The 141234-nt window shown below is 45.7% G+C and overlaps 6 protein-coding genes across 13 annotated transcripts; 3 read left to right on the top strand and 3 right to left on the bottom strand.

Annotated features, from left to right (window-relative positions):
- Positions 1-2766: 2766 nt before the first annotated feature.
- Positions 2767-9747, bottom strand: TINCR (TINCR ubiquitin domain containing). Its single transcript, XM_075123348.1, has 2 exons — positions 9387-9747; positions 2767-2830 (listed from the first exon to the last, which is right to left on the bottom strand). Exons 1-2 carry the CDS (start codon positions 9644-9646, stop codon positions 2767-2769), a joined length of 324 nt encoding a protein of 107 aa, XP_074979449.1. The 5' UTR covers positions 9647-9747.
- A 14911-nt stretch (positions 9748-24658) lies between these two features.
- Positions 24659-48611, bottom strand: LOC125626993 (scaffold attachment factor B1-like). Its single transcript, XM_048830638.2, is given in 23 exon segments — positions 24659-25008; positions 25234-25300; positions 25483-25592; positions 26384-26505; positions 27401-27440; positions 28001-28138; positions 30463-30756; positions 32484-32620; positions 33175-33266; positions 34496-34632; positions 36756-36856; positions 36964-37113; positions 39287-39387; positions 40398-40444; positions 40852-41341; positions 42257-42284; positions 43350-43412; positions 44585-44863; positions 44950-45014; positions 47232-47319; positions 48158-48397; positions 48400-48530; positions 48533-48611. Coding segments are annotated over 23 exon segments (3111 nt in total). The 5' UTR covers positions 48597-48611; the 3' UTR covers positions 24659-24881.
- Positions 48612-48722: 111 nt separating this feature from the next.
- Positions 48723-81761, top strand: LOC125626995 (scaffold attachment factor B1). Of its 2 annotated transcripts, none has more exons than XM_048830639.2 (21): positions 48723-49026; positions 53289-53376; positions 57916-57977; positions 58058-58264; positions 59297-59359; positions 60488-60515; positions 61413-61911; positions 62312-62358; positions 69264-69364; positions 71350-71499; positions 71596-71675; positions 73135-73274; positions 74345-74436; positions 74730-74836; positions 76490-76783; positions 77991-78128; positions 78836-78878; positions 79584-79705; positions 80794-80906; positions 80997-81048; positions 81395-81761. In XM_048830639.2, the coding sequence occupies exons 1-21, from the start codon at positions 48838-48840 to the stop codon at positions 81522-81524; spliced, it is 2745 nt and encodes a 914-aa protein (XP_048686596.1). In that variant the 5' UTR covers positions 48723-48837; the 3' UTR covers positions 81525-81761. The 2 variants fall into 2 exon arrangements, with proteins under 2 accessions (XP_048686596.1, XP_048686597.1); XM_048830640.2 differs by having other exon boundaries at positions 80997-81076; positions 81395-81530.
- A 6312-nt stretch (positions 81762-88073) lies between these two features.
- On the top strand, positions 88074-109624 carry LOC125627339 (disintegrin and metalloproteinase domain-containing protein 10). Of its 2 annotated transcripts, XM_075123238.1 has the most exons (16): positions 88074-88155; positions 91040-91190; positions 92648-92766; positions 93521-93679; positions 94175-94266; positions 95778-95900; positions 97138-97230; positions 97543-97711; positions 98381-98541; positions 100456-100627; positions 101464-101608; positions 103240-103423; positions 104296-104395; positions 104802-105022; positions 105445-105541; positions 108556-109624. In XM_075123238.1, exons 1-16 carry the CDS (start codon positions 88086-88088, stop codon positions 108690-108692), a joined length of 2193 nt encoding a protein of 730 aa, XP_074979339.1. In that variant the 5' UTR covers positions 88074-88085; the 3' UTR covers positions 108693-109624. The 2 variants fall into 2 exon arrangements, with proteins under 2 accessions (XP_074979339.1, XP_074979340.1); XM_075123239.1 differs by lacking the exon at positions 105445-105541 and having other exon boundaries at positions 108556-108668.
- A 169-nt stretch (positions 109625-109793) lies between these two features.
- Positions 109794-116448, bottom strand: MICOS13 (mitochondrial contact site and cristae organizing system subunit 13). 2 transcript variants are annotated; one of them, XM_048830656.2, is made up of 4 exons: positions 116308-116448; positions 111768-111924; positions 110985-111036; positions 109794-110018 (listed from the first exon to the last, which is right to left on the bottom strand). In XM_048830656.2, exons 2-4 carry the CDS (start codon positions 111888-111890, stop codon positions 109921-109923), a joined length of 273 nt encoding a protein of 90 aa, XP_048686613.1. In that variant the 5' UTR covers positions 111891-111924; positions 116308-116448; the 3' UTR covers positions 109794-109920. The 2 variants fall into 2 exon arrangements, with proteins under 2 accessions (XP_048686613.1, XP_048686612.1); XM_048830655.1 differs by lacking the exon at positions 116308-116448 and adding an exon at positions 115616-115745.
- Positions 115811-134065, top strand: HSD11B1L (hydroxysteroid 11-beta dehydrogenase 1 like). 5 transcript variants are annotated; one of them, XM_048830650.2, is made up of 12 exons: positions 115825-115956; positions 116499-116633; positions 117770-117877; positions 118509-118576; positions 120192-120337; positions 121544-121726; positions 125937-126067; positions 127293-127404; positions 129478-129569; positions 131098-131191; positions 131780-131945; positions 132315-134065. In XM_048830650.2, the coding sequence occupies exons 6-12, from the start codon at positions 121642-121644 to the stop codon at positions 132499-132501; spliced, it is 867 nt and encodes a 288-aa protein (XP_048686607.2). In that variant the 5' UTR covers positions 115825-115956; positions 116499-116633; positions 117770-117877; positions 118509-118576; positions 120192-120337; positions 121544-121641; the 3' UTR covers positions 132502-134065. The 5 variants fall into 5 exon arrangements, with proteins under 5 accessions (XP_048686605.2, XP_048686606.2, XP_048686607.2 ...); XM_048830648.2 differs by lacking the exon at positions 116499-116633 and having other exon boundaries at positions 115811-115956; XM_048830649.2 differs by lacking the exons at positions 116499-116633; positions 118509-118576 and having other exon boundaries at positions 115811-115956.
- Positions 134066-141234: the final 7169 nt, after the last annotated feature.

Consider the following 141234-nt stretch of genomic DNA (forward strand, 5'->3'; position numbering starts at 1 on the left):
AGCTTTAAAAAATAAATTTAGTGCTGAGGAAAGCTGCCAAGCTGATGGCCCTGGAGGCTGAAGCCCTGAATGGTTCCCTAACTCGGGTAAAGCAGAGGCATGCAGCGACGGTTCCAGCTTCCTATCAGCATGCCTCAGTCTGGACTGCGTCTTCTGGAACAGGCAGCTAGGTGGGACTGTCCTGCCTGGGCTTGTTTTCTCCCATAGAGAGGTTAGGTTGGGGGTTACTGTAGTTCAGAGCTGGAGGGAGTTGAACACAGAAGCAGTGTTCCTGATAATCCAATCTGAGATGTTGCAGCAACAGTCGGACCCCGGAGACAAACAAATCCAACACAAACATCCGTGGTGTACAGAGCAGACTGGCAAACACCTACGCCCCGTGATGATACCGGCATGGAACGCGGACTGGAGTGTGCACACCCTGCAGCTTCCTTGCCCACACCTGTAATTTACAGAGAAAAGGGGGAAGATCCATTTAGGAGTCATTTGAATGATAGGCATCTTCATGATATTAAGACATATAACAATAGCTTGACAAGCTAGTCTGAAGATCCTGGACTATTTCATAGTGGATACAGAGGTACCATGCCATACATGAGACCCATCTTGCCACCTAGGTATGTAGGGGGAACCTAAACATACTTCTATATATCAAAGAATTATCTTATTATCTACCCCTGCATTCATAAACCCTTGATGCCTAAAACAGACAGATTATAAATAGCTGGCTTGGCCAATTCTGTGAGCAGCTTAATGGTTTGATCCCAAAATTTAGCAAGAATCACCAACAGAGCAACTGAAAATGAAATGGTAAGGCAGTGGGGGAAGAATAATAGCTAGAAGATGCAAGGGGGGATGAATTAGTAGTGGCAGTATTACTCCTACCAGCTTTCCAGCCACCCAACCACTAGAGGGCAATGTAGTCTCAGTCCCCTAACTTTAAAAATCTCGAGAATAACGAGAAATGACAACACAACAAAAATCCAAGAAAGAAGCAGATCCGGTACCTTAGCCAGCTATTTCCAAACACAGGTTACTTTGTATTGCACCATGGGATGGGGGAGAAAAGAAGGGGTGTACCTCTAAGAAACTTGACTGGTTTTGTCCCTTTCCATACTGTACCTTTCAGTGTTTCTGGGTGGGTTTCCACCCCTCCAAGCAATGCGATCCATCATTTGAAGGATGGCACCATGCTGGTTCCTGATGCTCTGAAGAAAGCAACAACTGCATTTAGAATAAAAGATTGTCAAGCAGATCACAGATGTCATTCAAAGACTATCTCAGAGAAAAACAATAATACAGGCAGCTCCCTGCATCACCATAGTTAATTCACTCCTTGTAGATATCCCCCTGAGTTGCAAAAAGGCTCCCTGAGTCTGGCAATGCTGCCAGCTATAGGCGCTAGGTATCTGAGCAGATGCATAGCTAATTCAAGGCAGGTCAGTTTGGCTCCTACAGAGCAAAAGACTGTGATTTAAAAGGCAGGGGAAACAAAAATGTGTCTTCTGGATTTCATCATGTGAATTCCAAATTTCAAAACAACAGTAACTTGAAAGTGGAAGTCTATTTCTGAGTCAAGAAGGTCTCCACATTATTTGCCTTTGGTGGCTCAGACCACAGGCTGCGCTGATGAAGAAATGTTATGTGTTGCTCAATTTGAGTTAATTATTCCTGGACACTCTGCTGGAACGTTCTGAGCTGATTACTGACCTGTCTGTGGAGCCTGCGCGTGACGAGGAACTCACCAAGAGCCAGTAATCAAGGCCAAGTGCTCTTCCAGCAGCTTCCCTTCCGCCTTCGTTACTTGCCCCATCTCTTGTTGCCTGGGCTTCGCTGCATGGCGTTATCTAAATAAGAAACAGTGTGTTCCCAGCATGGTGCAGACCCTCGGGGCTCAATCAACAGCACCTTTCACCAACATCGGGGTGGTGGAGCCAGCCCGGCTAGCGTGGGGAGAACTCAGAGGTAATCCTCACTCACAACACACACGCCTCTCTCCACCCAGCCTTCTGTCAACTGCCTAATCCTCCGTGGCAAGACCTCAAAGGGGCATGACCCCACTTCTAGCTTCTCAGACCTGCTCCCCATTGCCACCCCGCCCCCAGCAACTAAACGCCCCCACACTGGATGCTTCTCTCTCATCACAAGAGATTTGAAACCTCCTCCCCGCCCTCCAGCTTTTCAGCCATCCTGCAGGTTTCCCTCTGGAAGCTGCCATAACCCACCTCCCTCCCACTCCTCCCCTTCCCTTCCAGTATGTGCACCTGGACAACCCACTTCCTGCACCTGAGAGGAGGAAAGCAGCTTGCCTATGCCAGGGATTGGGCAGGGATAGGCAGCATGAATCCTTCTTAGCAAGACGCCCATTGCACCTCACTCTCACCAGCCACCCCGCTGCTGAATGGTTCCTACTCTCTTGATTATCTGAACTCTCTATTATCTCAATAAAATCCATGTGGTCCCCTGCCCCCTCAGGCTATTCGGATAATTGTGAGTACACTATATACATAAAGGCTGCCTTCAACCAAAGGGATGGGGAAGGCAAGCCCCATCCAGGCTATTGACTGGGTAATGGATTTCTGTGGGGCTATTTTTAAAGCATGTGTTATTTATCCAGTAGATGGTACCAGGCTTATTATTAAGGCTACCCCAGGTCCGCACACGTGCTAAAGATCCTACTTGGCTTTGTCTGAGCAGAGAGACTCACTGAGTGCTATTGAAGGCTTGGGACTGGGGCTTGCTGGGCAAGGGGGTGGTTCATGGCAGTCAGGAAGGAGGTAGAACCTGCACGGCCTGGCTGATGAGTGACATCTGAGGATGAAATTCACGCCTGGGCAGAGAGCAGCACAAGGTCTAGGCACCAGAGAAGTCATATTCCAGCCCTATGTTGAGGACTGCAGTGGTGCAGGGACCTAGGGCTAGCTTTCCGCACAGGAATTTCACCCATCGGCTGTTACCGCAACCTCCAGGCAGTAGTGGTGGTGGAGTACGGGGGCGGGGTATGTGCGTACGTGTGTGCGTGAACGGTGGAGGAGGGGGGGGTAGGTTGGGTGATGAATCTGTATAACTGTGGACCCACCCTCCCTGGCCAGTGTACTACACCCTCAAATCCCCCTCCAGGCTGGCATGCAGAGAGCCCTCCACTTTGGCCCAGAGAGGATACAGCACTATTGAGTTGGCACCATGGAGCAAATCTTGTGCAGTCCTCCTATGTTCAGGTCCCTCCACACCCCACAGGCCCAATCTTGCCGCTGATTCATGCAAAAAAAACACCAGATGAATTCTCTGAGCGCTCTGTGCACATGGCCACTGCAGGGTCGGTACCCCCTTGAGTTCAGCTCTGTTGGTTGCATGTGCTATAGTGTGCCGAATCCCCATTCACGGCTGGGAAAGCTGCATGGGCATATTGAGTGCACAAGATCCAACAGAGTTCTGGACCAAAAGCTGTTGCCATCTGGTGGCTTTTTGGAAATGGTGTGATAGATAGATAGAAGGGGTATATGGGGATAGATAGATAGATAGATAGATTAGATGAGATTATATAGATAGACGGGGTATATGGGGATAGATAGATAGATTAGATAGAACAAAGAACTCTAAAGGCAGATCTGTAGTTTGGTTCAGATATTAACTATTATTGTGATTCAGAAGGAATGCAGTATAGAAATTCAAAGCATTCCTGTTCTTCAGAGTCTGCTGCGGTGCACAGAGAGCACTTCACAGAACAGAGGATTTTGCCTTATTGTACGGTGAAAGCCTTCATATCTGCCCAGCTATCCCAGTGCAGCCTCACGGAAGTCAGGAGGGTGTAACTGAAAAGAGAATGTGGCCTGTTGCAGAGCCAGGAGGGGGAAAAGAGAGGGAGGAGAATGATGAAAAGCTTGATCATCTAGATACTTTATTTTACCAGATTCCACGAGATTCCAGGACTAAGTGGTTTGAGAGGAAATTCCTCCCTTTACAGAGAGACACCACAAGAACTATGCCCCCACTTGAACCTCACTAAACTCCTATTCTGTGAACAGAGATGCAATGCTGTCCAGTAGTAGGGACACTGACCTGGGAGTCCAGAAACTTGGATTCTCTTCTTGGTTCTGCCACTGAGCTACTGTGAGACTTCGGGGAAATCATTTCCCTTCGCTGTGCTTGTTTCCCCTTCCTCCTCCCACTCCCACCCTTGTCTGTGTAGCTCTTTAGGGACAAGGACTGTCTCTTGCCATTTTTCTACCCCTCCTAGCACAAGGAAGCCCTGATCTCAGTTGGTGCTACTATAATCCAATTAGTGAGCATGCTGGCCCTCCATTTAGGAAGATGAATTTTATTTGCCCAGCTCTGACCCTTCTGTATGTTTTGCAGGGGAGAGAGGTCATGTTGATTGAACTCCAGAATGGCTTGTTCAAACTTTTGAACACTGTGGTCCAAATAAATGCTCAGTATTAGCGGCTGGGCTGAGCCCTTTTCTGCCAAGCTGCAGTCTTAAGTGAATGTTTATGGCTACGTTATAAACCCCAGAAAACAGAGGCAGGCAGTGGAAGTGCTGACTCGGCCTTCGCTAAATGCCAATGATCTACAAAAGCATTAAAAGGGGCGAGGATGAAAAATAGAGTCATTTTCACGTTTTCACTGTCCCACGAACCCCTGGTGAAGGACACGCTGCACGCAGTGTCACTATTAATATTTATGGGCATGACACCGACCCACAAACCTTGGCAATCAGAGCAGCTCCACTTTGGGAATTAATATAGCTCTGCTTGGCTGGGGTCTTGGTACAGAGGAGCGGGCAGGGGATGCTGGGATGTGCAGGGAGATCTTAACAAATTAGGGACTGACCTTTGGAGGGCAGGAATCACGCCAATCAGCTCCTCAAATCCTTGGGCCTGCTGACTAGAATTGCTTTCTCTATTACCCTGGCACACCCAGAAACACTAGCCAGACCCCAGCACTGCATTTCCTCCTACCCGATGTTCCTAGGCAGACCCAGGAGCATGTTCTCTACTACCTGATGCTCCCAGGGACCCAAGCCAAAACCAGCGCTGCAGCCTGCATCACAGGGAAGTTCCCCAGTCCAGCTGCCCAGCGCTATCCTTGTAGTCTCGGCTGGTTGGTTTGAGTAATACAGGGCTCTCTCAAGAATGGTTTGCAAACAAGCACCCCAGTAAAACCAGTCCCTGATTGTACACAAAACTTGGCCAAGCACTGAGTCATGAAGGCCACAACCTGATGGATACTGAATAAGAGCCAAGCCCCACACCCAGGACAATAATTACTGTTTATCCACATGTGTGTGAACATCACCCACAAATATCCCAGTGGGGAGTATCCCACAAATACATAGAATCATAGACTATTAGGGTTGGAGGAGACCTCAAGAGGTCATCTACTCCAAGCCCCTGCTCAAAGCAAGACCAATCCCCAACTAAATCATCCCAGCCAGGGCTTTGTCAAGCCGGGCCTTAAAAACCTCTAAGGATGGAGATTCAACCACCTCCCTAGGGAACCCATTCCAGTGCTTCACCACCCTCCTAGTGAAATAGTGTTTCCTAATATCCAACTTAGACCTCCCCAACTGCAACTTGAGACCATTGCTCCTTGTTCTGTCATTTGCGACCACGGAGAACAGCCGAGCTCCATCCTCTTTGGAACCACCCGTCAGGTTGTTGAAGGCTGCTATCAAATCCCCCCTCACTCTTCTCTTCTGCAGACTAAATAACCCCAGTTCCCTCAGCCTCTCCTCGTAAGTCATGTGCCCCATTTCCCTGATCATTTTTGTTGCCCCCCACTGGACTCTCTCCAATTTGTCCACATCCCTTCTGTAGTGGGGGACACAAAACTGGTCACAGTACTCAAGGTGTGGCCTCACCAGTGCCGAATAGAGGGGAATCATCACGTCCCTCGATCTGCTGGCAATGCTCCTACTAATACAGCCCAATATGCTGTGGGCCTTCTTGGCAACAAGGGCACACTGCTGACTCATATCCAGCTTCTCAGAGTGACCCATGCACCCCTTCTGAAACATACACCCCAAATACCTGGCCATTTACCATTTGTGCCAGGTTGAATCTTATTTGTGGAGGGCATTGGCAGAACCCAATGATCCTTCATGATTGCTACGAGCTCATGCTTAGGCACCAGGGGCTACAGAGCAGAACTAGAGGACTACCAATTCCTGATGCCCCCAGGAATGTGGGTTTGTAGCAGGTGGGGTAAATAGACACTGATGACCCCCGCACGGCGCTTGCTTTGAAGCTGATCTCCAGGAGCTGGCAAATTTTGATAAAATTCAAGGGAAATAATATTATAAATCCCCCTTTTTAAAAAAACTTCTACAAATTTGAGCCATAATGTACCTAAAATAAGCACTAAGGCCTACATTTTCAGAAGTGGCCAGTGGTTTTGGATGCCCAGTTAGAGACATCACCTTAAAGGGTGAGATCCTGGCTCCATTGAAGCACTGAATGGCAAAACGTCCATTGACGTCTCTGGTGCCAGGATTTCACCCCTGATTTTCAGAAGGTAGATGGTCAGCCCTTTCTGAAAATCAGGCCTTTTTAAAGATGTCTCAGGCTGGGCACTCCAGTCACTGAGTTATGAAAAAATCACTGGACGCTTTTGAAAGTTTAGGCTTAAAATTCCAAGAAAAAATAAACATCAGAAATCAAAACGTTCCCACCACTAGAGAAGAGGCAAGGCAGAGGAATAAGGATACTGATCCAGATTAACCTGAGTGGTCTGGGTGTGAAGCTGAATCAGTGCTTGGGGGCAGGTTGGACAATGCTGAAATCTCATGAGTTTGCCTTGGCTCGGGCAGGAAATGGCTGAAATCTTGTGAGCTCAGTGTTCTCATGAGATTGCAGGGGCCTCTGAAGGAGCAAACAGGCCCATTCCGGATTGATCTCCAACCAGGTACCAAAACCTTAAGGACAGGTGTGGCTCTGTGAATTTGAATCTCACCTACTCACACACAATTCAGTGGGGTTTGGATTCAAGGATCTGAGCTGGAGACAAAGTGATTCAGCTCCATTTTGTACAGCACCTTCTCTATTGTGTGCCAAAATGCTTTACAGAATTTAGCAGAGCTGATGGTGATGGGCCAGATTCCAAAAAGATGGTGTAGTGGGGTGGTGTAAATTACACCTCTGTGTGTTCACCGGACACCCTGAGCGATCCTGGTGGAGGAAAGGTCTCTTTTCCACTGTGGTTCTCTGCTTTAACTCCTACTAGAACATAAGAACTGCCCTAGTGAGAGCACTGAATCTAAAGCACCCAGCATGGTTGTGTCTAATCTCATTGTGCTTCCTGGCCGGTCCCGCTCACATCTCAGTGCTGGCCCTTCATGGTCTATGTCCAGCCCCATAACACACTGGAAGGTGTGTGGGGCTGCATCAACCATGCATCATTGCAGGCTTGGCACCCTGCTGACTTCCCACTGCTGAGCACCTCAGACAGATGGTAGCAGCCCAAACCTGGCCCACAGAGATAGCTAGTAAATAAGGAAGGAAGGAGCAAGTTACTACAAGGTAGAATCAAAGAACATAAGAACAGTGCTACTGGGTCAGACCAAGGGTCCATCTAGCCCAGTGTCCTGTCTGCCTACAGTGGCCAATGCCAGGTGCCCCAGAGGGAATGAACAGAACAAGGAATCATCAAGTGATCCATCCCCTGTCGCTTATTCCCAGCTTCTGGCAAACAGAGGCTAGGGCAGGGGTGGGCAAACTTTTTGGCCCGAGGGCCACATCTGAGTGGGGAAATTGCATGCAGAGCCATGAATGTAGGGCTGGGGCAGGGGGTTGGTGCACGGGAGGGAGTGCGGGAGGTCGGGGGCAGTGTGCAGGAAGGGGCTCAGGGCAAGGGGTTGGGGTGCAGGAGGGGTGCGGGGTGTATGAGGGGGCTCAGGGCAGGGGCTTGGAGCGCGGGAGGGATGCGACGGGGGCTCAAGGCAGTGAGTTGGGGTGTGGGAGAGGGTGCAGGAGGGGGCTCAGGGCAGGGGGTTGGGATGTGGGGTGCAGGAGGGGTTCTGGGTGCAGGCTCCAACCCGGTCCAGCAGCATGCGGTGGGCTCAGGCAGGCTTCCTGCCTGCCCTGGCCACGTGCCGTGCCGTGCCGCTCCTGGAAGCAGCCAGCACCATGTCCCTGCAGCCCCTGGGGGCTCTGCGTGCTGCGCTCGCCTGCGGGTACCTCCCCTGAAGCTCCCATTGGCCGCGGTTCCCCGTTCCCAGCCAATGGGAGCTACAGGGGGCCGTGCCTGCAGGCGAGGGCAGCGCGGAGCCCTCTGCTCCGCACCTCCCCAGGGGCCACAGGGACGTGGTGCTGGCTGCTTCCGGGAGCGGCACGGGGCCCGCAGTGCCATGGGGGTGGCAATCCCACAGGCCAGATCCAGCCCTCAGGCCGTAGTTTGCCCACCCGGGACTAGGGACCCCATTCCTGTCCATCCTGGCTAATAGCCATTGATGGACCTATCCTCCATAAATTTATCTAGTCCTTTTTTGAACCCTGTTATGGTCTTGGCCTTCACAACATCCTCTGGCAAGGAGTTCCACAGGTTGACTGTGCGTTGTGTGAAGAAATACTTCCTTTTGTTTGTTTTAAACTTGCTGCCTGTTAATTTCATTTGGTTCTTGTGTTATGAGAAGTAGTAAACAACACTTCCTTATCTACTTTCTCCACACCAGTCATGATTTTATAGACCTCAATCATATCTCCCCTGAGCCGTCTCTTTTCCAAGCTGAAAAGTCCCAGTCTTATTAATCTCGCCTCAAACGGAAGCCGTTCTAGACCCCTAATCATTTTTGTTGCTCTTTTCTGAACCTTTTCCAATTCCAATATATCTGTTTTGAGATAGGGCGCAGTATTCAAGATGTGGGTGCACCGTGGATTTATATAGAGGCAACATGATATTTTCTGTCTTATTATCTATCCCTTTCTTAATGAGTCCCAGCATTCTGTTCACTTTTGTGATGGTCGCTGCCCATTGAGTGGATGTTTTCCACTCAAGCTGGAAGGAGATGCAGCATTTCCTTGCTCTGCAAAACTCCCTTAGCCCAGCACATTTTAATAGGATTCAAGAAGGTCTGTCTTTGCTCTCCTCTATTTAGAAGTTGACTGAGTGGTCAGGAATGGCAGAACCAGCTGGGGACAGGGATTGGTTAGATCAAGAAGAATTTTTTTCCTTCCTACCCTCCCCCCATCCCCTGCTTTAAGCATAGAGCATGGGATTTTCAAAGAAGACTAAGGGAATTAGGCACCGATACGCCCACTGAAAGTCAGTGGAAGCTGAGTACCTAGGCCCTTTGCAAATCCCAGAGTTCCAACCAAGAATCAGTTGAGCATCCCCTTTCTCCCCCATCCCTGAGTTCATCTCCCTGGAACAGTGATGATCTCCCCCCATACCTCTTGTGGCTGACGAGAAGCAGGACGGAGCCATTCTGGATTTTGGCCTCCTTGACAGTCTCCTCCTCCCCAAGCTGCCTGGCGTTGTAGTAAAAAGTCTTCTTCCAGGATGTGATGCCCTCTCGCACCAGGTGAGCCCGCAGGTCCATCACCTTGTCTGTGGGCTTGACAGTGAGGGGCATCAGCAGGTCCTCATCGGCCAGGTGCACCTTGATGTGGTACCTCTTCCAGCGGGAAAGGCTCCTTCGCAGGGTCTCCATCCTCTCGGGCCTGGCAGGCTGGCCAGCGCAGCACTGAGGGGCATCCAGGTGTGTTGGTGAAGGCAGAGACGTGGCGCCGAATGAGCTTCCTGCAGTGAACACCCTACACCTCTTGCCAAACCTGTTCCTCCCAGCTGCTACACTGTGTGCTTCACATTCCAGGGAAAAGCTCATCTCAGGGACTGGCTTCCACAGACACATCCCCTTGCTGGCTGGGGAATATGTGTAGGAGTGATTTCCCGCCCTGCAAATGCCATAACAATTATAATTATATTTGCAAAGCGCAAAGGCTCCCAAAGCACTCCAAAGACTGATATTTAGAGACCATGGATGGGTGGGTGCATTAAAGAGCTGGAGAGCTTCAGTAAGATCCCTTCCACTAGTACTAAAATGCAGCCGCCTCTGAGGTGGAACCCAGCAACTGGTTAACAGTCACATTGCACCACACCATGTCAGTTTAAATCAGGAAAAGAGAAACACTCCCTCCAATGGAGATTAGATAGGCAGAGTGTGTAATTAGACATGCGGAAATTTGGGCAGGACTTCAAAGCTAATCAATACCTCCTCCCAAGTGAAAAGTGCAACGGAATCTATAACAACCGCAATGTTCTTTGTTTTACATCTCAGCTGAGACACTGTACATTGAATAAACGACATTCACCAGGTGCACAGGCTGTGTGTCATCCCCTGCTCCTAAGACCACCGTGTAGACTCAGCAAGCTAGTTAATCAGCACTACTTCCCGTTCCTGGAGGATGTTCCGTCTGAGTAATGATCTCCCTAAGTCCTCTTAGCACGGGAGAAACGACAGCATCACAAGGCTGCAGAAAAAAATGTGCACGAGCACTGCAACCAGCCTAGAGACCTAAACCAGAGAAGGGGGGAAATTTGCTGCCAAAACTTTTTTTTTTTCTTGGGCAGAAAAATGCACATTTGGTGACATCAAAACATTTGGCAAATTCGTGTGAGCTTCACCAGATGCTCAAATACATTTGTTAGTCTCTAAGGTGCCACAAATTCCTGTTCTCTTCACCAGATTGTTTCCAGTTAAAAAAAAAAATACTGAAAAAAAATCCAAACAAATGGAAACATTTCGATATTTTCGGTTCAAAATGACTTACCGAATTACTGGCAAATTGAAAAATCCATTATTCATACAGCTCTAATCTAAATACCAGTGGTAACAAACTGTCCCCTTCTAAATCTAAATATACCACTGTGACAGAAGACGTCATCAGCTATAGGAGTCATTTATAATTGACTGATCATCAGGGCAGTTGGTGGCAGATGTGGAAGAGAATACTTTAGAGCAAAGATCAGCTAGATGAGGAAGTCATGTTTTTTCAAAAAGATCACGTCAAGATCTTATCTTGTACGCAATTTCCTGCAGCCATATTACATGAATTAATTCCCCGTGGCCATTCTTTTGTACCCGGAATAGTGTCTTTTGACCAAAGTACTGCAAGCCATTTGTCTTCAAAGACTTTGCTTTATTATACACCGCCAAATTCTGAAAGGAGTTTGGCTCCCGGTTATACTTCTAAATGAACTGGCCAGATTTTCAGATATGGTGAGCATCCAGCAGCTCCCATTGAGAACAATGGAGAATCCCAACCCCACCCCCCCTCCCAGCCCGTTAAGAACAATGGAGAATCACCCCCACCATCCCCACTGAAGACAATGGAAGTTGCTGGATGCTGAGCACTTTTGCAAATCTGGCCAATATAATTCAGAGATTATGGTTTGATGGGAGCCAGGACGCCTGGGTCCTATTGACAGCTGTGCTACTGACTCACTGTGTATGTGTGGGTAAGTCACAGCAAGCTCTGTGCCTCAGCTTCCCCTTTTGTAAAATGGGGGTAACGAAAACCTACCTGGGAGGTGGGTGGCTATTATGAGCCCCTCAGATCAAATACTAATGCACTTTTCACTGCAGTAGCATCTTCCACTGGAGGGTTTCAAAGTGTTTACAAAAAGAAAAGGAGTACTTGTAGCACCTTAGAGACTAACCAATGAAGTGAGCTGTAGCTCACGAAAGCTGATGCTCAAATAAATTGGTTAGTCTCTAAGGTGCCACAAGTCCTCCTTTTCTTTTTGCGAATACAGACTAACACGGCTGTTACTCTGAAAAGTGTTTACAAACATCATAAGCTCGGCAACTGCTCCAAAGGCAGGTCCTCAAGTAAAGTCAGCATAAGAGCACCATGTTACAAAAGGGGAAACTGAGGCACAGAGTGATGAAAGCCAGCTTTTCTAATTTGGGTGCCTAAAGCTAGGCCGCTAACATCTCATCTTGGCACCAGAACTAGGGGTCCAGAAGTCAATAGGAGCTGCTGGTGCTCAGCCGTTCTGAAAATAAACCCCCTGACTTAACAGCCAAAATATGGATCTAGGGGTTAAAATTCACACACACACACCCCCGAGCAGAGGGTCTGGTGCATCGCCTCTGTAATGGATGAATTCCACTCCAAGGGCCAAGTTCATCCTTGGTGTAAAGCCACACACTTAGCTGGAGTCAGGACTGATCCGTTTCCCACTGATGTCAAAGGACATTGACACAGATCAGAGCTGAATCACTCCCTATACACCACCAAGTCTGTACATGCGGCCGGCACTGCTTGCCCAGGGGGTGCCAGGGGAAGTACAAAGCACTCTCATTTCAAAGGAGCCCGTCTGCTGTCAGCCCCTTCAGCTGATTCATTCTTCTAGCCTACGTGTCAGCCTGACAACTGACAAATACCTTTCAGACAGCTCCTGTTTATTTTTAGAGCTGCTCTTTCCAATCGGTCCTCGGATGTGTATCATTAAATAGAGAGGGAAAGATCGCAGCAGAAGGAAAACACTCAGATCTAGCTGCTGGGGTTTATTTATTTTCACCTGCAAGAAGTTTGCAAACTTCTTCGGGCTCTTCCACCAGCCCCTGCTATAGAGGGTTTAATTTGGGGGAAAGGGCCAACATCCCAGCCTGTGGAAGCAGAGTGTGTGGCAGAGAAGGTGGGTGATGAAATATTTAAGCTCGGCAGCCCACACTGGGCCATGTGAATGTCTAATGCCAGTTCCAATTAATTTTGAATTTTTCATTAAGCCATTATTAAAAGCAGAAGGACAGCAGAAATAAGGGGAATTGACTTGGGCAGTATATTAAGTACCTTAGTTTTGCCTGAGGATGTTTTATTATCTGTCTAAGGTAATTATTTCACAAGCTCCTGGTGGTTTATTGGCTAAACAGAGGCATAGGATAAAGTTCTATGCTCTTCCCTCAAAGTTATTTTAATCTTCCTCCTCTCATCCTGCTCGGGTCATGTGTCCAGCCTGTCATATCTGTCTGGAGGACAAGACAGGGAGTCAGAGTTCTGTGCCTGCGTGATAATACATAACCCCAGCGTTATTTACAAATCAAATCAAACCTTATTGACGTAAACTTTTTCCCATATCGAAGGCAAATAGAAGACGCACAAACTTCCAGAGAAACACACATTAGGAAAACAAGAAAAGCAATTTAAAAGCAGGTGGGCTATGAAATGCAATATATTTTTTAAATGAAACAAAACATCAATATTTTTAAAAGTCAGGCAAGTCTCCTTGCTCCTGAAAGGGACTCATGCTCCTCTGTCATCATTTACAAAATGCCTAAAAAGAAAAATTCCCCTGTGATTTGCAACTTCAATCACTGTAAAGAGTTCGGCCCAGTTCTTCTATAAAGGAATGGACAAAGTACGCTCAGCAATTAAATGTATTTCGGACCTATCCAGAGCATGGGGAAGCCAGCAGCAAAACACCTGAGTATCAGTAAAACTGCAGCATATGACTGGTTAAAAAGCAAATGGCCATATTCTCTGCTTTGTTATGGTGGTGTAAATCCAGAGTAACTCCATCAGCTTCAGTGGAATTATGCCAGATTTACACCCGTGTAACATAAAAGCAGCTTTTAGCCACACCAAGTCACTTACCTTGTCATCATTTAGAGTGAAATTCACCCCTATGCAGAGGGCAAGCGCAAGGACCATTAACATCCCACTCAGACCCGTAGGGCTCGTTACGGTTTAAGTGGGTCTTAAAGGGTGGCTAAACCTGATGCTGGATCCTTACACCAGTGTGAAATTCACCCTCAGAAATTATACAAGAACCTAGGAGTCATTGTCCAGCAAGGCAAGGATAACTCTGTCATCAGTGCCCAGAAAAACAAGAAGCTGCATGATATCCCAGTGATGCAACACTCTCCATAGAAGCAGTGATGGGGGAGGGAGAGGAATCCCTACCTGACCCATGAAGAGATCAGCCCTGAAGCATGAGATCGTAAGCATACCTATGATGAGATATACAGGAATACCATATATATAAATATCACACTGGATGACAAGAGCTTGGGACAAATGCAACCTCAGGCAGCTTAAATGAAAGCAGGGCCTGGCCCCTCTGATAGCAGAATTGGTCCCATTGTACAAAATAATGCAATAATGAATGCATGTAACTGAAAGCAAAAATTATGTCTGTATCACATAAATCAGTGACATAAACACTCATATACAAGTAACAAAAGGGCATAGGTAACTCTACAGTAAAAGGTTTCAGAGTGGTAGTTAGTCTGTATCAGCAAAAAGATCGAGGATTCCTTTTGGCACCTTAGAGACTAACAAATTTATTTGGGCATAAGCTTTCATGGGCTAAAACCCACTTCATCGGATGCATGCAGCGGAAAATACAGTAGGAAGATATATATACACAGAGAACATGAAAAAATGGGTGTTACCATACCAACTCTAACGAGACTAATCAATTAAGGTGGGCTATCATCAGCGAGAGAAAAAAAACTTTTGTATTGATAATCAGGATGGCCCATTTCCAACAGTTGACAAGAAGGTGTGAGTAACAGTAGGGGGAAAATTAGCAGGGGGAAACAATTTTTACTTTGTGTAATGACCCATCCACTCCCAGTCTCTATTCAAGCCTAATTTAATGGTGTCCAGTTTGCAAATTAATTCCAATTCAGCACTCTCTTGTTGGAGTCTGTTTCTGAAGTGTTTTTGTTGGAGTATTGAGACTTTTAGTTCTGTAATTGAGTGACGAGGGAGGTTGGAGTGTTCTCCGACTGGTTTTTGAACGTTATAATTCTTGATGTCTGATTTGTGTCCATTTATTCTTTTACGTAGAGATTGTCTAGTTTGACCAATGTACATGGCAGAGGGGCATTGCTGGCACATGATGGCATATATCACATTGGTAGATGTGCAGGTTAACAAATCTCTGATGGTGTGGCTGATGTGACTAGGTCCTATGATGGTGTCCCCTAAATAGATGTGTGGACACAGTTGGCAACGGGCTTTGTTGCAAAGATAGGTTCCTGGGTTAGTGTTTTTGTTGTGTGGTGTGTGGTTGCTGGTGAGTATTTGCTTCAGATTGGGGGGCTGTCTGTAAGCAAGGACTGGCCTGTCTCCCAAGATCTGTGAGAGTGAGGGATCGTCCCTCAGGATAGGTTGTAGATTCTTGATGATGCGCTGGAGAGGTTTTAGTTGAGGGCTGAAGGTGATGGCTAGTGGCGTTGCGTTATTATCTTTGTTGGGCCTGTCCTGTAGCAGGTGACTCCTGGGTACTCTTCTGGCTCTGTCAATCTGTTTCTTCAATTCAGCAGGTGGGTATTGTAGTTGTAAGAACGCTTGACAGAGATCTTGTAGGTGTTTGTCTCCGAGGGATTGGAGCAAATGCAGTTGTATCTTAGAGCTTGGCTGTAGACAATGGATCGTGTGGTGTGGTCTGGATGGAAGCTGGAGGCATGTAGGTAGGAATAGCGGTCAGTAGGTTTCCGGTATAGGGTGGTGTTTATGTGACCATCGCTTCTTAGCACCATAGTGTCCAGGAAGTGGATCTCTTGTGTGGACTGGTCCAGGCTGAGGTTGATGGTGGGATGGAAATTGTTGAAATCATGGTGGAATTCCTCAAGGGCTTCTTTTCCATGGGTCCAGACGATGAAGTTGTCATCAATGTAGCGCAAGTAGAGCAGGGACCTTAGAGGACGAGAGCTGCGGAAGCGTTGTTCTAAGTCAGCCGTAAAAATGTTGGCATCCTGTGGGGCCCTGCGGGTACCCATAGCAGTGCCGCTGATGTGAAGAACATTGTGCTTCTACAGAGCTTTTACATATGAACATTTAAACGTGCTTAACAAAGGCAGCCGAGAGAAATGCTGTAGCCTGTGTGCATGACAGGCCAGGCTGACCCATCATTGTGGTCTCTTCTGGTCTTAGAATCTGTAAAACTATTAATCCCACTCTTCAACCCCATCCTTCAGGGGTCATGGGGAGGATAGGGTTGCCTGCATTGCCCTCAGCGGGCTCATCACACTTGGAGCTCTGCATTAAGACAATATGTATAATGAAATGTCATGCTTCAGGGCTTCAGCCAGTCACCTGTAGGGGTCAGGAAGGAATTTTTTTCCACCCCAAAGCATCAGAGATTGGCCACATCTGGAAATGGGACATAGGACGGGCTGGACACATGCTCTGGAGGTGGTACAAAGAATCCCCTTTCTTAGATGCTTGGGCTGGTGGGTCTTGCTCACATGCTCAGGGTCTAAGTGATCACCAGATTTGCGGTCAGGAGAGAATTTCCCACCAGGATAGATTGGCAGGGGCCATGGGAGGATTTCACCTTCATCTACAGCATGGGGAGTGGACCGCCTGCTGGGATCATTTAGGTATATCCAACCTAACCAATTCTCAGCCATTGCAAGGGCCTCAGGCCCTGGTGGCACCGTTGTCTCTCCTGATCTTTGCCTGTGGTACACTACAGGGTAATTTCCTGAAGACCAAAATATTTCAGTCTAACTAAAGTAATTGAGCTCAATATAGGGGATGTGTGTGAAATGTAATGGCCTGTGGTATACAGGAGGTCAGACTAGCTGACCTAATGCTCCCTTCTGTCCTTAAACTCTGTGAAATGGGTCATAGGTCCTATCCGGCGAACAGAGATTTTACTTTAGCTCAATGGGTGGGGACTGCGCTTTGGGGCAGGAAGTTCTGAATGGAGCATAATGACAAATAGGAAATCAGGGGATTTATTGACTTTAACAGGGTTCAAAAAAGAACTAGAAATGTTCATGGAGGATAGGGCCATCGATGGTTATTAGCCAGGATGGGCAGGGATGGTGTCCCTAGCCTCTGTTTGCCAGGAGCTGGGAATGGGTGACAGGGGATGGATCACTTGGTGATTACCTATTCTGTTCATTCTCCTTGGGGCACTTGGCATTGGCCCCTGTCAGTAGACAGGACACTGGGCTAGAAGGACCATTGGTCTCACTCAGTATGGCCGTTCTTATGTTTTTATAAGTATGAGCCACATTTTACATAGGGGAAACTGAGGCATGGATCAGTGACAGTAACTGGCCCGAAGTCACTGGCAGAGTGAGGCATAGGGTCCAAGTAGCCTACTTGCTTCTCTTGCCAGAGCAGTAGATTCAGTTACGTAACATGTACAATGACAATGTTCAATTGTTAGCCTAAAAGAGAATAAGCATTGTCCTTATAACCACTGCATTTTTACTGCACACCTCCAAGCCAGGGTTAATGCTGCAGCTTATTAATTATTATCACTTTGTACATCTATATCGTCATCTACTTCTTTGATTCCCTGCCATCAGCTCAGCAGTGACGGCATAACAGGGCAGGGAAAGAAGAGGAGCCAGGGGAACAAATATAGTAGCAATAATAATCCCTAGCTTTTATCCAGTGCTTTTTTCCTCAGTAGATCTCAAATCATTTTACAAAGGAGGTCAGGATCATTATCCCCATAATAGATGGGCACAATTCTTAGCTTTTCAGAAGCTGTGATCAAAATTCGCCACCTGCCAGGCTGTTTTCCAGCTGCCGTTTTCTTATTCTAGTATGACGTAAGAGCCAAGATGTTGCTGCAGAGGGCAATGAGCTTTCTTGCTTTTTGGACAGAGACCCACATCTGGGAAAGTCCAGCAAAATCATTCAACTTTTCCAACAGAGCCACTTAGTCCATCATTGGGGAGGCTTGTCTGATTCCCAGAGCTTTGTAATCTCATGTCTTGCAGTCAATAAAACTGAACGGTACTGATTTTCCCCAGTGTTTGCTGCATGTGATTTCATGGCTGGGAGCAGGCAGACAGCAGGGGATGAAGATTCCCTTATTTGAGATTCGATTGCCCTTATCTTGCTCTGCATAACTACAAATGTTATTATCGACCCCAAAATTCTCCAGCCCTTCTTTAAATCAGGTCCCAGCATTTGATTTGCTGACCTGTGCCTCCAGTCAATGCCATAGCCAACAGCACTCCATGGGAAGATGCTCTTCCCTTTATTTCATCTAAAATGTAACCTGCCAGCTAGTTCATCAAATGCCCCAATCTCCTGTGCTATGGGACAGCATAAATAATCATTATGAGTGGTTTCAGAGGAACAGCCGTGTTAGTCTGTATTCGCAAAAAGAAAAGGAGTACGTGTGGCACCTTAGAGACTAACCAATTTATTTGAGCATGAGCTTTCGTGAGCTACGTAGCTCACGAAAGCTCATGCTCAAATAAATTGGTTAGTCTCTAAGGTGCCACACGTACTCCTTTTCTTTTTGCGAATCATTATGAGTGTTACAGTAGCAACCAGAGACCCCCCAGCTAGGATCAGAGCCAGATTGTGCCAGGGGGTTTACACACAAACAGGAAGGTGCCTGCCCCAAACAGTTTACAAATTCAGTGACAGACCTTGTTTTGTACAGTGTAATACTCTCCTGGGACATGGATCTGTTCATTTATTAAATAAGCAGTCCCACTGTGTATTAGGGTTCCATTTATAAATATAAAGGACTAATAAATTATGAATATTTTAATTAATGGTTAATCAACTGGATAGATTGTTAGAGCCCAACGGAGTTAATAAACTGCTGATAAGCATGGCTTATAGCCATCTATAATGTCTTCTACACATGTGCTTAAACCATGAAAAATGTCAAGCTTTCAGAATTTTGCTCCATCCCAAATCAGGGTGAAAAGCCAAAATCTTGAAATTTTTCATGAACCAAAAATCCAGAAATTTTTTTTACATCAATTGAAATGTTTCATTTCAATAAATTTGAAACGTTTTGTTCAGATCTAAAATATTCTTAGTGTTTTTTAAATAATGGAAAATAACGCACATTTCTAAATGAAATTGTGAGCTGAAAAATAGAAACATTTCATTCCAAAAATGTCAAAACAGGACAGTTTCAATTTTTTTTTTTTAAACAAAAAACATTCATCAGAACCAACATGCTCCCGTGCAAAGTTTTGATCTGGCAAATTGGCATTTTCTGATGAAAAATGTTTTGTTGAAAAATTCCCAACCGACTCTATTTCTAACCAACTAGAACATACACCGCTCATGTATGTAACATGCTTATAATTGCTATTAATCACTTCTTAAAACTTTATAAATCATTAATAAATGGAACCTGAATATAAAGTGGAACCGAATAGTCTCCTGTGGGAATAGGTGGATTTCCCATTGCTTAGGACATTTCAGACCCGGAAAGGTAAGAATACGAGGAAATATACCACACAGATCGACACGATGTGCTGCAATCGACACGATGTGCTCATTGTAACTTCTATGAGAGAAGCAGATAACTATGGAAGGGTAAAGGCTAAAAGTCCCTAGTTATGCTATAACACTGCCAAGCTAGTATGGATGTGTAGAATGCTTGTGCCCTAGGGCCACATCACCTTACTCTACTTTACTAATCCACAGTGCGCCATCCTTGACCAGTGCATATGGAAAGCTCCCCTTTGCCCTGCTCCAAACAGGCAAGCGATCAAGAGCTCTCCATCCCCATCAAAAAAATATGGCACTCACAAAAAAGGGGCCTGATGCTGATCTCATTCACCCTGGTGCTGATCAGAACTCGTTTTGCAGAAGCTAGTGCAGTTACAACCAAGGTGGAGCCCAGCATGAGATCAGAATCAGGCTCTGAAAGTCCTCACAACTTCCTTGGCCTGCTGCCTGGCACCAATATTGCATGGACGGGAGTTTGGGGAAATTGCATGGTGTGGGACTGAATTTAAAACTAACAGCAGCAAAGGCGTGCGCGCGCACTCTCTCTCTCTCTCTCAGCTCCAGCTTTGAAAGAGCAAACTATCCTGGTTTCTGTGCACAGAGGACACCTGCAAGTTTACAGAGCAAGAGTTAGAGGTTACTTGGTGGAATTTTCTGGTGTAGGGGGGAAAAAAGAAACAACCCGCATGTTAAATGATCTAGTCAAGTGCGGACAGCAGGAAAGCTGAAAAATGGATCAGGGGGAAAGTATTTTCCTGTGGTTATTTGTTGCCGCGGTTCTTTATAACTCCCCGGATGGGAGATTCATGAGCCTGAGACAGAACCCTCACGCTCTCTGGCTCAGCCGGTGGCAGCGACATGACTCACAGGCTGCCAAGCGTGGGGGCAGCTGAAAAACAAGCGAAATTGCAAAACGTCTTGCAGAAACGCCAGAAATAGAGACAAACGGCTCATCGCCGGAGAGTCTTGAAAATAACCTCCATGCCTGGAAGTAACCCCAGGCGGGGAAGAAAGCGGCTCCCTCACCCCAGGGCCGGGAGAGTTTCTAGCATCCTGGGGTAGAAGGTTAAGGCAGTGCATTTCATCCGCAGGCAAAGCGGATTCAGAGATGCGTTGGTCTTAAAAGGTGAAGTGGGTAGAAATAAAGCATTTGAGGCTCTTCCAGCTATTCCAATAGCCTGCAAAATGGTAACCCAACAATCCTGCGGCACAGGGAGGCAGCGGATTTGTTGATCTGTGCTGCCATCTGGTGGCCGGAAAGGAGCCAAGCAGACGTGCAGCCAATCCCAGAAATTAAGAGCTGCAGCAGGTTCATGTACTCTAACCAGGGAAAGCTCGCTCCCTATAGTACTTCTTCTGGTGTTTTAAGACCTGATCCAAAGCCCATTGGAGTTAATGGAAACAGTCCTGTTGCCAGAAAGGAAGGATTTGAGCATTTGACTGGGAATTGGGAGAGTTGGGTTCAATCCCCATACGCCGTGCCCCCCCCGCTTTTCCTGCATGATGCATCCTTTCGGACCCTACATACTTTTGAGGGCCTGGGCCTTCGTCTCTCTGTGTGTCTGTCCCCTACCTGTAGAGTGCCATTGTAGCTCTTCCCTAAGAGTGCGAAGTACTCAGAGGGTGGGTCCCTACGCTGCAATGAAAGACCCACAGCTGGCCCTGGGTCAACCAACTCTGGCTCGCAGGGCTTGGGCTGTGGAGCTATAAAATTGCAGTGTAGACATTCAGGCTTGGGCTGGAGACTGGGGTCTGAGACCTCCCCCCTTCTTCTCCCCCCGCCCCAGAACCCAGGTTCCAGTTTGAGCCCAAACATCTACGCCGCAAATTTATAGCCCTGCAGCCCAAACCCTCCGAACGGGAATAGGCTGATCTGAGCCAGCCACAGTGGTGCTGCAGTATACAACTGCGCTTTTATCACAGGGCAGACCTACACATAGAGTATGGGAATAGAGGCCCTGTAAGTACCATAGATAGATAGGAACAGAGACAGCTAGCTGGTCTAAAGCCCCAGGGAACTTCCCTTGGGAGGTTTTACCCCGCAGACTAGACGAGCTGGCTGTCGAGAGGTTTCCTCTGATATTCAACCTAATTTCATCCCATTCCTCCTTGGCGGATTCCCCCTCCCCTTGTTGCAGCCCCAAGAAACCGTATCCCTTCTTGCTGTAAGCACAATAGGCAGCAGTCTGGTCATATCATTTGGAGCCACTGAGAATCTCATTATTTATATTACAAGTAGCGCCCAGAGACCTCAACCAAGATCACATCCCAATTGTGCTAGGGGATGTACAGACACCTAGGAGGAGATTATCCTTGCTGCCAAAGATTTCACAGTCTGAAGGTATAAGACAGCAAATGGAAGGATTGTTACAGAAGGTGATGTTGAAGCACAGAGAGATTAAATGACTCACCCAAGATCAGACAGGGAGTCTGTGGCAGAGCCAGGAATTGAACCCTGACTCCTGAGACCCAGTCCCTCAACCCCAAACTAATCTTTCCTCTCTGAGCCAAAGCAAGGGGCTAAATTCTCTGCACTTTACACCACCTCCTGCTAAAGTAAATCATTCCAGGGACTCCAGCAGCGGAAAGCCCAGTGGGGAGGGGGGGGGAAAAGAGACTGCAATAGTAACAGGGCTGCCACAACCTCCTACAGGCAGGGCTGACTACTAGAGGTTGCCTGAGCAGGGTATCACATTCCTTAGAGGCCTCATTTAGCAGGAGCCCAGTAAAGTCCCCAATGGAAACCCCAGTTAAATCTCAAGGGAGGATGGTGGTGGAAACACCACATGCCCTTGCCCTAAAGGTATGTGTCCCCATCTTACTTATGATGTAAGCGGCATCACTGATGCAGAGGATGGCACCAGCCCAGTGAGGATAAGGACAGCCAAAGTACTAGATAAATAAGCTGATTGAGTCACGCCTGGCAAGCCTTTCCTCTCTGCATACAGCAAAGCCTGCACTATTAGCCAGGAGCATCGGTATGTGTGTGGGATGGGATTCGCTTCGCTCTGAAGCATCAGATGTTGGCACTCGGAGACTGGTTGCCTGACCAGATGGTCCTCTCCGAAGATAAGACCATGGGATTGACCACGTCAGGCCCTTTGAAACATCAGCACGGTGGCCCAAAGGGTCAGGATCTCAGGGCCCTATTCAGAGGTGCTGAGATATTTCTGCTGGCTCACCAGGCGAATCCCATTAGCTCCAGCCCAGGAGTATATATAATAAATGGCTTGAACCAGGCACAGCAAGAGAGGAGGTCTAGCAGGGAGAAACCTAGGGACAAGCCAAGCCTGGATTTTAGAGGATGAAGGTTTTATGCTTTTGTTGTTTTCAATGGAACACAGCGGAAGCCCAGGACTAGGAGAGTTTGATGCTGGGATGTGTGAGCATACATGAGAAAGAGAGAGTCTTTGAGATCTACTGATGAGCTGCATCATATACACCTAGCTGTTCTCATACTTGGGGAATTCTTGTCTTTGTCTCCCTCTAATGGCTAGTACAGATAAAATATTTTTGATTGCTGCTGCCTCATTATTAGACCATGTCTTTTAGTTGGCACAACAGAGGCTCATTCAGCTCTGAAGGTCTTGGGTTCAAATCTGTTTACTCCACTGGGGTCAGTTACACGGATTCATGCTATTTTGGGAGCAGGTTTAAGTGCTCAGCTACTCGTGGGCTGATTTTCAAGTGTGTTAAACACCATGGCCCGAGTTTCCAACCAATTCAGCACCTTTGAAAACCAGGCCTTTGCAGCATTCGCACTGTGAAACGGTTCTCAGGAGCCTGAACACTGGGATTTGTTAGGTCAGGAAGAGACAAACACACCAGACCATGAATGAAGGAGTCATACAATTAAAATTCTCCAATTCCACTGATTGCAAGCCAGAGAGCATATATATTTGTGAACAAAAGCTACATATAGTGACAGGTTTCAGAGTAACAGCCGTGTTAGTCTGTATTCGCAAAAAGAAAAGGAGGACTTGTGGCACCTTAGAGACTAACCAATTTATTTGAGCATAAGCTTTCGTGAGCTACTCCTTTTTTTTACATATAGTGAGAGTTCAGGAAACAGCAGGACACACCCATCTATCCAAAACCTTAGAAGCATGGAAATAAGGGGAAAGCATGGGCAGCATTTGAGCCGGCTAGCCACACAGCCCTGCCCCTTCAGACAGAGGCCCTGTGCCTACCACCCCCCCTCATCTACCAGAGCTCTGAGGCCCCCATCCCGTAGCCAGAGGAATCCCGGCCGAACCATCCCATGCCGCTGGCACCAGTACCAGGTCACCCACGAACCCCAGTGCTGGCCCCAGCACCAGGTCACTGGCGGGCCCCAGCTGCTTGCTGGCTTCTGACTGGAGCTGAGCCCCCACTGGCTTCAGGGGAGAGAGAGGAGCATGAGGCGGTGCCAGGACCTGGCCTATTATACGTGCCTCCCATGGGGGAAAAGGTTTATGCATTCCTTTCCACCTTCATATTTCTTACAATACTGTGGAGAACAAACTCCAGTGCTTCATTTCCATCTTCAACAGGTTCCCAAAAGCAATACTTACCCCAGTGTCATCCCACTCACACTCTGATGCTCAATGTTGGGACCTGCTATGCTTTTTATCACCGATATCCACAGATCAGCACAGACTGTCACACATTCCATGCGCTGGGGCAGTTACTCGGCCTTAATACTGCTAAGGTTTTGTGTTAGAGGGCAAGCGATGAAGCTGGTCATGGAGTGTGCGTATCGTTTTTGTGCATCTGTTGCCATTATAGCGAAAAAGTTACCAAACAAACACTCCTGATGCCAAAGTGATGCTTTAGGACTGAGTGTATGAGAAGCAGCAATACGATCAAAGGAGAGCGTCCCAGAGCGCGTTAGATTTCTTGTGACTACAATGGCAGCTGTGCTTGTGTGCAGTCAGCAAGGGAACAAACGCCTTCGGGTAGAGAGCATTGTGCACCATCTTCCAGATGAAATGAAACAGATGCCCTGCCTACTCGTGGTTAAAGGAATCGGGGTATTTTTGTAAGAGCAGGAGTTATTCTTTACTTCGCCTAAAGAAGCTATAGTGTAGTGTACCAATACATCGCACTCTCACGTATACACAACGCAAACAATTCCTTGTGCTTTCAGAGGAATGGTTACTTTGCAGTGGAGATTTAAGTAAATGACTTAACAGGGTTCAAAAAAGAACTAGATAAGTTCATGGAGGATAGGTCCATCAGAGGCAGGATGGGCAGGGATTGTGTCTGTTTGCCAGAAGCTGGGAATGGGTGACAGAGGATGGATCGCTTGATTGCCTGTTCTGTTCATTCCCTCTGGGGCACCTGGCGTTGGCCACTGTCCGAAGACAGGATACTGGGCTAGCTGGACCTTTGGGCTGACCCAGTATGGCTGCTCTTATGTACTTAAATTCACATTTTTTTATACTTCTCTTGTGATACAGAATGGCCGAAGACCATGAAAACAAAGAAGAGCGTTAGCTGTAAACTAATTTTATTATTATGAAAAATGGAATGTTTCATTAACAGAAACTTAAGTGGTGTTTGAACAAGAACACATTTATTACAAAAAACAAACAAATGAGTTCACATAGTTTTCTATTACAATATGGCAGATTTTTAATTACATAAATTCAAGGTGACCCTGGGTAATAGAATTCACCACTGTAGCCATCTTACATTCAGAGAAGGTTAAAAATTTCAGTAGCGGTGCGTGAAGCGGGGATCACTGGGTCTGTTTGCTCTGTCCTGGTTTGCAAATGCTCCTGGCACTCCACTAGCCTGCACTATCTGGCTCTGGGTTCCACTTTGCATGAAGCCTCCACGCCTAGGAGCAAAGTCAAGCTTTTTAAAATGTGTGTTTTAATCTTCATTGCAAATTTGTAACATTGCTGTGATTTTGTAGTATTTACATTTTTTTAATGATTTTTATTCTTGAAATAAAATGCACCAGATAAAATCACGGAAACATTACTCAACTGATTCAATTACAACATGCAGAGGGAAAGGAAGTAAAGGAAAAGGACCAAAAATCTTTGACTAAGCTTCTTACCCAGATACTGCTCCTCGATTCATAACATGGGCTGGTGTGGACTGAGCAGGGATGACTCTATCAGCACCTACAATAAAGTGGAAAGCGTTTAAATAAAAATAAAGCATTTTTAAAAAGCAACACCTTATTCCCAGAATTTTGCTTGCTTGGTAATGCTTTTAAAGCTCAGTATGAGTTAACTACCACTACAAGTTCAACAGCAGTAATGCCTACAAAAACCACAATCACACTGTTAAGCAGCAAGTATACCTTGCCATCTCTCATGATCCCGTCCCATCACTCCATCTGCACTGCCCTGCCATGAACGATCTTGATGCCCCTCTAACTTTCGACCATGATCTCCCCAGTCACGTCCATCTCTTAAAAAACAAAAGAAAAAAAATGAAAGAAAATCTTCTAGGTGTGTGATGGTGAAGCCAAATACAATACCCCATACGTAAACTTATTAAAATCATTTACCAAGCTATATCTATGCAAATCCTACATTTACAGTGGATACAATCAAATTAGGAAGATTGTTCAACAAGTTTCTAACATAGAAAACAATTTTCTTAATTGATCTATAGACAATCAGTTAATATCACAACATACTGCAACACTCAATACTTAACATGGAGCTACTAATGGAGTAATATCACTTCAGGAAGTGTAGGTGTATATTTAATATACAGAACAATAATGCAAAGTCTGGATGGTTTTTTTTTAAAAAAAAACATCCGGGATTTCAGATTAGTCCCATCTCAGGTTTTCCACCAAGATTCTAGCTTGCTTTCTATTAATACATACAATCTCAAATCCAGACTACCAGCCCTAAATTAGCCCCTTTTCAGAGAATTTCTGGAGTGTGAGTGAAAGAACTGGATCTCATCCCGGGAAGAGGAAGCCCTTACAAGAGAACCATGATTCCACTGGCAGAGCAGCTTGCATAGCCGCTCTTTACTCACTAGAGAGCTCCATTCTCTTGATGCACAAGGGAGCTACATGTAAATTCACTGCACACCCAGGAGAGGACAGACCCTCAATGAAACTATCTGGAGAGAGGATTTACACTTGTAAAACTGATTCCCACTCTGACCCTTCAGAGAGTTTATTTGACGTTTCGAAGAGCATGAGCACTGGTGAATGACTGTCCTCATTTACACATACTAACCGGGACTGTGGAGGTATCGTTCTCCCTTCACTCATTCTTCTGTCAGACCCATAGCCAGCCCAACTGTCCCGTGAGTCCCGCGAGTGACGTTCTGGTCCTCCATGGCGCTCATCTGGATAATGCTGAAAGACGAAAGACACAGATGAATGCTGTAATTTAATTCTCAAATTGGTAAACGCTGGTCAACAGAATTTAACCAGTGCCACAACCTATCAAGTCACTAGGGCATTTTTGACAGCAAGATTCCATACAGCCCCTCTATGACCATCTACTTGTGTGAGCTCTTGGAGCAATATTTTCTCCTTTAAATAACTTTCAAAACTCTTCACTGGTTCCCTTACTACTCTAAGGCTCATTCTGTGTATTAATTAATATTTTGGTGGAATGCAATTTTACTCCAATCCCTTTAACCATTTGTCTTTGCTTCAGTTCTTTCTCCCAGGTTCAAATAACTTTACATGAACTATTCTCAGTTCAACTCTTCCACTTTGGTAAAGTGTCAACAGAATTCTTAGATTTCCAAAGTACCAATCCAGCCCCTACCTCAATGTTTTTAAAAAGGTAATATTTGTTGCACGGTTACATTTGCCCCTCTGTATTATGGCACCTTTGCATTTTCTATAGACCATTTTGCTATATTGAAGACAATGGGTTCTTTGCTGTTCATGGATAGAGTGCCAGAATAATTACCTTACACGTTACATTTACTGATAATGCATCTGACACCAATAACCAGAACACACTTTCTTTTCACCACCTAGCCCCAAAAAGAGAATCCATATGGTAACTTCAATCATTTAGATGTGTTTTTTCCTAATCTATGACAACTACTGTAGTTAGCAACTGATTTATGCATTGCATATTCAGTGTGGGAAATCAGTTGTTTATTAAACAGCTGTTGCGTTTCATGCCAGTGGCGGCTGCATTTAAGAGCCCTGTGCACCCAGGGATCCTTCCAAATGAAAGGCACTATCTAAATGCACATGTTTATGACGCAAGTGTTTCCACTTAACCCACCTGCCCATCTCGATCTGCCACTGCCCTTGAAACTTCTCTCCTGGGGTGAAAAAAAAAGAGAGCAATTCAGTAACAATGGATAGATCTTCCAGTTAAATTATACTGGGGTTTTGAAGAAGTAATCTACATTGAATGCTGGTATTTGTTACACTGTAAAGTATGGAAATGGGAATACTTATTTTATTAGAAATATAGTTTTAGGATTAGAGAAACTGGTTTACCAAAAGCAAACACATACCAGGGCACTAAAATTGTGTGTGCCAGGGCAACACAAGCGGCAGTATCACTGAAATGTGACAAAGCACCGGAGGCAATAGCTCTGTGTCAGACCTGACAGGAAGGAAGGGTTGGGGCCAAGAAAGGGTACACAATAAACACCACAAACACAAAGAGCTGGAGAAATAACCGAAGTGGCACAGAAGTAACATACACAAGCTTGCAAACAGCAGATACACATATAGCCATAAGAACACACAAGTTCTAATCCCTACTTTTTTTGCACTATTTTACAAGCAAATAGTAAACCTGATACGACACTAGGTATTTTCTTTTCTTAATTTCAGCGAATACAGGAGGAAAAAAAAAAAACACATCACTAACCTATCCACAGAATGATCTTGGTATCGGCCACGATCCCTGTGATCAAAATCATGGAAGCGATCTTGGCGGGTAAAATCAGAATGGTATCTATCATCCATCGCCATGCGCTTTGCCTCTGGCCAGTAGGAGTCATCTCGCCTGTAAAAAAGTGCACGTTTAATACAATGTGAAGCAATAATTTTTCCATCTTGGTCTTTCTAAACCAAGTCTCACTTAACGCAACCTGTGGTAAGCTGAACATTCAATAGTTATATTTTTGATATGATAATTAAAATCCCTGACGTGCCAAACTGACTTCTCATTTCAATTTCAGAAAAGAAGTTAATTGCATCAATACTGCACACACCCTAATCTCGGCGTATGTTGAAATGAGAGTAGAAAGACTATTTAATCCTTCTGACATCTGTGTTTTATGATTCAAGTCCACAATTTCTACAACCCCTTGTGTAACTTCCCTGGAGAGAGTAGTTTCTGTAGGAGTCATAATTGAGTGCTGTCACGTAGTATTATGTACATCGCAGCACAGCTTCCAATTGGCTATTTTTTATTTCTGCAGTAAAACTGGTGACTGTAGGTGACCGAGTAAGGCAAAAAGGGTAGGTGACTGAGGGCAAAATTCACCCTGGTGTAACCCCCCAGGAGCACTTCACCAGAATTAAACCAGGGTTGAATTTGTCCCCAAATGACTACATTTCAGGTATATCATCAAAAAAATAGGTATGAATCAGCTTTCAGAACATGTTAAATTCAGGCAAGTCACTCTGATATTCCTCTATCAGCCTGCAGCCCTCTCAGACAGACACTGCAAAGGTGAACTGATATCTAGCAGACAAGACACATTTGAGAGCACTATCATCACTTGTAAAGCTGTGTGCAGCTGGATTGTCAAATATCAATATTGTTCAGGATACCTGGTTAAGAATTAATTTGGAATTATCGTACACCATTGCATTGACTCATGCTCTAAAATCTTAAGAGTTCAAAAGTCACCAGCAATATAATTTATACTCACTGGGCACTCAGCTAGCTATGTGAACTGAAATTTATTGTGAATATTTGCCTCAGAAACAGACAGACTCAAGGTGAAAAGCTGGCAAGGCACAAGTGATTAAAATGCTTCTTGCCTTATATGTAAATCAAGATTTCAAGGACCACACAGAAATTATCAAATTAGCCCAATACCATGATTTTTTCTACAGGTGAGAGGCAGTAGCGGGGACTCAGCTGCTCGTGTGTGGTGGGGGCAGGGAGGGTATGGCAGCAAGAAGGGCCAGCACTGACAACGCACAACAATTAGGAGCTCCAGCTCAGCCTGCCACATTGCTCCCCCAGCGGGTCCGGGGGAGATACCACAGCACGGGCTGGCAAGGAGCTCAGAATGGGATCATCCACTTGGAGCATGGGTGGGAGGGGATCCTGCCCTGGCAGAGGGGAGTGGAATGGGGGATGGATCCTGGTCTCACCCTGATCCAGGGCTCCTCACACACTTTCAGCTCCTTGCCAGCTGGAGCTGCAGTATCTCCCCCAGGCCTGTGGGGGGCCACTATGGTTTGGGGCTCCTGATTGCCATGCATTAACAACATTGCCCCTCTCTCCCCACCCGCCAGGACGCAGCAGCAGACAGCCTGGGCCAGAGGTGGGCATGAAGAAAGCCAGGCCCCAAACCCTATTAGGCCTATTAGGCCGCATAGAGCCATCGGCTGAGACACACCTACCCCAACCACCACCCGCCCTACTCCCCAGGATCCAAATGACCTATTACCTCTGAACCCAGGATTGGAATCAGCCTGTTAACCCCCTGGAGTAGCTGCAGCCTTAGCAGGGAAGTGGAAACAGGGATGCCTGCTTCTGCCTCCCTGCTGCTGGAAAAATTGCAGCACTTTAGGGGGGATTTGGCAGCCATCCGTATCCACTGAAATTCAAATACTTACCCTTGAGACTACTATAATTTATTTGTTAAAAAACAATTTCTTTAGGTCCTTACCTAGAAAAGAGCATCTTTAATGCCAATGAGGAAGATACTCCCACCATTCTATGGGTCGAGGTAGATAAAAGTCTGCTTCAACGAGCAGGGAGAGAAAAGAGTTCCTTCTCCTCAAGAATCATAGATGTAACCTTAATTCGTGTAGCTGCACTTAACACCCCATGGTAATGGATTCCTCATTTGCTGTGGCTGTTTGACTGCATTGTTTTGTAATCTACTTTGGATGTGCATTTACTGCTTTTTGAGTTTATTAATACACATCTGTGTGTTCTGCTGATTGTGCTTATTTAAAAACATCAAATTAACTAGAAAAAAAAAACAAACAAACCGAGCTAGAAACAGGGGTGGAGCTCAGAAGTTTAGCATCTGTTCTAAGAAGAGTTCTTACTAATTGCATAAAAACCAATCTCAGATTACAGCCTTAAACTTCCTGCTATAAACACACTCTAAAATTTGGAATTTCACTGCAGTCACTTACCTTGCATCAGTGTCATAAGGTCTTCTAATTGCCGATCGCCGTTCTTGCTCATAGCGCAGTTGTTCTTGCTGACGACGCAGCTCTTCTCTTTCTCGCTGTATGCGATCTTGTTCCTTCCTCCTTTCTTGCTCGATGTGCATCCTCTCTCTCTCCAGCCTCTCCCTCTCCAAACGTTCTCTGTCAAGCCGCTGCCTTTGAAATTCAAGTCGGTCGCGCTCTCTCTGAAGCCTCTGTCTTTCATCCCGTTCATGAATGGCTTGAATACGCTGCTCTCGCTCTCGTCGTTCTCGTTCTCTGAAAAGGGGAAGTAGAGATTTGTTGGTTTTAAAGGGTACACTACACCTTCAAGTGACGTATTTTTTGAAGGCTTCCTAGATCTTCTCCCACACAACCCAGCTGACTTTGTTATTTTCTACTAAACAAACATCACAGTCACTTGAAATAGTTTTTAAAAAAGCAACATTATACACACACAATGAGACGAGAGGCAAGAATTTAGTAGTGATAACACCCCTTCCTTAGGGAGCAGTTTTGAAAATGCTTTCCTCTAAGGTGAGGAGTTCTATGTCCCTCTTTACATTCTTCTGGAAGAAAAGGTAGCAGGCGTGCAACTCCCCGAAGGGAGACAATAATTTTACTCTCCCTTCAGGGTGAAAGTTCAATACAAGCGAAGTTAAAACCAAGGTATTTTAGCAAAGCTAAATGCAAAATTTGAAAATACCTAAGTGTTACTGAATAACAAGAAAAGATTCTGCTTCTGTTCAAAAGATTTACTGCAGGTTCCATTAAAGCTCATGGAATAAATAGCACCAGAAAAATATAAACCCAGACCAATGGACAAAGATACAGGAGACTAAACTTTGAAGTTGAATACAACAATGCATGAGGTGACAGCTCCAACACTAAATTGTCATTTTCGTAACAGACTGTGTCAACAGAACTGTATCATCACAGGATAACGATCTCTTGCTACTACATAAATGCAGAGATTTTCAAAGCAGGGTAAATGATCCTGTAACATGTTCTGTGACAATTCGTCCCTTGCATAGCAGTAAGGATAAAAAGTCATATAAAAACATTCCAGTTTTCCCCCGTTAGCAAGGAAGGAATACATTTAATTTCTATTACACCAAATGATTCATGTTGGTGCATTAGGGACAGTTCACTGCATTCTAAATATTGAATACACAATATAGTACCCACTACGCCTAAGTACATTTGTTAAACTGTACACTAAACCACTATGAATCACAACCCCCTAAAAAGTCATCATTTCTGCAGACAATCTGCGATCAGAACAAGGAGCCAAATCTGAATGGTTTGAATTAATAGTTCAATCAGGTTGAATCATCATATTTTACTCCTGGGGGAAGCCTGTGCCACTGCGCATGTGCAGAAACATGCTCCCTGCAGATTCTCTGTTTCCCACAGAAAAATGGTTTCTGTGGGGAAGCAAAGAGAAGCTGCACCAGTGCGCACTCACCCTTCCCTGGCAGCGCAGGCGCATCTGTTCAGGCAGATCAACCCCCAGAAACCTCCCCTGGCTGCAGGAAGCTCTGCACGGGGTTGGGGGATGGGTGTCTGGATGCAGGAGGAGGTGAGGCTCGGTGGGGTGGGGGTTCCGGGTGGGGGTTGGATATATTGGGGATGGGTGGACAGGGAGAGCAGCTCTCCATGCAATGACCCCTTCCCCCACGTCCTGGCCCAAATGCTGCTCAGCCACAGGGGGAGGGATCACTGTATGGGGAGCTTAGTGGGGGTCCAGGTACTGTGGGGATCTGGATGCAAAGGAGTTCGGTGGGAGGGGTGCAGGGGGAATGGGACTCTGCAGGGGAGTCTAGGTGAAGGTGGTTATAGGTCAGCATGGGGGCGGTCGGGGGGGCTCAGTGGAGGATCTGGGTGCTGGAGGAGTCGGGCTTGGTGGGGTGGGAGGTCAGGGTGCAGCTGGTTGGAACTCAGTGGGGTGGGAGTCTGGGCGTGGGGGCTCCCGATGCTCAGGGTAGCGATGACACTAAGCTCACCGGCGTCTCTCCGTTTCTCTGATTTCTCGTTCTCTCTGCCTCTGTCGCTCACGCTCTCGCTGTTCTTTGATTTTATCAAATGATAAAATATCTTGTTTCTCCTTGCTCTCTGACTTGCGATCCTGGCTCTTAGTATTCTGCATTTAATCAAAGTAATACATGAACCAGAATAAAAGTGTTTGGATTACATTTCCAGAGACCAGATAAGATAAATGCCCACAAACAGGACCACTATTATCCCCCCTTCCTTACCAGAGCGACAAATAATTGTAGGCACTTTGCAGGTGAACTAGAAGGAAGAGAGTTGTAGGCAGCACCAATAATTTGGCTACAATTTTTGGGGAGTGAGTCTGCTAGCTAGTTTTGTCTCTGGGGCAACACAAACCATACCATTTTAAAGGTGTAGTGACACCCACTGCTCCTGACTCTACACATCTGGGGCAGCGTGATGTCTTAATGGCCTTGTTCCATTAAATATGTGTAATTCTGCCTATAATAGCAGTGAAGAAAGCTGTAGCATAGACAGGGCATAATCATTTACCAATATAGTGTCATATGACTTGCCAAATCCCCTTATTTAGAAAGAACCACCACAGTTTTAAAAATGCAAGTCAAATACTCTGCAGAGGTACAGGGAAAGTTGGTTTAAATCTATTTTCATAGATAAGTTTTCTACTGAAATTGTACTTACTCTCTCTTTTGATGTGGTAGAGGTTTTCACACTAATAACTGGTTCTCCTTTGGATTTATCCATTATTACTGTTCTTTCAATTCCTCGACTTCCTAAATGAACCAAAAAAACCAAAGATTGTGTAATGAATATAACAAACTGTGGCAAGTGCAATCATTTATATCTTAGATATTTTTTTAATAAATATTACAACCACAGAACTATGTTCATCCTTTTTTTTTTTTTTTTTTTTTGAAGTGAGAGGCTGGAGGTTAAATTTTTTTAACCTTAATATGAGATTTATATAAAAGAAAATGGAGTATTAGTAAAATTAGGACTTCAGAATGTTTGCCTTCATTAACTTTTGGAAACAAGAAAAATAATGGGAGATTACAGTAAGACTTCTGCTGTTATCTGAAGAGGACAAAAAAATTCAAAATAGTGAATTTAAGTCCACTTTTGCACCTTAAAATGCATTTTTTTCACACAATGTAGGACAGAAAACTAAGTTTCGCATTCAAAAGACAGACCATGAACTGCACCAGATTCTATACATATCAGCAAAACTTTAGACTAAATTTACTTCCTGCTTATAACCAGAGGCAAGAGTTTCACAGAAAATAAAAAAAGATACAAAAATTATACATTTTTATTCTTTCCACAAATTTTGCAGTTTTATAAATCTAAACCCATTATGCCCTAAATCAAACAGCTGCTGCTCTGTTGAGAGTCTGACAGAGAAACAGCATAATGCTGTATGAATTAGCTTCAACCATTCTTCTTAATGGAGTGTTAAACTTGCTGAAATACTATCTGTTGCTGAATATAATAAATATTCTAAATTGCAATAATTTAAGTAGAATAATAAAGACTTCTTTAAATCAGCTGTGTCTTCATAATTAAAATGTATTTTATACTACATGTGAGGTTTTTTTATAATATAAAAACACACTTTGTTCAGAATAGAAAAATCCTTTGGGGAGAGGAAAACAAACAACTAAAAGCATTTATCTACAATGTAATAAAATTGCAAATATTTTGAAGGACACCAAATTGCTACTAATATTTAGATTACAGGTCTAAATTCCAAAGAGTCAACAGTTCTCAAACAGTTCCCTATTTGTACTCTTTTTTAAAACACAGGGTATTGAATATTATGAAAACTTCTCCAGCACAGAGGAAGAATTCTCCATGTTTTATCACTTTCCCCACATATTTCACTGGATACGGCATGACAATCTAATCTATATATATGTCTGGAAAGTCTATCTTTTGTCACTTAGTTGTCCATACAAACCCTGTCTGTAATACAGTTCTCTATTTAGAAAGCAGTTTACATTACCTGATTTGCTAGTCCTAGAGCGATTGGAGGATGTGGTTTTCTGTTCATCTTTCTCTTTTCCTTCTTTTTCATCTCTCTCTGTTTTCTTAGTATCGTCTTTTTTATCTGTCTTCTCATCCTTTTTAATACTGACAGACCTATAAATAAACTGAGCTTTAATAGTACAGTACATAGGAACACAGTTATCTACACAATTCCACTTCTTTTGGATTTCTACATGAGCCACAAAAGACATCCAAAAACTGAAATTTAGTAAGCTCTTCCAATTTGCCAAATCCTGAATGCAACACACACTTGCATACATTTTCCTTAATTTAGCTGACTGAATATGAAACCTAGAAAGATCCAAACAAATTAGAAAGAACAGTAGGTGATCCTTTTGAATACTAAGTTTTCCAAATTGTTGTTAATTCCATCCATAATGAATCTTCACATATAGCTCACTCTGCCATTTAAAAACAGACATCCATACAGAGTGAACTAGAGTAGGATAAAAACTTTTGCAAATATGTTCTGTCGTAAAAAACTGCTCAAGTAATACTCAAATCAGTAATCAGGACTTTGGCAAGTAAATTAAATAGAGTGTAAATTAAATAGAGTGTAACATCTAAGGGCATGTCTTCACTAGCAACATTGGTGGTAAAAAAAAAAAAAAAAAAAAAAGCCCACCTCCATGAGGGGAACAGCTCCCAGCGCTGGTGCACTGTCTACACTGGCACTTTACAGTGCTGAAACTTGCAGCGCTCAGGGTTTTTTTTCCCCCCACACTCCTGAGCGAGAAAGCTGCAGCGCTGTAAACTGCCAGTGTAGACAAACCCTAAGAATACTGTGAAATGGAATGCCGCTCAAATAAGCGGTACAGGCTATCATGCCCCAGGGAAAATAAATATTAGCAGACATCTCATGACCCATTCTAGCAGCCCTTTTAGAAATCGGGATTAGTCTTTCAAGGAAGCTACTTAAGTAACAGGAAGATTTGAAAATTTAGGATGCTGACTCCATTCCATTAACATTACAGGAAGACCCTTTAATACCTCATTTATGAGGACAATGTATATGAAACAATTATGACGACCACAGTGTCTATGCTGGTTTACATAAAAATGAACGGGATCAGGAGATACCAATATAGGGCCCAAAGCAATATGACCAGGTCCCAAGCTACAAATAACTGGACTAAGCTAATATGGAAGGAAAAGCCACACTATGCAGTGCTTTACTGCATTGAGGATTCTTGGTCACCTTATGTGTCTCACACATTCAGTGTACTAGCATCCCAGAAGACACTACTTATCTCTTTCTAGTATCCTTGAAAGGCATGAATAATTCCGAAAGGAAACAATCATGATATTGAACATATCAGCTCCAGATGTTAGTTACTGCAAGTAGTACTGAACTGTCACATTCCAGAAGTACAGGATTTATCAAGGCTAGTCAGGCCTAAGAAAGGGAACGATCACTACATGGATCAGGAGTCTGACATGACGCCCCCTGAAGGCCTAAGGTGCTGAAGTAAAGTTTGCACCACTTTAAAATAGAAAGCAGATCTAGGATTTGGAAACAGAAGTATAAATTGCAATCTAAGTAAGGCCAAGTGTACGCTAGAAACTTCTGCTAATACAGTGTCAATTAGTGGTTTGATTTTTATGATATTTTTATACTGGCAAAAGCCCTAGTGCAGACATAGTTGTACCAGCATAGTTGTACCAGACATAGTTGTACCTTTTCCAATGTAGATTAGACATGAGAGACCTTTTCTGACTCTAAAGAGGTATCAGCCTTGGATCTTACAAGACTAACTTGATGCACACAAATTAGAAGTTAACTGTATCTATCGCTAAGAGCGAATTGTATAACTAAGTCAGAAATGTGTGTACCAGGGCAACAAGACAGCTTTGAGGCCGTAAAAGCAAATGGAGAGTACTGAACTGAATCAGGTACACAAGTTTGCATAAAGGGGAATCTATGAACTTTCAAAGAAAGAAAGAAAGAAACTACAGGTTATATAACCTCTTGATATTTCCATTTCATGGACTCTCAAGGACACAAATACAAGATCCATGAAGCAAGATGTGCAGTGCAATAAAAATGCTTATTCTTCCTTGATATCAATCAATCCTTCAGGTACAGCATGAACCAACAAAACATGTTTGGGTACTTTATAAACAGTTATATCAATAAAACTAAATTCTGTTCAACTATTACTTGTCTTTCACAGTTACATTTCACAGTTTTGTTTTGTTTTTTAAACCAACTTTACTTTTCAGACTTGGAATCTGTAGAATGGTGCCTGTCTCTCTCCTTCCTTGCTTCACTTTCTTTTTTGTCTGAAGGTTTTTTCCCGGCTGGTTCATTTTTTGCCTGGAATAGTATTTGCCAAAAATATAATCAATTACAAGTCTGAGATCATTAATGCATGCATTCTTATATTCCCATTATGGTATCCATCTTGGAAAATTACCACTTACTTTTTCTACAGAGATCATTTTCCCATGTAACTCTGTTCTGTGGAGGTGACCAATACATTTGGTGGCTTCCTCAGATGTTGACATTGTAACAAAACCGTAACAGCGAGCCCCAGGACTGCGAGCATTAGTCACCACTTTTGCACCAACCACCTTTAAGAAATGTTATTTTTTTATTATTGTTTTTGCAACATCTTCAACCATAGTCTCAGACTAAGACTCATAGACTTTAAGGTCAGAAGGGACCATCATGGTCATCTAGTCTGACCTCCTGCACATTGCAGGCCACAGAACCTCACCCACCCACTCCAGTGATAGACCCCAAACCTCTGGCTGAGTTACTGAAGTCCTCAAAATCATGATTTAAAGATTTCAAGTTACAGAGAATCCACCACTACTTCTTTGATACAATGTACTTGGTATACAGAATAAAATGCCAGCTATGCCACGTGTACCAGGAACGTTGGTTTTGCACCATTCCATTGGAACACCATTTTCATTATTATTTGTATTATCGTAACGTCTAGAAGCCACACGCATGGGCCAGGACCCCAAATGTGCCAGGTGCTGTACAAACAGAACAAAAAGACAGCCCCTGCCCCGAAGAGCTTACAGCACTTCAAAGAAACCACCTGACTTCAGTTGTCCAGATTTTGATACTGGCATCAAGATTACATTTTGGAACCGAGGTGTACCCAATCTGGCCATGAGTATTCTAAAAATGTTGTGCTGAGAAGCACCTATCGAAGTGAAGTATAAATACTAATAGTATTTCCCTACATACCAATGGCAGTGCCAACATTTCTGAAAAGACCAGAGTTTAAAATTCTAGAGCAGATTCTAGTACTGCTGAAATAAGCAATCTTTTGCTGGCGCTTCCATCCTGACAGTATCAAAATTAATACCAAAAACTTAGACAGTGCTACTATAGTAGTATGCACAAAAACACTAATTCAGTTTATGTAGTGTGACGTGATAACTGCAAAATTACATCCTCTCTGCGGCACTGAGCAATACCAGTGCACTGCCTTATTAACATCACCATCAGTATGACATGGTTAATATACTTCACTTAAATGATATACAAAAATGAGAGGAATAAATCTCCAAATGAGTATAACCAATTTCTTCATTTAATCCCGTAACACAATGCAGCATTTACATATTTCTCAAAATACATTTGCAGTAGTACGATTTTCGCTGGAACATTTATAAGCATGTTCAACAACACAAAGATGACCTTTTCTGAAGAGATAAATGACACAAGGAATTACTGAGTCAGAAAAACCTCCCTGACTTCACGTTGGGTCTAAACTGAAGTTAGGTCAACCAACTATGTCACTCAGGGGTGTAAAAAATTCATACCTCTGAGTGATATACTTAAGGAAATCTAAGTCCCAGCGTAGATCCATGGAAGAATTCTTCCATTGAGCTAGCTACTGCATCTCAGGAAAGTGGATTAACTACAGCAACTGGAGAATCCCTCCTGTTGGTGTAGTAAGTGTCTACACTGGAGCACTACAGCAGTGCAGCTGCAGTGTTTAAGTGTAGACATAGCCTCAGACTGCCTCTCACGTAGCAGTGGATCCAAGAAGTCCACCAGCTGACCTTTCAGAGTATCCCAGTTAATTTTTTTTTTTATAAATGGGAAAAGCCATTTGAGGAGTGGAGGCAGAAGTGGCTACCAGCTGTTCCAGATTCCACTTCCTTGCTGACACTAAAAAGCTCCAGGAGGAACCATACTGTCACTGACCTGGTTTCTCATAGTAGCAACTACGGAAGGGTCACCCCTAAGCCAGTACTATGTGATAGAGAGCATTAGATTCCAGTGGGATAACCAGGCGGCAAAGAAGTGACTATGATGGGAAAGGTGCCAGATCCTGGCTCTGCCACTCCTGTATTCGAACAGGCATGCCACCTCTCATGGACACCCTCTGCAGAGGGGTCAATCTGGGCAACCATTGCATTACTTTACCGGATATTTCTGAGAACTTTTTGATAGAGGACTATACTCTCGGGGGAGATTTTCAAAGGCATAAAAGGCAGCCAAGAGCCCAGCTCCCTTTGCCTCTGACTCTGGAAATCTGACCCTCAATAATTGACAATTCTATGTTCCATTAGCTTAGCCTGTTCAGTCATACAGCCAGTTCACTCCCATTTTCCTCTTAAGGTTTTACACAAGTAGGCAGAAGACAAAATTTATTTCAACATGATGCTCATTATTACGTAAACAATAGCAAGATTTTAAGTCACCACTTAATTTTAATAAGTTGTTTAAGTAAAAAAATTGCATTTAATTTAAAAGCACTATATAAAAAACACATACCTTTCCATATTTGCTGAAAAGGTTCTTCAAGTCTGTTGCTCTGGTAGAGGAGGAAAGTCCACTAACCCACAAATTTCTACCAGAACTGCTACTTGTACGACCTAATTAAAAAATAAATCACTACTGTATCAGAAAAATGTCGCAGTGAAAAGCAACTGTCCTAGAAACTCCATTTCCTTCAGACCATTTTGAGCTTAAAAATGTTGAGCACTTTTAAATACATGAAGTTTAACTTTTGCAGTTTCAAAACACACTATTTTTTGACATAACTATTAGTATGACATGGTAATGTCAAGGCTCCTAGCCTTTGTTTGCCAGAAGCTGAAAATGGGTGACAGAGGATGGATCACTTGATTGCCTGTTCTGTTCATTCCCTCTGGGGCATCTGGCATTGACCACTGTCGGAAGACAAGAGACTGGGCTAGACGGACCTTTGGTCTGATCCAGTATGACTGTTCTTATGACATGCAGAATAATGAAAGTGTAAGAAATTTTCATCTACTGAAAGCCTGATTCTACCGGACAATGGAAAACACTACCGGAGACTTGAATGCTTTTGAAGAGTGCCACAAAAGTTATAAATCTAATCATGAAGTATTAGATAAAATTTCTGTAATCCTTGCCTTTGTTTTAACCAGTAAGCAAGAAGTTTTTATATAGAATGACATTAAATCAAAATGGATAGTACCACGAAACATACCACCTTATGCTAGTAACTTTAAATGGAATCAATGTTCACCACGCACTAAAAGCTCACCTCAGTGACTACAGAGCGTAAGGACTCATTGCAATGACAATCTTGATTAGAAATTATCAGAACCTACATTAGAAGTAGGAAGCAACTTTTTACAGCCAAGATTATATTTTTGAAGATGCATCCCAGTCCTATCAACACACCTGCACTTAACTTTACTACTGAGAGTAGTCCCATTGACTTCAGTAGGACTGCACTGTAGTGAAATTAAGCATATGGCTAAGTGTTTGCAGAATCAAGCGAAAAAATGCAATTGGAATGTGTCCTCAATTACTCCCTTGGATCTCTGATGGATGTGGAAGAATAAGATTTAGTATTTTAACATTTTTCCAAATCAGTCTCAATTTTACAACGTACCTTTCTCATCTTTTGAGACCGTCTTTGTCTCTGCATCCTCAACAAAGCTAAAGACAAAAAACGGTGTTATTCAACCAGGAAAAAGTGAAAATAACTCTTAATTATGTGTGCTAGAATTCAATACCTACCAGAAAATTAGTTGTGAAATAAAAGACACCTTTGCAAACTTTTTCAAATCTGATATGTGGGAAGTCAGATGTTTAAACAGACAATTAATTCTGTTTGCCAGAAGATAAAAATTAGGAAGAATTTAAGAAAACAACCTTTGAAGGTTGAGGAAAGGAAGGAAATCAAACCATCAGTTAAAAATTGCACAAGAAGAAATAAAAGATTCTTTAGGAATAGACTACAATTTCATCAGTCTTGCTGGCCAATTGAAGGAAACAGCTTATTTGCATCACTTAATGACCAATGAAAAAGATAGCATCTGGTCTAAAACTGAGAAAAAACAAACCTCTTTTTCTGATCACCGCCCTCATTGGTAGAGGACTCTTTAGTAGCAGATGATTCTTCAGAAATAGCTTTGTCTTCTGTTTTCTTGGCATCTTCTTTACTATCTTTGGTTTCAAGACCTGCATCTTTATCCGCTGTTTCCCCACTAGAGGCTTCCAGACCTTCTGATGGTTTGCTACTCTGATCACTTATTACTAAAGATTCAGAGTCCATTTTCTCTTCATCTATTGTCTGTTCACTTGTCTCCCCTTTTGCTACAACTAAATGCTTTGCTTCCTTCCTTGAAAGATCTTGTGCTGACTTGCTGTCCAAATCTAAAGCATCTTCCTCCGACTGACTGGCAGCAAGAGCGTCCTCTTCCTCTGCTAGCTTTTTGCCTGCCACGGCGTTACTTGCTTCCTGTGCATATGGCTGCTCCACTTCGGAAATTTCTTCTTTAAGTGGTTCAGATTTACAAGTTTCCCCCAAAATCTCGAGTATTTTCTCATTTTCTACGGATTTAACAGGAATAGAATGGCACAAGATTTAATCACCAGGGAAATAAAGCAATCACAAATGTGGAACTGGCATGGCTGCCACACTAACACCAAGAGAAGTTCTAAGCTACACAGAGATTGGAAAACCCTAATGTACACAATATTAAAGTTCTAAACTGTCTGCAGTCTAACAAACTATTATATTAAAGCCTGGAAGCTACATGGAAGAAAAATGCCCAATAAACTTAAACACAAAACCTTCTGTCTCATCCTTGACAGTCTTCTTCAAGTTGAGTTCTAGTTCTTCCTAAGTTAGCTTCCAAAGTCCAAGATGCTTAACTGACTGCATCAATTCTTTGACAGTTCAATTCCCAAATTCCTGTGAAATTCTTTTAGCAGAACAGTCCAATATGAAAACCGGAACATCTTCTGATGGTGCATGAGTATGTTTGCAGTCCAGAAAAGTGAACAGTATCTGTATGAAATTTCCATGAAGAAACTCTGTCTTCCTTCTTCTGAAATCCAGGCACTTTTTAATTTTAGTTCCCTACTATAGTATTATACTACGTGTACTTCTCCACTCAAAATTACAGAGTTAATGTACTGTGTGATATCACAAGATCTGTTTTACGTGCAGAACCTTTTTAAGGCTTAGGTTAATTACCATGCTTACTTAAAGAGGTTTTAAAGCAACCATTTCATCACACTGAATGTATTTCTCAAACAGAGATGACACTGTCACAGATCTGGTGATATGACTGGGTTTCCAATCTCTATGATCCTTGAATGATCTGGGCTGTGCACCATTAGAATAATGCACACTATAGTAATGCAGTTAAATAAAACAAATAAGTGTACAAGAGGAATCGGTGCAAGAGCAAAACCATTTCAAAGCCTAGCTTTTTATTTTCTTTCCCCCCAAAACAGTACCTGGCTCCAAAGGTAGTTCTTCAATTTCCTGTAGGGAAAAAATATATATATATATTACAAAACACTATCCTATGTAAAGATGCTGAGCTTGTCTAAAATTATTTAGAAAAGAGAATACGGGGAAAAATTACTGTAAGTTTTATTAACTCTTATAAACCTTGAAAAGGTTTGATTTTAAAACAACTTCCTTACAACAATCATTTTTCAAGTAAGATTTTTAAGGTAAATACCTTATAATTTCTACTGATGAAATATAAATATAAAAAAAATTTAAGACTCACCACAGTGAAGACACCACGGTAAGTTGATCTAAGTACGTCGACTTCAGCTACGTTATTCACATAGCTGAAGTTGCGTAACTTAGATCCATCTCCCCCCACCCCCCTGGTGTAGACCAGGGCTAAGTGTTTTTGTGGGTATTCAAAGCATATTACAGTACTAAGGTCATGTCCATCATATAAAGGATAGAAAAAAATCACAACAGTGCTATTAAGTCAGCTGAAGTATATACTGTACTGTTCACTCTAGTGCCTTTAAAATACAGGCAAACAAATCAGCAGACAACAGTTTTATAAATACATGTGCCTATGTGAGAGAGACCATTTTCCCAACACTATGTAACTACTACAAATTTGATTTGCCGAAGTACAAGTCACCTACAACTCCTGTTGAGGTCAACGGGAACTGTGGATCCTCCAGACGTCTGAAAACCAGGCCCTATGTTTCAGCTAATTTATATCACACCCAATCATGGTAACAATGAACATTATAAACATGAGTGTATACAAAAGTTTAATGGTATATGAAATATAGCCAAGTATATGACAGTTATATTTTGACAGTAAATTATTTTGGAACAAAGCATAAAAAAAGGCCCAATTCTTCCAATCACCACACAAATTCAACACAGGGAAAGGTATATAATTTTGTTACTATGCATATTATAACTTAGAATTTGTTTTTGTGATTCACTGTTTTCTGAAGATAAGAATTAGGTATTTGTATTTTCCCCCCAGAAACTAAGGTTTTTTTTAGCTCTTTATACAGCATGTGTCATAATTGACATTAAATTTAAGATTAAAAAAGAATTTACCTTCACTACAGTTAAATCAGAAGAAGAAACATCTAAACTGTTTCCAATGTCCTCACTTTCTGCCTAAAAGAATAAATAGGAAAAATATGTCACTGTATACAGAAGATTCATCACATCTTTACTGATAATGAAACCTGAATGAAAAATTGTGAGGTTGGCAAAATATTTTATCTGATTTTTTTCAGATAACTGCTATTAAGCAATTATTTGCTAGCATTCAACAGAGCAACAAAGAAAGTGAAAAATGGTTACGGATGACTGCATTTAAAAAAAAAAACAGACAGACAGGCAATGAGCTCTCTCTTTGTCTCCAGACTCTGCTTGCCTACTTTAAAAGTCTGAGCTTTTTTAAAAAATAAAAACTTTCAATCTTAACAGAAAATCCTATATGGAATTTTTATTTGCCTTTCAATCACAGCTACAAAACAAAGCAAGAAAATCAACTTCTAAACAACAAGTTGATTTAAATAGTGCTTAGAAAATCTCAGACTTCATTAGTTTTACCTTAATAATATAATCAAATCTGAATTATTTAACTACTTCCTTAGTTATTCCTGCTGTTTCTAAAGTGAACCAAAAGCAGCAATCTGGATCCCCATAACCCAGGTTGGAGACAATGCATGTCAGAGGTAACATCTGTACTCCCTATCTGAGGCTGGGCAATAATAATTATCTTTCGTTGCCCCACTGAACGTTTCAAGTGAGTTTTAATTTGTAGATTCATGAGAAAGATTATCATCAACCATTAATGGACAAAGCTGAAGTGGCAGTCTATTACCAGACGATAAGCACAGAAAGCCAGCATGAAAACATTCTAAAAGTCAGAATGGAAGCCCCAAAGCTAACAAGAAATTTGAAATACACTGAATTATTCCAGAAGCAACATACTGTACAATTATGAAGTCCCTCAACTAAAGCATTTGGATCCCTCACTGCCCTCCAGAACAAAGGAAAACAAGAGAAAATGGGAATGTAAACTGAAGGCAAAATAGAGAATTCAAAGATTTAATAAAAATGATGCTTTCTAGACTACTACTACTGTGGGTAGCAATATGATGCATGCAAACAAAACCTAAATATGTTTTAAAATCAAAAATGCTATTTCCACAAACAGAAAAAAATCAATGGCCATAAAAATTTAGATCCCCAAATTATTTCTGCTATTGTTTAGATAATGGTGCACTAATTAATTTGAAAAAAAAAATTCTGATTCCACACATGTAAGAGATCCATACCATCACTACTGGTATTTCTCTTGATTCTTCTTTAATTTCTGAAAACTGTGGAGATGCCTCCAAGTTACCTACAGCATATTCTGTAGGCTGATCTGGAAGTTCTTTCATTTCTGCATCAGCATTTTCTTTACTATCAGACAGTGAGTCAAGAATATTATCAGCACTGTAATCCTCTCCGCAATCTACAGCACTGCCATTATCTATTTCAGCTTCATCTAACACACTAATATCCATCATGTCAATATCCTGCAAGTTATCCAAACTTGCTTCAATATCCTCCTGTAAAAAGAAAAAAAGTATATATAATAGTCATTGTGACTTGAATGCAGCACTATTATTCTTCACCTCAAATGTGGTTCACGTACCTGCCCATCTCCAGAATCCTCCTCCAGTCCATTATCTTCAACTCCCTCTTCTTCTAGTCTACGCCCTAGTAACATTATGATTATTAGAATGATGAATTCATACATTGCTAATTTTCAGATGTTTCTTCCTAGAATAGGTATTAAATCCACTTTCTTACAGAAAAGTAACATACTTTGCCTTATTTTCAACAGTCCTATAACTCTGAACATCACATTTCTTTCTGTAAGTTACAATAAAAGTTCTGAATGTTCAATAACACGTAAGTCGTAAAAGACTAAGCTAAAGGTATCTTTAGGCCGACTACGCATGACTGTAGTTCTTAAGTATCTCAAAGACCATTAATTTTCTCTTTTCAAAAGCTTATTATAATGATCTGTCTAAAAGTCTTACTACACCAGGAATTCATTCAGCAGCTTGATCCATAAGTAACGCTCATTACTGAAACAACACACTTCAGTTCTAGCACAGATCAACAGGGAACACATGAAAACAGACAATTTCTCACACATTTACAAGTGTATTTTCCTCAAAGAATACAAGCACAGTAGAACAAGAAATGGAGAGAGGTTTTAGAAACAGCCCTTCTACAATGAGAAACACAGCTTGAACATTTTCATTCTATTAACATACTGACATGTTGCAATCATGTTTTAGGTATTTTCTGGGAAGGGAAAAATTATTCAAAATAATTTACAAGTGAATTTAATCCACCCAATGTTAAGAGTGACTATTAACATTGGTCTGAGCCAGGCATAGTATTGTTAGGTGAGCATTTGTGCATCACCAACAACTCCACATCTAACACACTTCAAAGCTTTTAACTATTTTATATTAGGCATTTAAATGGAAGTTAGAAGTTTTTTAAAATCCCTGTTGTATACAATTCTAGTATTAGAACAGATTCTTTCTTCAGTTTGTTAGTTATGCAGCAGTAACACACCACCACCCCCCATTTCAGAAATAGAGAAATTTTCTTTCATACACAGCATAAAATGACTCCAGACCATTAGAAATCTAATGACTTGTTTTTGTTCAAGTGAAACCTGGTATTCTGTAATTATAAATACTATCTGAAGGAAGCTTTCCAGGTAAATAGGAAATTAAAGGTAACCCTAACAGCCCTTTAACTACAGCAATGCAAATGCATCACTGTTATAAACTCTAGAGGTTTTAAAACTATAAGGAACTCTCAACCTGGGATATGAAACTTTAACTTGAAGTACTAAATTCATGTCTTCACATGTAGCACACCTATTAAATGACTTTCCCTTCTGCCTTGCAGCCCAATATATACTGAATTAAGTTTCATCTGGAATCAATTTATTTATATTTAAAAGGGTGTTTGAGTCTTCAATGTGCTATTTGTTGAAAAAGCTTTAGAAACTCCCTTTGTGATTTCACCTTCCATCACACAAACAGCTATTCTATATTTGTCATGTAGCTAGTTGCCATCTCCATATATCAACAGGAATGTGAAAAATACTTGAAAAGCATATATTAACTTCCTGTTGCAGACTAACTTAGGGGAGCTCATCTATATTGATTAAATTTATCACAGCAAATGGGTAACACATTTTAGTTTTAACATTTTGGTTACAAGCTGAAATAAATTAACACCCCAACCTTTCACCTCTGGAGGCTGGGTCTCAAATTCTGAGTTTGGTCGTAAGTGTAAATTAATTTGGTTGTTTCACCCTGTTTCTCATTTGTCCACAACCTGACAGGGCTAGCAACCACACCTCAAAATGGCTCAAACTAGCCTCCTGCAAAGACACATCATGATAAATTTTCACTACGTTGGTAGTAGAAGTCAATCCTTTCTAAGCTGGTCTTTCAGGAAATTCTGATTAGCAATCCAACACACTTTGTTTGGGAGTATTCCCAGTTATGCACGGCCCTGTGATTAATATTTAACAAAATGTGCAATTCACTAATGAGGGACTTGGTATCATACTGAAACTCACATAAGTAGGGAAAAAGAAAGAGTACTTGTGGCACCTTAGAGACTAACAAAGAGTGTCAGTAACACAAGAGGTTGATGGTAAGATTGAGCTGCACTGGCCTAAACTGTACATTTTATATTACAGTGCTCCTGTTTGTGCTATATCTGACTCAACCAAATACTATTAATCACAAATTCTGAAGCTCTATAAATTCACTCTGCCAAAATTAAGACACTTTTCAGAGTGAAAGCAGGGAAAGAAAAGAAAAAAAGAGGGAAGCTAGATTCTACTTTGTAGGTGCAAGATCCAAAAAAAATCCTCTCTCAACTCCCTTGTACCTTTGCTGCTTCTCTTTGGTGTTTTCTTGATGATTATCTCTGACACCATTGGAATTTCATCAGGATTTCCCCCTTCATCCTCAATAGCCTATTGGAAAAAGATATAAAGCCACTCTTTATTTACAGAGCGCTCTTGGTCTTGGGCACTAAACACACCATAGAGAAAATTGCTGTCAATAGAACCTTCTAAGCATTACAAGTAGGACCAAATGAAAGTGAAATATCAAAAATTCCCAGGGCACTGGTGGAAGAGCAACGTGTGGGGTGTTTTCTATAATGCACCCCATCCCCTTTCCATTGCGCCCCCCCACCGGTGATCAGATGAATTATAGTGTCTCCGTTTCAAGGAAGTGGAGAATGGCAGCCATGGACAGCTATGGTCAGTGGTAGCATGACCACACAGCAAGCGTGAAAAACAGGGGCAGAGGACGTGCGGGTAACAGAGCCCAATATAAGAAAAAGCCCCAAATATCAGGACATCTGGTCACCCTTGCGAGTGGCGCCACATCATTCCCATACGGCACAGCCACCTCGGCGCACTGCACTCACATCCTCTGACGGGACCCGCGGCCCAAGCCTGCAGGTGCCATGTGCACGAAAGTGTGTGTGTGTGTGGGGGGGGGGGGGTTCCTGCGTATGGTTACTAGAGGGGCCGGTGCGGGGCTCCCCCACTGTCCAGGGACGGGGCTCGAGACCACACCGGCCTGGGCGGAGGAGGGGGGAGCACGTGACCTGCACCGAACGGGGCACGGCGCTGCAGCAACTGCTCGCGCCGGGCCCGGCGGAGTCACGTGACGCCGCTCGCTCCCCACTTGGCGCCATTTTCTCAGCAGCGTCCCCCCGCCCCCCCAAGCCCGGGAAAGCCTCAGCGCCCCTCCTCCCGCGGTCCCCCCCCCCCCCCGCGGTCCCCCCCCCCCCCGCCTCACCTTCCGGAGCCGCTCCATCAGGACGCTCTTGTTGCCGCCGCTGTCCAGGTTGCGGCGCTTGAGCTCGGCCCTCAGGTCGATGACCCGCAGCTCGCTCAGCCGCCGGGTCTCGGGCTCCGAGCCGGGGGGAGCCGCCCCGCCCAGGGGCGCGGACTCCCCCAGCCCGGCCGCTGACTGATTCTCCGCCATGACACCGCTGCTCCGGCTCTCACGTGCGTGGGACTCGGCAGGGCAAAGCAGCAAAAGCCAGCGATCCTAGCACAAAATGGTGGCAACGAAGCCGAGAAAGAGAGACACGCACAGGGGCTGCGGCGCAGGCGCACTGAGGCGAGACTATAGGGCACGAGGGCTGCGCGCAAGCGCCGTAGCCTTGATGCGTGAAACGGGTCTGAACCTGGCGCATGCGCCCGAGCCGCTTCAGGGCCGCAGTCACCCGCATGCGCAGTCAGCAGGCACGGTGACGGCCTGTCTGTGCTACAACGGAGAGCAGCCCTTCTTTCTGGAAGCTCGTGCGCCTGCGCATACCCCTTCCCCCCTCCTTACTGCGCCTGCGCGCCGCACCCTCTCCTTCCCCCCCCACGGGGCGTTTCGGCCTCGCCACCATTTTGTGCTGGCGATCGCGGCTCTTGCTGCTTTGCTCTGCCGAGTCCCGCGCGCGCGAGAGCCGGAGCAGCGGCGTCATGGCGGAGAGTCAGTCAGCGGCCGGGCTGGGGGAGTCCGCGCCCTTGGGCGGGGCGGCTCCCTCCGGCTCGGAGCCCGAGACCCGGCGGCTGAGCGAGCTGCGGGTCATCGACCTGAGGGCCGAGCTCAAGCGCCGCAACCTGGACAGCGGCGGCAACAAGAGCGTCCTGATGGAGCGGCTCCGCAAGGTGCGGGGCGAGGCTGGGGCGGGGGAGGGGCGAACGGGGGACGCTCCGCCTGGCTCCTTTGTCCCCGGGCTGAGGCGCCTTGGACGCATGCGCGTCCCGGGCCCGGCGGAGCCCTCTGCCCGGGCGGGAAAATGACGCTAACCGGAGCCCGGTGCGAGCTGCTCAGCTCCTCCCCAGGTCCCTCGCGCCGCTCCGAGGACCACTGACTGCCCCAGCACAGCCCCCTGGTGCGAATACCCTCCTCTGGGGCCTCTAGCGCCCCCCTCCCCCACAATCCTCCTACCCCCTCCTCTGGGGCCTCTAGCGCCCCCCTCCCCCACAATCCTCCTACCCCTTCCTCTGGGGCCTCTAGCGCCCCCCTCCCCCACAATCCTCCTACCCCCTCCTCTGGGGCCTCTAGCGCCCCCCTCCCCCACAATCCTCCTACCCCCTCCTCTGGGGCCTCTAGCGCCCCCCTCCCCCACAATCCTCCTACCCCTTCCTCTGGGGCCTCTAGCGCCCCCCTCCCCCCACAATCCTCCTACCCCCTCCTCTGGGGCCTCTAGCGCCCCCCTCCCCCACAATCCTACCCCCTCCTCTGGGGCCTCTAGCGCCCCCCTCCCCCACAATCCTCCTGCCCCCTCCTCTGGGGCCTCTAGCACCCTCCCTCCCCCACAATCCTCCTACCCCCTCCTCTGGGGCCTCTAGCGCCCCCCTCCCCCACAATCCTCCTACCCCCTCCTCTGGGGCCTCTAGCGCCCCCCTCCCCCCACAATCCTCCTACCCCCTCCTCTGGGGCCTCTAGCGCCCCCCTCCCCCACAATCCTCCTACCCCCTCCTCTGGGGCCTCTAGCGCCCCCTTCCCCCACAATCCTCCTACCCCCTCCTCTGGGGCCTCTAGCGCCCCCCCTCCCCCACAATCCTCCTACCCCCTCCTCTGGGGCCTCTAGCACCCTCCCTCCCCCACAATCCTCCTACCCCCTCCTCTGGGGCCTCTAGCGCCCCCTTCCCCCACAATCCTCCTACCCCCTCCTCTGGGGCCTCTAGCGCCCCCCTCCCCCACAATCCTCCTACCCCCTCCTCTGGGGCCTCTAGCGCCCCCCTCCCCCACAATCCTCCTACCCCCTCCTCTGGGGCCTCTAGCGCCCCCCTCCCCCACAGTCCTCCTACCCCCTCCTCTGGGGCCTCTAGCACCCTCCCTCCCCCACAATCCTCCTGCCCCCTCCTCTGGGGCCTCTAGCACCCTCCCTCCCCCACAATCCTCCTACCCCCTCCTCTGGGGCCTCTAGCGCCCCCTTCCCCCACAATCCTCCTACCCCCTCCTCTGGGGCCTCTAGCGCCCCCCCTCCCCCACAATCCTCCTACCCCCTCCTCTGGGGCCTCTAGCGCCCCCCTCCCCCACAGTCCTCCTACCCCCTCCTCTGGGGCCTCTAGCGCCCCCCTCCCCCACAGTCCTCCTACCCCCTCCTCTGGGGCCTCTAGCGCCCCCCTCCCCCCACAATCCTCCTACCCCCTCCTCTGGGGCCTCTAGCGCCCCCCTCCCCCACAATCCTCCTACCCCCTCCTCTGGGGCCTCTAGCGCCCCCCTCCCCCACAATCCTCCTACCCCCTCCTCTGGGGCCTCTAGCGCCCCCCTCCCCCACAATCCTCCTACCCCCTCCTCTGGGGCCTCTAGCGCCCCCTTCCCCCACAATCCTCCTACCCCCTCCTCTGGGGCCTCTAGCGCCCCCCTCCCCCACAGTCCTCCTACCCCCTCCTCTGGGGCCTCTAGCGCCCCCTTCCCCCACAGTCCTCCTACCCCCTCCTCTGGGGCCTCTAGCGCCCCCCTCCCCCACAGTCCTCCTACCCCCTCCTCTGGGGCCTCTAGCGCCCCCCTCCCCCACAGTCCTCCTACCCCCTCCTCTGGGGCCTCTAGCGCCCCCCCTCCCCCACAGTCCTCCTACCCCCTCCTCTGGGGCCTCTAGCGCCCCCCTCCCCCACAGTCCTCCTACCCCCTCCTCTGGGGCCTCTAGCGCCCCCCTCCCCCACAGTCCTCCTACCCCCTCCTCTGGGGCCTCTAGCGCCCCCCTCCCCCACAATCCTCCTACCCCCTCCTCTGGGGCCTCTAGCGCCCCCCTCCCCCACAATCCTCCTACCCCCTCCTCTGGGGCCTCTAGCGCCCCCCTCCCCCACAATCCTCCTGCCCCCTCCTCTGGGGCCTCTAGCCCCCTCCCCCACAATCCTCCTGCCCCCTCCTCTGGGGCCTCTAGCCCCCTCCCCCACAATCCTCCTACCCCCTCCTCTGGGGCCTCTAGCGCCCCCCTCCCCCACAGTCCTCCTACCCCCTCCTCTGGGGCCTCTAGCGCCCCCCTCCCCCACAATCCTCCTACCCCCTCCTCTGGGGCCTCTAGCGCCCCCCTCCCCCACAATCCTCCTGCCCCCTCCTCTGGGGCCTCTAGCCCCCTCCCCCACAATCCTCCTGCCCCCTCCTCTGGGGCCTCTAGCGCCCCCCTCCCCCACAATCCTCCTACCCCCTCCTCTGGGGCCTCTAGCGCCCCCCTCCCCCACAGTCCTCCTACCCCCTCCTCTGGGGCCTCTAGCGCCCCCCCTCCCCCACAGTCCTCCTACCCCCTCCTCTGGGGCCTCTAGCGTCCCCCTCCCCCACAGTCCTCCTACCCCCTCCTCTGGGGCCTCTAGCGCCCCCCTCCCCCACAATCCTCCTACCCCCTCCTCTGGGGCCTCTAGCGCCCCCCTCCCCCACAATCCTCCTACCCCCTCCTCTGGGGCCTCTAGCGCCCCCTTCCCCCACAATCCTCCTACCCCCTCCTCTGGGGCCTCTAGCGCCCCCCTCCCCCACAGTCCTCCTACCCCCTCCTCTGGGGCCTCTAGCGCCCCCCTCCCCCACAGTCCTCCTACCCCCTCCTCTGGGGCCTCTAGCGCCCCCCTCCCCCACAGTCCTCCTACCCCCTCCTCTGGGGCCTCTAGCGCCCCCCTCCCCCACAGTCCTCCTACCCCCTCCTCTGGGGCCTCTAGCGCCCCCCTCCCCCACAGTCCTCCTACCCCCTCCTCTGGGGCCTCTAGCGCCCCCCTCCCCCACAATCCTCCTACCCCCTCCTCTGGGGCCTCTAGCGCCCCCCTCCCCCACAATCCTCCTACCCCCTCCTCTGGGGCCTCTAGCGCCCCCCTCCCCCACAATCCTCCTGCCCCCTCCTCTGGGGCCTCTAGCCCCCTCCCCCACAATCCTCCTGCCCCCTCCTCTGGGGCCTCTAGCCCCCTCCCCCACAATCCTCCTGCCCCCTCCTCTGGGGCCTCTAGCGCCCCCCTCCCCCACAGTCCTCCTGCCCCCTCCTCTGGGGCCTCTAGCGCCCCCCTCCCCCACAATCCTCCTGCCCCCTCCTCTGGGGCCTCTAGCGCCCCCCTCCCCCACAATCCTCCTGCCCCCTCCTCTGGGGCCTCTAGCGCCCCCCTCCCCCACAATCCTCCTGCCCCCTCCTCTGGGGCCTCTAGCCCCCTCCCCCACAATCCTCCTGCCCCCTCCTCTGGGGCCTCTAGCCCCCTCCCCCACAATCCTCCTACCCCCTCCTCTGGGGCCTCTAGCGCCCCCCTCCCCCACAGTCCTCCTACCCCCTCCTCTGGGGCCTCTAGCGCCCCCCCTCCCCCACAGTCCTCCTACCCCCTCCTCTGGGACCTCTAGCGCCCCCCTCCCCCACAATCCTCCTACCCCCTCCTCTGGGGCCTCTAGCGCCCCCTTCCCCCCACAATCCTCCTACCCCCTCCTCTGGGGCCTCTAGCGCCCCCTTCCCCCCACAATCCTCCTAGCCCCTTCTCTGGGGCCTCTAGCCCTCCCTCCTTTCCTCCCCCCCCCCCCCCCCCCCCCCGCACACGCCCTTCATTGAGCCCCTTGGGACTATTGTGCTGCTGCTGTCCCTCTACCCCTTCACTGAGCTTCCACGAGGCTGTGGGTGAGGAAACGTTGTTACAAATTTGTATTCTAATAGTACCTGCTTTAGGTTCTGTCCAAACCTATAAAGAGCTGGTCCCTGCCCCCAAAAAACTTAGACTACGTAATCTTCCGAGCCTTCAGATATGATGCTGTATGTACAGAATGGATGTCCTGATGCTGATTGTATTCTGATTTTTCTGGGAAATTGTGAGCAATGCACCTTGATATAGCTCCTCCTCACTCCGAGCTGTTTACTGATGGCCAATATCTGCCTCTCCTACATGTGAGATGATATTGGGGAAATGGAAATGGGCTCTTGAAAACTCACTAAAACAAAAATTACTTTCTCTGTTTACAATAGGCCATTGAGGAAGAAGGGGGAGACCCTGATGAAATGCCAGTGGCTTCAGAAGTTAGCAATAAAAGAACACCAAAGAGAACTAGCAAAGGTACAAAACAGTTGACACTCCTGGTTCACGTAGTCTTGCTTATCTTTCTTTTGTTAGTTTTCTGTAAGATTACTTGTCTTGTAATTTTCCATTTTTCATTCCAGTTTCTGTTAATGTGCCCCTGAAATCATGCTATCAACAACTCATTACATGTTTAAGCTTAGAACTGTTTCTTTGACCAGGGAAGACTATTTAAAATTGTATTATGAAGTTCAAATATACCTTACGTTAGTATACCTTCAACCATAAAGTGGAAGTGGTCTTAAATTGCAAGTGTATTTTTAGTACTCATAGCAGTGAATACAGGATTGTGCCAGGCATAGGAGAGACAGCTGCTCTGAAAGCCCCTTTAGCAGAGTTTGTGTGTTAGAAAGAAATCCCTCCTTTTCTGAAAGGAGTTAGTTTAGTCATAAATAAACTATGTAGTTGTAAAACCTCAAAAATTGGCTTGGAGCATGCATTTTCTGAAATTATTGGGCCACTTGCCTGTATATCCATTATGGTAGTGCCTGAGAACCAGAAAGTGAAATTGACTATTTAACATTTGTATCATCATAAGCTTGTCTAGTCACAGACACATGATCCATGTCCTGAATACCTTAAAATCAAAGGTTTCAGAGTAACAGCCGTGTTAGTCTGTATTCACAAAAAGAACAGGAGGACTTGTGGCACCTTAGAGATTAACAAATTTATTTGAGCATAAGCTTTTGTGAGCTACAGCTCACTTCATGGATGCAGTCAGTGGAAAATACAGTGGGGAGATTTATATACATAGAGAACATGAAACAATGGGTGTTACTATACACACTGTAAGGAGAGTGATCACTTAAGGTGAGCTATTACCCTCTTGGGGGGGGGGGGGACCTTTTGTAGTGATAATCAAGGGGGCCATTTCCAGCAGTTGACAAGAACATCTAAGGAACGGGGGTGGGGGGGGGAGGAATAAACATGGGGAAATAGTTTTACTTTGTGTAATGACCCATCCACTCCCAGTCTCTATTCAAGCCTAAGTTAATTGTATCCCGTTTGCAAATTAATTCCAATTCAGCACTCTCTCGTTGGAGTCTGTTTTTGAAGTTTTTTGTTGAAGAATTGCAACTTTTAGATCTGTAATCGAGTGACCAAAGAGATTGAAGTGTTCTCCAACTGGTTTTTGAATGTTATAATTCTTGACGTCTGATTTGTGTCCATTTATTCTTTTACATAGAGACTGTCCAGTTTGACCAATGTACATGGCAGAGGGGCATTGCTGGCACATGATGGCATATATCACATTGGTAGATGTGCAGGTTAACAAATCTCTGATGGTGTGGCTGATGTGACTAGGTCCTATGATGGTGTCCCCTAAATAGATGTGTGGACACAGTTGGCAACGGGCTTTGTTGCAAGGATAGGTTCCTGGGTTAGTGTTTTTGTTGTGTGGTTGCTGGTGAGTATTTGCTTCAGATTGGGGGGCTGTCTGTAAGCAAGGACTGGCCTGTCTCCCAAGATCTGTGAGAGTGAGGGATCGTTCTTCAGGATAGGTTGTAGATTCTTGATGATGCGCTGGAGAGGTTTTAGTTGGGGGCTGAAGGTGATGGCTAGTGGCGTTGCGTTATTATCTTTGTTGGGCCTGTCCTGTAGTAGGTGACTTCTGGGTACTCTTCTGGCTCTGTCAATCTGTTTCTTCACTTCAGCAGGTGAGTATTGTAGTTATAAGAATGCTTGATGGAGATCTTATAGGCATTTGTGTCTGTCTGAGCGGTTGGAGCAAATGCGGTTCTATCGTAGACCTTGGCTGTAGACAATGGATCGTGTGGTGTGGTCTGGATGAAAGCTGGAGGCATGTAGGTAGCAATAGCAGTCAGTAGGTTTCCGGTATAGGGTGGTGTTTATGTGACCATCGCTTATTAGTACCGTAGTGTCCAGGAAGTGGATCTCTTGTGTGGACTGGTCCAGGCTGAGGTTGATGGTGGGATGGAAATTGTTGAATCATGGTGGAATTCCTCAAGGGCTTCTTTTCCATGGGTCCAGATGATGAAGATGTCATCAATGTAGCGCAAGTAGAGATGGGGCATTAGGGGACGAATGCTGAGGAAGCGTTGTTCTAAGTCAGCCATAAAAATGTTGGCATACTGTGGGGCCCTGCGGGTACCCATAGCAGTGCCGCTGATTTGAAGGTATACATTGTCCCCAAATGTGAAATAGTTATGGGTGAGGACAAAGTCACAAAGTTCAGCCACCAGGTTTGCCGTGACATTATCAGGGATAGTGTTCCTGACGGCTTGTAGTCCATCTTTGTGTGGAATGTTGGTGTAGAGGGCTTCTACATCCATAGTGGCCAGGATGGTGTTTTCAGGAAGATCACCGATGGATTGTAGTTTCTTCAGGAAGTCAGTGATGTCTCGAAGATAGCTGGGAGTGCTGGTAGCATAGGGCCTGAGGAGGGAGTCTTCATAGCCAGACAATCCTGCTGTCAGGGCCTGAGATGATGGGATGTCCAGGATTTCCAGGTTTATGGATCTTGGGTAGCAGATAGAATACCCCAGGTCAGGGTTCCAGGGGTGTGTCTGTGCAGATTTGTTCTTGTGCTTTTTCAGGGAGTTTCTTGAGCAAATGGTATAGTTTCTTTTGGTAACGCTCAGTGGGATCAGAGGGTAATGGCTTGTAGAAAGTGGTGTTGGAGAGCTGCCCAGCAGCCTCTTGTTCATATTCCGACCTAGTCATGATGACGACAGCATCTCCTTTGTCTGCCTTTTTGATTATGATGTCAGAGTTGTTTCTGAGGCTGTGGATGGCATTGTGTTCTGCACGGCTGAGGTTATGGGGCAAGTGATGCTGCTTTTCCACAATTTCAGCCTGTGCACATCGGCGGAAGCACTCTGTGTAGAGGTCCAGTCTGTTGTTTCGACCTTCAGGAGGAGTCCACCCAGAATCCTTCTTTTTGTAGTCTTAGTAGGAAGGTCTCGGTGGGTTAGTATGTTGTTCAGAGGTGTGTTGGAAATATTCCTTGAGTCGGAGATGTCGAAAATAGGATTCTAGGTCACCACAGAACTGTATCATGTTCGTGGGGTGGATGGGGAAGAAGGAGAGGCCCCGAAATAGGACAGATTGTTCTGCTGGGCTAAGAGTATAGTTGGATAGATTAACAGTATTGCTGGGTGGGTTAAGGGAACCACTGTTGTGACCCCTTGTGGCATGTAGTAGTTTAGATTAGTGTCTTTTTTCTTTTGTAGAGAAGCAAAGTGTGTGTTGTAAATGGCTTGTCTAGTTTTAGTAAAGTCCAGCCACGAGGAAGTTTGTATGGAAGGTTGGTTTTTTATGAGAGTATCCAATTTTGAGAGCTCATTCTTAATCTTTCTTCAACAAAAAAAACTTCAAAAACAGACTCCAATGAGAGACTTCTGAATTGGAATTAATTGGCAAACTGGATACAATTAACTTAGGTTTGAATAGAGACTGGGAGTGGATGGGTCATTATACAAAGTAAAACTATTTCCCCATCTTTATTCCCACCCCCCACTGTTCCTCAGACATTTTTGTCAACTGCTGGAAATGGCCCACCTTGATTATCACTACAAAAGGTCCCTCTGTGTGTTGTCCCAGTCCCGTCCCCTTCCCCCCCACCCCCCGCCTCTCCTGCTGGTAATAGCTCACCTTAAGTGATCAATCTCGTTACAGTGTGTATGGTAACACACATTGTTTCATGTTCTCTATGTATATAAATCTCCCCACTGTATTTTCCACTGAATGCATCCATGAAGTGAGCTGTAGCTCACGAAAGCTTATGCTCAAATAAATTTGTTAGTCTCTAAGGTGCCACAAGTCCTCCTTTTCTTTTTTTCTTAAAATCAAAGTCCTTGATCCTGCAAAGTGATGATATGGACCTGCTTGCAATATTGGGATCTAAATTATAAACTAATAATTGACTAATCTGTTTTTGAGATGAGCAGAACATAAATGGAGAAAGCAAAATATTATGATTCTGTTTATTATAATTTCTAAGGTGGCTTTTTTAAAATTTTATTTTTATAGTGTCCTTTTATTGAGGTGTATAGGGGTAAGAGAATGATGTAGGGAAATCTAAATAGTCACCTGGGGTATGACTACACTGGAGCCGCTAAAGCGGCATCGCTGTGGTGCTGCAGCAGCACATAGTGTAGATACTTCCTACGTTAGTGGAAGGGGTTTTTTCTGTTGCTGACAATCCACCTCTCCGAGAGATGGTTGCTAGGTTAACCTGGCCACGTCTATGTTGGGGGTTAGGTCAACCTAACTACAGAGTTCAGGGTGTGAAATCTTTCACAGCCCCAAGTGACATAGATAGGTTAACCTAAATTTTAGGTGTAGAACAGGCACCAGAAACACTACACTTGTTCAAGTTGATGCCATGTAATGACATTGTAGTGGTAAATACAGCCCAGATTATCTGCAGCTCCAGAATCGGGGTCTTAATGATTAATTTTTGGAACAAACTCAAGGTTGAATAGCTAATTTAGCAAAGAGTGTGTATTCTGAAACAGATATTGCTCTTAATCCTTTGAATAATGCTTTTTTCAGGGCGAAAACCAGAAGAAGGCATTGAAGACAATGGACTGGAGGAAAACTCTAGAGATGAACAGGTATGTGAAACCATGATGAAGATTAAATAGTGTTGCTTTCAAGTCACAATGAATATACAGCTATTCTTTTCTTTTTACAGGAGGATATTGAAGCAAGTTTGGATAATTTGCAGGATATTGACATGATGGATATTAGCGTATTAGATGAAGCTGAAATAGATAATGGCAGTGCTGTAGACTGTGGAGATGATTACAATGCTGATAATATTCTTGACTCACTGTCTGATAGTAAAGACAATATTGATGCAGAAATGAAAGAACTTCCAGATCAACTTACAGAAAACGAGGTAAGTAACTGGAGATACAATTTATCATATATTTAATTTCTGAAAATTGTAGATGATATGCATCACTTAAATGTCAGGAATCAATATTTATTTATTGCATGTTAGTGTTCCACTTAATGGAAATAATTTGGAGGTTGAACTTTTTTGATTTCGTCCACACCATCTATGTAAATAATGTCCTTGTTAAAAATATTTAGGTTTTAAGTCTTTGTGTATTCTATTTTGCCCTAATTCTACATTTGCATTCTTTTAAATTATACCTTCGTATGTCTGAGAGCCTTATGAGAGACCCACATATGCATTATTGTACAATATATTTTCATTGGGCTGACACAGAATTTTAACCAATTTGCTCACTTCAGGGCTCCCCCAGTGTTACTTTCCTCTATTTTGGGAATGCCAATTTTGTACTAACGTTATTACTCCTACATTTTAAGTTCTGCCATTGCAGCACTGGCCCCTTAATCTGGAAGGCAAAACCTGGTATTCTACAAGTTAAAACTGCTCTAAATCATATAGCAGCGCTTTGAGGGATGTGTCTTATTGTTCATTTCTCAGCAGGGTCCAAGTATGTTACTTGTAGGACATGCTTTGTCTCCAAAAACCCAGAGTATGAGTCTTGTGTTAACTAATTCAGATTACTTTTTTCCCTTTAGAAGCAGGAGAAGCAAGGCAGTGAGACATACTAATGTTAAAAGCTATCAAACAAATTAACGAATTTTCTCTTCAGATCAGGAGCTTTAAATGTGCAAGACCATTGTAAACTGATGTTTTATTGCTGATGAATAATTTCATTAAATTATTAGAATAATTTTCCTGACATTTTTCAGCATTCTTGGGTAGCATTTTGAGGTTTGGGAGCAAAAGTTCCTCTGATTATTGGTAAATATTTATACAAATGCTATCTCCCTGGGAAAGTCAGATAAAGTAGTGTTGTTTCTCCTACCTTCCAATATTTTATTTAGGTTTTTATCTGTAAAGCTGTAGTTAATTTTTTGTAAGGAGTGAAATATTTTCCATTCAATCTTTCAGGAAGACTGTGAGGAAGTTGGAAACAGCTTAGATGCTGCCTCATCTGATTTAAATATCATGAAGGTAAATTGAAATTTTAGCTCTACTGCGGGTTATTTTCAGTACTACATAGAAAATTGCCAATTAATCTCTCAACATAATAAAACTGAACTCACGTCTTTTACTCTAATTGGAATTCATATTATGATTTAGTATAGATGTTGTAATACTTAATAAAGTCATAATGACAGTGGGGTCTCAGGGCAGTGCCTACTTATTTTGGAGTCTGGACACTATCTTTACTCATATCTATAAGCTGATTGAGCACATCTGCCAGTTTTGGCTGCCCACTTTGAGAAATCATCATCATCCTCTACTATCTGAGTTGTAAATAAAAGTGGTTTTAGTTTGGAAAGCTTAACTTCCTTTTGTGTGGGCACCAATAGAACTTAAATACCCCCTGCTTGTACATATTTTGATTAACTTTCTTTTAGAGAGGAAACAAAAATACCACATTAATGCTAACATTACATAATCTGATTTTCAGTTCACTTCATTTCCTTTTTCATCATTGTGAATTACAGTGGTTAGTACAAATGTGCAATATGTTTTCTCCATATTTATTATTTTCGGCATAGTAGACATAAATGTTGTTTCTAAGGCCTTTAGTATTCTGAGGCTTTTACCCAACAAAAGTGTTAGTGTAGACAAATTTTTGTCGGTTGGGGTGTGAAAACAAAACAAAACACACCTTTCTGACCAACAAAAGTTTCACTGACAAAAGCGCTGGTGTGGACAGCGGGAGATGTTCTCCTGCCAAAATGACTGCCACTGCTCATTAGGCATGGTTTAATTATGCCAGCAGGAGAGCTCTCTGGGGAGCTCAGGGAAGACCTTACAACAGCACACCTGTGCCACTGTAAACAGGTCCATAGTGTAGACATAGCCTGAGTTAGCTAGAAAGACACATAACAAATGTAGGTGAACTCAGGTAGTCTTGATTTATTTTGTGGTTTTGTTTATGTAAATTTTCATTATTTATATAAATATTCGTTTGAAATGGTTCTAGGTGAGCCAGTTTTAAATACAGTAACTTCAAATAGTCTAAATTCTATTTTTGTTCATAATTTAGACTCAGTTTATTAGGTTTATAAAAGTGTTTTCAAATGTTTTGTTTTATTTTATTTTATTTTTTTTTTATTTTTTTTACAGAAAATCGAGGAATCATCCTTGGAGCCAGGTACTATTAAAGAACAATGTAATCCCATCTTTTCAACTAACCCTTTTTAAAACACTAGTTGTTTTAACAAAAAATGCAATGTTATAGTTTGCATTATTCCTATGGTGGACAATCCAGATCATGCAAGGGTCATAGAGATTGGAAACCCAATCATATCCCCAGATCTGTGAACTAATGTCTGTCATTTAAATATTTTCACTGACATAAAGTGGTTATTTAAAAGCCTCCTAAACTACATAAATGGATCTAGAAAAGTTAATTTCAGTTTAAAAGCTAAAGATTCTACATGTAAAACAGATCTTGTGATATCACAGAGTATCTTAATTCTTTAACTAGTAGAGCAGAAAAGGCAGTATAAAGCCATTGTAGGGACCTAAAATTTAAAAATTAGTAACTGGATACAGAAGAAAGAAGACAGTTTCTTCATGGAAATTCCATACAGATTCTATTCACTTTCTGGACTGAAAATATACTCATGCACCATCAGAAGATGTCCCAGTTTTCATGTTGGAGTGTCTGCTAAAAGAATTTCACAGAAATTAGAAAATTGAACTTTCAGTGCATTGATACATTCAGTTAAGCATCTTGGATTGTGGAAGTTAAATTGAGAAGAACCAGAACTGAACAATTTCATGAAGAATGTCAAGGATCAGCCAGAAGGTTTTTGTTAAATCTGTGGGGGCGTTTTCTTCCCTATAACGTTTGGGCTTAATATAATTTGTTAGGCTGCAAATAGTTTAGAACTTTAATATTGTGTACATTAGGGTTTTCCAATCTCTGTGTAGCTTAGAACTTCTCTTGGTGTTAGTGTGGCAGCCATGCCAGTTCCACATTTGTGATTGCTTTATTTCCCTGGTGATTAAATCTTGTGCCATTCTATTCCTGTTAAATCCGTAGAAAATGAGAAAATACTCGAGATTTTGGGGGAAACTTGTAAATCTGAACCACTTAAAGAAGAAATTTCCGAAGTGGAGCAGCCATATGCACAAGAAGCAAGTAACGCCGTGGCAGGCAAAAAGCTAGCAGAGGAAGAGGACGCTCTTGCTGCCAGTCAGTCGGAGGAAGATGCTTTAGATTTGGACAGCAAGTCAGCACAAGATCTTTCAAGGAAGGAAGCAAAGCATTTAGTTGTAGCAAAAGGGGAGACAAGTGAACAGACAATAGATGAAGAGAAAATGGACTCTGAATCTTTAGTAGTAGAAAACATAAGTGATCAGAGTAGCAAACCATCAGAAGGTCTGGAAGCTTCTAGTGGGGAAACAGCGGATAAAGATGCAGGTCCTGAAACCAAAGATAGTAAAGAAGATGCCAAGAAAACAGAAGACAAAGCTATTTCTGAAGAATCATCTGCTACTAAAGAGTCCTCTACCAATGAGGGCGGTGATCAGAAAAAGAGGTTTGTTTTTTCTCAGTTTTAGACCAGATGCTATCTTTTTTTATTGGTCATTAAGTGATGCAAATAAGCTGTTTCCTTCAATTGGCCAGCAAGACTGATGAAATTGTAGTCTATTCCTAAAGAATCTTTTATTTCTTCTTGTGCAATTTTTAACTGATGGTTTGATTTCCTTCCTTTCCTCAACCTTCAAAGGTTGTTTTATTAAATTCTTATTTTTATCTTCTGCCAGACATAAGTTTAAGAATCTGACTTTCCTTATTTCATGTCAGATTTCTTAATACAAGTTTGCAAAGGTGTCTTTTGTTTCTCAACTAGTTTCTGGTAGGTATTTTAATACCATAATTTAGAGTTAATTTTCCTTTTTGTTTCCTCATTGATTAACGTTAATTTTTGTCTTTAGCCCTGAGGAGGACAGAGCTACAAAGACAGTCTCAAAAGATGAGAAAGGTATGTTGTAAAGGAAAATAATCTTCATCCTAGGATTCATTTGGTAAAACTTGTGTAATTTCTTTTGCTTTTTTGCAGAGTAGGTTATTGTAAATGATTTGAAAATAATTGAAATCAGTGGCAATGATTGCAAGATTTAATTAAGGCTTTCTATCTGCATTATGTAACCATTGTTTCAAAAATACTTCGTGTGTATCATGGAAAGCTTATTGTTCTAATCATTTTCTATGGATATTTGGTGACTATATCCTACAAATTGTAACAGTGACTTCAAAGAAAACTTTTAATACATGGCAGATACGTCCTTCAGACCAGTGAAGGTGCTTATGGACATCTCATTGAGTGAAGAGCCTTTCATAATTCTACTCAGTTTAAATATATGAAACAAATTTATCATATATAATCTTCTGTTTTGCTAAAATAAGGATTCTAATAATTGCCTATAAATTTTAAATTAAAATAGCTGTATACTTCTGTGACAATCTTCAAAGGCAGTCTCCCTTAGTCAAATTATTTTGTTTCTTCATGGAATCTGTCTTTGTGGATCCCACTTATGGGACATGTACATACCATATGCAAGTGAGATCATAATCTTTCACCCAGGAGTGTCAGCTGGGCCCCATTGCCTGTGCATGTCCTTATATCTGTCGTCTCTCCCCATTCAAGGATATGTAGGGCAGTGCAGATCCAATTGCCTCCCCGTTCGCTCTGACCACTCCAGCAGTAGAACAGAACTTGGCAGTGTCTGCCTGCTGACACCCTTTCATCAAATCAGTTTTGTATATATTAGTAATTGCTATAAGTATTTTAAGGACACTTTTCTGCCCTTTTGGCCGTGTCTTATTTGTTTTCTTTGCATTTTCTTCTTCCTGACTCCTACTTGGCATCTCTTCACCTAGTGGCTGAGCCTAAACACTGACATCGAGCCAAATGGACTTACTTCATTAACGGATAGATGCTCTTAATTCATTAATCTGTTTTTATGAAGGCCACATTCTGGACCATATGCTGATCTTTTTCCGCCAGAACTCATCACTCTAGATATTTCTGCCTTCTTGAACAATTCATATAGGGAGTGTTGGGTTTGGAAAGATGTTCCTCTGACTCCAAAAAGGAACTTTGACTCCCAGAGATTCCACCTCTTCAGTGCCTTAGGTCCCTCACCAAAAAAGTAAAGTAAGCTGTCATGGGATAAGAGGGCACAGTCCTCTCATGGATTGGTAACTGGTTAAAAGATATGAAATAAAGGATAGGAATAAATGGTCAGTTTTCAGAATGGAGAAGGGTAAATTAGTGGTGTCCCCCAGGGCTCTGTACTGGCACCAGTCCTATTCAACATATTCATAAATGATCAGGGAAAAGGGGGTAAACAGTAAGGTGGCAAAATTTTCAGATGATACAAAACTACTCAAGATAGTCCCAAGCAGACTGCGAAGAGCTACAAAAAGATCTCACAAAACTGAATGAATGGGCAACAAAATGACAGATGAAATTCAGTGTTAAGAAATGCAAAGTAATGCATATTGGAAAAACGTAATCCCAACTATACATATAAAATCATGGGGTCTAAATTAGCTGTTACTACTAAGGAAAGAAATCTTGGAGTCATTCTGGATAGTTCTCTGAAAACATCCACTCAGTGTGCAGCAGCTGTCAAAAAAGTGAACAGAATGTTGGGAATCATTAGGAAGAGGATAGGTAATAAGACAGAAAATATCATATTGCCTCAGTATAAATCCATGGTACGCCCACATGTTGAATACTGCGTGCAAATGTGGTCACCCCATTTCAAAAGAGATGTATTGGAATTGGAAAAGGTTCAGAAATGGGCAACAAAAATTATTAGGGGTATGAAACGGCTTCCATGTGAGGAGAGATTAATAAGACACGGACTTTTCAGCTTGGAAAAGAGGCAACTAAGGGGGGGGATGTGATAGATGTCTATAAAATCATGACTGGTATGGAGAAAGTAAATAAGGAAGTGTTATTTACTCCTCATAACAAAGGAACTAGGGGTCACCAAATGGAATTAATAGGCAGCAGGTTTAAAACAAACAAAAGGAAGTATTTTTTCACACAACACACAGTCAGCCTGTGGAACTCCTTGCCAGAGGATGTGTGAAGACCAAGTCTGTGACCGGGTTCCAAAAAGAACTAGATAAGTTCATGGAGGATATGTCCATCAAGCACTATTAGCCAGGATGGGCAGGGATGATGTCCCTAACCTCTGTTTGCCAGAAGCTGGGAATGGGCAGCGGGATGGATCACTTGATTACCTGTTCTGTTCATTGCCTCTGGGGGATCTGGCATTGGCCATTGTCGGAAAACAGGATACTGGGCTAGATGGACCTTTGGTCTGACCCAGTATGGCCATTCTTATGCCTTTGTAAGTAGGGACTGTGCGCTAAGTCTCCTTACCAGTATTGAGACAGGGTCAGCAAACCCTTTGTTCAGCCTCTGGATCCTCCAAATTGAGGTTGGCCAACCCAGTCCATAGCATTTTTATAGGGGCTTTTCTAGATTCCAATACAGCAAAGGAATATCTTCCTCAAGACAGATTTGAGGCTATCGTGTTCCTGATCTTCATCCTCAGGGAAACCCTGCAAGAACAGCAAGAATCAAACTGTTAAGGTACATGGCCTTGTGCACTCATGTGACACTTCTTGCAAGTCTTCACCTTCAAGGCTGGCTGAAGTCTTCTTTACCAACCCACCAAATACAAACATTTGCCTTGTGTTTCCAAATCCTATAGTATTTCCCTGGACTGATGGACCTATCCCTAGTTGAGCTGCAAAGAAGAGATGTGCCATTCTACACCTCTCTTCCCACAGCAACAAAGATTACAAGTGTCTCCATAGCAGGTTTCTGGTCCATTTAAACCACCTGCAAATGCAAGGCATGTTGTTCTGGAAAGAGTCCTTACTCCATATCAATTTGCTGCTCTTGAAAAGAACCACAGTAAAGCAACACCTTGGTAAAGTAATATTTTATATCTATAGGCAGGAGGGTGCCAACTCATCCTTTCTTTGTCAGGAGACAATCAAGCTGTGGCATTAGCGCCATCTTTACAGGATAACTACCAGGAACAAACAATTGGCATAATTGCCTCGACATTCAGTACTCTGCCAACCACTAGTAGTTGCTGAAGAACTCCATCCTCAAGCCTCTATTCTGCAAATAGAGCCCTTCCATAATAAACCTGTTTGCCAACAAGAACATCAAATACTTTTCCTTTTTCTTCAGAGCAATTACCATCCCAGGATCCTTCCCGGATTCTTGCCTCTGAAACTTTGAGACCCAAGGTCTGGTGGAAGGACCCAGGACATCCAGAAACATGTGTCATTAATAGACATGCTCAGTAGCTGCTTCTGAAGCTGCAGGAGTAGCATTCATTTAGGGCGAGCAGTTGTTCAGGTCCCACACATTCACCAGTTGAGAGCTGTGCCAATCACAGTTTAGGTGAGGGAGGAGGTGGAGGTTAAAAAGGGGTTTTGTCCAAAAGAGAACAGAGCAAAGGTAAAGGTTTGTAAATTCTTACCTGACTTAGTTGGGTTTGTGAGGGAAAATATGGTACCCTACAGAGTGAGCGCTTCATGGAAATGTTGATTCCAGTGCCTCTACCACTTTGGTTATAGACTTCAGATTTCTATTTCACCAACAACTGAGACCAGGAACTATTAATCCAGGGGCTGGAATCCTCCCAGCTGTAAGGATCCCCAGATTTTTGTTTGTTGACAAAGCTCTGATGAGTTTGGCAAAATCTCTATTCTTTTCCATTCTTCTCAAGCTCTGAAGAATCCAGGTGATACTATACATATTAGGGCCACACTATAAAGACTGAAAAATCCTCTGAAATCGGATCAGTGGGGTTTGTTTATATGTGCGTGCTAAAGTATAGAAGTGCAAATGTTACGTTGAAACCTTAACATTTAAATATACATATAACAGCAACAAAATGGGACAGTCTGTAAATCTACCGATGTTTCTATTACATTCTAAAAGACGTTGTTTAAAAATATTCATAAGTATTCCAAATACTATTTACAATATTTTTGTGTCTTAAATCTTTGTTTATTTAGAAATTGTATAGTACTCTCTTTGAAGCTGACTGGGAACAGTTAACAGCTACATTCAGGGTTTTACATACAGTAGCCACGAGGTTTAACTGCATAATGCATAAAGAGAGAACTCTGGCTTGTACCTCAGAAAAGTGTTAAACTGAGATGTAGGAAACGGGGGAGTGTAATAGTTATATGTAATATTTCTTCATCTACGTCCCTTCCTGTTACACAAATAGTGCCCAAAATTGGACTTCAGGTTTACACAGTTTTATCTGATTTCTCTTTCTGAGACAATCAGTGTCATTCAGTCAAAGAGAATAGAGTGGTAGTATATGTGTGTGCATGTACTGTATTGATTCTATTGACTAGAGTCATGGACACTTGCAGACATTTGGGCCGAATTCCTACAGACCCATTTTCATCAGTGATGTCTCATACTGACAGTACAGAAGCAATAAGGTGGGCTGATAGGTGGGCATATGGTCAGGTAACTGATATACAGACCTTTGAAGGAGAGTGGTTTTAAATGTTTTGTGAATTTCCAGATCTTGCCTCCTTTAATACACAGGGGGAGAGAGTGTGTGAAATACACAGATTAGTGAAGAAATGGGTTGTGATATCTATTCACCATAGGATTATGCTACTTATTTCCACGAGAACTGCTCACAGATTCCCAGCACAATGAGCATGAGGATCCTGAACATTCTGATGGAGGATCTGATACTGACAGACAGTTTACACATGTGACTGACAAAGGAGAGGGTTAACAGGTAGTCATTCAGTGGAAGCAGCTGTTGCTGCTGTAAATCTTTGTCTTGTTTACAAGAGCAGGTTTTGAAATCTACCAGTGAGACAAAGAACGACAGATGTAAAGTTTAAACTGAAATGTTTTTTCGGGCAGTTCACCCAGACTCAGTGGAGAGGTTGATTATCCTGCCTAGCAAGCTCAAACCAGAGACTTTATGGAAGGTGATGAAATCTCTGACAAGATAAAGAGAGGTAATATCACTGCAAATGCATTGACCCCAGCAGTGAGGATAATCATACTAGCTGGTATCAAGACAAATGCTGGAGACGGTTTTTAAGAGTCTAGAAAAGGCATATGGAACTATAGAGAGAGCATCAGAGCTTAAGCCTCAGTTTCTGAAACTGATCAACATACTGGAGAACAGCTCTGTACCTGAGCAGATTACATGCATTAGTCCAAAAAATTCTTGAGGTGGAGTGAAATATGCAGAATTAGACTCTTGTAAACAAGACCAGTTTTAGAAGGTTGTTGGCACAAATCATTGCTAACCACACTGAGGATCACAAGGGTATTAGTCCAGATGGTTGACAGAGAAACATTTCCAGTGTACAATTCTTGTTGAAAGTGAGAACCTATGGAGAAGGAATGCTGTGATTCGGAAAAAGAGAACATTGTCAAGAGAAGCGAAGGGCTTTAGTAAAGCTAGCCTGCATTTGGTGAAGGAACTGGAAGGAATATCAGAGCAGTTCTAAGAGACTGAAAGAGAAATATCTCCAAACTGAGCAACTGTTGGTTCAATTGCAGATAGCTAGATCAAGATCTGCTCCACCCAGTTAAGGAGGACATTTGACCACTCAGAAGCCTAAGGAAATTGGTAAGCGAGGATTGATAAAAAGACTTGGAGTACTTGTGGCACCTGAGAGACTAACAAATTTATTTGAGCATAAGCTTTCGTGAGCTACAGCTCACTGATGAAGTGAGCTGTAGCTCACGAAAGCTTATGCTCAAATAAATTTGTTAGTCTCTCAGGTGCCACAAGTACTCCTTTTCTTTTTGCTGATACAGACTAACACGGCTGCTGCTCTGAAACCTGTCATAAAAAGACTTGTTTCAATTATGGACAGCAAGGATATTTCATAGGTGGCTGAAAACTCTCCCAATCCCAATTTAATGCATTGACAGCTCATTAGCAGGTAATCAGAGCAGAGTAGACCCACACCTGTATAAGGAAGAACAAGGGATTTTGCAAGGCAGAGTGGCCAGCTGGAGGATGTGTGTGCAGAATACAGCTCAACTGGAACCCAGTAAAGCATTTCAACAGCTAGTAGAACCTGCTTTTCAGGGCTATGCTTATGTGGATGGATCCAAGTGGATCACTCTGTGCATTACAATTTGTTACCAACTAGTAGATAAGCCCCCTCCATTGGGCATCAGGGCCCACACAACTAAAGCGAGACAGCCTTTTCAGGGTGCCTAAGAAGTTTTCCTATATCAGATCTGCAAGGCTGCCACTTGGAGCTCAAGCCATACCTTTAACAGCCATTATATGCTGGATTAGGTGATCGAAAATTTTACTTCAGAAATACCGAAAATCCATTTTTTTTCAAGTCACTTAAGTTCCTAGAGCACGTAGGCCCATATTTTTAAAGGTATTTAGGTTTTGCGGCACTCAGCACCACAACTAACTAATTTATGAGCCTAAATCTCATTTTCAAAAGGGATTTAGGCAATTAGGAGTCTAGATTGAATGGTCAAAAATTTCAGTCTCTCACGCATGAGGAATATTTGTGCCATAAGTGGGATCCACATGGACAAAACACCTCTAAGAACCACAGTTACCTAAGGTGAGTAACCATTCTATTTAGTGAAGTCTGAGTCTTTGTAAAGTAATGTACTATATTTTTGTCATGCATGTCAAAACTTGTACTTTGTTACAACTGCAAATACGTCGAACTTAAAGGTACTAATCACTTTGAAGAATGTCAATCAATGAAGGTAAATTTTACACTTTATATTTCAGTTGACCTGTGACTAAAGAATGTGAACTGGAATTGCTTTTTTTAATTATGGTGAAATGAGTTTTCTTTTTGAATTAGGTCGCACTAGTAGCAGTTCTGGTAGAAACTTTTGGGTGAGTGGACTTGCCTCCACGACTAGAGCTACAGACTTGAAGAATCTTTTTAGCAAATATGGGAAGGTACGGTTTTTGATCCTTTTACCCCAAACTAGCTAACAATATTTCTTCTCTTGGTGTTTGCTATTTAAAGTATTTTAATGGAATACCAGTACCACAGATGAAGTACAGGTAATTGGAAGTCTAAATTATCAAAAATATTCTTGTTGCACACAAAAGCAAATAAGATGTACTAATCTAAGCTATTTAAGCTTTTGTATTTTTCCCTCACCCGTACAAAAAAATCCTTTCCTCTCCAGATCCTGGTTTGAATTAATTTAGGCTAATGTCTTTGTTATATATATTTCTCCATTTCCTATACTGTAGTGTCACCCTCATGGTCACTCAGCATAAATTTAATAATATGAAGGGGCTATATTTGAACCTGAATGAAATAATATTGGAATTTAGAGCCTTCTTTCTGGTGTAGTATGTAAGAATGGTGTGTCCATTCTTTTGGATTAAACTAAGAAAATAAGTAAGTCCAAAGATTTGTTTGGTCTAAAATTGACACTGATACTAAAATTAACACTTGAAAAAAGGTTTTGTATGCTGCTGTTAATGGTGTGCTGAATTAAATCCCATATCTCCTGTTAAGAGGAAAATTGGAAGGGCTGATTTAATAGATGATGGATGCCAAAATTAATAACTTCCCTCGTATTTGAAGGAATATTTAAGTATTTTTCTCAGAGGTTCAGTAGCGTACTTTAAAATGACGTCAGATGCTGAGAATGCTTAAATACCGTTCCCACTGCAAGCGGTGGGAATGGCTTTCCGCAAATTCAACTTGAGAAAAAACAAAACTTAACATATTGTGATCTTACATTAAATCAAATGAATTAACTTCAGCACATCTGGGTATTTGTTTGAATTGCATGTGGTTATTGCATTTGATGCCAAGAAAATTAACTGTGTCAAATTACATTATTAAAATGAGGTGTACTCATTTTCTTAGTTTAATCCAAAATTTCATCCAGTGATCTGGGAGGAGATGATTCTAGAGAAATGGCACAAATGTGCATCCAAAATACCGGTGACAGCTGTCTTTGTATTTGCCTGAATAATCTGACAGCAGTCACTGTAATTCAAACAAAAGAATCCATATTCTTCTTTGAATATTAATTATGGACAAAGTTAAATTTACAAGAGGCAAAAGTACACCTGCGGTAAAGTACATGTTAAAAGCATATTCCACCTTCAGCTGCACTTTAAAATGGGAAGCCTGTATGAATTTCTGATTTATTCCCCCAGTATTAAGTGTGCTGTATAGACTTTATCTGCATAAACAAAGAGCTTTTATGGAAATACTTATCTATACATGTTGTTTCAATGTTTTCTTCCCTGTCTTCTGTAGCATACTTGAAAATTGCATATAAGTAGGCTTTTTAAAATCATATTTTTGGTGAGTGCTTCCCACCTCTCAAACTGAATTTTATTTGAAAAAATTTTTAATTCGTTAATATTTTGTGCGTACAACTACCAATGACTGAAAAGTTACATTTTTGTTGGGACTCATCCTAGCAGATTGTTGAACTCGTATCAACATGAGTGGAAATTATACTTGCCCTTGACTGTTGTTCCTTTTATTACCGTTCATCAAAATGATGCTGGTGATGCACATTTTACAGGATTTCTTATAAATAGACTTCACATTGTCTGCTTTTCACCAGTTGAACTTTTGCAACATTGCACTTATAATGCTTGGTTCCAAAATGTTGTTTTCATAGTTGTTTGTCGCTTAAAAACAGATAATCCAGGTATGATAGGCTGCATTCGAGTAGGTAAAAGACATGGTGAATGTGTCCAATGAAGTGAGCTGTAGCTCACGAAAGCTTATGCTCAAATAAATTTGTTAGTTTCTAAGGTGCCACAAGTACTCCTTTTCTTTTTCCGAATACAGACTAACACGGCTGCTACTCTGAAACCTAATATTTTAAGGTTATAAATGGGCTGTGTATGAGTGTGTTGTGTACTTATAATAGAGTGACACTGTAATTGTCCTCCTTAAGGTGGTTGGTGCAAAAGTGGTGACCAATGCTCGCAGTCCTGGTTCTCGCTGCTATGGGTTTGTTACAATGTCTACAGCTGAGGAGGCAACAAAGTGTATTACACACCTTCATAAAACAGAGTTACATGGGAAAATAATTTCTGTAGAAAAAGTAAGTGATCATTCTCAAGAAAAGATAGAATAACCTGTCTAAGAATTCCTATATTACTGAAATGTTTCACCTGGTGTTTGTCAAATATAATTTCAGGCAAAAAATGAACCTGCTGGGAAAAAACCTACAGAGAAAAAAGAGAGTGAAGTGAAGAAGGAGACAGTTGTCAGTGAGAGGTATCATTCTGTAGATCCCATATCTGAAAAATAGTTTGATAGTTTTGGGGTATTTTCTGCTTTGTCTGGAAAAACAAAGCTGTGTTAAGAAGTGAGCAAGGTGAATATATAAAGAGGTCTGGAGTGATGCATGCAAAAATATGAATGAAGCAATATTTGTGTTTCATTGTCACATTTCTGGTCAAGTGTGTGCAGTCACAAATCAAATCTGTATCTGATTATCTAGGAACTAATAAGGCTTAAGTAGCAAAAAAGAAACCACTGAAAACACAACTCCCTGATGGAATTTCATTAAAAGGTCTCCACCCTGACTCCCGTGTAGACTTTGAAGTATCCTGATTATTGTTGTGGGTGGAGAAATCTCAGAAATTGGTTATTTTCCTTGAATGCTAACTTTCCCTTGTATGTGCTTGGAACCTTACTCCCTAGCTCAGTTGTAATTCTCAGTTCCATTTTCCAGTTCAGTTTTTTTTTTTGGCTCTCTGTTTTATCATAATGACTGTTCTTTCTGATCTTTATTACCAAATATACTATTATAAAAGTTAACAGTGAGTGAAGTGCAGATATTTCAACTGCATGCCTTGTTAGGCATATATAAGACCCATGTTTTCTCAGTCATAGGCTTTTTGGTATGTCTAGATCTTCTTATGCCAGCCTGCAATAAAGCCTGCTACACATCAATATCATAAACCTATAAAGAGCACCACTCCAGAGTTCTGATCCATTCATTAGTCTGTTCCCGTACTAGAGCTTTTTACACACAAGAGATTCTCTCATGGAACAGGGCTACCTAGGGCTACTGTTGGAGATCAGATGTTCAAGATTCTGTTCCCACCATTTGTTCTCATCAGCGCCACACTGCTTTTTCTTTTTGGAATACTTAGAGTAGCCAGAAGGGTTAAGATAACTCCTCTGCTTTAAATGTTTTCTTGAAGTATAACTCTCTTGTCAGATGCTGTTTGATAACTAGTTTTTGGCTTTGTTTAATTTAGCTCTCATCTCTGGAAACTTTTAATTTTATGAGAGGCTCTGCCCGCCTACTGTATGGTGTCAGTTTTGTTGTGTTCAACAGCCATGCTACAAAAACTCTACTAGGTTTGACGTTGGTTGCCATGTTTTCTCTCAGGAATCTTTTCTGGCATTAGGCACACCATAATGTGTGTTTTCCTATTGTGTATAGTTCAGTTATCTTGATCTTATGCTAAGCCAAAACTTCTTTGAAGCTGTACAGTAGGTTCTGATCTTTTTTCACTTCATGCCAACAGAGGAATTAGCATTTTCAGTATCAGTGCCGTTGGGCATACTGTGCATCTCTTCCAGAGACTTAAGCCAAAGCCTTATATGTAAAAGGACATGTATTTCAATCTGCTTTTAGCTCAGACTTTCTGCACATTTATATCATTCTTTGTCAATGTGTTGAGTTTTTTCCTTCAGTTTTAAATCAGTTTATTTTCTATAGGTCTGGCAGTGTTAAAAACGACGAGATGACTGACCAACAAGATGATGCTAAGAAAGCAGAAGGAAAAGATGAAAAAGAAGAGAAGGATAAAGATGAGCTGAAGTCTGGGTCCTCAGATCAACTGAAGACTACAAAATCAGGTAATTTAACTGCTGTTTTGTTACAGAGTATTAGGCATGATTCATGTGGATGCTTACAATTATGTCTTCCCAAACCAAATGATTTAAATGTTTTGTAAGATGGAAGATAGGATAGTACTTTTTAAAAATTGCTGTAGCTGACTACGTTTTGGTCATCATATTAAACAGTTACAGTGCATAATTTTGGGTGATGAAATGCTGCTGGTGTTCTGTCAAGACTTTGTGGCACTGATCATTTGAAAAGTTGAGGTATTACATGCACATATGTGAAATAGTCACAGTTACACAGCTACCTATGTTCTTATTAGCCTTGATGTCGATCAGGTCCATTTTTAGGGGGAAAGCTTAGAAACAAGCACTGTTCGCTATATATGTTAGGATACTTCAAGTGAATGTAATTAGAAATAGGATGTGTAATCAAAAAATGTCACACTGGACGTTTACATCACCCTAGTTATGTAGTAAATGCTGGGTAGAATGAGAAAACAGGATTTTGTTTTTCTGTTTCGACTTCTCTTATGTCTCCATGCCTGATATATTTGTGAATATGCAGGGTGGGTAATTTAATCAAATATAACTTAGTAGTAAACTAAACAGTAAGTAAAATTTAACCATAACTAGTCAGTAGAAATCTGATGGAAACTGCCAAAATTACAAAACTTATAGATATCTTGTTTATGGATTTGGTTTCTTTCTGTTATAACAGTCATTATTGAATGGTTCAGGTTATGCTGACAAGTGCATTTCATATTTAGTATCTATTGGTTTTAGAAATTGAAACAGTTGTATAAAAATGTATTCACTATGTACCTGATCACTTTGATATCAAGTAGCATCTAAAAGTCGTACGAGGGATCTGCCCCTGGTGTTACTCAGTTTAAGTAGAAAAGATAAAATAAAAATGTTACTTTACTTTATGGGTACAGATTGCAGAGTATTCAAAAGTCACTACTGTCAAACAGCATTTTGAAAAGGAGTTAATGTTAAAAATGTTCACATTGCAAGGACTTCTACCATTGAAAGTCAAAGCTCCCATTATATTATGTAATCTTTTGTTGTGGTTTGTGTAGGAAGTAAGGGAGCAGAAAGGATAGTAGTAATGGACAAATCCAAAGGAGAACCTGTTATTAGCGTGAAAACTTCAACTACATCAAAAGAGAGAGTAAGTTTAATTTTTCTGGGTTCAAAATTCCTATTAGTCAAATAGCTTTTAAATGGCTGACATCACAAAACCTGCAGCACTACACTCAAGCTAAGACATATTTCTTTTGTGTGTTTTGTCTGCGCTTATAAAAGGAATAAATATGTTTAAAAAAATTCATGCAGAGACTAAGCTCTCAGATACACCATTTGTGAAAGGAAGGGATGTTATGAGTATTGTTTGATTGGTTATCATAATTGTGTTCTTATAAATGCACTCCAGTAAGCCTTTATCAACTTTTATATTAACTATAGAGCCTTAAGAGCCAGGACCGCAAATCAGAGAGCAAAGAGCGACAAGGTATTGTGCCATTCGACAAAATCAAAGCACAGCGAAAAATTAGAGAGGCGGAACAACGCCGGTAAGTTCAATGGCAAAGTTGTGTGGAATTTTTTTTTCTTTTTAGAACTTTGGTGACTGTCTTCTCACTAAAGCTATTTAAAGGGGACATGGTCCCTTTATCGTTGGTATTTGAAGTTTAGTTTTTTTATTCAGTTAAGCATTGTCTATGTAGATGCCCACTGTCAGGTCACACATCGGGAGGCCACAAGCCCCAGAAGAGACTGCAGAGCACTGATTGTTGAGGTTATTCATATACCCTCTTTGGATCTGAACATGCAGTGTGAAGTTATATGTGAAAACATAGCTCAAATTGTCCTCCTCTGCCTTTTCTATTTTGTACATAGGTTTAATTAATGTTAAGTATTCTCTGCTGCTTGGCAAGAGAGAGGAAAATCCCCCAAAACAATTCCATCCCACCCAATTCAGTGCTTTCAGGAAAATGCCTGAGGGGAAGAAGGAAGATTGTCTCAGAATCAGGGACAGATTTCCATCCAGACTCATTCCATCGGGCAGGGTGAATCTTAACTCCCTTTTAGGTGACTTACCTTGTCAGACCATTCAAAGTTTACATGTAATTTGAAATTTTAAAAAAAGCTGGTTACACATGTATGCAAAGAGTGGGCTTAAATTGCAGCAAAGGTGGTTTAGGTTGGACATTAGGAAAAACTTCCTAACTGTCCGGGTGGTTATGCACTGGAATAAATTGCCAAGGAGGGTTGTGGAATCTCCAACATTAGAGATTTTTAAGAGCAGGTTAGACAAACACCTGTCAAGAATGGTCTAGATAATACCTAGTCCTGCCATGAGTGCAGGGGACTGTACTACATGACCTCTTGAGGGTCCCTTCCAGTCCTATGATTTTATGTATAGAAATATAAATAATGGTTTACTATCCGTGCCTCAAAGCTACATTCTCTGTGTCCTTTCAGCTCAGAGAGGGACCCTAGTGCAGATGCTTATTTTTTTCTGATACTCCTTTCATAGTGTTCTGTAAAAGGATAAAGGTAGTACTGTGTCCACATTCTAAATTCCTTGGCCTTTACTCATCATAATCTGTGCATCCATTTCCCATCCTTTGCAAAATTTCACAGCTTATCTAGGGAAAGCTAAATCTGGGTAGGGTTTTAAAAAAAAAAAAAACCCTTTCATAAGACTTCTACATGGTTTTTAGTATTTTTTTGGACAAGTCCAGAGAATCTGTATCTGTTTGTAGATCTAAATGGATTAGACCCTGTATTCAGTTTTCAGCCGTCTTAATAGTGGATATTCTGAGGTAATTCTTCTTCGGAAGAGAGAGGTTACTCACCCACCTGTAAGTGGAGTTCTTAGCCTTAGCAGATTCACACTAACCCACCCTCCCTTCTTGCTTCTTCATAGTCCTTGGATGATATTTTGAGTAATAGGAATGAATTTAGGGCATTTAGTATCATGGTCCCTTGGCCTTGCACCTAGTGTTCAGATCTGTGAGGATGTACGTGCTTCTGCAGAGATGATATAATTGAACTCCAGTTACAGGTGAGCAGCCATCCTCAGTGCTGAATAACCCATAGCCTGGTTAGAGGGAACCCCCAACACAAATCTAGGATTATTGCAGTTTCTATTTTTGCTTTGTAGTTCATTGTCAGCATTGAAGGGTTAAATCTTTAAGCCTTTTACCTTGTTATTTATATAGCACCCGTGAGCGTCGGGAGAGACAGCAGCATTTGCAAACCATACGGGAACGAGAAGAAAGAGACAGGCTTGAGATAGCTCGAGAGCGCCTACAAATTGAACGAGAGCGCCTTGAGCGAGAGCGGATGGAAAGAGAGCGCCTGGAGAGAGAGCGAATGCACATAGAACATGAAAGGAGACGAGAACAGGATCGCATACAGCGGGAGAGAGAAGAGCTGCGTCGTCAGCACGAGCAACTTCGCTATGAACAGGAACGGCGATCGGCATTGAGAAGACCATATGACATAGATGGGAGGTAAAAACTACAAATACAGTGAGTTAATGATTTCCCGTTTGATGCAAGTAGAAAAATGCTAGCAGTCCTTAGATTCTCTCTGGAAGTTCCAAACCACGGAGAGAACTATGTAGGCGGACAGTCATTGATGGGCTTTTGTGTCAAATGCTCCACTAGATTAATAGTGACAAGCACATTTTTGCATGTAAACAGTTCAATCAGTAATCATTCTTAAACACATTAAACTCTTCATAGAGTTACCCATACCAGTTCTCTCTGAATTGAAAAAACTCAAAATATAGTAAATTTCCCTACAGGTGGATTAGAAGATCCATGTAATTGCAAAAAACCTAGTCTGTCTTTCTCCCTGTGTTGCTGATCAGAATCTCGTTTTGACTGGAGTTAAAGCAGTCTGTTTTATAAGCCCTCAGGGAAAAGTTGACTGAGGGATTGTGTGTGGCATGCTGGGATGTAAAGCTACCTTGTGCTAGCCTGTCATGTACTAACTGTCTCTGTGGACCCTGCTGCTGCCCATGAAAAGTTTCGTGGTGTACTGAAGAGGGGTAGATCAAAGCGCAGTAGGGAACTTTTAGTGCACAGCATCAGAGTCTACACAGTTAGTGCGTGGCAGGCTAGCACAAGGTAGATTTACATCCCAGCGTGCCCTGCACTAATAGTTCATATAGACAGGCCTTGTGACAGATGGACAAATTACTGTAGAAAATCCTAAAACAAATGCAGATAGAAGACAATATTTCTTCTCTTGTTTCAGCACATGCACAATAAGGTAAAGATTGATATAGGTTAACTCAAAGCAGTCTTTTTTCTGAAACTCAGAGATACCATTTTGGCAGATCAGATTTTAATAATCAAATCTAAATAATTATTGACTGTTCAGATTAACCCACAGAATAGAAATTGAATAATGTATTTCCTTAATTTAGATTCAAAGAAACATGGACCAAACATGGATGGAACTGATTAACAGTGTAATTCAGATAATTTTGGTAATTCTGTGTAACTCATAACTTGTACTGCCTTAGTTCTGCTGTATTCCTTTCTCATGTGTCACTTTTTTCCTCTTCTGTAAGAAAATACCTTATCCTATCAATTATGCTTACCTTTAAAAAAAGGTAATAACTAAATGAGACTAGATATGAAGAGAACAAAAGAGAGAGATAATTCTGTCTGGACTACAATGTTGTATTAAATCTGAACTTTCTTGTAGGCGAGATGACTCCTATTGGCCAGAGGCAAAGCGAATGGCGATGGATGACAGATACCATTCTGATTTTAGCCGCCAAGATCGCTTCCATGATTATGACCACAGGGATCGTGGCCGATACCAAGACCATTCTATGGACAGGTTAGTGATTTGTTTTTCTGCATTGCCTGAAATCAGGTAACAGCAATAGTATATTTAGTATGACATTTTTCTCTATTTGTTTGATAAATGCTGCTTTTTTAAAAAAAAAAAAAAAGACATCAGAGCTTGTCTATTCTTGTTCCATGCTGAAGTTTGTAATTGTCTGTGGGGTTTACTTTTGAAACCTGTGTAACCAGAAGAAACCTTACAAAACAAGGTGTTTGAATGTACTGTGTCATCAACTAAAAGCTTCCAGCAGATTTGTTCAAAATGTGGGAAATAGCATTACAAGAAGAACTGATTGCAATAGGACTCATAAAGTCCTTGAAATAGCACTGTGAGCACCCAGTGCCTTTTTCCCATGACTAATTGGTTTCTTTCGTATTTATATATTCCCAGTGTTGCAAGTCAGAAAGTTGCCAAATGTTTTAAAAGCTCACACTAACATGTAGACAAGATAAAAGTCTTTATACAGTGAATATTCTATTTACCTTCTTACGTTGGGACTGACTAGGTTTTTAAACTGGCCAGAATGTTTCCCGGTTTCCATATGTGCAAGTGAAATTTGATAGTTTGTAAAGATTGAGAATCTGCAATTCCAGCAGAAACCTGTGCTCAGCACCTGTGAAAATACAGCCCTAAATACTTCGTGTAAATTAGTTTTATGATGTCATCGCAAGATTCTGATTCGAATTGCTCCTTTTCAGGAGAGAAGGATCAAGAACAGTGATGGGAGATCGCGATGGGCAGGTGAGTTGTATGTGGATATGGACCTAGAGTAGCTTAATTTTTATAAACTGATTTCCTATACTGAGTGTCAGATTAATATATAATGAACTAGTGTAAGAGATGCAGATAAGGAAAGGAAAACCTATGCATTATAAATCTTAATTTCTTTTTTAAATAGGTAAAAATGAAAACACTTGAGTAATCTGATCACTTGTTCTATATACTGGTACACAAATACATCAGAGGTAATTCCTCTGGCATGACAAACCCAACTAGTGAGTGTCTCAGTATGGTAAAAAGAAAAGGAGGACTTGTGGCACCTTAGAGAGAGGTGCCACAAGTCCTCCTTTTCTTTTTGCGGATACAGACTAACATGGCTGCTACTCTGAAAGCAGTATGGTAAAGTGTACCAAAAGTGTGCGTAGAAAATGCAAAGACACAACAGAGGTAAAGGTGAGTAAGGAAGTCATTGGAAGAATTTAATTCCACAGAGTAACTTTCAGATTAAACTAGGCCAAAATGGAATTAGCAAAAAAGTTTTGAAGTTGTTCAGAGGAAAATTTTTGCTCCAGTGGTGACACTCCTGGATGGGCTTTCTGAAATCTTGGGATCCTAATGTGCTCTCTACTGATGGATAGGTTATTGAATTGGGTAAATTCTATTGATCAGCTCTTACCAAGTTGAGGATCAGGTTACAGCATTCCAATGTGTACTTTCACCTTTCAGCATTATGGAGATGAGCGCCATGGAGGACCAGATCGTCATTCACGAGACTCACGGGACAGTTGGGGTGGCTATGGGTCTGACAGAAGAATGAGTGAAGGGAGAGGGATACCTCCACAGTCTCGGTTAGTATGGGGAAACGAGGACAGTCTTTCACCAGCACTTGCAATGGTCATGCTTCTTTGAAACTTCAAATGAACTTTTTGAAGGGTGATAGTAGGGAAGCAGTTTTACCAGAGTAAATCCTCTCCAAATAGTTTTACTGAGGGTCTCCTCTCTCCTGGCTGTGCAGTGGATTTACACATGTAGTGCCCCTGTGCATCATGGAGCTCTGTAGTAAAGAGTTGCTGTGGTTTGCCTGTATTCACAGTTCCCTTGTAAGGCTTCCTCTTCTAAGGGTCAAATTTGATTGACCCTGGTGCTCCTGAAATTCTTTGAAGAGGGAGTAACTTGTAGCTAGTGGACTGAATTTGAGACTGTTAAATGGAAGAGAAGCCAGAATCTTAATGGAAAACCCAATATGGGACAAACTTGGAATCCCAGACTGTTCTTGTTTAACCATCATGCCAGTCTTAGCATGAATTAAAATTTTCCAACTGTATAGTGGGGAGCACTCACAGGTATTCAGTGAAATTACTTCTCCTTTTATCACAGTATTAAGATTTACGGTTTGTTACTTCTGTGTCTATACACATTTGTCAGTTCCACAGTGGGGTTTTACCTCTGATTTTCAGTTGAAGTGGCAGGGACCAGCCTGGAATTTAGCGCCCTTCAGGAAAACAACCCAGTAAAAATGTTTCCAAAGCTGAACATTTTGTTAACTTTAAAATTAGATACTATTTCCCCTGAATAAGCCACTATACAGAACATGACAACATACATATTTCTCAGATTGAATTTTGATTAGTGGGTTGGTCAGAGTGGCCAGCCTGGATACTCGGGGAAGAAGTCATTGGGCATCAAATATACCCTGTTGCAGAAATAGAATTAAGGAACTCCTATTTCCTCATTTGTTATGTTAGGTGGATTGTTCAGCAACTTTATTACTGAGATATGGTTAAACCAGCTGAACACTGTAGATTCAGGTTTGGTAAGCTTGTATCTTGGTAAAGGATACTAATATGTTTATGAATGAGATGTTACGTTTGGCTTCACTGCGTGCTATGAAACTGCTAAGAAACATACCTAAAGATTTTTCTTTCTTTCTTTCCAGTGACGGACGTGATTGGGGAGATCATGGTCGAAAGTTTGAGGGACATAAAGATCGTTCGTGGCAGGGCAGTGCAGATGGGGGAATGATGGGACGGGATCATGAGAGATGGCAAGGTAAACATAGAGCATTCTTAGCATAAAGAAAGCAAAACTGGAATAGGGGGAATAATGAAGGGAATGTTTGAACATTCTTTTTAATTCTAGGTGGTGGTAGAGGCAGACCAGGCCATGCAGTGCATCGGGGAGGCCTGTCAGGGTAAGCAGCTTTATCAAGGATAATTGCGGTTTGTACCTTTTATTCCTGTTCTCTTCCCTTTGTAACAGTCATTCCTGTGCATGTTTAAATTATTCAGCGGAATCTTGAGAGAGAACAAAAGTAATTTGGAGTTATGCAAAGTAAAATAATTCAAGAATGTTTGTGATTTGTCCTTGATATAATATCCGTGAGTAAAGAATATTCCCATGATTATATCTGGTGCATCTTACTGAACGAAAATCATACAAGAAATGCAAATGGCACTAATTGTATCCATTTGATAATCAAAGTTGCAGTGAAAACTTAAACACTTTGAAGATAAATTAATGTGTGACTCTCTTTGTAGGCGTGGAGGCTTCATGCAGAGTGGCAACCAAGGCCAGATAATGCATGGCGGAGGGATTCAAGGGGAAGGATTTGCAGGCCAGGAGAGAGCAACCAGACCCAATGACCCCCGTTTCAACCGTCGCTATTGAATGTTTTAATTTTTTAATGTGAGATGGCAACAGAGGTGAATTCTCTATTACCCAGGGTTACCATTAACTGTAACTGATGGGTTACCCTACATGTGTAATTTTTTAAGCTGCTGCCACATTATATAGCTCACTACAATGTGAATTCCTTTGTTTTTGTAATGTGGTGTTCATACCCCATTTAAAATGTTTGTCGATGAAGCATTCCATTTTCCATAAATAAAACCAGTTTACAGTTAACTGTCTTCTGTCCCAATGACACTGCAGACGCCAGAGTTAGAATTTGACCAGGATGTTGAAACTGACCAGGAGGTCCCAAAAGGGACTGCAACTTTAAAAGGAGGATTCTCTCACCAGCCATTTTTGGAAGAGAGAAACAGGCTAAATGGAGAAGAATGAGAGGAGGGTCAAGGGACACAGAAAAGACACTGACCAAATCCCATAAGGCTCTTGGAGTGATGAGGAAACAGGCAGAGATTTGTGTCCGGTGTTCGTTTTTCCACTAGGTCTCTCGAAGTTCCCTTGTGAATAATTATACTGGAATTAACTCACTTTTATTCTGGAATCGTGTGTGTCCATACAGGGAACATTGGGAGTGGTGCCCCCAAGCAAGGCAGAGGACCATTATTCTTATGGGTTGGTCTACACTTAAAAGTTAGCTACGTAGGTCAAAGGAGTGAACAAAACACACCGTGACTGACATAGCTATGATGACCTCACCCCCAGTGTAGATGCAGCTATGTCGATGGACAAAAGTTTCCTCAATAGAAACAAACTTTTGTTTAGGGAGATGTTCCTACATCAACAGTAAAACCCCTTCCATGGGGGGTAGGCTGCATCTATGCTATGAGGTTATGGTCGCACATGTAAGCATATACTCAATGCTTTTTTTGCCTCTGTCTTCACGAACAAGGTCAGCTCCCAGACTGCTGTGCTGGGCATCACAACATGGGGAATAGATGGCCAGCCCTCTGTGGAGAAAGAGGTGGTTAGGGACTATTTAGAAAAGCTTGACGTGCACAAGTCCATGGGGCCGGACGAGTTGCATCCGAGAGTGCTAAAGGAACTGGCGGCTGTGATTGCAGAGCCATTGGCCATTATCTTTGAAAACTCGTGGCGAACGGGGGAAGTTCCGGATGACTGGAAAAAGGCTAATGTAGTGCCAATCTTTAAAAAAAGGAAGAAGGAGGATCCTGGGAACTACAGGCCAGTGAGCCTCACTTCAGTCCCCGGAAAAATCATGGAGCAGGTCCTCAAAGAATCAATCCTGAAGCACTTGCATGAGAGGAAAGAGATCAGGAACAGTCAGCATGGATTCACCAAGGGAAGGTCATGCCTGACTAATCTAATCGCCTTCTATGATGAGATTACTGGTTCTGTGGATGAAGGGAAAGCAGTGGATGTATTGTATCTTGACTTTAGCAAAGCTTTTGACACGGTCTCCCACAGTATTCTTGTCAGCAAGTTAAAGAAGTATGGGCTGGATGAATGCACAAGGTGGGTAGAAAGTTGGCTAGATTGTCGGGCTCAACGGGTAGTGATCAATGGCTCCATGTCTAGTTGGCAGCAGGTGTCAAGTGGAGTGCCCCAGGGGTCGGTCCTGGGGCCGGTTTTGTTCAATATCTTCATAAATGATCTGGAGGATGGTGTGGATTGCACTCTCAGCAAATTTGCGGATGATACTAAACTGGGAGGAGTGGTAGATACGCTGGAGGGCAGGGATAGGATACAGAGGGACCTAGACAAATTGGAGGATTGGGCCAAAAGAAATCTGATGAGGTTCAATAAGGATAAGTGCAGGGTCTTGCACTTAGGATGGAAGAACCCAATGCACAGCTACAGACTAGGGACCGAATGGCTAGGCAGCTGTTCTGCGGAAAAGGATTTGGGGTGACAGTGGATGAGAAGCTGGATATGAGTCAGCAGTGTGCCCTTGTTGCCAAGAAGGCCAATGGCATTTTGGGATGTATAAGTAGGGGCATAGTGAGCAGATCGAGGGACGTGATCGTCCCCCTCTATTCGACATTGGTGAGGCCTCATCTGGAGTACTGTGTCCAGTTTTGGGCCCCACACTACAAGAAGGATGTGGAGAAATTGGAGAGAGTCCAGCGAAGGGCAACAAAAATGATTAGGGGTCTGGAACACATGACTTATGAGGAGAGGCTGAGGGAACTGGGATTGTTTAGTCTGCAGAAGAGAAGAATGAGGGGGGATTTGATAGCTGCTTTCAACTACCTGAGAGGTGGTTCCAGAGAGGATGGTTCTAGACTATTCTCAGTGGTGGAAGAGGACAGGACAAGGAGTACTGGTCTCAAGTTGCAGTGCGGGAGGTTTAGGTTGGATATTAGGAAAAACTTTTTCACTAGGAGGGTGGTGAAACACTGGAATGCGTTGCGTAGGGAGGTGGTGGAATCTCCTTCCTTAGAAGTTTTTAAGGTCAGGCTTGACAAAGCCTTGGCTGGGATGATTTAATTGGGGATGAGTCCTGCTTTTGAGCAGGGGGTTGGACTAGAAGACCTCCTGAGGTCCCTTTCAACCCTGATATTCTATGATCAATACAACTATGCCAACATTGTCTCTGTATTGTAGACATATCCTTAGTCAAAGGACGCTTCTGTGACAGCAGGCACCCAGAGCCGGTCAGAAATCTGAGGAAATCAACCCAGAGCTTAGCAGCTACTGCAAATCGGAACATGAGAATAATGAAGGGGATTGCAAGCACTGGATTAAAAGCAAGGGAGAGGAACACCTGGACGGGGAGGGAGTTGAGTTTCATAGGATGACTTGGGAGGATTAAAATTTCTTCTAAATTTAATACCAATTACCTTCTGTGCCACTAATAATCCCTGACATAACTTGGACAGATGGAAACTTTACCATCTTCGCTTGTTTTCACCCTTCTCCCTACTTAGATGGCCAGGTCGGACTGGGCCAGTGGGGTTCCCGTGCATCCTGTGCAGTGGTTGCCATCCCAATCACAGTCTCATCCCAGCACAACCCAGGAATTTGCTTACAAGGTGGGGAATGACCCTGTCCCCTTACCTTGGTAACCATGTGGTGTTACATATCATGCCCCTGCAATTGGCCGGTTGGCTGAAAGAGAGAATTGGGTGGGTTTAAACGTTGGAGGCTACCATATGTACAGCTCAGTTGTACGCTGAGGATGGGTGACTGCTGGGTCCATGTGTAGCCTGGGAGCCCCCACACTCCTGGGCCCAGTCACTCTCATCTCTCCAGGTCTCCATGAGAGTAGCTGTCTGCAAGGCCCAGGAGCTGGGCTCTGCATGCCGGGTTCACTCCCTGCCCCTTCTGATCTCTGGGGTCGCTCTCAGGCTGCTTCTGCGTCCCTCCTGAACTCCGGTGCAGACCCAGCAGTATTTGTCTCTCTTGCATACAAAAGCCTCTTCAGCTTAACACATTTAGAGGCTTTTTTTGTTTTTACATTTTTGGTGGCCAGAAAAGTAACCCGTCTGCTGCAAACACCTAATCACAGGGCGACTGACCAGGGTCCAGTGCACCTGGGACTTGTCAGCGGCCTCCCAGCTGGGCTTAAGAGAAGGCATCTGGGCCATATAAAGGAGAGTAACTGAAAGGGGCAGAAAAGAGCGGGAGCCATAAGGCAGGGAAGCTTGGGTGTCCTTGCTCCCCCAACACATGGCACACTCCCAAGGCAGTGAAGGGCATGGGAGCCAGACACCGTGAGGATCCGTCATTGCGTGGACTGTAAGTATGAGCTGTAGGACACAGTGCATGGATGTGAGTCACTGCCCAGAATTGGGAATCAGGCATTTGCCCCGGTGGGGGCAACTTGCTGTGTGGTCTCGGGGCCCTCTGCTCAGTTGGGACCAACCCCCACTCCACCCCACCCCCATTGCCATTTGCTGGCAGAGCCTGTCCAGCCCAACTGTCTCCCCTGGGTCCCCTGCCTCCCCCCTCCTCTCATATCCCCTGTGGCTCCTACTCTCCCGCCTTGTCCTCCGTCCCCTGTTTGTGACCCTCTGCACCATCTCCCAGTGCCTTTTATGGAGCCCCCTCACCCCGGTGTATCTTCAGCAGTACTCCCCGCTCCAAACAGCCTGCTTGCTGACCCTTCCCTGTCTCCCTGTCTGATGCTTCCTGGGGGTACCCAGGGTTGTGATGTACGTCTCTGCCACCTGCCCTTAGCTGGGGGGAAGTCTTGTCTGGGCACATCAGGGCTCAGCTCCCCGACTCACCAGCCATGGCAACACATGAGCTCCACTCTGGACCTATGCAGGCCAGGTGCCCTCTACAGGATGGCAATAGGCACCCTCCAACCACCAAGCCCTCCAAGCATCCAGCCCCTGTGCTGCTGGAAACTCGATGTACAGTATCATGGCTTCACTGCGGCCCTTAGCCATGTCTACCATTTATGTGATGATACACAGAGATTCAAGTGATGGTAAGTAGAAGCACTGGGGGCAAATGATTACACACAATTCCTTGAATATTAGCGGTACATACATTTCACAATGATTGATGACCAGTGGGCTACAGGCTCTTGGTAGAGCTCTGGATTGGGGAGGTTGTGGAATCCCCATCATCGGAGGGTTTTGAGATCAGGCTGGACAAGCTAGCGATACCTCCTTTGTAAACCATGTTGTGATTCACTGCTGAAAAGTACGATCAGGAGCTGGGTTTTATTACTGTGTAGCACTTTGGGTGTTGTGTAAGTCCTACAGCTAGATAAGAGGCATCCTTCTAAACCTGGTAATTGACACAGTTCAGATTCCCTCAGGCAAGTAAGTGGACTTAGGAGTTTATTCCAAACTGGGGAGTGGATACTGAGCACAATAAAATCAACTTACTCTAAATTTCAGACTCAGAAAGAATGAGGAGTACTTGTGGCACCTTAGTTTGCTAGTCTCTAAGGTGCCACAAGTACTCCTCGTTCTTTTTACTCTAAATTGTTTCTGTTGATTGGTTGATTTTATTATTTACACCGTCCACAGTCATAAGGGTTTGCAATCTCAGGTGCATTCCTAGGTGAATTAGATTGTAGAGCAAACCTGCAAACAGGCACTGCCCTTTCTAACCCTATTGTGGAGTTTGCTGCATCTGAAAACAGGAATTAACCTCAAGATGAAAGCTTAGTGTAGATTTTTCTCCGAGGGTTTTCAGAAGACAAGTTGCATTTCTCCCCGATTCCATTAGGTGGCCGTATTAGACCGTATACACACAAGGTAGGTGAGGAAATATTTCTTTACTGGACCAATGTCTGTTGCTGAAAGAGACGAACTTTCAAGCTACATGGTCATCTTGATCTCACCCACCTTGGCTCTCTAATATCCCGGAACCAACTGGCTAGAACAACACTGCAAACAATGTGTATATATACATACATCCCTTTTCCAAATAGCAGCCGTAGTCCATGTAACACTTCGTACCAAATCAGTGACATTTTAAAGGTGCATTTGATAACCTACAAGCCCTCATTTAACCCAGCGCCTGTAAATGACTAACTGTTCGACAAAACGCGGTCAACTCAGTTGCATCCTGAGAAATCAAGCCTCGTTAGAACTGGCAGCTGTTTTGAACAACTGCAGCAAATATCCCAACACTTAAATCTCTGTATATCCTTTCCCCTGAATCTATCTTTAGGTTTAGGTTAAATATTAGGAAAAACTATTTCAGTAGGAGGGTGGTGAAACACTGGAATGGGTTCCCTAGGGAGGTGGTGGAATCTCCTTCCTTAGAAGTTTTTAAGGTCAGCCTTGACAAAGCCCTGGCTGGGATGATTTAGTTGGGGATTGGTCCTGCTTTGAGCAGGGGGTTGGACTGGATGACCTCCTGAGGTCCCTTCCAACCCTGATATTCTATGATTCTATGATAATCAAACTGTCTTCTTGCCTTATTCTGTGTGGGCCTACGTTTTTCTAGTGATTTGGGGGCATGTCGTTTTTCAGAAGCCAAATGTGTGATACCTTGAAAGGGGGCTGATTCTCAAACAGTGAGCAGCATCCATGCTTGGAAAACGGGGGCCCTTTCAGGTGCCCAAATCAATGAATCACTTCTGGAAATATAGACCAGAGGTATTTTACTTGTATTTACTACCCAAAAAAACACAGATGAACTGAATGCTGCAGCCGTGTACCACGTGTACTGCTGAGTTACTCTCTACAAACCCAGCTGCAGCCTCGGCAATAGCAGGACAAGTTTCCCAACGGTCTCTAGCTCTTCCCTCTTCTCACGTGAAATCAGCTGAAGTATGTAAAAGCCCCAGTGGGAAAATAAAGCAATTCTAACTCCCGTTAAAGGAGACAAACCTAAACTGCTGAATGAAGGCCCAACGCTGAAGGGTTTTTTGAGAATTCAATGCTAGGTTCACTCTTGCTCCCAGTGAAGTCAATGGGAGGAGAGCGGGGGCAGCCGCCTGCCTGTTTTGGAAAAAAATCTCACCCCTAGAATGCAAACTGTTCAGCGCTTCTAAGCAAGTCTGTGCAGGCAGGGTCATGAGCGATGATGCATTTCCCTGTAAACTACGCCCTGGGGTGAAGAATCCCTTCGCTTGACGCGCCTCAAACGGACCGTACCTCTGCCAACGCCATGATTGCTTCTCGGTGCTTTGCTAGTTTGACGCTGTGCAGCCTGGTCATTGCCCAAAGTGGCGGCTCAGGTAGGCTGATTTTTTGCTCCTTTTTCCCTTGGTTTGATATCTGAGAAGTGCAGCGAGGAGTGACTGCAAATGCTGTTTCCTCACAGCAGAGAGGCTGCCGTGTTCACAAAGGAACCAAGCCAGGTCCTGTCGGGATTGCTTAGTTAGCTCTCATAATGGCTCCTGTGCAAGCAGGGAAGTAGTCTGCCAAAGTTACGGTGCGTGAGTGCAATCCGGCCTTGGTGTAAATGCGGAGTAGCCTCTGCAGCCCATGATGTAAGACTAGTGTGAAAGTAGCCCAAGAGGAGAATTGAGCTCGACATTCCTAACGGTTCATGAGACCGACTTCTGAGGCCAGTCCTAGAGATTTTCAGTGAACCCGTTGCAGATAATAAAAAAAGCACCTGATCTGAAACATAGTGGGCCTGACCGGGAGCTTGTGAAACCTGGTGTAGCCCTAGTGAAGTCACCAGCTGAGGTCCTGCCTCCTGGCATTCCATGTTAACCACCGAGCTTTCCACTCACTTCTGGTAGCTTGATCCTGGTGTGACTTGGGTGGGAGTTGCTGGTGTTAATGCTTAATTCCCACTGGTTTCAACAGGAGTTAGGGGCCTAAATACCTTTTGGGGATCTAAGCCTTAGGATCAGACCTCTCCGGAGGTGAAAGGAAACGGAGCACCTTTGATCTGAGAATCCGTAAGAGCCAATAAACAGCTGGTTTCCCTACAAGACGATTGTCACAGAGCCCTTTTTCACCAGCTGGGCTGAAGGAGAGAGCAGTAAATATTTCAGCAGTAAAAATAGTAATTAGTAGCAAATGTTATGGAGGGAAGAATAATAAAGAGGCGACAACCAAGTTAACTTCTTGTAGGCATGCTGGAAACCTGGACCACTTGGTCCAGACTATTCACCTAAGCTCCTGACCGGATAAGTAGGGGCGGAACCCACAGTCAGGGCCCTGAGTGTTAAGACTGAACTGGCATTCTCCATTGTCTGGCACCCTGTGCTGTCATTCGCACCAGTGCAAAGTGCTTGTAAAATGTTACACGGTGAATGGCTGCATTGGTTTACCGCCAATTGGTTTTTAAATTAGCTCAACCCCCGTGTGGATGCTCTAATTTCAGTTTGCTTTACACCCATACCCAACATAAGCCCATACAGAGCTTTGCACTGGCTTCGGTAAATCAGTTTCAAATCACACCTCTACTTAAGCCCATGTAACTTGCTCGTGTAGGCAAGGCCAGGACAGTAGTGTTATACACCCATTCTGCGCTGCAGGGGACCAGCCCCTGTGTCCATCTGAAGTCTGCATCCTCCTCCACATTCCTGGAAAGAAGTGGTTCCTGCTTCCCACTCTGGGGAGCAGAGCCGCCTCTGGCAGCTCCGAAACAAGCAGCATAGGGGTGAAGGGAGGAAGGATGGTGAGGTGGTTTATGACTCAGGAGACCTGATTCAATTCCCTGCTTCGGCACAAACTCTCTGTGACCTTGGGCAAGTCCAAGGGATTTAGGTGCCTAACTTCGACTGATTTCAATGGGACTTAGATGCTTAAATCCCTTTGAGAATCTAGGCCTTGGTCTGTCGGTGCCTCAGTTTCCCCATTGGTAACCGGGGACAATAGCATTTCCCTAGCCCACAGAGGAGTTGTGAGGATAAATACATTAAAGATGGTGAGGTGCTCAGCCACTACAGCCATGGAGGCCATGTCAGGACCGTAGCTGGCTAGAGACTCTCTCCCACTCCCAGCCTGTCTAGGCCCCTGCATGGAGCAGGCAGGGTGGGGCTTCTGTGCCTGAGGGGGTCTGATAACTCCAAACAGCTCTTTTCAACAACGGCAAAAATCAGTCCCATTTTTAACACTAGCTCCGGGTTTCTTTTAATTTTATAAACCGAGGTTTGTCCTGCCACATGGAAAACAGTGGATTTAAATTTTCCTGATCTGGTTTTCTTTAAACCAACTGAAATAAGAACGTTGCTCCCCCCTCACACTTTTGCCCCCCCCCATCTTTACTTATTTAGTAGCTAGAGCTACTGCCAGTTCCTGTGTGTGCTGGGGTACCCATGTCCATCCACGTACTGGGGTCTTCGAGGAGAGGGAGTAATGCAGGGACTTTGTGGAGGGAAAGGGGAGAATTGCATTCAGGGACCACACACCTGAGCTGAACCTTTGTGCGAGGTCACTGCAGCCTTTGTGCAGGCAGAACTGTTTTGCTTCTGCAGGGACTGCAGTCGCGAGCCCTTTGCGGAGAGCCAGCAAGTCAGGTTTATCCAAGACCAGCAGATTTTTGCTGAGGGAGCAGGGCTCGGAGAGGGCTTATTCAGGGGGTTATTTAAGTCTCACCCACCTCTAACACTGTATGCGACGAGGTCACCCTTAAGTCTCACGAGCACTGCTGCTGTTACAAATGGGGAAACCGAGGCAACGAAGTTGCACACGGAAGCTCTGGCAGAGTCAGGAATGGAACACAAGCCTCTTCAGGTTTGTCTACACAGCACAAGGGAGCGTGGCTTGTAGCCCAGGTAGCTGGACACGTGCTAGCTGGCTGAAAATAGCCGTGTGGATGCCATGGCAGAGGCAGCTGTACCCAGGCTAGCCAGCCCAGCTCAGACTCAGGGTGTCAGGCAGGCGTCGACGTGGGCAGCTAGCCTGAGCGTCTACCCATGCTGCCATGTCCACGTGGCTATTTTTAGCATGCTAGTTTGAGTGGAGCTAGCACGAGTCAGTCTACCCAGGCTGGGAGGTTTGCTCCCAGCTGCAGTGCAGACACCCCCCCGAGTTCCCAGCTGGGAAGCCTTGTGCTTTAACCACCAGACCATTTCTTCCTCTTCAAGTAATAGAGCAAATGCAAACCTACTCGTTTCAAAACCTGCATTCATTTTTTATGTCTTTTCCCGCCCTTGTTAGTCAAGAGCGTTGAGTATTTAAGGTCGTTCGTAAAGTACCGGGAGAAAGTGGCTTATGACAGAGCGGCTTTAGAATCGATGCATCAGAAGGCAAAAAGGGCCACCGAAGAGCATGACAAAATCATTCAGCTAGAATTCCAAGCCTATCAGAGGTACGTGGGTGATGGGTTCCCCCCGGGGTGCCACCTGAAACTGAGCCCCCCTGACCCACCAGCCTGAGCTCCCTCATACACTGTGCTGCTGTGACAAGCTGCTGGACCCACTCCCGGTCTTACACTTCCACCAGCATTCACACAGGCAGGGACACACCCTGCTGCAGTTACATGCAGGCTCTCTGACCAGCCACGCACCCCTGGCTGGAGTATAAACCCAAAATTTTACCGTCTTGCACTGCCCAGGGAACTGCACAGCGTAAGCTCATAGAGGTCGCCCCTCCCTCAATGTGGGGAGGAAATGCAACAGCTCCAGCCCCTTGAGCTAAGATTCCCACGCCCTTCACTCCAAACGAACTGGTTTAGATTAAAACAAAAAATAAGTTTATTAATTACAAAAAGATAGATTTTAAGTGATAGCAAACAGATCAAAGCAGATTGCCTAGTAAATAAACAAAAATGCAAACTAAGCCTAAAATCCTAGAAAGATAGGGTTTGAATTAGCAAATTCTCACCCTAGCTGATGATACAAGCAGGCTTGCAGATTCTTAAGGGACAAGCTGCGTTTGCTTTGCAGCTTGGGATCTCCACTCACTTTCCAAGTCCACTTCTTTTGGAGCTCCTCTTAGGTGTTCAGTTGTGGGGGAGTAAAGACCGATGATGTCACTCCCTGCCTTATATAGCTTTAGCATGTGGCAGGAACCCTTTGTTTCAAACTTGGTTGCCAGACCAGTTTGTGGAAAAATACTGACATCCCAGAATGGAGTTCAGAGTCATGTGGTCTGGTCACAGGTCCTTGAGGAGTTATAGCCGCCATTACTTACAGGCTGGCCGAAACATTCACGGGAACGTGAAGCTATTCCATAGCCCATTGTCTTTGCTGATGAGCCATTAGCACTGGCTGGCTTCTTCATTGTTGTACCTGAAAGGCTGGCTGTGGGTATTTTCCAGAGTTAAGCCCATTTGAAATGCAGATCCATAGTCATAACTTCAGATACAAAAATGATACACGCATACAAGTAGGATAGTCATATTCAGCAAATCATAGCTTTTCCAATGACACCCGACGCGACCCATCTTGTACAAAACGCATCACAACTATGCCAGAATCATATCCTATAATATTACCAGGATGAATATGGGATGTAGTGTCACAACGTTATTCTATGTCTTTGTGGACAGTGCATGCATATGGGTAAAATCCTACTTGGGTTAAAGTTACTGCGGGTTGCAGCCCAGTAATAATCGGAAATCAGGGTGATCTGTACCGTAGGGACCTTCACTTTTGTTGCAGGAACTGAGCGAATACTTTTGCCTGTTCTGCTCTGTTTCCGAGTGTATGCATAGTGTTATTAGTACTGGTCATTTGTACTCTGGTAACGCCTGGGAGCTCCAGTCACTGACCAGGACCCCTGAAGTCCTGTGACTCCCTCTTCACCTTTTCGCTTACCTTCCAGGACGTTCAAGCTGCGGTTAAGCAGGGACACGAGTGCTTTCGCCAGAGACTTCGAGGTGACCGGGAAGGCCACCTCAGAGCCTGCAGATGTGTCTTTCATTTACTCTGGTGTCTTGCAAGGTAAAAATTAGACACAGCCCTACAGAATGAAATTCTGCGATCGGATAGTCAGAGCAGGGCATGCAGCCTGATCCTCTGACCTGGAGGAGAGGGGAGCTCCGTCTCCAGGGTCCCTTCTATTTCAGGTCTTCCCGCTAGCGGGGCTGGTGGTTTTGTGCTGTGGGCACCTACCTGCTGGCACACGGACTGAACCCCCATCAGAGTCATTCCACAGACACTAATGCAGCTCCCATCCTTACTGACTGCGATTTGGGCACCTGGTTTGATTATGCCGGGCACTGCCAATATTCCCAGGAGCCAGCCAGCAGACTAGCAGTATAGCAGGGGGGCTGAGTTCAGTCTGGTGCGCCCTGGAAGGTTGGGATCAACAGTGGCTGGGAAAGTTGCAGGGAGGCTGGAGGACAGGGAGCCTGTTGATTTGATCCCCTGTGGCCATCGTAGCAGGCAAACCCTCCCCAGCAATGAGCGATGCTGGAGCCTGAATGCTGTGGCAAGCTCAGAGTGCTAGAATTGGCAGGGGCAGAGGGTTACATGCCCTCCCTGCTGCAACAGCCGTGGCAATAAGCTCCGGAATAATGTTGCATTTTGCACCACACCTTGGTGATGAGCTATACCTGGAATCCAGGGGTCAGTCCCATCCCAGATACGAGCAGCTGATCAGTAGTTATTAACCCCAGGCAGGCCCTTCAGTTACTGGGGAGAAACAGGTCAAGCCTTCCTTCTCATTGTCTATGTCTGGATGCCTGAAAAACAGATGAGCCTGGATCTTTCTGCCACGGTGCCATCATCAATGGCCTTTTTGAAGGGTTTATCAGAACCAAGAATGGCACCTACTACGTGGAGGCTCCCGGCGCATCTGTCAGCAATGCGACGTCTCCAGGCCATGCTCTCATCCACCATGAAAGCGACATCGGTGAGTCCTTGACTGGGCTTTGGCATGACTGAGCCTAGTAAAACTATTCTTGGCACTTCAGTCTCCCCTGCCCTCTTGGCCTGTTCCCTTTGCACTTCAATAACAACGCTTTTCCCCTCTTGACCTCAAAGGATTTCGTAAACACTGAATACAGTAATTAAGACTTGTAAATCCCCTTTCAACGGTACATTATGATGTTCCATTTTGCACATGGGAAAACTGAAGCACAGCGAAATGAACTGACACACCTACGGTCATCCAGCTAGTCAGTGGCAGAGCTGGGAATGAACCCAGGAGTCCTGACTCCCAATCCACCCTTGCGTTAGCCACTGGCCTTCACTGCCCTCCCAGAGCTGGGAATAGGAGTCCTGATGCACAATCCCCCTCCACAAGCAATCTCAATATTGCCCATGGGTGTTTGGAAGTGATGTCGCTCATTTTGCGTATCGCCAACTTGTGATATTTCTTTGAGTAACATCTGAATTTCTGCTCTAGATTATTCCATTTTAGAAGATCCAGACTCTGCTTCTTTGACTCGGAGAACGCATCAGGTCTTGCAGAATTTCCAGCAAGAGCTAAAGTTAAAGGTGAAGTGAAATTGAAGAGAAGCATCTTAAGCGGAAATAATTTCAAACTATGATTGTGCTGCAAAAAAAAAAAAAAAAAGACTGCCTGGGGCATTGATTGCTTTGAATTCAGTGAATACAATGTCTGTGTAGAATGTGACTTGATGGAATTCTAAGGCCTTAGCTTTTCAGAGCCATGGGGCTCTCTTTCCTAGCTAACTGGTATGGTCTGTAGGATCCCAGTGAGAAAGAGACAAGAGGCTAATTACATGGCAGAGAGTGTGGGGTCCAGCTCAGAACTTCCTCTGCATCTGGGAGAAGAGTGGGTTGGTTTTAAAAAAAAAAAAAATTGAAACATTTCCCCAAGTTTTGGGGTGAATTTTTGAAATTCGCAATTTTGTCCAAAATTTGAAATAAAAAAAAAAATTTCTGCAAGCTGGAGACAAAAAGTGTGTGTGTTGCGGGGGAACTGCAAACATGTCCTCACCAGGTTTTCCCTGCTTCTCCTCACCCCAATTCAAAAGTTCATTGAAATTTCAAAACATGAAATAGCTTTATTTGGGACAGTTAGGATGGAGGGGGTGGGGTGGGGAGAGGCAGTTGTTCGAGCCCATATTCAGTTTAGTCCAGGCAAACAAAATCCCTGAGTCTTGAGACAAATTATAACTCCAAAACCCTGGGCCAAGCTTCATGATTTTCATTTCATGGTTTCATAGAGTTTTAGGTCCAAAGGGATCATTAGATACATCTAGTCTGGCCTCCTGTATATCACCAGCCATTACATTTCACTCAGATACCCCTATACTGAGCCCAGTAACCTTAGTTAGATCAAAGCACCCCAGTCCTCAGGAGACTAAACTATTGTTTACCACAGGCAAAGAGCAAGAGAGACTGAGGTGCACCGTTGCCCAACGCCCCTGCAATGGCAGGGAATTGTTTAGGTGGGAATATGTCCAGATGTTCCCAGCAAGTGACCTATGCCCCATGCTGCAGAGGGAGGCGAAAGCCTAGAAACACGTTTCATTGTGGTTTGCCAGTCAGCCGCTCAACAATCTCTGGCTTCCATCGGACCCCAGCCAAAATGTGGGTGGCTTTCAGCTGAACTTGGCTTTGAAGTTTTGGGTTGGTTTGGAAGGCGCGTCTCAGGATGGGAACCCAGATGAACTGAACTGGAATGCAAAGGTTAACGTGAATCCTAGGAAGGAATTTCCCCTGTGAGCAAACTATGGCAGGCTAGTCTATAAACATCCACTTGCACTTTCCTCTGGACCAGCTACTTCTGGCCACTCTCAGAGGCAGGATGCTGAACTAGATGGACCAATGGTCTGATCCACTCAGTCAGTGCCATGGGCTTTGATTTAGCAAAGCATCACTGTTCGGCAGAGCATTAAGCACACACTTGACTTTATATACCCGCATCAATCCCCTTGGCTTTGCTGAATCAGGGCCTATGTTCCTAAATGAAGTTGCTTCTGTTTTGTTCGACTTTAACTGAGGATCTTTCTACACACTTCTTAACCCTTGCCGAAAAGGGAGAAACCTTGGAGAGGCGGAGAAGGAGTCTGGATTATTCTAGGACGTCCTGCCTGCTGTACCTTCAAGCTGACTACTTGTTCTACCAAAGATTTGGCACCACTGAAGCAGTGATTGCTCAGGTAAGAAATTGGGTGTTTTTAATTAATTAATATTTATTCATTTTCATCATGTAATCCAAAAAGAAAATTTGACAAATATCATGCTTCTAAAATGCTTGTCTTGTTGTATAAAACGTCACCATTGTAATGATGTTACAGTGTTTAAATGGCACCTTCGCCTCCCATCCATTCACCCACCACTGAAATGCAACTGCCTCTGGTGGAGGAACTTGGCAGCTGTTTGACAGTACATAGCCAACACTGTGAAAGGGGTTAGGCCATGTCTACGTTACAGTGGCACAGCTTCCTACATCAACAGAAGGGGTTTTCCCATTGATGTAGGTAATCCACCTCTCCAAGAGATGGATGGAAGAATTCTTCTGTCAACCTAGCCATGTTTACGGCAGAGGTTAGTTCAACCTAACTACAGTGCTCAGAGAGTGAATTTTTTCACAGCCCTGAGCCCTCTAGCTAGGTTGATCTAATTTTTAAGTGTGGACCAGGTCTTGGAGATGTGAGCTCTACAACTGAAACTACAAAGCAGCATCAACTTATGCTTGAGAGGTTTTTTTTGGATTTGGACTCAGAAGATCTGCGGTCAATTCCTGTCTCTTTTATCACTTCCTGGATGACGTAGGGCAAGTCACTTAATCTCTCCGGGTCCCAGGTCCCCACCTGTAAAATGTGGATAATAATAATTCCTTTGTCTCCCTTGCCCATGTAGATTACAAGCGCTGTGTCCTGCATCTAGCACAATGGGCCCTGATCATGGATGGGGCCTTTAGGGACAACTGCCCTAGAAATAAGAAGATATTTTAGGTATATTATTGTCAGGGGAACTGCCCTGTGGGGCTTGCTGTAGCATTTTCCTAAAGCGATGTCCATTCGATTGTGGATTAACCTTCTGTAAAGCTGAATCCTTTCTTTTCCCATCAGAGCAAGAACAATAAGACCTGCTACCTGCATTTTTCTTTATGCTTTCCATCAGTTCACACGTGAGGAGAATAAAAATAATCCTTCCCTCTCATCGAGTGCCTTTTATCAGCAGATCTGAAAGCGCATCACAAAGGGCGTCAGTATCATGAGCTTCATTTTACAGAGGGGAAAACCGAGGCACATATCGTTGACGTGACCTGCCTGAGGTCATCCAGCAGGCCCATAGCAGAGTCAGGAATAAAACCCAGATTTTCTGAGTCCCGCTCCAGTCACAAAAAGCGCTGGGGTTTTTTGGTCATATGAATATTTGTCTCCCCTGCAGATTGCTAGCTACATAAAAGCCGTGAATGCAATTTACGAAGGTGCAAATTTTGATGGTATCAGGCACATCGACTTCAAAGTGAAAACCCTGGACGTAAGTCAGTTGGGCGCTTGGGGCTGGGTTTGTCTCAAAACTCAAACGCCAGCGCAGATGGATTTCAGATTGAAATTTCTAGCGGGCAGGGTGGAGGTGAATGAAAACTGGCATGACACGAGGTGATTTGAAGGGGCCTGGATGGGTCAGGGGTCCTTCACGCTCAGGGTGCGCAGTCAAATCTAATTTATGGTGGTAGCAACTGCAGGTTTCATTGGGCGGACTCTGTGAAATGTGACTCGGAACAATCTCCCCTGCTCTGCGTTGCAGGCAGTAACCGCCTGGCTGGCTTGTGCTGTGTCCATTCTGCAGATAATCCAGGAGAACAATCCTTCTGGTTCTATGGAGTCACCTTTCATCGGCCCAGAAATGCTGCTGATGCTGCACTCCAAGTCCAACTGGAATAGCTATTGTCTCTCCTACCTCCTCACTGACAGGGATTACAGCGGAGTTCTTGGGATTGCTTTTAATGGACAAGCTGGTCAGAAGGAGCTTTTCGGTTATTTGTATAATGTTTTGTCCAATGATAAGTGGGATCATTGTTATTATTGGCGTCACCAGGTGGCACGGTTACACACAGTCTTAAGTGTTCTTTTCCTTAGCCTGTGCTCAGGGTGCAGTGGTTACAGAAATGTGGTGGTGGTTGGTTTTGTGATGTGGATTCACGTGGGGGAGCTGTTGCAAATAGCAAGAGAGTTTCCGCTCTGCGTGTCTCTAACTAGAGTTGATTACTGGGGACGAGTTGCTTGGGGCATTGGAGTTTGGGCAGTGAGTTCTGACAAAGGCATTGCCTGCATGTGGTTTGTGACCACCTCTGTTCAAGGACAGGTGTTATAAACCAGCAGCACTTGGAACGTGCACGCTCTCTGCATCACTGATAGGAAACTGAAACCCGCTACTGCTGTTAATATTCATGTAGTACCTAAAGCCCCCAACCATGAACAGGGCCCTACTGCGCTAGGTCAACAGTCTGAGACTTTGTCTTTTACACCATCCCACAGGCCCAGACCTGTAGCTGGTCCAAGCGCAGAACACCTGCTTGAAATTGGCAGGAGTTCTGCATTCTGAGCAGCTTCCAGACCCAGGTGCTTTGCTCCCTGCTTTCCCGGCTTGCGTCACCAAGACCGTTTAGTTTTCCTTTCTGTTTCAGGTGACTTGGGGGGAATATGTTCCAAGCACAGGAAATTCCGGGACAAGGAGGTGTCTCTGAACACTGGCTTGATCACGCTGCAGAAATATGGCCAATATTTGCCTCCTAGGATTCTCCATATCACTCTGGCCCACGAACTTGGCCACAGCCTGGGAGCTCCGGTGAGTACAGCGGGTGCATTGCAGAGTGGGCGTGACATTGAAAAGCAAACGGAGGAGTTGGCCTGGAAGCCTCCCCTTTGACAAACCGCCAAACCAGATGCTTGGCGGAGAAAACTGCAATAATACGTTGCGTTTCCCAGGGATCTCAAAGCACTTTACAAACACAGGTCAGCACCATCACCCCCTTTCTACAGGCAGGAAAACTGAGGTACAGAGCAGATGCAAGCTCACACAGGGAATTTGGCATAGAACCCAGGTCTGGAGGGACCCTATGCCAATAGCTTAGCCACTGGCCCACGTTCATTTCCCACAGGGCTGTTAAGTCCAGTAAAGTCACTGGGTATCTTTCCATTGACTTTGGATCAGGCCCTAAACGGGGATACACTTTAGTTGTGGAAATGTGTCTGAAACAAACCCTGGGTTCTGAGCAGCCCCAAACCTTGCAGCCTGGGCTTGTTGCCTAGTTTTTTCAAACTCTTGCTTCGAGGAAACTGGGTGTAACAGCCAAGCTGCCAAATGGCCAGCGTTCAAAACCTTTAGCCTGCCTCCAGGAAGGTGCGTGGCTGAAGCTCCGCTCATGAATGGATAGGTTTGTATTGCTAATCTATGGCTGTTGACGTAGCTTATTGGCTTGTCTGACAAAGTCCAGGGCTCTGTACTAGTTCATTATGATTTGTAATGTGAAAGAACCGTGGAGGTTGCATTGATGGATTTGCCGGGTTACTAGCTTGTGTCTCAGTTTGGCAATGCCACTGTAGTGAGGGGTGAGTTTACCTTCCTGGTCTAAGCTATCCTTGTGTGGACGCACTGAGAGTAACTGATTCCGAGGGGCTGGCCTCGGGTTTACAATAACTAGCTCCCCTGAACCAGAGGACTCCGATTCCATGAGACCAACACTGTGACTTGGTGTGCTGTGATGAGCTGCTCTTCCAGGTGAGACGCTAAAACCCAAGCTCTTGCCTGCAAAGGATAAGCGTTACAGAACCCATGGCGCTTTTTGCATTAGCTGGAGCTGGAATGCAGGATCTTCCTCAGGCCTTTGTCCTTCCTCAGGACCCTCATTGATCCCTGAGATGCTGGAAAAGTTGACTGAAGAGAGCAAATATCAGCGATGGCAGCAGGTGGATGATGAAACTGGCTGGTGTTGGGCTGCTGTGTTCTACCCCAGAGGTGGCTGCATTTGGTTGCGTGAACCATTCCTGTGCCATCGCTTTATTATTGTTGTTGTTCATTACACACTGTATTATGAATAATATATTGTTAATATGCAAGATAATTATATTAACGACAACGCAGTGTTGCTACAGGGCCCAACTGAGATCAGAGACTGATTGTGTTAGGCGCTGTATATACCCTTAGTAGGAGACAGTCTCTGCTCTGAAGAGCCTACTGTCTAAGAATTTGTCTCTCTCAGGGTTTTATCCTGCTGTCTAAGCACCTTCCACGTCAAATCAATAACAAGAGCGAAGTCCCTAGCAGACTTTGCAGTGGCCCTTCTCCCTTTTTGGGGTCAGAACTCTGCTTGGGAAAGAGGCTGGGGGGTGTTTTCTTGGATTTTATTAAAAATAGACAAGGCAAAGGGTGGGAGGGGAAACTGAGGCACAGAGCAGGGAAGGGACTTGCCCAAGGTCACCCAGCAGGTGAGGGCAGAGCCAGGACTGGAGCCCAGGGCTCTTGAAGCCTAAGACACTAGATGACACTGACTCTCTGTATAAAGTCTGTGAAACAATTTGGGATGAAATGTGCTATAGCCCTGTATTATTATGATTCTATTACATATTAATACCATGAAAGGATTGTACTGTATATGAACATCTAAGGGCCTCTAAGATTCTAACCACGTTTTTATGTTCAGACAATAGAATCGGCGTGATCTCTCTTCCCGTATTCAAAGAGTCTGATCCTCTGTTTCAGCATGATGAAAGTAAAGAATGCGCCCGTTTCAGCTTTGACACCACGCATGGGAACTACCTGATGTTCAGCTACGCCACAGACGGATGGCAATACAACAATGACAAATTCTCCCCGTGCAGCAGTGAATACATCGGGAACATCCTAAGAGCCAAGAAGGACAGGTGCTTCGTTGGTAAGACCCGGTAGCTGTGTTTGAATTGTTTAAATTCTGCCCTGCATGCATTGCAAATAATTTACTGGTTCGTTGCTCAGGGCTGAGAGAGCTCTTAATCTGGGAAGGAATTTATAATAAAGGGGTAGGTTTTGCTTCACCAGAGTTGGAGGCAAGTCTCACAGATGGCAAGATATTTGCAAAAACGAGAATTATTTATCCTGGTGAGGCAGCTGGATAACTCAACTATGGGGTAATGATTCATGAATAGAATAGAATAGAATATTATGGTGATTAGACAGATGTGCGTGTATGGGAGGGAGGGAAGAAGAGAGAGATGGATTCAGAGAGGTCTTGACTGGGGTATTTAAAATTTGGAAGGGTCCAACGAAGATTCTTCAGTTTCTCTTTTTAGCAGTACTGTATTACAGGAATAAGGGGTTATTCAATGAAACTGACAGCTGGTAAACTTGCAAAGACTCCATCAAACACACTGTCAACCGTAGAGGGACCCACTGCAGCTAGACTTTATAAAAGGGCTGAGTAATTTTAGGACCAAGGACAAAACACATGCTCAAAATAAAGGTCAAGCAAAGCTCACACATCAGGGCACAAGCAGATGGGACACAGGGGCCAGGTAAGAATTTCTGCTCTTCCCCTGCCCTTCCCATAATACACATCATTGTAAAAAACAACTTTAAGGCATCATTGGATATTGTCACCAAGCATCAGGGGTTTGCCACTGCTAGACCTGCTGGTCCAATGATCTGACCTGGTAGGGCTGCATCTCGAGAGAGCCATCATCACCATGGTGTCCCTTCCTCAACTCTTTCCCTGTTTGTCTCCTCCCCTGGCAGAAACTGACCGCCCCATCTGTGGGAATCAAATTGTAGATCCAGGGGAGGAGTGCGACGCGGGCAACGATGACTCTGACCCTTGCTGCTATGCTGCCAAGGAGCCAGAGGGCATCCGATGTAGGCTGAAGCCAGGAGTGCAGTGCAGGTAGGTGTCTACAGGAGGGGTTCTCCACCTTTCCAGATGTCTGTCCCCCTTTCAGGAATCTGATTTGTCTCGCGTACCCCCAAGTTCCACCTCACTACAAAACGACTTGCTGACAAAATCAGCCATAAAAATACAAAAGTGTCACAGCACACTGGTACTGAACAATGGCTGACTTTCTTATTTTTACCATATAATTGTAAAATAAATCAAGTGGACTATGGATATTGTACTTACACTTCAGTGTATAGTACATAGAGCAGTATAAACAAGTCGTTGTCTGTATGAAATTTTAGTTTGTGCTGACTTTGCTAGTGCTTTTTATGTAGCCTGTTGTAAAACTAGGCAAATAGCTAGATGAGCTGATGTACCTCCTGGAACACGTCTGTGCACCTCTAGGGGTACACGTACCCCTGGTTGAGAACCACTGATCTACAGTGTCTGATCAATGGTTCTTTCCCCTTCCATGCAGACTCTGCAGGGGGCACTTGTTTTACAATCATTCCAAAATCCCGCACATGGCAGTTTGCTGGAGATACCAAAAGTCACTTAAAAGGTGCATTTTGAGGGCATGTTCTTGCCCTCCTTGGGCACTGCAGGGAGTGAGCTGTGTTAATTACAAAAACCGTCCAAGAGGCCCCCACGTAATAAAGCTTGTGGAACATGGCACCATGAATCTGACCCCATGTTGGGATCTGACCCTGTGATTCCATGGTGTCTAGGCATTTTCAGACCTGATGATAAAACACAGAACCATCCTCTCCTGGGAGAGCTCAGGTGGCTTCATGAACATCTAGGAAATGGCAGCTCCTGCCTGAAAGAGCTTCCAGCCTACAAGGCACTGCAGGTGGAGATGAACAGGGCAGGGAGGCAGAGTAACAATCATAGGATGTGTTTAATTCCTGCCCAATCAAAGCCCCTGGGGTTTGTTCCAAGGCGGCTGCCCCCTCCCCAGCCCTTTACAGTCTCTGTACCTCCCCTGAGTCAATACTGGGGGAAAGGCTGGCTGTGGGTACAGTTACTTCTTCTCCCATTTAATTCTGGAGGCCACTGCCTTCCATTTCTACAGCACCATCATCCAGAGATCTCAGAGCACCTGCTCAAATAAATTGGTTAGTCTCTAAGGTGCCACAAGTCCTCCTTTTCTTTTTATAAACATTTGTTATTTAATCCCTGCCCCTCTGTGTATTAGGCCCATTTGACGGAGGCAGAGACAACAGCCCAGCTCCTCGAATTTAGGCACCTAACTCCCTTTGAAATCAGTTTAGGTTCCTAAATCCCTTGGAAGGTCTGGGTTGAAGTGACTTGATAGCGAGTCAGTTGCAGAATCGGGTAGAGAATCCAAGAGGTAGAGAATCCTGCTCTAACCACCAGTCTCCACTCGTCTTGCAGAGCTGGGAATAGAACCCAGCGGTCCTGGCTCCCAGGGCCCCAAGCTCAAACCCCCAGACAAATACCACCTCTGCTAACCAAACCCACCTGAAAAGGAATTGGAAGGGTCTCGTGCACTGGCCAGAGCAAGGAGCAGCATGGGAGCTGGCCTAGCGCTGTTATGATTCAGGTCATAGCCTGCTGCTAGGTAACATTGTTGAGTACTTACATATGTTTACATGTACTATTTCTTGCTCTTCCAGCTCAAGCCAGGGCCTGTGCTGCAGCCATGAATGTGTCTATAAACTCCAAGGGGAGCTCTGCCATGAGGAGACTGATTGCACCTTTGAGAGCACCTGCTCTGGACGAACAGCTGAATGCACCGTTCCCCCTCCCAAAGCCAATTACACTCCATGCAGCATGGGGACACGGATCTGCTTAAATGGGGTTAGTCCTCAGAGCTAACTAAAGCACCCCCAGGAGCCTGATGCAGTTGGAGAAACTAATAGCTGGGCAATAACCATGGTTCGTGCATGATTGACAAGCCTGGAGGCTGCAGTCCTTTCATCATCCACAGGGCCGGTCCAGCACAGGCAGCAGGAATGTTAGCTTTCCCCGCGTTAGGCACAATTAGCCCACAGAACTCCATGCCACTAGAGATCTCTCAGGCTGAGTGTAGCAGAAGTCACAAAGGGGATTGAACCTTTACATAGCAGGAATTTCCAGAGCTGCAACAAAAGTGTTGGGGGGGATTTAAACCATCCTGCATAAGGGCATAAACGAACCCTTTAACGTGGGTGCGGAACCAACATTCCCTGTGAGCAGGTTTGCCAGAAGTGCTTGCTCCTGGGTTTCTTGCACCTTCCTCTGAAGTAGCTGGTTCTGGCCCCTGCCACAGGGAAGATACTGGGCTAGATAGACCCAGCGTCTGATCCCGGATGGCCATTCCTGTTCTCACCCCTCATGGTTTGCTCTGCGGCTGCTGAGGCCCTGCTTGTTCTGTGGGTGAACGGAGGAATCCAGTCAACCAGGTACCTTCCACTGGAAATTAGATTCAATTGGACTGGACTTGGGGAAACATTTGTTTCCTGCCTCATTAAATGGAACAAGCATTTGTATGAAAAGCTCAGTCCTTCAGCGAATACATGCTGGCACAAATCCTCAAAGGGGTATTTAGGTGCCTAACTCCTGTTGATTTCAATAGAGTTAAGCACCTAAGCAGTACTGAGGGTCTGGGTCCCTCTGCTCCGGACAGATCCCTCACCTTGGGTAACCTCCCTCCCCCACATAAATCCCATCGCTTATTCCTTTCCTTGTAGCTCTGCCTCGGATCACTCTGCGTCAAGTACAGCCTGGAGCAATGCGACTGCGTTAGCACATCCAGGCAGGAGAAATGCCACGTATGCTGCCAGCAGCCAGGTATGCAATCTGTCTGGCTGCCTGAAAAAAGCCCCGGCGTGGCTTTTTCCTAGAGTGAGAGGAGAAGGAGTGGCCGGGGTCAAGGGAGGACAAGGGCTGGGGTCAAAGTTGCCAGCTCTATGCCATCAGTGGACTTTAAGAGCCAGCAGCTCAGGGGAATGTATTAGAGCAGGATGCCCTGACACAGTAACCTTTGCTGGCCGTAGCATGGCCTTATTAGCGAGAGGTAAAAAAAGCAACCCCAAAGCTTCCTTTTATAACAGGACTAAAGCTCTCCAGGGTGCTCACTGATCTATTTGTACGCATCTGAGACAGCCCCGATGCTCCAGCATACGACGAGCCGGCAGAACGGCATGCGTATCTAGGTTGAACCCTGGAGTCGTGCTTTTCAAAACCCCTGCTCTAGGCCAAGTGGACACATGTGCCAGTACATCCTCTGCTCTGCTGCAGCATCACTTCAACGGCACGCACATCCCGCTGACCCCAGGCACGCCCTGCAGGGACAGGACGGGCTACTGCGATAAGTTTCACGTCTGTCGGCTCGTGGACGAAGATGGGCCCATAGCCAGGGTGAAGAATTCCATCTTGGATTTCATTGAGCTGCAGGATGTATCAGACTGGATGAAGGTAAGCAGCTGCATGAGATTTTTTTTCCCCCCTCATTTCCTCCCTCCCCCAGAGCGACTAGGGCCCAGATTTTCAGAGGGAGTCCGGCCGCTTTGAGAATCTGGGCCTAGGTCTGTAGATCTACAAATATTGGGGGAGTGAACAGTTAACATAGGGGGCTTGAGACCTGGGCTCACCTGTGACCATGGGCAATTCACCTGCCTCTCCTCTGTTCCACACCTGTTAAATGGAGGTAACATCCTCCCTCACAGGAGTGAATAATTGCCTGGAAAGCACTGTGGATGAAATTGTATTACTGTGGAAGGGAGCATGGAGGACATACACTCAGGGCTTGGTTTTCAGAGCTCTCATTGGTTCCCGCTGGGACGGAAGGTGCTCAGATGGCCCTTGTGATAGGGTTCTGGTCTGGTTTTGTCCCTCAGACGCGCTGGTGGGCTGTGCTCTTGATGATCCTGACTTTGGCAGCTGTGATGGCCGGCACAGTCTTCCTCTTCGGAAGGACGCTTGAAAGCGAAAAAGGCGAGTAACTGCTTTAAGCAACTCCCGCTCAGTCCAGTCCGCTCCTTGCTTTCTCAGGCAGGGTAAGCTCATCATCAGCAAGCACTGTCCCGGAAACGGTCAGGGAAAAATACAGCCTGATGTAGCTGACACCTTCTGTTCAAATGACACCACACTGACAACTGTTGCTGGGCTACACACACAACCCAGCACCATCAGAGGAGCCACGTGTCACCTTGATTTTTAAATGTTCCCAATTAATATTGTCAAAGCTAAGGAGGCAGTCAACCAAACTGAGTTTTCAGGTTTGAGCCTCCAGGTCAGTTACAGACAATATAATTTTGTAGAGGACCCTGGATAATACTTTGAATGATAGAATCAAACTTCATTTAAAAGAAGCAATAGTTAAGCAAATGTGCACAATTACCATTTACGCAGGTACTACCATTATACTTCCATTCGAAGACGGAATGGTGGGTCAGTCCACTAACAGAATGAAGTACGGCCTTATAACCCTGTAACCTACTGGTACCCTTTTGGTGTTAACTGGAGCTCTCTCCAATTTAGCAAAACCACTCCTTTTTCTAACCCATTATAAGACTAATTAACATTAAAACCTACTGAGTACCATATCTACATTTCCACCACCTCTTTATGTTACATGAGTGAAATCAACAGCTGCACCAACGTCTTTCCCATACTCTCAGTAGATAGCATTTTCCTAAAACAGCCACAATTCTCAAAAACACTCATTTAAAAACCCTGCTAAAACCAGCTTTAACCACAACATAACCCTGGCTTATGTCCTTGCTAACTTCAATTTTCTCATCTTACTAGCTACAACTTCTCTCTCACTTTTGCTCTCGCCAACTCAATTTCCCATACTCCTCTGTATTAGCCTAATTGAGGCCAAAGTCTAATTTCTACTTATTTCTTAACCTAATACATCCAGTAGGCTACACATGGAAGCTACCACTGTGCTTATATCTGCTAGGGGGTGAAGAGCCCTTAACTTGCACCCAGGTGAAAATTTCAGGGGGGACCATTATGAGATCCAACTGTTAATGAGCTGAATTCCCTTACACTTTTCCCATTAGCCCACTCTCTTGCATCCTTCCCCTCACATCAGTGGTGACCTCAGACCTGCACAGTTGCAAGCGGCAACCTTTTGCCCCTTGTCAGAATGCAGCCAAGAAACCGACCACACTTGCCCGTTCAGCTACGCCACTACCAGGAACTGTCACATCCTCTCCAGGCCGGGTGAATGGCTACCTGGCTTTGGGCTCCTATGCCATCATTGGAGCCTGCCAAATCTGACCATGCCTGGGGCATCTGGGACAGCCCCTGGGGCAGATATGATGCTGCGGAAGATGCTGCACATACGGGATGGCTGCTCTTTCATGCTGGGCTCCCCAGAGGTCTTCCCTAGCTGAACATTGCAGACTCCGAGGTCACTGACTGGCTCTTAAGGCCATGCAGCTGCTTTCCCTCCCTCCACCAGACCTTGCCTTGCCCACATACAATAGTCTTCTCTCTCATGTGTGCTCCCTATACACACCCCTTCTTCACACTGCTCCCATAACACAACTCCTGCCCCCACCCCACTAATGGACCAGCTTCTCCTTGCTCAGCCTCTTACCCATATAGCTATGGTCCAGTGTCACATGCTCCTAAGGTACTGCACCATAGATCTTTGTACGTTCATCTCCATTGCCTTTGCGCTCATGAACTGATAGATCTTAAGGCCAGAAGGGACCATCATGATTGTCTAGTCTGACCTCCTGCCAATCACAGGCCATAGAACCTCACCCATCTATTCCTGTAATAGGCCCATAACCTCCAATTGAGTTACTGAAGTCCTCAAATCTTGATTTAAAGACTTCAAGTTACAGAGAGTCCACTGGTTACTCTAGTTCAAACCCATAAGCAATACATGAGAGGGCTAAACACCAGGGAAGGAGAAGAGTTATTTAAGTTAAGGGCTAATGTTGGCAGAAGAACAAATGGATGTAAATTGGCCAGCAAGTTTAGGTGAAGGTTTCTAACCATCAGAGGAATGAAGTTCTGGACCAGCCTTCCAAGGGGAATAGTGGGGACAAAAAAATCTAACTTGTTTCAAGACTGAGCTTAAGACATTTAGAGAGAGGATGGTATGTGGTCTCCTACAATGGCATGTTGCCCATTAGCAACAGCTGTTAGCAAATATTTCCAACAGCCAGAGACCGGACACTATATGGGGAGGACTCTGAGCTACTACAGAGAATTGTTTTCAAGGTATCTTGCTGGTAGGTTTCATGCACGTGCTCAGGATCTGACTGCCATATTTGGCGTCAGGAAGGAATTTTCCTCAAGTCAGACTGGCAGGCAGAGACCTGAGTGATTCTAGCACATTTCACTTTGCCACTCCCTTGAGCACAGAATACTGCAGAGAATCTGTTAAGAGGACACAGATCAAAGCCTCTAAGAGTTCCTCAAATATCAAGTAATCCAGGGCCTTAATGAAGTTCCATGCTGGTTTTAACATGTTTATGTAGTTGTTCACAGGTCTGGGATAGCTCAGCTGTCCAGACATTTACAGTTATTCCTTTGCAAGATTTCTGTGCACAAAGGCTTCATTGTATGGATTCCATTCTCTATGAAACCCTTAACATAAGAATGGAAATACAGGGTCAGACCAATAGTTCATCTAGCCCAGCATCCTGTCTTCTGACAATGGCTAAGAAAAGCCACCACATAAGATGCTCCTCCAAATCAGAAGCAAACAGCCTCTGCATCTGGGTAAACCCACAAGTAGAGAAGGGCTCAGACAAGAACTCTAGCTCCAAACATTTTGTCATTGGTAGGGTTCAGAATCCAGATATAAATCCAAATTTTCACCACTGTTTGCTTTTGGTCATAGGCCATGCATCCACAGGGGGAATTAGAGATGCAGCTGTTAGTTCATCCATGGTATTACCACCTGGTTACCTAACAATAGGCAAGCGGCTCTACAAGAATCATTGATGATGGTTGTTGCATTTTTATCTTTTACTTAGAAGAGAAAAGCATGAAGTGCACGGTCAAGAAGAATTCACTCAGCCAGCAACCTGAGAAAAGGCAAACATTAATATACTGGGAACACGAGGAGCTCTACATTGAAACGACGCACCAGGAGTATGAGACCATAATATAGCAGATACACATCATCCTGATTCAAGTCTGCTCTTGGAGGTCATCACCATCCAGAACACATGAGCAACACATTGGAGCAGCTTTTTCAGAAAAGCTCAGCTCCCATTTAAGCACCTAAAACAAGTGACCAGATTTTTCAAACAGGCTCAGCATCCAGCAGCCGCTGCTGAAAATCCAGCTACTCCCAGTCAGGACTTCTGGGTTCTACCTCCTGCCACTAGAACAATAGGTACTTTATGCATAAAGGTATTCCTTGATCTGCCACTGACTTGCTGAGTACCTTTGCCAAGTGCCTTCACCTGCCCGTGACTCTTCTTCCTGCCTGCTTCAAAGGTACGGGGAGAGATAATGTCTGTAAAGTACTTAGAGATCAGCTATTAGAAGAAATGGAGGAGAGAAGAGAACTTATCTGCTACTGCTTTTACTGGGCCAAATAAATCATTTTGTGTATCACGTTCTCAAATAAGGAATTTCATGTTAAATATATATTTTTTGAAGTCTGACACTTTTCATGTAGGATATCTAATTTTCCCCCTTTGCTAAAGAAGAGTCTGATTTGGCCATCCTTACCTCACAGGACATCCTATAGGAGTAATCCCACTGAATCCCATCGATTTTGAGGCCATAAGAGACCATCTATGATCAATAGATTCATTGCTGCAAGATCAAAATTATTCAGTACTGGGGGGACATGGCCTGGGATAATGTGTCAAAAACCCCTAGTCACTCCCACAGTTTAACATTCTTAGGGCAGTAAGGGGTAAAAGCCCCCTTCCTCTCCATTTGATAGAGTTCTACAGTAATTTGCAAAATCTGTTCTTGGGCCAGAGCTTTTCATACTGTGAGTGGCTGGTTAATTGTCCTAAGATTTTTGTTTGTTTGTTTAGTTACATAGCACTGAAATAGTTGGCACCCACTTTCTAGATGGATGAAGTTTCTTAAGGGTCTATTTAGACTGTAAGCTCTTTACGGAAGGTGTATGTGTGTGTACAGCACCAGCATAGTGGGGCCCTGATCTCCTTTGTGGCCTGTAGACACTACTGTAATAAAAACCAACAATGACTACAAAGCCTGCATGCTAACACCAACCCACGTGCAAAGGGAAATTCCAGAGTCTTTTATTGGAGCCTTTGCATGGCTGCGCTGCCCTCTAGTGGTACGTACTACATCTCATCCCTGAGACTGTAGCATTGAGGAAAAAGCAAAGGCTGGAGAGAGAGAGTGTGTGTTCATTTGATGAGGTCCTTCATGTACTTCCAGCCATCATGGGTGTATTCACGGACCTTGGTGGGAGCCACAGATAGAGCAGACACAGTGGCCTGAACTCCTGCAAGAAAAGTAGCAGAGAGAGGTCCTGAGAAGAGCATTAACACAAAGCTGAATTTGCTACTGTTATTCATGATGGATCACACAGATCTCCCCATTTAACAGGTGAGATCTATCCTTATGAAAGGAAGTTTCAGACAAACCTAGGCATCATTCTTGTCTCATCTGGCATCACCACCTCAAACCAGGTCTGAAGGATGGTTTTGTGGTTAAAACAGCACCGGGACATAGGGGATCTGGGTTCTTTTCCTGGTCCTCCACAGACTCCCTCTGTGTAACTTTAGGCAAGTCACTTATTCTCAGTGGGCCTTAGCAAATTACTAAGTGTTTGCAGAGTGCTTTGAAATGCTCAGATAAAAATTGCTAGAGAAGGACAAAATATTATCTTAAGGTGGTACAGGAATAAAGGGAAATGTCTTCCCTTTTCACACTAGCCTAGTAGGGCAAAGGTTGAGTTCAACTGTACTCAGTATCCTTATACAACAAGCCAGTTGGGTTTATAAACTCTTCAATCCTTCAACAGAGATGGGACTTCTCAGGAGTAAAAGTCGTCATAGTGTCTCTTTATATTGCTACCTCCATGATCGTGGTCAGTTTTGCTGTCTTAAATTACCTGCTGCATAGGTAATAATAATAAAAGTCCCTTACATAGGAATTTCTTAGTTCTTACATAGCACTTTCCATCAGTAGATCTCAACGCGCTTTTTTTACAAAGGAAATCAGCATCATTATCCTCATTTCACAGATAGGGAAACTGAGGCACAGACTGGCAGCAACTTGGCCATGGGCACCCAGTAGGCCAGTGGCAAAGCCAGGAATTAGAACCCAGGTGTTCCAATCCATTGCTTCATTCACTAGGCCACACTGCCTCCCTTCCTTCAATCTAATGGGCCAGCATTCTAGGATAAGTTGTATCACTGATCGTAGACCTATTCTATAGCTTAGGCAGTGAAGGGTCAAGTCTTACCTGTGTTCCAGGATTCAGAGACAGAAAAGTCAAATTTTGGAGCGGATGGAAGCTAAAAAAAAGAAAGAAAGAAACGGGGGGGGGGGGGGGAATCAGAAGTGTTTGTGGACACTAGCTACATACAAAATGGCTAAACGATGGCTTAGAAGGAATAATGAAAAACAGAAGCTAACAGACTCCCTGGGTCACCTTGGGCAAATCACTTAAGCTCTGATTCAGTTGACCCAGCTGTTAAATTGGGTAAAAGAGTACCATTTTCAAAAGCAGCTTTGGTGCCTAAGTCACTAAGGTGACTCTGAATTGCTCACAATCTAAGGACACAGATTAGGTGAGGGGAAAAAAACAAAACCTGAACAAAAACAGTAGGCAATTTATACACAACTTGATTAACTATAAGCACCATGGCAGAAATGGGTCTTTAAAAGGGAGGATCAATGCATTAGTGTTTGTAAAGTGTTTAGAGATCCTCAGAGGAAAGATGGCTCAGGAATACCAGCTATATAAAAAAAATCTAGACATTTTCATTTTCTCATCCTTTGCAAATTATCCCTTTCATGTCCCACCTCAGATAAGTTCTCGCTCTCCCAACAAGTTTAAAAATCTATTCTCCTTCCATTCCCCTCGAATTAAAAAAATAAGTACGGGGGAGAAGTCTGGCTCCATTGAAGTCAATGACAAAACTCCCGTTGACATCTATGGAGCCAGGATTTTTCCCCAGCACTTTCCCTTCCTCCCTCAACACCAAGCCAATTTGCTAACCAGTCTTATCTGCACAGTTCTTACCTCCCAGCCTGTGTAATCTGTCCATTCCTGTATAGCTGGAGGCAGTGCTGCTCGAGCCTTTTTGAGGGCCTCTGCTCCTTGACTGCCATTTCCCAGAAGCCCCTGATCATATGCCACATACATGGCACCTCCAGCCAGGCTGCCTTTGACGAAGAACCTGAGAGGGAACGAGTAGCAACAGAAACCCAGTTTGCATGTAGAGCTTTTCAACCAGCAGATCCCGATCCCCAGAGGGGATCACAAAAGGCAATGAGGGGTAGAAGGACATAGTCACAAGGCATTAACATTTTATTACAATCTAAAGCAAAGAAAATCTAGCTCTCCCATCCCCACTCTCACCGGTCAAGATCAAGTATTCTTTGTCAACCTCTTAAAGCCACACACAAATACATTATATAGGCTTATTGTTGCTACTTTTCTTAAAAAAATTCTCATAATAAATGTAAGGGGAGTCATGAAAATATTTGACTTAAAAAAACACTGCCAACTATTTCAAGTTTCAGAGGAACAGCCGTGTTAGTCTGTATTCGCAAAAAGAAAAGGAGGACTTGTGGCACCTTAGAGACTAACCAATTTATTTGAGCATGAGCTTTCGTGAGCTGTAGCTCACGAAAGCTCATGCTCAAATAAATTGGTTAGTCTCTAAGGTGCCACAAGTCCTCCTTAACTATTTCAAGAACTAGCTGTGGGTAAGAAATCCATATTTAATGAGGTTTCCTATTGCATCTCACGAATAAGCGCTCAGATTACCTGATATAAATGTGTCCCTCTAATGCAGTGAATTACATTGCAATTAGCATCTCACTCCAACCCATTCTGAATTTGTTGTGTGTTTAAGACTCAGACTGAGTGTTGGGTGTGCAAGGAACACAAGTCTGGACAACAACTGGTAATCCTGCAAAGGGGGAATGGAGATATTTGGCTTGGGCCCTATTTGCTTCTTAATGATGGATAAGAGATGCCTGTGGTATTTATTTTTCCTCAGTCAAAAGGGAGAAAGGAAGGAGTTGCGCTTTGTTTTTTACCATTACAAACTCAGGTCCTGTCTAATCTACAAGACTCTATAGTAACTAGAGACCATGTCATATGATGACATCACAAGAGCAGAGGGTGTGAAAACTACAGCAACTGAGAGGGCAAGGGATTTATAGTCAGATTGTTTCAAATGCTGCATTTGTTGGCTGATCTTTAATGGCAATGCTTAGCTAACATGGTGGAGAAAGGAATTCTCTGTTAAAGATTCAACACACCTGGCACCACCCCCACTTCAGCTAATTCCACCCCTTCCCTGAAAGGTGTGAGCTCAGAACACACACCATCCCAGGCCCATAGTTGGGCTCCCAGCGCAAAGCCGGGGGGTGGGGTGGGTGCCCAGCTTGTTGTAGGTTTTTTTAAAAAAACATTTCTGGCCCCCGTTACCCATGGTAAGAAAGCAGATGGTTGCGGGGAAGGGAACCTGAGGGCGGTGGAGCCGGGAACTTGGGGAGAGGCACAGGGAGGAGAGTGTAAAGCGGCACTTGGGGGAGGGGAGGCTGAAGGGGGTCAGGTGGAGCAGGCAGAGGGGGGAGGGGTTTGGGGGAACGCTGAAGGGGCAGCTGGGGGGTAGCCTGGGAGGATGCTGAAGGGGGCGGTTGGGGGGGGCCCAGGGGTGGTGAGGGGGCAATTGGGGGAGGTGATAGGGGCAGGTTGGGGGGGAGAGGACCAGGGCAGTGAGGGACAGTTGGGGGAGGCTGAAGGGGGCGGTTGGGGGTGGGGGCAGGGTAGGCTGAAGGGGACATGGGGCTCTGAGGGGCAGTTGCAGGGGGGAAGCTGATGGGGGCGGGGGGGGAGGAGCCTGAAGGAGGAGGTGGGGGGACAGGGGCGCTGAGGGGCAGTTGGGGAGGTGAGGGGCAGTTGGGGGAGGCTGAAGGAGGAGGTGGGGGGGCCGGGGCGCTGAGGGGTAGTGGGGGAGGCTGAAGGGGGCTGTGGGGGGGCAGGGGCGGGGAGGGGCAGTGGGGGAGGCTGAAGGAGGAGGTGGGGGGGCAGGGGCGCTGAGGGGCAGTTGGGGGAGGCTGAAGGGGGCTGTGGGGGGGCCAGGGCGCTGAGGGGCAGTTGGGGGAGGCTGAAGGAGGAGGTGGGGGGGCAGGGGCGGTGAGGGGCAGTGGGGGACGCTGAAGGGGGCGCTGAGGGGCAGTTGGGGAGGCTGAAGGGGGCGGTGGGGGGCAGGGGCGCTGAGGGGCAGTTGGGGGAGGCTGAAGGGGGCGGTGGGGGGCAGTTGGGGGAGGCTGAAGGGGGAGGTGGGGGGGCAGGGGCGGGGAGGGGCAGTGGGGGACGCTGAAGGGGGCGGTGGGGGGCAGTTGGGGGAGGCTGAAGGAGGAGGTGGGGGGGCCGGGGCGCTGAGGGGCAGTTGGGGGAGGCTGAAGGAGGAGGTGGGGGGGCAGGGGCGCTGAGGGGCAGTTGGGGGAGGCTGAAGGAGGAGGTGGGGGGGGGCCGGGGCGGTGAGGGGCAGTTGGGGGAGGCTGAAGGAGGAGGTGGGGGGGGGCCGGGGCGGTGAGGGGCAGTTGGGGGAGGCTGAAGGAGGAGGTGGGGGGGCAGGGGCGGTGAGGGGCAGTTGGGGGAGGCTGAAGGAGGAGGTGGGGGGGCCGGGGCGCTGAGGGGCAGTTGGGGGAGGCTGAAGGGGGCGCTGAGGGGCAGTTGGGGGAGGCTGAAGGAGGAGGTGGGGGGGGGCCGGGGCGGTGAGGGGCAGTTGGGGGAGGCTGAAGGAGGAGGTGGGGGGGCAGGGGCGGTGAGGGGCAGTTGGGGGAGGCTGAAGGAGGAGGTGGGGGGGGGCCGGGGCGGTGAGGGGCAGTTGGGGGAGGCTGAAGGGGGCGCTGAGGGGCAGTTGGGGGAGGCTGAAGGAGGAGGTGGGGGGGGGCCGGGGCGGTGAGGGGCAGTTGGGGAGGCTGAAGGGGGCGGTGGGGGGCAGGGGCGCTGAGGGGCAGTTGGGGGAGGCTGAAGGGGGTGGTGGGGGGCAGTTGGGGGAGGCTGAAGGGGGAGGTGGGGGGGCAGGGGCGGTGAGGGGCAGTGGGGGACGCTGAAGGGGGCGGTGGGGGGCAGTTGGGGGAGGCTGAAGGAGGAGGTGGGGGGGCAGGGGCGCTGAGGGGCAGTTGGGGGAGGCTGAAGGAGGAGGTGGGGGGGCCGGGGCGCTGAGGGGCAGTTGGGGGAGGCTGAAGGGGGCGGTGAGGGGCAGTTGGGGGAGGCTGAAGGAGGAGGTGGGGGGGGGCCGGGGCGGTGAGGGGCAGTTGGGGAGGCTGAAGGGGGCGGTGGGGGGCAGTTGGGGGAGGCTGAAGGGGGAGGTGGGGGGGCAGGGGCGGTGAGGGGCAGTTGGGGGAGGCTGAAGGGGGCGGTGAGGGGCAGTTGGGGGAGGCTGAAGGAGGAGGTGGGGGGGCAGGGGCGGTGAGGGGCAGTTGGGGGAGGCTGAAGGGGGCGGTGAGGGGCAGTTGGGGGAGGCTGAAGGAGGAGGTGGGGGGGCAGGGGCGGTGAGGGGCAGTTGGGGGACGCTGAAGGGGGCGGTGGGGGGCAGTGGGGGAGGCTGAAGGAGGAGGTGGGGGGGCCGGGGCGCTGAGGGGCAGTTGGGGGAGGCTGAAGGGGGCGGTGAGGGGCAGTTGGGGGAGGCTGAAGGAGGAGGTGGGGGGGGGGCGGGGCGGTGAGGGGCAGTTGGGGGAGGCTGAAGGAGGAGGTGGGGGGGGGGCCGGGGCGGGGAGGGGCAGTTGGGGGAGGCTGAAGGGGGCGCTGAGGGGCAGTTGAGGGGGCGGCTGAAGGGGACCGAGGGGCCCACGTTGGCGGGGGCACTGCGGGGACCGAGGCGCGGTCCGTCCCGCCCGCCTCACCTGACGACGGGGAAGACCCGCGAGGAAGCCATGACGGGAGCCCAAGGGCAGCAGCGAGCGCTCGCCCGGCCGATCCGCGCCGCAAAGGCTTTCGGGCGTTGTAGTCTCGGCTTCCGGCCGGTCACGTGGCCAGCGCCGGCGGGCGGTGACCATTGTTACCCGCACAGAACCCCGCCCCCGCCCCCGCCGGCTAACCCACGTGACCCTGGGCGCCCACACACTTCCGCCTCGGTAGCTGTCATGGCGGCCAGGCCAGGTGCAGGCGGGGGCGGAGCCAGGCACGTAACCTTCCCCGCCCGGGGGACCTTCTCTGCCTCGTCAGGTCACCCCCCCGCAGCCAGGTAGGTGGGGGGTGGCGTGGGCCGGGCCGGGCCGGAGCCCAGCCGGGGGTCCTGGGTCTAGCGAGGGGGTGGGAGCGGGGAGCGGGGAGGCTGCAGGACGGAAAAGCACCTGCCCCGGGCAGCGAGCGAAGCTGCAGCTCTGCTCAGCCCCCCCCGCACTAATCCCGCTCTCCCTGCAGCGAGCCGCAGCACCTCCCGGGCCCGGCAAACCCAGCCCCTTGTTCCCTCCTGCGACCTGCCCTCCGCTGTCCTCCCAGCCGGCCTGCCGCCGGCGAGAAACATCCCTAAGACCTCGCACGTACACTGAAATAAAGCCATAGGCGAGCTCCCGCCGGCTCTTTAAAAATGTACCTCGCCCCTTCGCCACCGTTCCCGCTCCCTGCGGTAAGCAGCCTTCTCACGGCTACCCCCGTCTACGCTAGCAGCATCCCACCAGCAGCCCGGCGCAAAATCTTGCGGCGTGCACTGAAAATGCATCTTGCTGACAGCCCAGTAGACCCCCGATACATGCAATAAAATTCCATTCGCTGTTCTCCACGCAGGGTTGCAACATGTACTAAAATCACATTTCGCCGAGCCGCACCGTGGCTAGACCCACGCATTGCACCCTTGGCGACTCAGCTCCGCTGCACGCGTTAAAAATGCCTTTGACTGTTGCTGACCTCATCCTGCTACATGTAAATATAGTGGATCCCTCCATTATCTCACAAGAAGGCACCAAGATATAAAATGTATCTAGCTCGGTGACATCCCATCACCCCTGCTACCTGCAGTTAAATGCAGCCCTGCAACAAGTAATGAAATCCATCTAGCCATGACCTATTGCAGGATAATCTGCAATAAAAATCTTTGCAGCTATTATTACTGTATTTGTTTTATTATTTACAAGCATACTGTAGAGTCAGATACAGTGTTTTCTCCTGTTTACTGTTTAGGGCCCCAATCCTGCAATGGGCTTTCTGTGAGCCTGGATCTTTACCCCTATGGGGTTTCCCACTGGAGTGCTGCAGAAATCAGTGGGGGGAAATAACTTGGGTTCAGCTTGTCACGGAGTATGTGGGGCCTTGTGTATAAGCCCTGATCTTGTTTGCCCTTGAAGTCATTGGCAAAAATCCCATTAACTTCAATAGGAACATGAACAGATGCTATGGCCCTAATCCTGCAATTAGATCCTTGTGAGCAGACATGTCTCAATGTGCAGCCCCCTTCATTTCAGTTGGGCTTTATGTGAATGAAGGAGTCCATCCCCACAGATCTAATTGCAGGATTGGGTCACAGTTTCTGTGAAAGTAAATTTAGCTGAAGTAAGACTCTCTGACCACCATTCTCCTGGAACCTTGCTGGAAATGGGATATTTATCTCATGGGGCTGCCGGAGCGTAGAACTCTGCCAATAGGAATTTATTGTTATATTTGGGAGGATTTAAATGTATAGCTACCAAGCCTCAAAATTAAGGTAATACAGACAACTTTAAAACCACCCTTCTATATGTGAATTCTTTACCCTGGTTGTTATCAACAGCACTTAAGATGACTACCGCTGAAAGAGAATACAGGAGAAAAAAACATTTTTCACTGCCTTTTTTCCATTGATTGACTTTGTGGCATTTGACAGCACTTTGCATGTAGCCTTTCCCCCCTGTCATTTGTTTGGGTCTTTCACACACCAGTGGGAAAGCCAACCAATTTTTAAATATAGGAAAGTGTGGTTGCAAAGCCCTGGAAATTGGCAACATGTTTTAGAGATAAGTGTAACCTCTGAAACAATTGTTAACTCTTTTAAAAAATGATCTTGTGTTGACTGTCTCTTTAAGTGTTAAGGGGAGCGGCTAGTGATGCAAAAACTATGTAAATGAAAGAGAGAGAAGAGAGAGAGATCAGAAGAACTGGTGGAGTGTTTCTGGCAAGTGATGCCCAGTTTGGTAAGTGGATGATACTAGTATTCAGTATATTTCAGTGCTGGGTTAGGTCTTTAGTTTTCCTTTTTCAGATCATGTCCTTAAAGGAGGAGTAAAGAAGTAAAATCCCCCCCCCCCCACTTCTTGTCCAACACTGTAAGCTTGTATGTCACGTTAAGTGTGCCTAATACACTGAGATCCTTTGGGATGGAAAGTGGGATATAAATTTAACTTGTCGATATTTTTACTGGGGTTTGGAATCAGTTTTAAATGTTACATTTTAGGGGCAGGGTGAGCTTAATTATGTTTATGGTGCTGAAAAAATGTCTAATTTATTTTGCATTTCAGATTTGATATATTTTGAGGTTTGTGGGAGTTTGTAGCACCGCATGTTGCATAATGTATGTGTCGGGCATTTAGAATCTAAGGGAAAGTTAGATTTTCAGTTCATGGCTAAAGCTGGGAGTTGGTGCTGATTCTTAAAAAGAAAAGGAGTACTTGTGGCACCTTAGAGACTAACAAATTTATTTGAGCATAAGCTTTCGTGAGCTACAGCATCCAATGAAGTGAGCTGTAGCTCACGAAAGCTTATGCTCAAATAAATTTGTTAGTCTCTAAGGTGCCACAAGTCCTCCTTTTCTTTTTGCGAATACAGACTAACACGGCTGTTACTCTGAAACCGGTGCTGATTCTGCAGTTCGTTGCTGGGATGTTCCATTAAGGGTAAAAGTGACTTTTTAATTCTTTTTTAATCCTGTTCATTCAAGAAAGACAGACAGATACAGGGCATGAGGAAGTGCTGTTTCATTGATAGCCGTTTTGGAAAGATTGAGTGATGATGAGAGTTTAACGCCTTTCCTGTCCATATCACTGACAAATCACAGTGAAAGCAAGTTAACAGCGTCTGATGGCTGTGTGGTGTCCTGCATGTTATGAGTTTGGTAGGTCTGTCCATTTCTCTGTGGATAAGTGTCTACATGACAAAGACCATCAACAATCTCATCAGAGAGGCCAATGACTGAAAGAGCTAAGGAAGCCATAGTCCTTTTCTCTAGAGGAGCACCTCCGAGTTCTGGGTTGAAGTATGATGTATTGGCAAGAGTGGAAGATCAGATACTACTAAAGTGCTTAGGTAGATCAATGAGCACAATGTAAAGACCAAAAGAGGGCGGGAGGGATGGGCGGATAGGTACCTTCCCAAATAGCTTAAAGGGTTGCTAAAGGATGGTTGTGTAGCTAACGCACAGGACTGAAAGTCAGAATTCCTGAGTTCTGATGCCAGCTCTGACCTTCCTCTCTCCGTGCATCAGGGGGCTCCGAGGCCATATTCATTAATGTTTAGAAGTTGCTATGTAGGGTAGTGTACTACAGGCCTGATTCTGATCTGTCTCCACATTTGCCAGGGTGCGACTCCAGTGACTTTAGAGGAATTCCTTCCTATTTACACTGGATTATGCAAGCTCAGAATCAGGCCCCGTGTAACCCCAAAAATGTAACATAACTGCAGTCAGCTATTTTATGTGTCTAGCCACGGCTGGCTGCAAGCCAAATACCACCTACCTAGAAATAAGCTTGAGGATTTCAAAAGGCTAGGATAAAGAGCTGCATGTTCTGTAGTTTGAGTTTTGCTAATCAGAATAGAAGGAACGTTTAGACAGGTTACCTTGGTTTTAAGTGCCCCTAACATATACTTTTTATTGTTGTTATCACTCGAAATGCTTTAATGATTAAAAAAAAGTCATTTGTTAAAATTAAAAAGATGAGTAACTCAGTAGGGGTTACTCTAGTAACCCACTAAAAGATACGTGCTTTGTTTAAGATAGCTATAAAAAATTAATTAAAAGTAAATACCTCAGAGCAGACCGAGGGAGCTTTTTTTCGGGCAAGAAGCTGACACCCCAAACTCCGCAGCGGGAAGGCAACTGGCCATCAACGACCTGCTGTCACTTCCTCTAAACCATGTCAGACTTTGGAAATTATGTCTTGGAATGCTCTAAATCTGTTGCTATAACATATATGTGTGTGTGCTTAAGGCTTAATAAAAAGTTGTTTTAAGTAAAAGCATCCTGATTTGTATCAATCATGTATTAGACAGAAAAACGATGTCCCCATTGATTTATTCCTGACCCTGTCTGGAAAAAAAACAGCTAAATAACAACTGCTTTGTGTTCTGAAACCCTGAATAACAGATTGGCAAGCTAGTTGCCAGGAGTTGTGGCGAGGAAGGGTATGATTGATATAAACAGTTTGTTTGTTTATTTGCATATGCAAGGCACTATCATTAGATTGGCCAGTTTGTAGAATGCATCTGATTTGTCAAAGATTTCTTTGTCCATAGTCCTCTAATTCTAGTGCAACTGCATCAAACACCATATTCCAGAGCAGAGTCAACTCCTTTGAGGAGAACCTTCTAGGAGGGATTGCCATGTAACAGCAGAGCAGATTACAAATTCCGGCCAGTTACGAAAGGTAGCATCTAAACAGGTGAGTCTTAAGGCTTGAATTTCAAATAACTGTGGGATCTAATATGGGGAAGAAGATCCAGGGTCCAGGAGTGGAAGCTGATCAAAAGATCAAGCCCAGTATGGCAAGACACTCTCAGCAATGCCTCCAAGCCAGAGTGAAGGGGACAGCTGGAATATAGGAGGGCAAAGGAGGTTGGTTTGGGAGGATCTCATATAGACACTGCTTCTGATCTCGCGTCTACATGTATAATTCCATTAACTTCAGTGGAGTTGCTCCTGGTTTACACCAGTGCAAGAGAAGAGAATCAGGCCCTGATGAGCAGCCAGTGCCTGTTCAGATAATGCCGTCAGATCTGGAGGTGCAGGAAGGTCTGTGCAAGTGACACCCCCCCGATCCCACTTGGGACAAGCTAAAATGCTACGGGGATGTTCGTTGCTCAAGTTGCCTGGGACTGACTGAGAACTCCAAGGTGGCAATTGCTGGGCACGCTGAACACTTCCCTCTTTCATCTTGGCTTTCACCAGGACACATCACAGACTGCCCCCTTCCCCCATGCCTCCAGCTACTAGATTGGACCACCCCCCTCCAGCTGCCGTTGCCCTGGAGTTTGGGGCAGGGAGGAAAGTTGCCCGCTCTGAGCCGTCTGTAAATCAGCTCTGCTCTGTTGATTTTCAGGGCCGATTTACACTAGCTGGGGCTCTGGCACTGATTCTGGAGCCTGGAGTTCGGGAACCCAATCAAATGGTTCTAGTGGGGGAGGCTTCGGCCTGCCCTGGGAGCAGCCATTGCACTATACCTCTGCTTCCTTTCCTGTTAGCTTTTAACCACAACAGGACTTTGCTTCTTGCTTTGTTATTTATTGTCCTGCATCCGGTTATGAGGGGCCTTATCAAAAATGTATCAAAGGTCCCAGGGAAACAAGAGAGGCACAGAGTGTTAGCCGGATTTATCCAGTCTGTAAATGAATTAGACCGTGGAAAGCCAAGCGGCTTGCACTGCGTCCAAGGGGAGACTCAGCCTTGCAGTGTTGGGATCAGGGTCCTACAGGGCAGCTTGAATTTACACCACGGGAATTCGGGTGGAAGCTGCTCCTTCGATCAGCTGGGCCCTACCTCAACCATCAACTGCAGCTATTTTGCTACCGGGCCTCCGCAACCTATTATTAGCTGCCAGGGGGGACTTCTCTTGCCAGTTCACACACTTGCCATTACGCTGTTCACACAGGCCAGCTTGTTACACACGGAGCAGAGGTTGACGGCGCTTGGGACACTGCACTCACCCTTGAGGCTCTCTTCGTTCATTCCCCCAAGGCTTCGGGGAGGATGATCCCACCTGGGAAAGCGCTTTGTGCTGCTGGGATTATAGCCGGGCTCCTGGCTTTCTTTTGGAGAGACACCTTTAACCCAGGTAGGCGGAGAGAGGAAACAGCCAGAGCTTGGAAAGAGGCTTCCAGCGGTGCTGGAACAAATTGTATAGTGTGTGTGTGTGTGTGGAGGGGGGGTGTGTGGTTTGAGAGCCATTGAACCAAACTCTAACGCTTGTCTGTGATGGAAACCGCTTCCTGCAGCACCCCCAATTCCAGCACCTATGGAGGGTGAATGGAGGAGGGGGAGTGTTCCCAAACTGTGGTCTGTGGAATGCTTGCCTGTGGTCTAGAGAGACCACAGGTAGCTGCCTCTCCTTGTTTCCACCTGCAGAGAAGATCTGGGAATGAGCGACCGGGGATGGATTGCTTCATGATTCCCTGTTCTGTTCATTCCCTCTGGGGCACCTGGCGTTGGCTACTGTCCGAAGACAGGATACTGGGCTAGATGGACCTTTGGGCTGACCCAGTATGGCCATTCTTATGTCTGTGAAAGCAGCTGGGATCAAGAAAGAACCAACCTAGCTGCATTTATTAGGGGCCATTCCTATATGCAAGGTAGAGGACAGGCAGTGTGGTCTAGTGGATAGTACACTGAACTGTGACTCAGGAAACCTGAGTTCTGTTCCTGTCTCTGCCACTGACCAGCGGTGTGACCTTGGGTATGTCACTTTCCTTGTCTAGCTCCATTCCCTCACTCCCATTTTTTGTCTGTTTAGATCATAATCTCTCCCAGTGCCTCATTTTTCCACCTGTAAATGGGCAAGCCCCTTCGTTTTCAGTGTGAATCCGTTCTTACTGAAAAAATCCCGGGTTTTACAAAAAGTAGTATTCCTTTTTTTCTGATTTTCACCCTACTTTTGTATCATTCAGATATATAAAAATAACTGGTTTTATTAGGGAAATGCAGTACATTGCATGAGATCTATGTATTACGATAATACATTAGTCTGTGTGTATACTCAAAGCTGCCTGTTGAAATAAGGCTCTGTATTAGTCTAGAAGATACACACAATAAACAAACAGGCCCGCACGCAAGCTCTGCAGTGCGTGCGCATCTGAATGTACTGATGAATGTCACGCCTGCCACATATACTTTTCAAGCTGTTAGCAGATAACGGTTTAAAGATTTGACACACTACCATGGGAAGAAAGTGAAAATCTGTAACAGAATACGTTTCAGAACACAAGGAAGTATTCAAAAGTTTAAAAAAAAACAAAACCGGGAAAAGGACGAAGTTGAGTGTTTGTGCGGCAAAAGATGTATCCCAATTATTAAATGTAAACGGGGCCGGCTCTAGGGTTTTTCCTGCCCCAAGCAAAGAGAGCACAACTGTCCAAGCGAAAGAAAAGGGGTGGCCAGAAAGCCGCCCCTGGAATTGTGCCGCCCGAAGCATGTGCTTGCTTTGCTGGTGCCTAGAGCCGGTCCTGAATGTAAATATTTATAGGCTAGCAGTTCTAAGTCTACAACAGTAAACTCATCGTTCTAATGAACAGTTTGATTTGGGGATTAGCGATCTATTGTTTTTGAAAACTCAAAGATGTGTTTTGAGTTCTGTGTTAATTCTGCAGCAAACCACGTTGAATTCCATTCATCAAAGCATTAATCTACTGACTGTTTTTCCCCTGTCTTTCCGTCCACCGAAATAAACCCGGATATTCACCCAGAAAAGATTATTACTAGTTTTTTCCGCCAGTTTTCACCCGTTTTTGTTGTTGTAGAAATAAACACCAACCAATTCCCGGGAAAATAAAAACCGAAAACAAAGGGCCCTAAAAATAGGTAATAACAGGGCTTCCTGTTTATTTAGACTGTGAGCTCTTTGGGGCAGGGACTGTCCTCACTACATGAATGTACAGTGCCTAGCGCAGACGAGCTCTGATCTCAGTTGCTGTTGTACAAATAATAAGGAAAGAGGTACTACAGTAGGAGCAGCAGTGCCAGCAGGAGTGACCCGCTCCCATCAGGGCTAGGGGAACGTAGAGCAGATATGCAAGACAGCTGCAAATGTTCAGTAAGTGGTCACAGACCAACTGGTGACATTTCTGCACAGAGTGGGGTAGGGTAGCTGGTGGCACAGCCATCTCTATTAAATGCTCCTTAGACCCTATGATGAGGATGTCCAGGTGAATAAAGACCGCTTTAATATAAGTCTTACTGGGGCAGATGGGGCTCTTCAGATGTGTTAGGCGGCTCACCGAAGAGAAGGGAAACTTTGATTTCAAACCCAAGACATCAGGCATGGACAGCCAGCATGTAAAAGCCTGTCAATAGACATGCTCATGGGAACTGATAGCCACGTTAAGTGTACCCCAGAGAGCTAGGGCGTTCCCTGCAAGCAGCACACTACAGCCTTCCTTGCGTGTTGTAACAGGGCAAGGAGCAAGTGAGTAAGCTGAAATCTGCACGTTGGAAAGTAGGAACACTGACTGGGAGAAGTTTGGAGCTATGTGTGGTCTTAAAGGGGAGAAGAAGAAATGTGATGTGTACAAGAGACCAACTGGAAGGGTTGTAAAGCCAAGATGCTGGCGGAGGGTTACCAAATCCTCAGGGAGTTCAACATCCTAAAACAGTATTGGAGTTGTTCTGGATGAAACCATGCAGAAGCATGTGATAGAGGTTACCAGAAAGTCAGACTGACTGATAAGGGTCAGACTGTTCAGGGAAGAGGTAACGAGCCATATAATACGGGGGTATTTACTGAAGTTAGGAGTGGATCAAAGAGTAAAAGAGGAATTTTTCGATGAGTTGTTGTTGTCCTTTATTGGAAACATACCATCCAACAAGAAGATAATTATCAGAGCAGATCTAAATGCACATGTTGGAACTGGAAAGACTGGATATGAAAATCCATGGAGGGCACAGAACTGGAACCAGAAACTCCAAGAGGACACGATCCTACAGACTTGTCTTGCGCTGGGCTTGGTGATCGTAAACACACGCTTTCAGAAGAGGGAAAGCCACCTTGTAACTTATGCCAGTGAAGGATACAAGTCCCAAATTGATTTCCTTGTAATGAGAAGAAGGAACAGATCATGAATAATCGATTGGAAGGTAATACCCAGCAAGCGCATTGTGAGACAGCACAGACTTCCCTTTATGGTCTTCAGAATGCGGAAATATCTGAATGCCTGGGCTCCAAAAAGGCCTAAGTGGTGGAAACTTAAAGATGGATGTGAAAAAACCTTCAAACAAGGAGAAAGGCGTAGACTTACTGACTGGTTCAAACTAACATCAGCTCTGCTGGAAACAGGACATGAAGTCCTAGGAGTGACGAAACCATGGCAGATAGGATAAGAAGAGAGACTTGGTGGTGCAATCCTCAAGTTCAATAATCCATTGAGGAAAAAAATAAGAGCACCTTCAAAAAAGGGCAGGCCAATAGCTTGAGCAGTGATAAGATGGCATCTTTTGAGGCAAAAAAGGAGGCTAAAAAGTGTTGCAGCAGCTTAAAGTATGGTCTGTGACGAGCTATATAACTGACAAGGAGGACATGAGGGAGGGAAGACCATCTGTACACTCACCAAGGAAAGAGAGAAGATGATGAGGGATGTGAACAAGTTTGCTTACATTAGAAATTAATGTGGCATATTGCTAATGAATGGGGAATCAACCAACAAAGTTTGGAGTGATTATTTTTCAAGAGTGATGAATGAGAAATTAAGGACACGTAAGCTGAACTGGGATGTGATAAATTACATAGAATCATAGAGTTGTAGGACTGGAAGGGACCTCGAGAGGTCTTCCAGTCCAGTCCCCTGCACTCAAGGCAGGACTAGAAGGCATAAACGAAGAGAAGTTGAAGAGGCGCTTAGGAAAATGAAAAAGGAGAAAGCATCTGGCCCAAATGAAGTATCAGTGGATGCGGTGAAGTCCTTGAGGAGGGAAGGCATCAAGTATTTTACAAGTTTGTTCCATGGTATTCTTAAGAAAGAGAAAATGCCAGATGAGTGGCATAAAAGCTTTGTCGTGCCTACTTTTAAACACAAAGGAGCTCTTCCACGGTGTGTTAATGATCTTCCAATTAAGCTGATGTCACAAGCTATGGAAGTAGTGCGAGAGAAGATTACTGAAAAGTGTCTGCGTGGGATGGTTGATATCTGGAATGGTCTCTTGCCATACTTCCTATCTTTCCTACGCAGTGGGATAGTTTCCAATCTTGAGCGCTCCCTGCATCAGTAATTGTAATTCCTTTCATTCTTCTTTCACTAACACTTTTTTCTTGTGCTCTCTCCCTCTCCCCACCCCCCAAGACAGCATCTCTGGTGCCCGAGTTCTCCTGACCGGAGCCAGCACTGGGATTGGAGAGCAGATGGCATATCACTACTCCAGGTTTGGTGCAGAAATAGTTCTGACTGCCAGGAGGGGAACACTGCTGCAGAAAGTAAGAGCCTCCTCACACAGGAGAAGGCAGAATGGGGGGGGAGATGTGGCCGTTAAAAATATTAGGATGTAGAGCTGGTCAGAAATTTTCCACCAAAACTGTCTTTTGACAGAAAACGGTGGGAGAGGGAGGGTTGACTAAATGATTTTTTACATGAAATGTGTCTGCTTTCTGTAGAAAAATGTTGATTTTCTGTCTTTGCTGAAAAACACTCCCAAATCAAAATCGTTCAATTGTGAAATGCTGCTGCAGTGCTTTTTGGGAGCTGTAGTTTGGGTGCCTTGTGCTCCCATTCTTGTCAATGGGCCAAAATCTCCAGCCGGACTTCATCTCCCACGATGCAGTGCCACCATATGACTGCCATGATGCACCACCTCCCCCCTCACCAAAGCGGTGAGGTGCATCATTGGAGATGTAGTCCAAGAGGGAACCCAACCTGTCGAGGAGACATGGGAGTACGTGACTCGGGACTACAACTCCCATGAGGCACTGGAGCAGCATTTCGGAATTGAAATATTTCCATTCTCAAGCAAAATATTTCACTGAAAACTCAAAATTTTCTTTGAGGAGATAAAAAAAAACATTTTCCAACCAGCTCAAATAAGTTGGAAATACAAACTCATCCATCCCTAGAGTACAGAAATCATGTGAGAACAGGCCCAGTGTAAGGTTCTGAGCTGAAGGGAAGGGATGGGACTCTGGGAAGGGGAATGTAAGGACATTGCACTAGGACTGGGCTCACCTAAGCCTGTTTCAATGTCTTGTTTGGGCTTCGTTCACATTTGGACATATCACACAGCTCTGGGAGTGCAAAGGGGCCTTGTAATATGAGTACTCCAGGCCCCTTTGCAATGTCATAGCCTTAGGCTTGTCTGCATTTGCAAGTTATTTCAGATTAAGGTAGGTCATGAATTTAAAGCACAATTCTGGAATCGTTTTTCATGTGGACACTGTTATTCTGGGTTAAGGTCGGGTGTTATTTTAAAGTGTTATAATTATTCCTGGGTTAATGTCCTCATGTAGATAAGTCCTTTAAGGTAAATGAGAATCACTCCCTTTTGGGTTGGATGGAAGTAAATGTGGGTGTAAAGTGTGTGACTTTGTTCATAGTTGGCTCTTCTTGACCATGGCATGAAAGCAGTGAGAGGAATGAAGTAGCAGCCCCTCGTCTCTCCCCACCAAAGAAAAGTAGACTTAGATCCGTCTGTTGTTGTTATTCCCCTAGGTGATGGAGAAATGTCTGCAGCTGGGAGCAAAGCGAGTCTTTTACATCCAGGCCGATATGTCTTCCCCTCAAGCCCCGGAAAAGGTGGTGCAGTTTGCTTTGCAAAAATTGGGTGTGTATTGGGCTGTCTGAAGAAAAGCGACTGATGCTGGGGGGGGATCCCAGGTGTCCATGTGAAAGTCAGCCTGAGACTATAACAATTCCAGATCCCCCGGGGCTGGAGGAGAATATGGTTGCAGCTGTCTCATTTTGAATGGCCTGGTGGGAAAGGTTCCCTAATAATACCGAATTCCTGGGTCTGATTCTCATTCACACCAAGGCTCCTTTGCACCTCTCCGCTCACGTGAAGCGCCCTCGAAGTGGGTGTACGTTCATATCCATTGCACCCTGCCAGAGCAGCGTTAAGGGGCCTTGCCTCAAACGAAAGTCAAGCCCTCTGTCTTTCAGGGGCGTTAGCTGATTAACCCTCATGACGCCTCTCTGAGGAAGGGATGGAGGGAGGGCAGTATTGTTCTCATTTGACCGGGGAAAACTGAGGCACGGCACAGTTCAGGTCACTGCTTCAAATTCAGACCTAGTTACTATGATGGCTGGTACTATATAAATACCAGCAAGATTAGATCAGACAGATCTGGCCTAGCTGGAGACTGTTGTTCCCATGTAGGCTGTAATGAGCTCTCAGTCCAGTTCTTAATGGACACGTGTCTACATCGCAGATAGCACCATCCCAGCTGGTCTCAGGTGCTCCTTCTCATTGGTAGCCTCCACCAGGAGGCCAAGGACTCTGTGGGCTGTGGAGGTTGAACCTTTGGGAGTGGGCTCCTCTGGATCGAGGTGGAATCCAATAGGTGGGACAATGCGGGCAGACTTTCCCTGGGCCAGGGGGAAGCCGGGCTGCAGAAGGCAGGAGCAGGCTTCAGCAGAGGTCTTTGTCCTCCAGGGATGCCAAGGCTGGAAAAGAAGGATGGCCCAGTGATTAGGGTTTTAGCTGAGGAGTTTGGCTTCAATTCCCTGCTCTGCCGCAGCTTTCCTAGGTCACCTTGGGCAACTCACTTCATCTCTCTGTGGCTCAGTTCCCCATAATACCCTGCCCTGCTTCACAGGGAGTTGTGAGGGTAACTACATTAGAAAGATTTCAGGGTGCTCAGACTCTGCTGTTATGGGGGTCATGTAAGTACCTTAGATAGGCCCTCATGTGATTCTGTCTCTCTCTGGATCATGCCTGGCCCAGTTTCTCTCAGGCTGCGTCACACCCAGCACTGGTAACCCAATTAAGGGCAGTCAGAACTGGGAGCCACAGTCCTGGGAAGGTCTCTATTCACCCAGCTCCCTCTGTACATCCTGCCTCGATCCTGGTAACGCAGCAGGAAATTCAGAGATGCGTGGGAAAGCTGAGCTGCAAGATTCCCCAGGTCACAAGCTGCCAAACAGGGCTTCCCTTGCTGTGCAACTCCCTTGAAGGGTTTCCTTTCATTTACTACAAGCATGGTGGGTGGCTTTTCCTTTCCTGCGCTGGCTCTGCTGTTGATCGGTTTAAGCCGTGTTGCCTTGGTTGGAGCCAGGCGAGTGGGAGTCAGGACTCCTGGGTTCCGCTCCTGGCTCCAAGGGTGACCTGGGTTCATTCTCTTTTGGCCTGACGTGTCTTTATGTAGCCCCCATCGCTGTTGTGGCTGAGTGCCTCAGTGTCCCCACCTCAGCCAGTGATGGATGGATGTGTGAGGAGGGTACCTTGTGTGTCTATTCCAGCCTGGTAGTGGTTGAAGTCTTAGCAGTGCTCTTGATTGATAGGGGGGTGCAAACTGGGTCGAGCCAACTCCAGCTGCCTAGCGCCCAAGGGGCAGCTGTCTTTGCTGTGTGTGTGTCCCAGGGGATACTCAACAATGCCTGCAGCTACCCTCTTCTTTTGAAATGGAGATGCAGCTTGCAGGGACTACACTTCCCACCAGGCAATGCTTCACCTGGAGCCAAGTGGCACTGCAAAGAGACACCCATTGCCATCTCTTTAGGTGCTGCCTGGGGGGTCCCGAGGAGTTGCCTTGACTGGGCACACCCTGGGCTCCCGCTGGTGGATTCTTCCCAGCAGCCCAAAGGAAAGAGCTAGCTGGTTTTCTTCCTCCTTTATGCTGCATCTGTTGACCCATGGATGGCCCCGTACCTGACCCCCAGCCTGTTCTGCTGCTTGTAGGGGGACTGGATCACCTGGTGCTGAACCACATTGGCGGGACCCCTTTCCGGATGTGGGACGGAGACGTGGAACACACCCGCTGGCTCATGCAGGTGGGTTTCTGCAGCAGAGAGAGAGAAAGACGCGGGGCAAATGCAGACTGCGGGCAACGCCACTGAAGTTGACTCTAAACAAGGGTGAAATGAAAAGGTCCGTAATGCTTTGCTGCTGATTGAGAAGCCCGCCGAGATGTGAGGGAGGTGGATGTAGGTAGCTGATCTAGTTAGGTCATTGCCATTCAGCCTCCTGTTTATCCAGCTCTCTGTCTGTCTGATTTCTAGGGCACCAATCAGTGTAGTAGCTAGTGAGGGTGTGTAACTTGGCAGTGGCTTCTAGGACGCAACTTACAGATGCAGGGTTTTCTGTTGAATCACTCCAGTGAGTAGCCAGCTACTGTTCTATAGATATATGGGCCTATGCCATGGTAACGGACTGATGTATATGCTAATAAGCTTGAATTAAAAGGCCTAGTAGGAAAAGGGCACCCCAACATTAGTAGGGTGAGGAAATACCGATAAGGAAAAGGGGCTCAAACACCTACTGAATGTGCATTAGGCATTAGCGTAACCTCTGATTAAAAGGTGGCACTCAGCCCATGCACTCCAGGGAGATTTTCTGGAACGTGCCAGGCCAAGCACCACTCGTGGGTCATTTTACCTACTACAGGGTTCCCTGCAAAGGATGGTGTGAGTATGCAAGTTCTGGCTGCTTGTATTATCTAGATCTACTTTGCTATGTTGTAGAGTTTGTGATAGTGCTGATGGTGCTAATAAAACTATTGCAAATTCAAAAGGTCTTCCCTAAGTCTGAGTGTCTCTCTCACATACGCCAGGGCCCTCGCTCTGAAATTCATTGTAATACTGTGACGGATCTAGAGGCAAGCAAACACTGCCAAACCATGGAATGTTAAATTGGGAAATCTAAATAATGCCTAACCAATAGATCAGGCAACTGATGTCAGGTTTTAGGACCCTCAGATGCTGAGCTGTTTTACTGACTCATCTGAGAGGCCAGATCAGGTGAGTCCTACTAGCTCCATTCCAGGTTATGAAAGGGCTTGAGCCTCTTCTCAGAAGAAGAAGTAGGGGTCAGGGGTGGAGGGAAAAAAACAGTCAAGCTCAGGAGAAAACTTAGTCTGATGTTTATTCTTTGTTAATTAAGTTCACAATAAAGGTAAACCCAGGAAGGCGGTAACTTTGGCCCAAAACCAGGGTGTTAGGATCTGGGTGGGGAATGCCACTGTCTAACAGGCTGAAAACCAGAGAACAGCTGGCTGCTTCTTGGAATTCTTGGGTAAATGTGTAGCAATAACCTTAACTCTGGCCCCTCCTCGTTAATCTGAAATCTTAAAGTGCCCCAAAATGTAGTGTTCCCATTATCCTATCAGTCCAGACCCCCAGATAGGTGCAACCTTTCCTTGGATGCTTTATGTAGCAAGTCAAGCACCTGGCCCCTTTCATTTCATGACCTCTCTCCTGGGTGGGTGACCCAATCCCCAGCCCTCCCACTGAACAGATGTTTCGTTTTGGCCTTGGCTGCCACGTTCCCATTCCTTTCACGTCTCATCTCCTTTCATTCCAGGTGAATTTCCTGAGTTACGTGGCCTTGGCATCTGCAGCTCTTCCCATCCTGGCTGAGAGTAAAGGATCTCTGATTGTGGTTTCTTCCCTCACAGGTCAGTGCTTGAAACCTTCACAGAGCTATGGCTGATAAAGACGGCAGCCCCCCACCACCCGCTCATGCAATGTCTCAGCTTGATCCTGCATGAGTTTCTAAGCCCTGCCTGCCGCAATCTTCAGAACTGCAGTGTGAATGGGACTCTGGCCCTTGGCAGGGCGTCTCTGGATCACATCATTTCATGTTCCTATAGGGCTTCCCACCTTCAAAGCACTTCCCAGGGCATATACCCACTGCGGTGGCCGAGTGTATGGGAGGGCAGCATCCAAACCACCACACGAGATATTTTGGCCGAGAGTGTGAACTGATTGCTACAGGCAGGGGGCAGCCTGAACAGCAAGGAATCTTTTCCCCCCACGTGCATGATGATTGTCCTAGTGCATTATGGGATTGGATGTTTCCGTCTTCTGATGCATCCACTGCTGGAATGAGGAAACTAGCTGGAGCAATGGTCTGATGCAATGTAGCAAATCCTCTGTTCCTATGTGCTCCTTCCAGGGGGTTCTCTCCCAGCTGTGCCCTCACCCTCTGTCTTGTTCTGCCAGCTGTTTCACTTGGTTTCCTCTCCTCATGTTTTCCTTTCTAGGAAAAATCTCAACTCCCTTCACAACCTCTTACTCTGCCACCAAGTTTGCTCTGGATGGATTCTTTAGCTCCCTGCGCCACGAGCTCGCTATGCAGAAGCAAGACGTATGCATCACACTGTGCATCTTGGGGCTGATCGACACTGAAATGGCTTTGGAGAAGACAAGGTATGTGTGTGTGTGTGCAGAAGAATGTGTGTGCGAGAGTGTGTGCCTGCATGCAGGCGTTCACATGGGTGCAAGAGAACGTATGGTGCGAGAATGCATCGGTGTGTATTCCTGCATGTGCGTACATGAGTGTGAGTGTAGCGTGCCCACGTCTGGGTATGCACTAGTGCGTGCAGGGATGAGAGTGGAAGGGTGTGCATGCATGTGCATCTGGATACGTGCATCTGGGTGCACTTGTGCATGCGTGTGAGTGTGCACGGCCCCGGTTTGCTGGTTTGCATCTTTCACTCCTGAGATGTCAGTTCGCACAGAGCAGGCCAGCGCGGTGACAGGGGGGGGTTGTATGACCGGGTGACTGTTCCCTTCCAGGGGCAAGGTGTACATGAGCGCCTATCCAGCCGCTGAAGCCGCGCTGGCCATCATCAAAGGCGGAGCCACCAGGGCACGGGAGGTGTTCTACCCCTGGTGGCTGGAGCTGCTGTGCTGCCTGCGGGACTGGTTCCCCAACCAAAGGGATGTCGTTATACAGAGCTTCTATAACTACACCAGCGCCTGAGTGATGCAGAACCGCCATTCCCTTCGCCCTGCAAGTACAGGCGCAAGGCCCTAGGCTCCTGCTGAGGTCAAGGTCAGCCATTGGCTTCAGTGCGAGCAGCATTTGGACCTGGAACAAGAAATATCCGGAAATCCTTGGCTAAGGGTCCAGTAGCAACCTTAGCTCTGACCCCTCCTCTGTCCCCATCAACCTTAACTCTGACCCCTCCTCTGTCCCCATCAACCTTAACTCTGACCCCTCCTCTGTCCCCATCAACCTTAACTCTGACCCCTCCTCCATCCGTATCAATGCCTGACCCTTCCTTCTTCCCCATCAACCTTAACTCTGACCCCTACTCTGTCCCCATCAACCGTAACTCTTTACCTGTTCTGCTCCCTGTCTATGTTCCATGCATGCTCCAAAGACCTCGCACTGTCGTCTGATTGACGCTACCTCAGCGTCTCATGCCCCTTGCCGCATTGACTCCAGCCTCTGCAGCCTCATCCATCCATTCATATGGGCTGGAGTCTCCCCTCTGCCCCAGCCCACGATCTCCCAGGGCTAGGGATAAAGACTTCTCAGATGCAGGATAGAAACCATCCTCCCAGCTGGGAAACCTACCTGTCACCCCCACCTCAATGACACCCCCCCCCCCCCCCCAGCTGCTATGGAATCCAGTGGATTTTGTGGGTGCTCCGCCCTTCTGAAAATCAGGCTATTTTAAGACCCGGGCAAAGCTAATTTGAATGAACGAGCGAGGCAGCTTGGCCACCGCAAGGTGGCAGTAGTTCGCAGTGATTAGCAGTGCAGAACCTGAGCTGTGGACAAGATTAGTTCGGTGGCTTTCTCCAGGGCATGGGGCCAAATACCATTCAGTTAAGCTCAGGGAATTCACGTAGTGCTTCTACTCTGGCAGCGTAACGGTAGCAGTGAACTGGGCCACAGAGGGGTCTCACACTCAGACTAGTGCTGGGCCTGGTGCTTATAACTCAGGTAACTGACAATGCCCAAGTAACTGTCATACAAGGTTGTTCCCATGTGAGCCGAGTTGTTAGATTCGTTCGTGCGCTGCCTGGAGGGGGAGGGATGGCGAACAGCTGTGGGGTGGTCTTTGAAAGAGATGGGTGAGACGGAGAAAGTAAAAACAGAGCAGAGACGAAATCCTGCCTCAGTGGAATTTTGCTGGCTTCTAGGGGACCAGGGATTTAAGAAGGAAGGGTCTGTTTGAGTGTGGGTAGCTACTTGGGAGTGGAGACAGTAGTCAAATCAGAGAAATGTAGGGCTGGAAGGGACCTCAAGAGGTCACCTCGTCCAGCCCCCAGTGCTGAGGCAGGATTAAATATACCAGTCCCCAAAAGTTTACAGTCTAAACAGACCAGAGGCAGATTATTATAGCCCTGTTGAATTGAGTCCCAGAGAGAGATGGACTGACTCGCCCAAGGTCCTACAGGGACTCTGGCAGAGCTGGGAATCAACCCCCAGGTCCTAGGCCTTTAATCACAAGGCCCCCCTGCTGCCCTACCAACAGAGCTGTTCACAATCAAGATGAAGGCAGAGAAAATAAAGCAGAGTTGGGCAAAAAGCCCCCGAGCGTTGTGTTTCCTGCAGGCGTGCCGAGCCCGGCCGTCCGGCTTCCAGATCCGTCAGAAACGTCCAACCTCAGCCCCACGCCAACAGTCGGCCCCTGCTTGGCTTTCCAAAAGCATCATCGTTTCCGGTCTAGGCTGCAGGCTGTCTTAGCGCTCCCGGGTCCAGAGTGGCTCTATTATTCAATTCCGGATGTTGGGGAACCGTCTTTCCATCCGTGAGCAGTGGGGCTGGTGGAGGCTGAGGGTACGAGCAGGAACTGTAGACGACTCTTAGGGATCCAGCCCAGAGTTCTGCTTCCTCCCTTGTGCAGCTGGACACAGTGGCATTCCAGCAGCACCTCACAGGCTGGAGAATGCCCTTTAAGGACGTGTGGAGGGGATTTGGAAGTGGCTCCGGGGGCAGGCCAAGCTGTTTGGGATGGAAAGAATGTCTCTGCCCTTAGTCACTAACCTTTTACACTGGAAACAACAGGGAATGTGCACGGTGGCTCGCCGCCACTGGGCAAACCCACTGCAGTGGGCATTTGTTAAGCAGCCTGTTGTTTGCTTGTGTGTATTTTAGCCCTGTGTGCGGGGAGTCTCTTCAGACACTCTAGGCACCCTGAGCATGACACTGCAATCCTGGGGAGGGAGAGGGTGGGATTGCAGCACACGTAGATGTACTCCCAAGCTAATGTTTATCTAGCGAACATTGGTACCAAGAGCAGGGAAGCCACGGCAGCACAGACTAGCCACCCGCACGCGTACTCAGGGTCTCAGGAGAGCTTGTACAGCCTATGCTGAAGCCCGTGCTGTGGTTATTTGAGCTGGCTGGGTCGGAACTAGCTCGCATATGGCTACCTGAGATTCAGTCACACTCCTGACTGCAGTGTAGACATAGCCTAAATTACAGCAGCCTCTGGGCTGCTCTAACTTACAGTGAGGCTGACAGATCCCTGCACCTGCACTGTCATCTGCATGTATAGCTCCTTTTACCAGGGTGCTTCAGAGCCCTTCACAAAGCTGGGTCAGTACCATTATCTCCAGCCTATGGGTGGGGAAACCAAGGCAGCAGCTGCTCGGCAAGTCAGCCACAGAGTTACAGAAGCAGAAACGGCTCCAGCCCTAAAGGGAGCATGGCCAGGATGGATGGGTCTGGGGGAGTAGACCCCAAAGGTTTGGCTTGTTGCAATACACACGGTTGGGTCCCCAGCCCTGCAGATTTGGGGGTGGAGGCTCCCAATTCACTAGTCCCAGCCACTTCCCTCCGCTGCCACTCTTATCCCTCGCCACACCAATGAAGTGCATTAAAACTGATTGTTTCTATCGGATGTGCCGGACCCGATTCTGCTCCCAGTCATGCTGGTGTACATCCAGATCCACTCCCTTGGCCTCAGTGGATTTACTCTAGCGTAACAGAGATCAGGATCTGGCTCGGGGGTTTTCAGAGATGTCCATTTGCTGGGGAATTTTGTTGCTGACCTGGTTTTGCAGGGGAGCAATGTGACTTTAAACAGCTGCTGTCCTATCCCAGTGCCTAGCTTTCTTGCTTGGTTCCCTGGCGATGGGGAGGGGGAAGAGGGCTCATTTCACACCCCTCCCCCAAATCCTAAATTCTTCCATGAAATTTTCTTGGATGGAACCAGTCATTGCCTGCTGATGCCCCCCCCAGCTCCTGGGTGAAAAGCCAGCTCCCCGCTCTCCCCTGCAACCTGCCTCCAAAGAACAGACTCTAGCATCTTGTGCTCACAAGGAAAGTTTTCACTGGGCCCTGGAAGGAGGCGGTCTGCCTTGGGAGGGGGGAGTAAAGAGAGAAGCAAATTGACAAAGGTTAAGAAGTGACCCATGAACGCTCTCCCAGCAAGGCCCAACAAACTTTTCAAACAAGGGCTGGTTTTTCTGAAGGCAGGAGAAAAGCCTACAAAGTGCCAATTAACAGTGAATCTCTTCCCCCTCTCCCGCCCCACCGCCTCCCCATCACCTCCCTTGCAGGGCCTTGACAGCTCTGGTGTCTGGGTTAATACCAAAGGGCTTTGCAGGGGGAATTAGAATTCTCCTCCCTGTCTCTCTTTGTTTCAGGGGGCGCGTTTCCAGTTCACTGGGCGTTCAAAGGCTAATCGAACGGGACTTTCCCAATGGTGCGGTGGGAGTACAATAAGCCCTGTCGAAATTATACAGTGATCGGGAGCGGGGCTTTTGGGCGGTGGGGGGGCTTGGCGAGCTAGAGGGGGAGGGCACTCTGAAACCAACCCCTCTCTCCCCCCTCGTACCAGTGCCTTCTCCAGATGTCAAAAGCGAATTTCTTGCCAAAGAGGGGAAAGGAGAAAGTGTGAACAGGACAGACAATTCGCAGGGGGTTGGGGGAATGATCCCTTCCCCCGCTCCCAATAGGTTGCATCTGCAACCACTGGGGGGTTCCTGGCAGCATGGGGCTGGGCAGCGCCAGGATCTCCAAGGTTCCAGGTTCGAGGGGGGTTGTCAGAGAGCTGGGTCTGCTGGCCTCCAAAATATTCCAGGAGTTTGTTTAATTCACCAAGCAGGCATCAGCCTTAGGCCTTCCCCTCTCACACCTTGTCGGCGCAGACTTTAGCTTCTCAGAGGGCTACGCTTTGGGAGGAGACACTGGATTTGTTTCCCTACCTCCCCTCCTTCTTTTAAAAGCTACCCTGTAAATGCCCCCTCCGTAAACAAGGCGCCCGCTCCTGCTCCTGTCTAACTCAGTGGGAGTTTTGCCGTTGGCTGCAATGAGAATGGGATCAGGCCCCAAAATGTTAGGGTTCAGTCCCTTGCCCAGTGAAGTCTACAGGTGTCTTCAACGAGCACTGGCTTGGTCCTTTGCGTGGGGTGTTCCCCATGTGGACCACAATCCATTCACAGGTGTCTAGCGTTAGATCTCCCTGGTCACTGGGTGTCAGCGAGGTCAGAATCAGGGCTGAAACTCTGGGCCCATTCAGATCGATGAAAAAATTCCCATTGACTTAAGTAGGATCTGGATTTCACCCCGGGGCCTGGCTGGCCATGCAGGCCAATGCAGCTGGCTAGCGCGTGGGTACAAGGCAGCAGTTGGGGTGGCAATAGACCTTTGCTGCATATGCCATCTTGGGGCAACTTTTCAAATGTGCCAGTTCAGATTTGCCAGCTCGCCCATCTGTACCAGCAAAAACCCGCCCGTGCTGGGCACAGATGAGGGGTGAGGAGACTCAGTGCTCTCACTAATTTTAACCTTTTTCTAACAGGCTCACTTAAAAATGTGTCCCTTAAGATTTGTTGTTGTTCTCAATTGTTTCCTGATGTAGAATTTTTTGCTCCTGGCGTAATCCAGGTAGCTGGTTTCCCTGTGGAAGAGGAACGAGATTTTAGGGCTTGTGCAACCTCCGGTAACTTTCCTATCTGTGTTTTCTTGTGTTGCTTAAATCAAAAATCAAGGTTATTAGATTTGGGGACCCATTCTGCTAAATCACAGCCATGTTTTCTGGTATGATAATCCAGATAGGCTATTCCTGGCCTGTTGCTGGGCCATGTTGAACAGCTGTTGCGTTCCTCCCCATAGGTGGCTGCATTCCAGAGTTGGGAGAGGTGATGGCTGGGGAGTTTTGCCATTGACTTCAATGGGTGCAGGATCTGGGCCACAGTTGGTGAAGTGCTTTGGGATCCTTCGAAATGTAAAGCACCAAGTCAGGCGTGGTCATCTAGAGTGGGAGTTAGCTACCAGTGCAAACCCCTAGGTGCAAGCCCATGGCAATGACACTGAATGGGTCAGGGGGAATAGTTTTATCTGGGGAGTCAGTTGCCAGCTGGAGGTTCTAAATCTAAAGAAGTCACACACTGGATTGGTTTTGTGTCAGTGGCATTTTGGCGTCTTTCAGGTGCCTCTGTTTGGGTGGCGGGGATGTCTGTGTGACAAGGACGATATGGGTGTTGAACGGCATAATGATGAACTGTCATATGGAGCAGAAACATGGCCATAAAAAACAGCCGGGAAGAGGAAATGAAACAGTTTTCCATGTCAAAAGTTACGGCATATTCATAGCATCGGTTGGCTTGATTTTGTCACAAAGGAGGAAACACTTAGACAATCCAGGTGCATTGCAGTCTTGCAGCAGTTGGGAACTAGATGACTGCAGCGAGGGGGCGGGGAGGGGGGGGTCATGTCCCAGCTGCAGAAGAAAGTACGCTTTTACAGAAGGTTTATAGTGCAGAGGTCAAAGAGAGCAGAACATGAGGCCCACCTCGAACAACGTTGGAAGATGTAATGTGGAAGGATTTAAGGAACCTAAATCCTCCCATAATGACTCTTGCTGAAGAATGAAGGCTTGCAAGGGGCTGTTCAAAATGGAACTCCATTGCACGCACCGCTCTGGCGACATCCTAGCCATGTGACTCATCTGCCCCTTGCTGCAAACCCCCCTAGTGTAAACACAATTCACACCCGTTGCAGCATGATTTGCATCAGTGCAACTTGGCGGGTGGGGTGTAACCAGCACAGATGCAAATCATGCTCAGTGGGTAGAAATTGTGTCTTTGAGGAGCATGTTGCACCGTGCGTCTAAAATCCCCGTGTGAGTATGTGTCTCTGCAACTGGACTGAGAGGGAGTGAGGGGCCCAGGGTTTAGAGATTATCTTGCTGGCCCTTAACGTGAAGAGGGACACACCAAAGATCCCCCACTGTGGCGTTCCAAACCTTTGGACTGATCAGCCAGATTCCTGCAGCCTCATTTCATAGCCAGGGCTCCCGGTGGCTGCAAACAAAGCACCAGAGGGTGAAACTAGGGGCCCTGCAGCCCAGTTCCTGCCACTCAGCCGACCGACCGGGATGAGTGAATGATTTATTATTCCTCTCCTGCCATTCACAAGGTGCCTCCCTCTGAAGCTCCCGACGTTTCAATGCACCTGCCACAAAAGGGCGTTTTCTCCACTATAGGGATCAAATGCCGGGGACACAGAGGCATATGAAATGCCTCATTTCCCTCCAGAGCGTGAGGTTCCCCCCCCCCCCATCCTCCCCTCTTATTTAGAAAAAAAGGAAGAAAAAAAAGTTTTGCTGGGATTCTGTGGTGCTCCTGGGATCACTTCAGCATGTGGCCAAAGGGGGTTGCATGGATTAGAAATCACAAGGGGAAAGGGAAGGAAAATGGGGCTTTGGGGGAAAATGATTATCATTGTTGTGTTTATTTCTAGCACCCAGAGGATTGTGCTGGGTGTTGGATACAAAAATGTATTACTGTAGAAGGTCTCTGTCCCAAGGAGCTTACATCAAACAGACGAGACCGGGGGAAAGGGAGGTATGCACCCACAGAGTAATCAGTGATGGTTAGTAAGTGTTATGTTAGTTTCACGATTATTGTGGAGGGTATTTCATTTTTTCTTTGCTTTATACATATGCACCAGGCTCACATGTGTACAAATGCATCCTCTATTTCTCCCTTTCCCTCCCTCCCGATACACACACACAACCATATACATACTTGCACAATCATACATTTACACTCACACATACACACACCAGACACATAAGCACCACTAACTAACTTATGTAACGCACACCACATTAGTCACACGGTTACTTGCACATACCACCCATACAGCACACACACACAACATAGACACACACATAACATAGATGCACCACACCACACATTCTCATATGGTCCCAGACACACGCTGACAGCTACATAATCTCACTCACGAATAACCACGTTAGCAGTTTAAGGGGTGAGGAGGAAAGTGGGAGAGGGGTAGTTAATAGGAAAGACAAGCAAGGAAAGGCAGAGCTGTTTGAAAAACGAAATTTTCCTTTCATGGGAAATCTCAGCATCTCAGATTAATTTCTGTTTCATGTTGGAGCAGAAAATTGAACATGAAAAACTTTTTGTGAAATGAAAAAAATCCCCCAAAGTTCCCAGTGGGGAATGTCAGACCAGGGAAATTCTGCGTTTTTCCATGGGAATGAAATTATTTTGACACATTGAAACAAAATATTTTCTTTTGAAGCCACATTTGAGAAATGAAAATTTTCCTTTCAAATGGATGTTTTGATCAAAACAAGATTTGTCCATTTCGATTCTTCTGAGCCGAAAATTGAAACATTCCATCACTGTTTTCCCACAGAAAATTTCAGTGAAACCACTGGAGTTTTTCAGCTGAAAAATCTGGACTACCTCTAACTGTGGGGAAGAGGTCAGGCGGTACAAGGGAGGAAAGTGGAGGTCAGTTAGCTAGGGAGGGAGAAGTTCTGATTTAAGCATCCCCAAGGGGCTGTTTGATCCTTGAAACAACTTCACTTCATATTGTCTCTTTTATCTTAAACTGGGTGGCTGGACGCTAGACACCTAGGCTGGGAGCTCAGAATCATGAGGCTGATGGGATAGAAACCAGTGTGATGATCCGATGGTCTCTTCGGGACTTAAAATCTATGGAACGATGCAAAGCACCCAGGTGATTTAGGAGCACACACCATTGGAAATCAGTGGGCCTGTGCTCCTAAATTACTTGGGCACCTTGGAAAATCTCACCCCTAGACATTATGGTGAGGGGCCTGTTAGAAACACAGACAGAGGAAGGTGCAGCATCACTGCACAGGTTTTGTATCGTAATGCCAATGTGGATTAGTGCTGTGATTTTTTTTTTACTGATCTAGTTCTACCACTACAGCCCCTAGTGTGAACACAATTATACCAGTATAAAGATGCCTGATAGCAGTGTAGTTATTTGCCTTCTGTTAGCAAGATAGCGATACGGGTATAAAGCACTGTTACACCAGGATAACTGCAGCCACGCTAGCTTTAGTCACCTTTCATTCGTCTCCACCTGCTCTCTGGGACTGCACAGCTGAGCTCTCAAAATCACCCCCCACGTCCAGATGCCACTGCAGCCTGGAGAGGCATGTACCATAGGGGCTGAAGAGATCTGGTCCCTGCCCGTGCTCCATTGGTCCTCGCCTGCTTGGACTGCAGCCCCATATTGACTCCCGGCCTTTGTTCAGAACTCACACCTCGACAACCAGCACTTGGTGTGTGAAGAAGGTGAAAAGTTCAAGCCAAGATCCCTGTAAAGAGACAAGTTTGGTCCGTCTAATTATCCATGAAGCAGGGGCCTTGGCGCTCCGGACGGGTTCAAGTTTGGTGCCCACTTGTTCGGTGACGGAGCCTCGCTTGGCTTCACACTGGCTGATTAAATGTCTCTAAT

Source organism: Caretta caretta, chromosome 25 (genome assembly GCF_965140235.1).
Source record: "Caretta caretta isolate rCarCar2 chromosome 25, rCarCar1.hap1, whole genome shotgun sequence".
NCBI lineage: Eukaryota > Metazoa > Chordata > Testudines > Cheloniidae > Caretta > Caretta caretta.

Excerpts from the sequence above, each read along its gene's own strand:
- TINCR (XM_075123348.1), bottom strand. The coding sequence starts at position 9,646 with ATGGAGACCCTGCGAAGGAGCCTTTCCCGCTGGAAGAGGTACCACATC. Across the intron at positions 2,831-9,386 it reads CTTCTCGTCAGCCACAAGAG|GCGTGAATTTCATCCTCAGA; the intron begins GTATGGGGGGAG and ends CTCTCTGCCCAG.
- MICOS13 (XM_048830655.1), bottom strand. The coding sequence starts at position 115,647 with ATGGCTTCCTCGCGGGTCTTCCCCGTCGTCAG. Across the intron at positions 111,925-115,615 it reads CGGGTCTTCCCCGTCGTCAG|GTTCTTCGTCAAAGGCAGCC; the intron begins GTGAGGCGGGCG and ends GTTCCCTCTCAG. Across the intron at positions 111,037-111,767 it reads CAGATTACACAGGCTGGGAG|CTTCCATCCGCTCCAAAATT; the intron begins GTAAGAACTGTG and ends TCTTTTTTTTAG.
- HSD11B1L (XM_048830648.2), top strand. The coding sequence starts at position 121,642 with ATGATCCCACCTGGGAAAGCGCTTTGTGCTGCTGGGATTATAGCCGGG. Across the intron at positions 121,727-125,936 it reads GAGAGACACCTTTAACCCAG|ACAGCATCTCTGGTGCCCGA; the intron begins GTAGGCGGAGAG and ends CCACCCCCCAAG. Across the intron at positions 127,405-129,477 it reads GTTTGCTTTGCAAAAATTGG|GGGGACTGGATCACCTGGTG; the intron begins GTGTGTATTGGG and ends TGCTGCTTGTAG.
- LOC125626995 (XM_048830639.2), top strand. The coding sequence starts at position 48,838 with ATGGCGGAGAGTCAGTCAGCGGCCGGGCTGGGGGAGTCCGCGCCCTTG. Across the intron at positions 53,377-57,915 it reads ACCAAAGAGAACTAGCAAAG|GGCGAAAACCAGAAGAAGGC; the intron begins GTACAAAACAGT and ends TGCTTTTTTCAG. Across the intron at positions 71,676-73,134 it reads GAGACAGTTGTCAGTGAGAG|GTCTGGCAGTGTTAAAAACG; the intron begins GTATCATTCTGT and ends TATTTTCTATAG.
- LOC125627339 (XM_075123238.1), top strand. The coding sequence starts at position 88,086 with ATGATTGCTTCTCGGTGCTTTGCTAGTTTGACGCTGTGCAGCCTGGTC. Across the intron at positions 91,191-92,647 it reads GAATTCCAAGCCTATCAGAG|GACGTTCAAGCTGCGGTTAA; the intron begins GTACGTGGGTGA and ends CTTACCTTCCAG. Across the intron at positions 103,424-104,295 it reads CACGGATCTGCTTAAATGGG|CTCTGCCTCGGATCACTCTG; the intron begins GTTAGTCCTCAG and ends CTTTCCTTGTAG.